This window comes from Onychostoma macrolepis, chromosome 09 (genome assembly GCF_012432095.1).
Source record: "Onychostoma macrolepis isolate SWU-2019 chromosome 09, ASM1243209v1, whole genome shotgun sequence".
Classification (NCBI taxonomy): Eukaryota; Metazoa; Chordata; class Actinopteri; order Cypriniformes; family Cyprinidae; genus Onychostoma; species Onychostoma macrolepis.
The window spans coordinates 4,407,922-4,552,100 of NC_081163.1; the positions used below are offsets into that span (position 1 = coordinate 4,407,922).

The following is a 144,179-nucleotide window of genomic DNA, read 5'->3' on the forward strand; positions in this document are numbered from 1 at the left end:
AACACTTGATACTGTGGATGCATAGATAGTACGCCAGTAGGAGAAACAACAGCAGAATTGCTATGTCCTTGATCCACAGCCAGGGTTTACCTAACAAGTCTCCGAACCATGAAGAATTATCTTCAGTCATCTGGTGTAATTTACTGAAAGATCAAGGATGTCTTGTTGGATATTGTTAATAGTACGACAATCTTGTTCATGTTGATGGATGACTGAAGTTCCCGTATGTGAGTCTCTGCGTTGTGTTTTTTTTTTCTTCTTTCTTTTCTCTTTCTTGTGTGATAGTTGGCTCGGCAGTAGGTCTAGTTGTTTTCTAGAGGTTGTGGCTTCATACACAGGTGAAGAGGTCAGTGCATATAGGTCTCAGGACAGCCATCCAGTGGTATCTGCACAGAGGAAGAAAGAAAACAAAAGACAGAGCAGTATTTGTTCTAAAGACTGCAAACATTAGGGTTGTATCCTCTGTTCAATCTGAGTCTGCTATTGTTGTTCCTTCTTTCCCTATTTCTTAATTCATGAGACACCTAAAGAACAGTGAGGAAAGGATGGACTATTGGATGGGGAAGGGCCTATGAGGGAGTCTTCGCCGCAGGGTTGGCCCCCGAAGCCTGTTGCATTCGGTTCTTCCCTGGGCTCCTCACTGGTCCATGTGTCCTATCCTATCGCTGTAGGTGGTGTGCAAACTTTAATGTGCGACATCTCCATCCTCTAATGGAACATCAGTTATAACAATAACAAACATCATAACCCAGAGAGGATAGGTGAGTGACTGGAGTGTGCTGTAGTATAGCTTTGAAGGCTGTGAGTGTACTTAACTAGCATTCTCTCAATGGAAGGAAGTGACAGTAACCTTCCTGTAGTTTTATTTACAAAGAATCGTTCAGCTTTGTTGTTAAGCACTCACAGCCCTAACAGTTAACACCTGAGCAAACTGCTCCAACAGTTCGGTGAAGCGGGGAGGGGCTGCTTCAGAGTACTAAGTAGACTGAGTAGGAGCTGAGTAAAGCTGTTCATTTCTCCTAATGTCTTTTTGCTTTTCCTACACTCTTTCATCCAGTGTCCAGGTTTACCACAGTAATGACAACTGCCCTCCTTCTTAGGACATTTACGTTTCTGTCGGTTCTCTGTGTTGACCTTAATCTTTACTCTGGCTTTAACATCAGAGTCTCTTTCCCAAGTAGCTAACCTGTCCAAGTTGTTTTGCAAGCTTCCAGTGGACCATGTTAGATCTAAGTACGGCAAAGCCGATCTGTACTCTGATAAAAGGCCATCAAACCATGTTCGAACTAGTGGTCCTTTGTCATCAAGCACACTTTCAGAATCATCCACTATTCCACTGTAAGTTACAGCTGACTGACAAAACCTTTCAGTGTATTCACTCACAGTTTCTTCTTTCCTTTGCACACAGTTAGTGATTCTGGACCAGTCTATTTTGGGTCCCATGATATTCTTTAGAATTTTCAAAACACCTTCTCTCAAATCGCCTTTATTGGCATGTTGTAGTTCAGAAGTAACAGCAGACTCAAAACTGTTGAATTCAGATTCAGTTAGAATTTGTGACATCAGCTGTGTGACTTCTGCTAACGACATGTCGTAGAGACGCATGTTGCGGATCAATGCTCTTCTAAATTCAGAAAAATCTGTGCGTGCTGAGGGTAAGCTCTGGGATAGCCTCTCTATATCTTTAGGTCCTAGCGCTTTGGCAACAGTTTGTACTTGGACAACAGAAGAGTTGGGAGGAACACTCTCAATTTCCTCAATTCCCTGAGATCTTCTCCTAGCGCCACATACCTTCACTGAATCTACAGGCACATCAGTAACTGATTGGATGGCTACATCTGTTTCAAAGAAAGCTTGTAAATCAGGATAATTGTTATCAGGCTGACTAACTTCTTCCACATCAGTTTTTGCTGAAGCTTTGTTGCGGTTCAATTTCTTAGTCAAAGAGGATACTCTAGCACTGAGCTCTTTGTTCTGTCCCTCTAGCTCTGAGTTACGCTGAGACTGTTGTGTAGCTAGTGCTAAACCAAATTCTCTGTGGCAGCAGATAATGCCTTTCACATTGCTCTTGCGAATACATGCTCCTAATACCTTTTTACACTCATCTACAGACCAAGTCTTGTCTGGATGGATCTCATATTTCTGAGTTCGTTCTTGTCTAACTTTCTCAGTGACTATTAGGTTCATTTGCACTCCTAACAGTGATTTGAATTCACTATCTGACCACAAAGGAGTCGCGAGACCACCCTTTTCTGTTGTTGGAATCAGCCTAGCATTCCTTCTAACCATTTTGTACGTTTCTTCTGTACCACACGAATAAACACTAAAACTTCTCTGATCAACAGAGGGTACACTTGTTAACACAGTTTAACTATTGTTAACTTTCCAAATTACCAACACTTCACACTTAACTTCCCTGCCTACAAGAACAGAGGATAAACCAAAATTATTAGCATGAAATGCTAACCTTCTATGTGAAAAGAGGATAAACCAAATTTTAGCATGTATGCTAACCTTCCCTGCCTAAAACAGAGGATAACCAATATTAGCATGTGATGCTAATCTTCCCTGCCTGAACAGAGGATAACAAATTCTTCCCTGCCGAAAACAGAAGGTAACACAATATTAGCACGTGATGCTAATCTTCCCTGCCTGAACAGAGGATAACCTTCATCTCTAAAAGGACATTTTTAGAGGATAACTTAGTTAACCAAACCCTACAGCTGTCTGTTAACTCTTCTCTGACGGCGCAGAGGATAACAAATTTGTACTGGTCTTAAAGGTTCTTTTGGATTAGAGACAGCACTCACCACAACCTTGGTTGAGAGAAAAATTCAGTCTGGAAATCTTTGTTCAGCTGGAAGTTTTCGCTGGATTCCAAAAGATGCAGTCTGGACGCAGATCTTTGTTTGAGCTTGAAGTTTTTCAATCTGGATTCTGGAGGAAGCTGGAACTCTATCCGGGTCACGGCACCATCTGTTGGAAACTTTTATTCCTCTTGTCGAAGCAGAGACCAGGAGACGCTGGGATATCTTTCATACAGAAGTTACTCTTTATTGAGAACTCACAAAGGCCGCTGTAGTCATCCAAGTCTAACTAAAGCAGTGATACATTGTAGTTTATATACATTTAGGGGGCAGTGCTTAGGAATGGAAACAAAGCACCTGGGTGACGACCTTAAACAAAGCATGCAAATGAGGTATTCAGGTATAGCAACCTGCCCCATTTAACCACTCCTAATCCAATCAGCATAACTGCCCAAAGATTGGGGCAGGGGCACCTAGAGCCATTACAAACAAAAGGTAAGAGTCTCCGTCGTCTGGCTCATTTCACTTACAATAAGAGAACAGGAACTGGCAGGGACCTCTTGCTACAAACTTTGTTTAACAGAATCGTTCATCTGATGTCATCATCTTCACCATAAATGCTAAATACAATGTATATAACTTCTTCAGTTTGTATACTATTACATTGGTTTACCTAGATTTAACATTTTATAAATTTGTAATCCAACAACTGCAGTCATGTCGAGACCCCGGAGAGGACAACGAGCATGCAGATGAGCTTCCCAGAGATGGTTTCTGACAGTTTGTGCAGAAATTCTTTGGTTATGCAAACCGATTGTTGCAGCAGCTGTCCGGGTGGCTGGTCACACATGGTCTGTGGTTGTGAGGCCGGTTGGATGTACTGCCAAATTCTCTGAAATGCCTTTGGAGACGGCTTATGGTACAGAAAGGAACATTCAATTCACGGGCAACAGCTCTGGTGGACATTCCTGCAGTCAGCATGCCAATTGCACGCTCCCTCAAAACTTGCGACATCTGTGGCATTGTGCTGTGTGATAAAACTGCACATTTAAGAGTGACCTTTTATTGTGGCCAACCTAAGGCACACCTGTGCAATAATCTTGCTGTCTAATCAGCATCTTGATATGCCACACCTGTGAGGTGGATGGATTATCTTGGCAAAGGAGAAGTGCTCACTAACACGGATTTAGACAGATTTGTGAACAAAATTTAAAAGAAATAGGCCTTTTGTGTACATAGAAAAAGTCTTTGATCTTTGAGTTCAGCTCATGAAAAATGGGGGCAAAAACAAAAGTGTTGCGTTTATAATTTTGTTCAGTGTACATTTAAAATATTGGTCACAGATTATTGGTCACTTTCTAAACAATAAAAGTGTAGCGCATCCACTAGTAATTATACATAAATAAATCGTTTTTTACCGATGGAAATATGTTAGAAACGATACATCGCGATACAAATGCCAACTTGTATCCGATGCACACTTTTTAAACCTAACGATGAACTTTTTTTGCTGATGCACCGAGCGAATCGGGGAAAATTCCCATCCTTAGTGGGGACATAAAAATAATTTTGAAAGAAAACTCTGCTGTTGCTGTAGTAACGGAACTTTCATACACATTTGATTGACACACCCAGAATTGCACTTAGGAGAAATTTGTCAATAGTTATTTATAGTTGGGGGGCTGAGGTGTTCATGGTTTCAGAGCGGGGACAGGGAGATTGGAGTTAAGAGCTCTCACAGCCTGGGGAAAGAAGCTGTTGAGCAATCTGACAGAACGAGCTTTGATACTCCGGTACCTTTTTCCTGATGGCAGGAGCTGGAAGAGGTTGTGGGAGGGGTGGGTGGGGTCCTTCACGATTCCAGATTGGGCCATCTGAGCTTTCATTTTCTCAAAGGCGAAGCAGGATACCCAGGGCTCGGTTTACACCTATCGCCATTTCTAGCCACTGGGGGACCATAGGCAGGCTAGGGGAACTCATATTAATGTTAAAAAACCTCATAAAGTGAAATTTTCATGCCATGGGACCTTTAACCTCTTAACTGTCACCGTCCCCTCTGTGGGACGCCTACGTTTACTTCACTATTTTACAATTAAATCCTAATCTAATCATGACAAACTATATATCGTTGGAAAGGTCTAAGACTCCTAAATAGGTATTTTACCACTTTTTCTGTTAAAAAATTATGTAGGAAAAGTAATAAATAAATTTATGACAAAAGTGCACCTGAAATAAATCTACATCATAACAGGAGTTCTGACCTTTGTCACAGAAATTCACGAATCGCGAATTAGAAATCAGAAGAAATTATTTATCAGTAGAAAACTTAAAATCTCAAAATTCATCCTTTGAAACCCATTTTAAAATCAGACATTGCATTACCATGGAAATGGTACATTAAAATCATGTTACAAAATATTTTCATTCATGAATTATAAAAATTTAAGTTTGGATAGTGCACTATAATGTCTCTGTTCAAAACTGTGAGTGACAGTTAAGGGGTTAACTTCTTAGGTATAATATCAATGGCATGACCTAAGAAAAACGCGTTGCGTTTGCACCCTGGACTCATCTGCTTGTCTGTACATAGGCTATTATAATTTATTAATAATGTGTTTACTGAGTTTGGTCTTTTAAAAACACTCTATTAATGCATTGAGCAACGTTAAGCGTTTTGGAATGCCCCCTTTGAGGCGCAAGTGATCGACAGATAACTGTGACCTCTTATACTGTATCTTGTGGATATAGAAATGACATCTACAATAAAATAAATAGGCTATTCAAACACTGCTTATTTTGTCCAGAGTTAGGCTACGCTAAACATTTTATTTGTGTAATTAACATGTTTAAATGGTCCAACAACAAAGCATTTAACGCCGCAAGCACAGGCGGAGCGCCTTAGAAGAATGCAGAATCACTTCATTTTCCTCGTTCGATTAAAATTACATATAATAAAATAAAATGATTAAATATATAATGAAATTATATATAATAATATATTGTAATAATTTGTTTTCTGATTTTTATTAGTCATGTAGGATAGGCTGTGTTATCATGTGCGTTACAAGCTTAATGCTACTGCCGTGTGTGTGTGGTTTACAAAGAAATGTAGAAAATACAAAAGATTAGGCTACAACCAGTGTTGGGCTAGTTACTCAAAGAATGTAATCTATTACTCATTACTAGTTACTCCTTTCAAAAGTAATATTGTTACTTTACTTATTACTTTCTGGCAACAGTAATTAGTTACACTACTAGTTACATTACTGTTTCTTCACGCCCCACAGAAGTTGTAACTGTGTATCTTCCAGATAAAATTCTTCTAGAATGTTACTAACAACATATTTCTGCCTCATCATTTGACCAAAATCCACATTGTATTGCAGTCAGAAGTTATTACAAACACTCAATAGTGATTGATAGTGACATTCAAATAGAAGTGTTGTATTCATCTCATTAATTGTCATGTGTAGCTTGAAGTAATTTTTCCGTTACCCATATGCGATTAAATTTCGTTATGTATTTTATCAAATCACGAGTTTGTAAGAAACTGTCTAATTTTCCAAAAATATTTTTAATTATATTAATATAATGTACCACATGCTTATCAGAGGGGTGTAATGCCAGAGTAAAGTAAAGCCACAACTTGCACAACAGATCTTTTTTTCCTGACAAAATCAATATTATGCAATATTTATATCTGCTGAATGTAAGGTTTTCCATATTCCAAGCTTGCCTGCTGCACTGGGGACATCACATGCATGTGCGAGTCATGACAATTATGAAAATAAATCTAGGAATTATTTGATTGTTAGATTTTAAATCAGCGGGTTGAGGCATCAAAAGTAACTAAGCTGTTTTATGGAAAGTAACTGTAATATTATTACTGAAATCTTATTAGTAATTAGTTACACTACTATTTACTGCAAAAAGTATTATTACAGTAACTAAATTACTAGTAACTAGTTACTGCCTAACACTGGCTACAACACTGCATAACATCACTGAACTAAATTATACACATATGTATATCTATCTTATTAATATGCATTTATTAACAATAAAGATTAAAAATAAGATGCACATTAGTAATGGGCTATGTCGTTGTAAATGAGAAACAGTGATGAGTCGTGCAGCAGTAATGTTTAATTTGAATGTAAATAGGTTCTGACTCATAATCAGTTCCTAAATTTTAATACATTTTATAAATGTAATAAACTGTGTGTTTGTAAATTATGTTTTGAATTAGTGAATTGTATTTGGTGAATAAGCATCAGTGAATGGTATTTTGAAATGTGCACTTGTGAATAGTAATATGTGAATGCGAGTTAGGTTATGCATTTGTGAATCATAATTTGTGAATATATTCAGAGTGATACTATTATCCCGCATGCATTAACTCCTTGGAAACGAGTGAGATGTTTTTAGCAGCTTGATCTGTTCATGTGGTGATTGTGTTTGTTGTAGATATCATGTGATGCATTAATTGGAATCTGGGCATATTAAAATAGCGTGTGATTTTGACAGCTCAATGTGTGTTTTTGGGAGAGAAGGTTGGGATTAATTGATGCTAGATTTTCAGGGCTGTTGGTTCTCTGCAGTTTTGATTAATGGATGGAAATTGCATGTATATTAATGGAATTCACTTGCGTCTCTGTTCATGCATTTTCACTGTAACTTTGCACTGTATTCACCTGAGAAGCCCTGGAGCCTTGAGCGCCACGGCCTGAGGCTCTGGAGCTCCATAGTGTCAGTTTCATATTTTGACTGGCGCATAACTTCGTAACATCAATAAAATAACCATATCATTATAGGCATGTCCAAATAAATATTGGATGTATAGCAATAACCATCGAGTCTTTGTGGAGCCAGCGAATGATTCACTTTCACTGTCAGCATCTTATGTTTGAATAGCAGTGATGGGCATGAAGCTTTAAGCGGTTCTTTGGCTGGAGAGAGTCATTAGGGTTTCCTGAATAGGATACAGAAACCTGAGAGCATGTGGAGACCTGGATTACATGCTCACATTACACTGGCTTTACTGAATAAATCATCAGCATTAGATAAAGCCAGCTTCTCTAGTGTACTTCAATCATCTCTGTTTGTGCAAACTGTCCATCAAACTCTTCATCAAACTGTCCATCAAACTCCTCGGGCTGAACAATTGACGGAGCTTCCGCGAAATGCCCGTTCTCTCTCTATGTTTATGTCTCTTGACATTCAGCTGGTGACCGGCGTTCTGTGAGAGAGCGATTTGGTTTCCTAACAATGGAAACTCAATCACAAAATGGAGGTGCATTAATTGCTTCCGAGCTCCAATCCCTCGGCCTGCTCTCTCTCTTGCTCTCTTTCTCACTTTCTTTTTTGTCTTTGTCTTTTTCTGACTGTGCTGTGGTAGAGGTGATGGGGGAGAGAGAGCGGGCCTGGAAGGCCAACAGAGAATACGGTATCTAACACTGAACAGAGAGCTGCTAACTACTGAAGACTGCACATCATCAACAGGTGTGTGAGTACTGCTCTATCTATCTATCTATCTATCTATCTATCTATCTATCTATCTATCTATCTATCTATCTATCTATCTATCTATCTATCTATCTATCTATCTATCTATCTATCTGTCTATCTATCTATCTATCTATCTATTGTTCTATTGTTCTATTTATCATTCTATCGTTTTGTTGTTCTATTTATCGTTCTGTCATTTATCATCCTATCGTTCTGTCGTTCTATCTATCTATCTATCTATCTATCTATCTATCTATCTATCTATCTATCTATCTATCTATCTATCTATCTATCTATCTATCTATCTATCTATCGTTCTATCTATCGTTCTATCTATCTATCGTTCTATCTATTGTTCTATCTATCGCTCTATCATTCGATCTATTGTTCTATTTATCATTCTATCGCTTTTGTTGTTCTATTTATCATTCTGTCATTTATCATCCTATCGTTCTGTCGTTCTATCTATCTATCTATCTATCTATCTATCTATCTATCTATCTATCTATCTATCTATCTATCTATCTATCTATCTATCGTTCTATCTATCGTTCTATCTATCGTTCTATCATTCGATCTATTGTTCTATTTATCATTCTATCGTTTTGTTGTTCTATTTATCGTTCTGTCTATCTATCTATCTATCTATCTATCTATCGTTCTATCTAATGTTCTATCTATCAGTCTGTTGTTCTATTTATCATTCTATCATTATGTTGTTCTATTTATCGTTCTGTCATTCTATCTATAGTTCTATCTATCTATCTGTCTGTCTGTCTATCATTTTATCTATCTTTCGTTCTATCGTTCTATCATTCTATCTATCGTTCTGTTCTATTTATCGTTCTGTCGCTCTATCGTTTTATCTATTGTTCTATCTATCGCTTTGTCTATCCATCCGTTATTCTATCTATCTACCATCCCATTTTTCTATTGTTCTGATTCTGATCAATACCGGCTTATTAAAATAAATGCCAATTTATCTTACTTTCCTTTCATTCACAAGGTTTCTTTTGTGTCTTTGTAGTTCTCATCAGTATTCTTGGACTGTTGTAATGTTTGACGGGATAATATTAAATCTGGCATTGCTGTAATGCCTCGGCCCATTTGCCAATTAAACGTGTCTCACATGGAGAGAGGGAAAGTGTGTTGATTAGACCTTTAGAACACGTCCAATTGCACAGAGACTATAAAACCACGCTGTAACTAAGGCGAGCCAGAGCACGGTTCACGTCTTCTCCCGAGGGATTTCATTGCAAAGTGTCGCCGAGTCTGAGGGAGATGTTGTTCTAATATCGGCGCATTGTAGCGTAACTCCATAAACGTTTATGGAAATGTAGAGTTTAAATGCAGCTCAGGTCCCTTGGCTGTCGAGAGAGAGAAAGAGAGTCGTCTTAGGCTTTCATCATTCCCTTCTTAATCTAAAGAGAAAAAAAATCCCCAAAACCTCTGCCCTCATTATTGCTCAGTGATGTGAATGTTGTGACAGAGGTAGAACGTGACCTTGCTCTCCTCAAAATGGAGTTGTCTGAACAAATAGAAGCTTAAATTAAAGCAACGTCGAACGTACATCAGTGTTACTTGATGACTGAACAGCAAAAAGAAGCTCAGGTCAAGACCTGCGTCCTTGATTTAGCATTCAGTGAGAGTTTGAAGTGAAACATTGCTTGATGTGAGACTCTTAAGTCAAGGCTGAGAGTGAAGTGAGGTGAGTTTATTCACTCAAGTTATGTACAGCTGCGACAGTCCTGAATGCCATATACTTAAAGGAATAGTTCACGCACACATTTTGTAATTGTTTGCTCACCCTCAATAACGTTTTGTTATTATTCATTTGAATATTCAGATTGGTGCATTGCATTTAATTGCAGTGCACACAAGTACAAATGGTTTTTTGGTCACATGTCTCTCATATGGCTTCAGAAGTCTCAAATGGACTACTTTTATGCTAACTATTTGGTACGTTTATTTGGTGCTTAATGCTTTTTTAATTTTTGTAGCTTGTCAGACGTGCTTATTGTGAACTGTCATTAAGTTCAAAATGTGCTCTACTGAAAAAAAAACAACAGCAATGCAAGTTTGAAACGTCAGAGTGAGTAATGTCTGAAAAATGTCTGGAAAAAAATGCTTATATGTGACCCTGGACCACAAAACCAGTCTTAAGTCACTGGGGTATATTTGTAGCAATAGCCAAAAATACATTGCATGGGTCAAAATTATCCATTTTTATTTTATGCCAAAAATCATTAAGATATTAAGTAAAGATCATGTTACATGACTATATTTTGTAAATTTCCTACCGTAAATATATTAAAACTTAATTTTTGATTAGTAATATGCATTGCTAAGAACTTCATTTGGACAACTTTAAAGGCGATTTTTCTCAATATTTAGATTTTTTTGCACCCTCAGATTCCAGATTTTCAAATAGTTGTCTCTCAGCCAAATATTGTCAGATCCTAACAAACATCAATGGAAAGCTTATTTATTCAGCTTTCATATGATGTATAAATCTCAATTTCGAAAAATTTACACGTATGACTGGTTTTGTGGTCCAGGGTCACATATTACAACTTACAAATAAAGTGACAGTTTTGAGTGAAGAAAAGACTGAAATTTAAGTTGTTAGTCACTGTAAAGCTCCCTCAGATAACAAATTTTGTAATTATTCATTTGAATATTCCCTGTAGGCACACAATGTGGTGGGGTGGATTTAGTAAATTGGGGGCCCCAGGCAAATATAGGAATGGGGCCTTATACATTTGCACACATTTACCTAGATCAACCTTGAGGTTCCTTTTTTGTCGTGATGCTTGCTGCTGCACAATAGTGCTTCATAGTTGTGTCCAATGTTTCTACATTTTTCATGTACATGTTATAATGGGATTCTTTCATTTACATTTACATTTATTCATTTAGCAGACACTTTTATTCTTTTATGTTGCAGACCATGAAATAGCTATTGATTTATCATTGAGATACAAGTTTTAACAAAAAACGAAATAAATCATAAAATGATAAACCTCACAATTGAACCTTTAAACCATTTTTTAAAGAAAAGGGATGAGTCAGAAGTATAAATTATTATATTATTTCAAATGGATTTATGTGGGTGAATTTTCGCATTGGTCTGCATCCCAATTCGCCTACTTATACTATGCCCTAAAAGTATGTACTCTTTTTGTGTATGTTTTTGTGTACATACTTTTGAGTATGTAGCAGAATAGTAGGCAAGCTTTGGGACATACTACTTCATCATAGCTGCTTCTTTAACGGACGCTTTGTTGCTTAGACGTGCATCCTGTAACTGTTTAAACTGCCCTGTCAATCATCTTGTCACAGTTAACATCATCCACATTTCGTTTAATTTGATTTCCTACCTTACTGGAGAGGAATACAGAAGCACATCGCGGGTCTTTCATGCTGATAACACTGCTCATGTGTTTGCATAATGATGCATTTCAAAATTAATGACCAAACGTATCATTATAAAAGTGTTGCTGCAGATGAAATTATAACGTGGATAACAGGTTAGACATTGATTATTTATCACTCAAATCCCTTTCTCTACCTGTCCGTTGGTCGCGCATATCCACCATGTTTGTAGTTTTTTAAACACTTTTTATGCGTGTTTGTAGTTGTAATCGAATCCTCGTCCACTGCGCAATGTGTTGTGGGCACTATTAGCCGTTAGAGTGTGTATCGATCTGCACTTCGAATTCTAGCCAGAAGTAGTAGACCATCCGGGAATCTTTGGCATACTTTTTTAAACATACTATGATTTGGGACATACTAATTCTATTTTCGAATACTATTTAGGACAGATAGTATGCGAATTGGGTCGCAGCATGGATTATTGAAAATGCACATTCAGAAACTGCAATGATCGTAATCATCAACTTTCCATCCAGTTTTTACGCTGTTTTGTTATCGATAAAGAGAATATGCGTAAAATGCGTAAAACTGTCTCCAGCCTGTTTCCAACCAACTGGCCTGCTTTTACCGATAAAATGGTGTGCGTGATGACGTTATCCTTAAAAAAAACGAATTGTCGCATAAGTTTTGGTGTATTGCAAAAGAATTGCCCTTCAGCTGTTTCCATAGGCCTACATAATTTCACCTATTGCGCAAATTATATAGGCTATAGTAGCCTGTTCTTCATCCATTAGAAACAAAAAAAGACTGGTTTCCATCCAAGGATTTTTTTGCGAAAAACTATTTAGCTCTTTAAAATATTTACGATATAGACGATGGAAATGCCAATTATCTATTAAATTTCTCATGTGTCGACACAATCTTTTCCGTTTAACTTTAGCGCATAAATTCCATATCGATACTTCAAATGTCGCAAAAATTTGTTTGGAAACACTTTTTGTCGAGAAAAGGGGGTGTCACATGACAGAATTGGCCTATAGGCAGCGTCCGTGTTCATCACGTTAAAGCACCGTTTCCCAGTTCAGAAGCGCATTAAATCATACACTGTAAAAAGTGATAAGTTGACTTAACTTAAAAAAATGGAGGAAACCTGTTGCCTTAAAATTTTTAAGTAAATGATAATTAAAAAAAATAAGTTAATTGAATTGTCAAGTTCACTTAACTTTTTTTTTTTATTATGTTTTTAATCATTTTAAGGCAACAGGTTTCCTCAATGTTTTTAAGTTAAGTCAACTTATCACTTTTTACAGTGTATTCATATTATTCAGTTGCATCTGAAATTATTTTATACATGGTAAGGAAAAGACGAGTTACCGCTCAAACATCTCAATCTTAATTTGATGTTCCTTTAGTAGGTTTACATTATTTTTTTTACAGTGCACTGTTCAGTTTAAATAGCCTGTAGTCCGTGCCTTTCAGCTTGACCACCATACATACCCCCGTGATATTATGCCAAGCTCATTTTGTTTTACATGGATATGGAGCATGAAGTACAAAAGTTTAAATTAATTCGTTTTGGCTTGTTAGCTTCTTATATTTTTATTCTTGTTTTGTTCTGAGTTCTTTTTATCATTAAATTTAAAGGATTTGTTGTGGAGTGAGGGGAAATAAAATAGCATGATTTTTCAATATGTTTGGCTGCCTGTATTTTATTATAACAATCAACAGGCTTGTTGTCGATTATAAAACGGTTAGTTCCATTCCTCGATTCTGATTGGTCGGCAGCTGTGTTTTATTCACGATACAGCACGGCTATCACCGCTTCACCAAACCGTTCTGTGTATCACTGAGCAACACCCTTAGCAACATAAACAATCAATAGCATCAAAACTGTTTAATGTATTATGCATTTCGGCAGAATTAACTGTCTGTTATTTATTTAATGAAGCATGACTGACCCCTGCTGGTGTTATGTTGCATCTTTCATCTTTAATTTTGAGAACCCGCCCTTCTAAATAAACGCTTCTCATGCAGAGATATGTTGATGTGTGTGCGGCGCGCGTCTGAGTGAAAGACTGCAGTTTCCGAAGTGAGGAGGGAATATTACTGAATTTATTAGTTTTCTGTTTCAGGTATGATTCTGTATGTCCATCAGTTTACACTGTAATGACGCTTGCAAACTCGTGCTGTGCCGCGAATCGGTCTGTTTTAAAATGAAAAGACAGAAAACAGAAGTTTTCTCAAGCTGAGAGATAAGCAGATGTATGTGTGTGAGAAAATGTCATATATGGTGTTTAAAAAATAAATGACAGCGGATGATAAGAGCTCTGTTTTTATTTAAGCTCCATTAGACGAGAGGCATGTTCGGAACATCTTGCTGTTTACTGTTGCTGTCAGGAACTATTTTTTAGCGGAAGGACAGCATTTAACGAACTTGCTTCAAAAAAGTAACATTTCAATACATACATTTTGGGTTTTAATATTTTTAATTGTGTGGTAACCGTTTTATAAAAGCAATAAGGTACTCGAGGCCTTGCTGTATCGTGAATAAATCACGCCTGAAGGGGTTGCAGGCACTCCGCTACGTGTCATGCCTAACAACGCCCTTCAGCCGTGATTTATTCACAATACAGCGCGGCCTCTAGTACCTTATTGCTTACGTATACTTAATTGTGCGCGTGATGCGCCGGCACAATCACTTGATTTTTTCATTTATTTTTTTCCTTATAAAAGTGGAAACAACTTACAGTAGCCTACTCTTTCATTTGTGGCCATATAAGAGTAAGACATTATTCAAAACTGTTCAGAATATTTCTTTTATTTGTGTACATTCACAATGAAAACAAAACATGTGCTTTTATGAAATAAAGGAAACAAACAGGATGCCACTTTCTCAAGAGCGCATCGCAAAATGAACCGAAATTCTGCATATAGGCTGCTAATTGTTGCACATTTTTTTTTCTTTCGTTTTGTTAATTCATTAATTATTTAGAAAAATATATTTTGCATATGGGCCTATTTCTTTTATATGAAATAGCTTATGTTTTTCTCTGTTCGCAGAAGCGCTGCAGGTGCGTGCATGTGAATCCTCACGTTCATGTTGTTTATGCTGCTTTTTGCGTGTATAAAATTAATCCCTGGAAAACAAATTTAGGTATTTTTAATGGGTCACAGTCACCAATCAATTTAAATTTAATTTAATATTAACATAATCCTGTCGGTTAACAGTATGGCGTAACGACCGTCGGTTAGGAGAAATAAAATAACCGAAATGAACATTCCTATTTCCTATAAATGGGGGGCACAAATTCTTTCTTGGGGGCAATGCCCCCCTTAACCCCCCCAAGGTAGAGCCGGGCCTGAACCATAGTCAACATAGAGCATGAAGAGTAGACATGTTTCATAGGTCATAGGTCAAAACTTGTTCATGTCTATTAGACACGAAAAAAACATAGATATACCAAGTTCCTATTACTTCTCTTTCTTTGCACTGAGCAATTTATGCACAAACCTGTTTACATTTTTGCAGGACAGGGTAGCTCTCTTCTGAACATGCAAAATGTACATTTATTATTACATTTGTTTGCCTCTCTGTGCCACATACTGTATTTTGATGCAGCTAAATTCTCAATAAAACTGTTTTCATTGATATATTTTACTGTTTCTGTTGTCAGACAACGGCATGAATATGAAATAGTGACTGCAGCGTGACCCATTAAGACTACATAACCAGCTCTCCTTTCCAAGATGTTAATCTGCACAAAAATCCTGATTTATAATCCTGCTGTCGTCTGATAAAATCAAATAGGCTACACATAAGATAAAGACAATACCAGCTTCAACAGATGCATAATATTTTAATTCGCTACAAGCAGGATACACAAGAAGCACGTTCAACTCGGACACACAGACGGTTGTTGTGGTAATAAACACCGTAAACAGCAACCTTTCGCGTGTCCGCGCTTAATGCGCATCATATGAAAAGCATTTTAGGGGGCCCTTGGCTTTTGGGGGCCCAAGGCAGTCGCCTACCTTTGCCTAATGGGTAAGTCCACCCCTGAACGTCATAAGACGTTGATATTTGGTTAAATTTCAGTTGCAACATCAGGTGACCAAAACTCAATGTCAATTCAACATCTAATGTCAGTGTTGATTTGATGTCTAATACCAACGTCAGCTGACGTTGATATTTGTTGTTTTTAGCTTGTGTAACCAAAGTCCAATGTTAAATCAATGTCTAATTGGCATCAAATACTGACGTCAACCCGATTTTCATTCTCAACCAAAATGCAACGTCTGTCTGACGTCATGTCCAACATCAGTATGACGTTATATAGATGTCCTGTGCCTGCTGGGTTCGGATGCATTGCAATTGATTTTGATGCACATAAAATTTGCTTAAATGGTGCTTTTTGATTTTTGTGGCTGATGTACTTGAGAACTGTCTTTGTATGGAAGTTTAAAAAATGTGCACTACTGAAAAAATTACCGCATTTTTAAATCGTATTTGATTGTGATACACTCAACCAATGCTGTTTTGGTTATATATGTTTTTCATGTGGCTTCAGAAGACTAATAATATAGAGCAAGTTGTATGGACTACTTTTATGCTACTTGTATGATAAATTGCTTAAATTGTGCTTTTTCCCCTTTTTGGAGCTTAGCAGATGTATAAAATGTTCAAAATGTGCTCCACAGTAAAAACAAAAAACAAAAAAACATAGCAAGCAAGTTTGAAACGACCTGAGAGTGAGTGGATAAAGTAAAGATTTTCATTCTTTGGATGCCTTAAAAGCTACGCTGGTATGAGCACCGTTTTTATTTTTGAGCAAATGTGAACTGCTTTAAGAGATGCTATTTTCTTCCAAATGGGAGCTATAACAGGATGAAATGCAGGAGTTTTGTTGAAGTATGACTGTGATATTCCTCTCCACTCGGTGGAGACTTGTTCAAACGCCAGAGTTCTGTTTTACTTTGTTTGACAGGGTATTTTTTGCAAGCCTATTGATCCTTTTCAGGAACGGAGCGCCTTCTCTTGCACTAAAGCCATTTTAGAGTTATTTGCAAGTCATTTCTCCCTGCTCTTGTTGGGGGCTTGTGTTTGTGAAGTGAAATCTTATTAGGGGAGGCATGAAACTAACCGTTTCGAATCATAATTCACGGTCACAGCAAGAGATTCATTCAGTGTAGAGCTTTACAGCTGCTTTATGTGTCTCTGGTGCCTGAATGGTGCAATTAAAGAGTCTACCTGATCAATAAGAGAGCATATCTCTACCCCTAAGTGACTTTAAAAACTCGAAAGTTGGCTATAACACAAATAAAAGTGTGCTCTAGAGGTTTTAAACAATTGCACTCAGTTTATGTTCAACCTCTTGTGGTACTACTAGTTTCTCTTACTAAACCAATAATGTATTCATCAGCTCGGTCACAAATCTAGTTAGCTGCCTACATAGGCAGCATTTTAAGGCAAAGGATTTTTAAGAAAAATTCATATTAAACATATCCAAAGTCCAAAACATATTAAAGAATATTTTTATGTTTTATATATAATATGAATTGGCCATACTTGAATTGAAGTAATATGTCGTTAATATGGTCATTAATATTATTTATTTGCATTTACATTTATTTATGATTATATTCTTTTATTCCTATTTATATATTTGTTTAAACAAACTCTTTTTGATATCCCCTACTGAATGTGTAGGGGCAGTGGGCACTTCATTGGGAGCATGTGAATTGGCACACATGCTGTGGTCAGTTTCGGACTTGCTGGTCTTAAATGATCAGTTTGCTGAGGTTGAGTTGCTATTGGAGGATTACGCTGTTGTTCTGCTGCTGAACCCTTGAATGAAGGAGGATTAGAGGAGGTCTTAACAGCAAACTTAATTATAAACAAACTGTTTTTCTGCACCACAAAGCTTTATCTATCACCTCTTAAGTCAGGATTTAGCAGGGCGGGAAAAATGTGTTTGTGGCTGTTCTCAGCAGGAATAGGAAAGTACTACACACACACACTACAGAGCTTTTAATGTGCACAGCGGCACCTTATGTAGTGGACAGCAATTATGTGAGTTATCTACAATTATGATGTTGTGCATCTGATATGAACACCTAAAAAAAGCATTAATTCATCCAAAAACATTTACTGACCCTGTTGTTCCAGACTTTTTTCCGAGAAATGTATAAGGAGAACTTTATATTGAGCTATTCAATAACAATCAAGTAGTTAAGATTTTATATGCAGTATATATCCTACTACTTTATATATTTGAGCAGAATATAGATTATAGATATAAAGTGGTTCATACGACTGTAGCTTTATGTTAGTAAGTGAAATATTTACCTCTTTTCCTCACATAAAGTTAACATATGACTTCTGAAGACTTGTAATAGGCCATAATTGTCACGATTCATTGGGAGGAACGAGAGAGAGACGTGGAGGAACATTGAACAGACTTTAATACTGGAATCACAGGGGAAAATCCATCACAGGAACACAGGAAACACACGACATCCAACAAGTAGACCCAACAAAGACAAACTGAATGGACTGGGGCTTTTAAGGACAAGGAAATCAGGGGAAAACAAAACAAACCTGGAGCAAATTAACTAATAACCTAAACGAGGACAGGAACAGGAACAAACCAAATATGGGCACGAAAGTAGGGGAAACACAAGACACAGGAAGACAGGACTGACAATAATACAGAAGTCACACAAACTACTTTTTTTTGGTTCTTTTATGGTGTACTTTCATCATTTTGGAGCTTGATCAGTCTTAAGCAAGATTTATGAAAATTCTGGTGAAATTACGGCGAGTAAATAATGAGAGGTTTAATTTTTGGGTCAACTACTCCTTTAATTTGCAATTTAATTTAAAATGTTTTTAAAAAGAGTCTTTATTGCGTGTCAGAGGAAGTCACTGGCTCTTTTATGAAGTGTACATCCATTTATTTCAATAAGAACATGAGTGTGGTCTTATTCGCTTCAATTATACAGCTCTGTGACCCAAAACCTGCTCATTTGGTTCATTCATAAATCTTAATGAGCAGCAATCTGTCTTGTCTTTTTGGCTCTTTTTGCCATGGGTCTGGCTTTAGCTTCCTCCATCCGATCCTGACGGTTGATTACCGTGACTTTTTCTGCATCAAGGTCATCGCAGGAGAATGAAGATCTAGACGCATGCTCCTGATGGTAATTGCACAGGACCGAATGCCATCGCAACAAGTAAGCATATGCCGTTACATTAGCCAGGAATTCTCCGTCGATCTGAAATGGAGCTTGATGATAACTGTAATTTCTCCCGCTGTGCATTGATTGCGTGTCAACATGACTTTTTGACTGTGGTAATTCCCGCACATTGTGTTGCAAAGAAAATGAATCCGTCTTTCTTATCCACATTCTCGTCTGGTCGGCGCATTATGTGGGATTAATTCTGATTTGTGAGACATGGCAGAGAGACTGAGCGTGACTCGGATTGATGGGTTCAGAGGGAAATAGATCTTTAAGCGTCTTCTAATGAAGACAAATTAGCAGTTGGGGTTGATGGGGGTCGGTGAAAGATCACGGCGCGTTTGGAAGTGAATGATGGCCCGACGGTCGCTAATACGACACAATTTTCATCAGAGGTTCACCTCGAGCGCAAGACCTTAACTCGTTTGTGATTAGGAAGTAATGCCACGGTCATGCGATGGTTAATCAGTCGTGGCAGAGACTGGATGAGCTGTTTTATAGTATGGATGTTCGTTTGATGCAAAGTCTGAAATGGATTGTATGCCTATTTGTGTGGTCTGAGAAAAGTGTGTCATTTCTATCACTAGTGTTGCCAATCGGATTTTGCAAAATAATAACCACCTTCAAACAGGTTTCCCGAACACCCTCTCCACTGCCTGGCTGCCATTGGTTACTCTAAGAGATAGTCCCTCCCCCAGACTCACATCATTGGTTGAGTCTGTGTTGGGCTGTTTGATCAAATAAGCATTGTTTTTCATAAGTAATAAAAGTTTACACTTGGGAAAATGAAACTGTGATTTAAGATCACAGCATCAGTGCAATATTATACTATATATGCTATTATATTATTTTGAATTGGCTTTTTTATATTTTCAGTTTTCATTTAAGTTTTTGTAATGTTGTTATGTTATGTGCTTTGATCATTTTTATTGCTATTATTATTATTTGTATGTATTTTTTATTTAGTTTTCAATTAATTTGTTTCAGTTTTAGTAATTTTAGTACTTCAACTTATTTTGTAACGTGCTTTGATAATTTTTTAATGTTTTTAAATATTTAAATTTCTTTTTTGTTTTATTATTATTATTTATTTTATTTCAGTTTTAGAGTCATTTTAGTACTTAAACTTCAACTTTTTATTTCAGTTTGTTGCTGAGGCAACGTTTCTAATTTTTGTTTAAATTTATAAGTTTTTCATTGTAAATTTATATTATATTTTATTTTATTTTAGCCTCATTTCAAGTTATGAAAATGATATTTTAATTGTTTTAGTTAACAACAATAGTGCACTATTTCAAACGTTGGTAAATCAGTGACATTGATCATGTGACTCTTTGGTCAGATGTTTTGCTTCCACTGAAACTCTAAATGCTCATTGAAACATCTCTAATCATGCTGGATTTGATCACATTCGTTAGTTCTTGTTCACATTATCTGCAGTGCTGCTGTCATTAAAGAAATTTATTCTAAAATATATAAAGTTTTCAGTTCAACATTTTAATCAAATAGTCTTTCAGATTCATTTAAATAAGAAAAATGCTAAATAAAGGCATTTTACTTGTGTTCTCAGACTTTTTGACCTTTGAGGATTTGAAAATTCAGAAATAAATGCATGTCTTTTGCATTTCCAGCTTCAACCACATGGAGTCAGTGTGATGTTTGTGAGAGTCGTTGCCTCAGTTCTTTTATTTTGACTCTTTTTTGGGGGGTTTTAATACCCTCCCCTGGTGGGAAACACGTCCTGTAGAGAGAAGCAAGCTTCAGGATCGTGAATGAGTGATTTTAAATGCGTGATATAGTTAAAGTTTATTTTTGCTGTGCCTTCAGGCTCTTCATACAGTCTCTTGAGATCTTCAAGTCAACATGAAATCGAAATAGATCCTGTTTACTTTGTAAATTCGTGCTGCTGGTCTTATTGTGCATGACTCATGTTATTCCAAACATTTATCTTATCCAAAGACTCCAAAGATTTATTTTTGGAATCTTTAATCAAAATGTAATAATGCTACATCTGAAACAACCAATAAATTCAACTCTTTCCTTTCAATCATCTGACTCTGCCACTATTCACAATCCAGTCAATCTCCAATGGATAAAATCATCTCCTTCCATACATTTCATTTGAAAAACTGTCAGATTATGGAAGTAAAATAGGTTGTGATTTTCATGTTGACTTCATGGATCATATCATAACAGATCTTAGTGTATTAGACGATCCTCACTGCATTCAACAGTGTTGCAAATTTTATGCAGATTTCTGTGAATGATCAAATCAGACTGATTGGCCTCTAAAACTGCCTTATTTTTGTCCATTAAGTGATTTGGTGTTGATTGCATGCATTAGCAAATGTCTTGAAAACAGGAGCGAATGAACAAGCGATGCAAACAAATGATTTTTTTGCATTCATTACGTTCAAGCCCACATTCCCTGATGTCAGAGAACGGTGTCGGATGACTTGTTTCTGGCCGCGTCTGTCATCTCGAAGCTTTGATAAAAACCGTCTCATGTTTTCTGTCAGAATATTTCTCAGCTCTGTGTCGTCACCTCCTTTCTGATGTAGGGCAAAATATTCTCTGTCATTTGTATGATCAGAAAAGTAAAGAAGGTGAGGAACTGTCCCACATTGTGGCAGTGGTGGCCTCGTGTGAAGAACGTATGTAGGTCATGTCTTGGTCCTTGTCGTGACTCTTTCATCACTTGACTGTTATATTTAGCTTCTCTTTTGGAGATTTTTAGGGCTGAGATTGGGTGTCAGGACTGACGGTCGGATACGACCTGCCGAGGCTAAATATACGTTCTGTTTCCATGAATGTTGGTTTATGTTCTTGCATCAGGCATTCTGGGATCTCTGAGTGGTAATCGACACTTGTGATATACAGAACCTCTTAAAGGAGGCGATATAAGCAAAAGTTCTTGACATATTCTTTAAAAAAATTGGTCAGTGTTGATGTAAAACTGTCAATTGAAAGTTTGGGGTCACTTATTTGTTTATGTATGTGTATTCATCAATGAATGCTGACAAAATTATATCACAGTTTCTACAACTGTTGTCAACATTGATAATAATCTGAAATGTTTCTTGAGCAGCAAATCAGCATATTAGATGATTTCTAAAGGATCGTGTGACACTGAAGACTGGATTAATGATGCTGAAAATTCAGCATTGCATCAAATTAATAAATTTCATTTTAAAATATATTAAAATAGAAAACAGCTATTTTAAATTGTAAATATTTGTACATTTCCCCACTGACAAAGAAATGATCAGTCTATAATTTTAATGGTAGATTTATTTGAACAGTGAGAGACAGAATAACAACAATAAAATCCAGAAAAACGCAGTTCAAAAAGTTATAAATTGATTTGCATTTTAATGAGTCAAATAAGTATTTGATCCCCTATAAATCAGCAAGATTTCTGGCTCCCAGGTGTCTTTTGTAGGCAAGGAGCTGAGATTAGGAGCACTCTCTTAAAGGGATTGCTCCAAATCTCAGTTTGTTACCTGTATAAAAGACACCTGTCCACAGAAGCAATCAATCTATCAGATTCCAAACTCTCCACCATGGCCGAGACCAAAGAGCTGTCCAAGGATGTCAGGGACAAGATTGTAGACCTACACAAGGCTGGAATGGGCTACAAGACCATCGCCAAGCAACTTGGTGAGAAGCTGACAACAGTTGGTGCGATTATTCGCAAATGGAAGAAACACAAAATAACTGTCAATCTCCCTCGGTCTGGGGCTCCATGCAAGATCTCACCTCGTGGAGTTTCAATGATCACGAGAACGCTGAGGAATCAGCCCAGAACTACACGGGAGGATCTTGTCAATGATCTCAAGGCAGCTGGGACCATAGTCACCAAGAAAACAATTGATAACACACACTATGCCGTGAAGGACACTACGCTGCTTTAGAGAAGAGGAAGAGAAAACTTGGGGTGCACGTAAAAATCTATTCATATATGAATTGCGATTCTGTCTTCTAACGATTCTAATGGACACACAACTTTCAAGATGAATGTTCTAAAGCAGCAGTTCTCAATCCTGTTCCTAGCGTCCTCCTGCTCTGCATCTCTCTCTCATTCAGATCATCAGCTCAATGAATACACTTATTTTCACATAGTTATGAGAAGCGTTATACATGGACACACATGCGGTTGCCATACTGTATTAAAGCTTTAATCATGATAAAATCATTTATTAAAAGCTAACAGAAGCAGTAGCACTTACAAATAACAGTGTATCTAAAAGTATGAGACGACAACAACAAACAAACATACCATTAAGAGCCATACTTGCACAAGTTCTGCACAATCCTCTTCACTAATATCCTCTGCGTCTCAATCGGGCTTAGATTGATAAGAAATATAGGCGACACCATTTACAATACAACCAGAGCACATGCCGCTGAGCTGAGGGGCAGGACGTTTAGACACACACTAGAGGTGGTTTAGCCAATCACAACACACTGGGGCACCTAACCAATCGCGTATTTTTGAGGGAGGAGCTTCATAAAAGCAGAAAATGATCAGCGCGTTTATCAGAGAAGGGACAGAGGTGTGGAATAAAGGTAAATTATTTGAAAAATAATGTGTTTTTTTTTTTAAACGAAGCATTAACACATGTTAGACTGCACCCCATAAACACAATCAAGCCTAGAAAAAAAACAGTCAACCACCCCTTTAAGGTCCTGGAGTGGCCTAGCCAGTATCCATACCGTAATCCCATAGAAAATCTGTGGAGGGAGCTGAAGGTTCGAGTTGCCAAACATCAGCCTCGAAACCTTAATGACTTGGAGAGGATCTGTAAAGAGGAGTGGGACAAAATCTCTCCTGAAATGTGTGCAAACCTGGTGGCCAACTACAAGAAACGTCTGACCTCTGTGATTGCCAACAAGGGTTTTGCCACCAAGTACTAAGTCATGTTTTGCGAAGGGGTCAAATACTTATTTGACTCATTAAAATGCAAATCAATTTAAAACTTTTTTGAAATGCGTTTTTCTGACTCATTAAAATTCAAATCAATTTATAACTTTTTTGAAATGCGTTTTTCTGGATTGTTTTGCTGTTATTTTGTCCCTCACTGTTAAAATAAACCTACCATTAAAATTATAGACTGTTCATTTCTTTGTCAGTGGGCAAACGTATAAAATCAGCAGAGGATCAGATAATTTTATATATATATTCTGTATACATATATAGGGGTGGGCGATATGACAAAAATCTTATATCACGATATGACTAATTTTATATCACGATAACGGTATATATCACGATATAGTAATTTTTTTCTATTAAAAAGGTTTTTATGATATTAAAATCTTTGATACCATAGAATTTTCATAATCCTTGTCACCAATGTCAATATCAACCTAATACAAGCCTAAAAATAGACAACAAAAAAAAAAACTCAAACTCACTGAAAATAAATAAACAGTCAGTGATTAAATAAGTATAAGAAACTAATTGCAAGCAATAGGACAAAAAACTACAATAAATAAGAAACGCTACATACATTGTGTAAATTAATTAGTCTTCACTGTGTTAATTATCTATCTATCTATGATAGATATAATTAACGTGTATTATGTATAGATTCTATACACGCATATATATATATATATCATTATTATGTTTTTATTATTATTTCATCTTATTAAAGTTACAAAAGTGATTTAGTCAAGAGCAGTGACAGATTTTCTATGATTAATATGAATGGCAGACAGAACGAATATTAGACAGCTTCCCCTTTAAGACCGAAGTCCGGATCCAATATACTATTAAATATGCGTTTTCTCTGTTAGCTGTTTCCTCTCGCTTAAGACCAAAATCGCTGTCTTTATGAGGATACTTGCCAAGACGGGGATTCTGACACATATAAGTGTGTTTATTTAATAGTTCAAAGTATGATGATTAAAAATGATTAAAATGATTAAAAAGTATTACCGTAAACAATGTATTTTGCAACACCACGAAATAAATGATAGAACATAATATGAAACGATATACTTTTTATTTCATCCATCCGATATATATCGTCATATCGCACAGCCCTATACATATATATATATATATATATATATATATATATATATATATATATATATATATATATATATATATACAGACATATTTTGGCATATTTATGAAGAAATTTTGGACACCTCTTTATTATGAGTATTTTCCTCATTGCTTTTTTTCATGACTGTACTATATTTTTTATTCTATGAAATATGGGAATTATTACAGTGACAAAATTAAATCATCTTCGATGTATCAATGTTGTAATTTGTCAGATGTCTTCTTGAGAGATTTAAGCTTTGCACTCTGGTACATATTTGACATACATACTTTGCATGCATACTTGTATAAATGTGTAGCTAATGTGTACCTTGAAGCTTGTACGATTAGTATGGCTTAAATATATTGAATATGTTTAAACAAATGAAACCGGTTTAATGTTTTAGCACAAGTATTGCTCACTACAGACTGATCTGTTTAAAGCTGCTATTTTCCATTTGTTCCTTCCTTAGTTTTGTGACACACAGATCTTGTTTTCTCATAATTCACGGGTTTACAAATCGATGCCTCTTGCCATTATGTGTGACGGCACCCAAAACAGCAGGATTTTCCACAGAATGTTCCTGAAGATGGCAGATTGTTATCTTGTTTGAGCTGTGAGTGCAGGAGACACCAGTGTGTGGGCAGCCAGCACTCATGACATCCGGCCGTCATGTGGGTTAATCTCAGGAGAGGAGTGTGTGCGACAGCCAGCTGTAATGAAGCACCTGACATGAGTCCTCCAAACGTGAAGGTGTTTTTCGCAGTAATTTGTCCTGCGCTCCATCGGCTCCTCCTGTCCTGTGAAATTAGTGTATTTCAAGTCAGCGTCATCCATATTTACAGCACAGAGCGCAGTCAAGTCTGTTATGTTATACAGTCTGTGTCTCTTTTGCACCGTGAACGTAAGTGTGGCATAACTGCGACAGCATGTGTGCATTGACAACGCTTCTGCTGTAGAACACAACTGCGTCTGTATGTGGAAAATAAAGTGATTTCCTTTAATCTGACTGACTTTTGGATCTAAACTGCAGTATGTTTGTGTCAGAAATGTGAGTACCACCAAGAGTACTAGCAATGGCTGGTTACTACTAACACACCATCTGTATTACGTAATCAGATTTGAAAAATTGAGTACCTAGATTATATTACATTTTAAAATGCTCATAATCAAAATTACAGTTACTTTTTATGGATTACATTATTACATTATTCATAAAATTACATTCTATTACATTACATTCTATATTAATACAGCACAGTGTTATATGGGAAACACAAAAATTGTCACTTGGTAGAAGAATAAAGAAATTGTATGAATTTTTTATTGCTTAATATAATAAAAAATATAAAAATATGTATTATTTTATTCATTTATATTAATGTATCTTTCTACCAAGTAAAAAAAATATATATTTTTTTCTTGTTGTATGCATACATCTCAGATTTCTGCTTTTTTAAATGTAATAATAAGCAAACCAACTTGCCCATTGGGTAAAGGAAAATACACCTAATTCCAGCTATTTTACCACTGTTGATTTTATTTAATTATTTATTTGTTTTATTTATTTTTTGGTTGTTGTATGCAAAAATTTGAGGTTTGTGTATTTTTTTTTAAAGAAAAAGCATAACAATTTGCCCTTTGGGGAAAGAAGAAGAAATCGAATTTAAGATATTTTCTCTGAATGGTCTTTGTATAACAGTTTTTTTTTTTTTTTTCTCAAAAAGTTCTTGTTTCAAGGAATTCAAGACAAAAAAAAAAGAAAACTTAAGAAACGATTGTTTTGCAGTGTAAGCAACTAAAAGCCGTCTGTTACAGTGATTTTTACCATGTTTAACGAGGATTATACACTCATGTTGTACCTGCTGTTTGAACACCTTACAAATGGTAAAATCATGCAAAGTTTTTGCATCATCGATAACAGCCCATTTCCACAAATTGGATTTCTTTCATATCAATTGCAAACCGTATCAAAGTTTGCATGAACCCCATGAACTTGACTTTTTCAAGAAGAACCGAGTTTGGAAAACCACTTTCACACCAATCAAACTCAGATGTCAAACAGACTCGGGTCCTCACCAGAAAGGCCTTACAGACTACAGATGGTCCCCCCTGAGTCCTATTGAATGTGTCATTTTAATCGCTCTGAGTGGGTGTGGCGAACAACTTCCCCCTCATTTTAAATTTTAATGTTGTAAAATCCATTTCTGAATTGGAAGATGACGTAATTAAGGAGCGTTTGTGCAATGGGATCCTCTCTCAGAAAGCTTAGAAATGAGGGGTACAAGAGAGAAAGATGCATGGCCTGTCACCTTCAGCATGGTCTGTCCTCTTCTGCCTTCATCTCAAAATCTCTGTGTGTATTAGACAGAGAAAGAGAGAGAGAGAGAGAGAGAGAGAGCGAGCTTATGTACTATTCCCACTTCTACCAATCAGAGTGTCTCTCGCAGTCATCACTGGTCATTCGTCAACCTGACATGACCTCATCTGCTTCTCTCCAGCATGAGACAAATGTTCACCACCGACACAAAGCCTTCTGCAAATTAAAATTTCTAATCTGACTCTTCAGTGGCAAGCCAAGTGTGTGTGTGTGTGTGTGTGTTTTGAAACTGCAGCCAAGCTGCAAGATGCTCTTCATTTTAAGTAGTAAAGCTACAATCGAGCTACAAAAAAAAAGTGTTTTACTCCATAACAAAAGTAGCATACTACATTGAAGCTGCATTGAAGGGGACAGTTTCTTTCTATATGAAATATTATTGATAATATTATCAATATTTAATTATTAATATTTAACTAATTATTTTTTATAGAAAATATTAATATTTAAAGAAAATTAAATAGTATTATTATAGAATAGAATAGAAATGTCATGCAAGAGAATTGTTTGCTATGTATTTTATTGGTTGTGTATTTTAGTAACTTGATTGTGGTTGGTCAGAGTGAGTTTGTGAAGATTCTGATCTCTGGCCTACTAATTTAAGTTTTTAGTGAAAATTCTTTTAATTTTTGTGAAATTCACTGTAAATTCACTGTTGATTTTTGCACCAATTTTCATTCATTAAAATAATGTAAAAATAGATTGTGCAGTTTAATAATTAGCTAAATAATTGCATATTTTTTTCCATTTATTTTATTTTATTTCATGCATTTTATTTTTTATCTTATGTTATTTATTTTTTTCCTAGTACTGAAGTACTGTAGCCCATAACTGGTTGGTCTATTGCCAATGAACATTTGCTACAATGTACGATGTGACATGCAATTTTGTAGACATTGTGTACGTTAGCTCAAAAACATATGAAACACAAACTCCGTATGAGTATGTGAGTACATTCAATTCTAGCTATGCAAACTTTTTATGCATTGTTGCAATCTAAAAGGCAGTTCGTAATGTATGCATAAATTGTCTTCTGCAGCCAGTTTTGCCTTTCAGATCTTCTTTTGTCTTGGCAGAGCAATGTTGTAAAATGGAATGAAATCTACATATTTATAGCTAGTTGCCTGAACAATGGCACTAGGGTTTTGGGGTGTCTCTATCGCCCACTTTAGGTTTGAGCAATGCAAAATGCATGTTAGTGTGTTGGCCATACGTTTACAACATGTTTGTTTACAGCCACTATCCTGTGGCACAATCCATCACAGTATTTCTAAATACTCATTCTTCATCCTTGCATCTAATTAGAGCTTCAACCAGAGCAGCAGAGCACATCGTTCAAGGTTTTGGCCGCAGAATGAACTCGAATCAATCGAAAAGCACGGCACAAGGTGAATTATAACTTCATAGGAGTTATTAAGAGGCAAGGACGTTCAGTCAAACTCCTCAAAGATTCAGCCTAAACACGGTTCAGCCTTGTTTACGGGTTTTAAGTCGGATCAATCTTTATCATCATATGAAGCTTCTGTTTTGAATCCTTGTGTAAAGGTGTGAAAAGCAGCCATACTGAACAAAGCAGGGTGAAAGCAAGGACTTTTCATAAATTGAGCCCGGTTGCCATGGCAAACTGGATTTAGAGGCAAACGTGAAAAAGCCGAGAAGGAGAGATGGAGACAAGCGGTGAGAAAGCAAGCATAAATGCTTGTAAAATGAATTGCGAAGGTCATATCATCTGTGTGCTTCGGTAAAATATTAACAGTGGAACAAGAGAGCAGCATAATTAGTCTTCAAGTCTTCCTCGCTCGCTCGCTCGCTCTGAATACCTGCACGGGAAACAGCGTTGCCCCTGTGAACCCAGTTTGCCACTTAGCACCTCTTCACCGGTGGAAGAACTGAGTCATCTTTGACCCTTGTACTGAACTGGTGGGTGTTTGAAATAATGCTTCTGTCCTCACTGGAGTAAAGCACACACACTCAGAGCCTCTCGTTCACAGCCTAGTGAGCTGCCTACGTAGGCTGCATTTTAAGACGTCATGGCTGCGCAGTATTATCATGCTCTCTTCTAAGACAGCGGTTTTCTACTTGTTTTGCTTCAGGATGCAGGTTTTGAATTAGAAATCAAACAGAAACCCAACAAAACATGCAAGTCAACTATTGTAGAAAAGTAAATAAAAATAACATTTATTACCATGAATCAGAAAAAATTAAGAAGCCTCTTTTGCTCACTAAGGCTGCATTTATTTGATCAAAAATACAGTAAAAACGGTAAAATTGTGAAATATTATTACAATTTAAAGTAACAATTTTCTATTTGAATTTATTTAAAAACATAATTTATTCCTGTGATGCAAAGCTGAATTTTCAGCATCATTACTCCAGTCTTCAGTGTCACATGATCTTTCAGAAATCATTCTAATATGCTGATATAAACATTTCTTATTATGAAAACAGTTGCTGCTTCATAATTTCCAAAAGTTTAAAACATATACTCAAAAATGTAAATTAATGTAAATGTAAAATTCCACAAGGATGCATTTAATTGATTAAAAGTGACAGTAAAGGCATTTATAACGTTGCAAAAGATTTCTATTTAAATGCTGTTCATTGCTGTTTCTGTTCATTGATTAATTCCTGAAAAAATATTTTGCATGCTTTTCACAAAAATATTAAGCAGCGAAAACCGTTTTCAACATTGATAATAAGAACCATTATTAATAATTAAGCACCAATAGTAATTGATAATTGAGCATCAAATCAGTATATTAGAATAATTTCTGAAGGATCATGTGACACTGAAGACTGGAGTAATGACGCAGAAAATTCAGCTTTGATCACAGGAATAAATTACATTTTAAAATATGTTCAAATAGAAAACATGTATTTTAAATTACAATCAAGTTGCTATTGCATTTATTTTCACATTTTCTTAAAAAAATTAAGCATTTATTTAGTTTTTCTGACTATGCATAATTATATAGATAGTTGGATTTTATTTATTTAGCAATATTTATTTCACCAGGGTTGCCTATGTAGAGCGTTCCAAACGCTCGTGAGTAACGAGGTTTCATGTCCGTTAGGATGCTGCTCCGGAAGGCAGCTGACTGTATGTAGGCAGCATACACCGAGGCAGCGCACTAGGGTTTGGAACGGAGCCATACTCTGCGTACGGGGAGGGAGGAGGGGAAAAGTGTTTGGCTTTTTCAGAAGGTATAAGCTGCATCTGGCATCTGATGAAGGTAGTGGAGGGAAGATTTGCATTCATTAAGCTTGAGCCAATATGAAGGTGAGAGAAGATATGAGGGCTGGATTTAGAGTCTTCTATTGTGGATTTTGGCCTTGATGAATCTTCAACAGTGGCTAAACTAATGTGTGTGTGTGTGTGTGAGAGAGAGAAAGAAAGAGCATTGACATCACTGTGCACATGTTGGATGTGATTCTTAAATGGTATCGTTGGTGAAGGATGAACTGGGCATGAAAAAATCTAACAAAACAACAACAAAAAATGTTATATTGAGCATAGAATCTAGGCTGTATTATAGTTGAGAATCGAAAATGCTGTTTACATTTTTATATTTATATAGTTATTTCAATATGTGTAATAGCCGTTTTTATATGACAATAGCAGCACTATTGAACAATACTCTCAATCTTTATTCAGTATTAATTATAATTACCTATGTAATAATATACAATATAATGATAATCTAAGTAATTATTTTTAAATAATTATATTTAAATAAGTATATTGCACCCTTAATTCTACTATGTACAGGTGCTGGTCATATAATTAGAATATCATCAAAAAGTTGATTTATTTCACTAATTCCATTCAAAAAGTGAAACTTGTATATTATATTCATTCATTACACACAGACTGATATATTTCAAATGTTTATTTCTTTTAATTTTGATGATTAGAGCTTACAGCTCATGAAAGTCAAAAAACAGTATCTCAAAATATTAGGATATTTACATTTGAGTTTGAATAAATGACCATCCCTACAGTATAAATTCTGGCTATCTCTTGTTCTTTGAAACCACAATAATGGGGAAGACTGCTGACTTGGCAATGATCCAGAAGACGAACATTGACGCCCTCCACAAAGAGGGTAAGTCACAGAAGGTCATTACTGAAAGGTGTGGCTGTTTACAGAGTGCTGTATCAAAGCATATTAAATGCAAAGTTGACTAGAAGGAAGAATTTGGGTAGGAAAAGGTGCACAAGCAACAGGGATGACCGCAAGCTTGAGAATACAGTCAAGCAAAGCCGATTCAAACACTTGGGAGAGCTTCACAAGGAGAGAACTGAAGCTGGAGTCAGTGCATCAAGAGTCACCACGCTCAGACGTCTTCAGGAAAAGGGCTACCAAGCCACTTCTGAACCAGAGACAACATCAGAAGCATCTTAACTGGGCTGTGGAGAAAAAGAACTGGACTGTTGCTCAGTGGTCCAAAGTCCTCTTTTCAGATGAAAGTAAATTTCACATTTCATTTGGAAATCAAGGTCCCAGAGTCTGGAGGAAGAGTGGAGAGGCACAGAATCCATGTTGCTTGAAGTCCAGTGTGAAGTTTCCACAGTCAGTGATGATTTGGCTGCCATGTCATCTGCTGGTGTTGGTCCACTGTGTTTTCTGATGTCCACAGTCAACGCAGCCATCTACCAGGAAATTTTAGAGCACTTCATGCTTCCTTCTGTTGACAAGCTTTATGGAGATGCTGATTTCATTTTCCAGCAGGACTTGGCACCTGCCCACACTGCCAAAGGTACCAAAAGCTGGTTCAATGACCATAGTGTTACTGTGCTTGATTGGCCAGCAAACTCGCCTGACCTGAGCCCCATAGAGAATCTGTGGGTATTGTCAAGAGGAAGATGAGAGACACCAGACCCAACAATGCAGATGAGCTGAAGGCCACTATCAGAGCAACCTGGGCTCTCATAACACCTGAGCAGTGCCACAGACTGATCGACTCCATGCCACGCCGCATTGCTGCAGTAATTCAGGCAAAAGGAGCCCCAACTAAGTATTGAGTGCTGTACATGCTCATACTTTTCATTTTCATACTTTTCAGTTGGCCAAGCTTTCTAAAAATCCTTTCTTTGTATTGGTCTTAAGTAATATTCTAATATTTTGAGATACTGATTTTTGACTTTCATGAGCTGTAAGCTCTAATCATCAAAATTAAAAGAAATAAACATTTGAAATATATCAGTCTGTGTGTAATGAATTAATATAATATATAAGTTTCACTTTTTGAATGGAATTAGTGAAATAAATCAACTTTTTGATGATATTCTAATTATATGACCAGCACCTGTATATAATTATAATATTGTAAATAATAATAATAATAATAATAATTTTGTGGTATTTCAATGTGTAAAATTGCCAAAGGTATGTTAAAGGCAGCACAATTGAATGAATATACTGAATATTTATTCATTATTAATTATAATTAGTTAAATACTTAAATAATTTTAAATATTTGCATCCCAATTTGCATTTGCAGTATATTGCACCCATAATTATAATATTGCAAAAAATTATTATTATTAATATTTCCATGGTATTTTAATGACAATTTTTGCATTGCAATGGCAGCAATTGCAATTGATTTAAACAATATATTGTGAATCTTTATTTATTCATTGTATTTAAATGCTTGCATTAAAACTTTTTTAGTACATTTTGCATTTTAGAATTATTTTTTTATATTTTATTTTTTTTACATTAAAATTATTTTAAATACTTATGCCCCTTAATTGTTATATATTATTGAAAAAAAATAAAATAATAATAATAATTATTATTATTAATTAATTAATTAATGCTTAAGAATAATTAGTATGCACTCAAAAAAAAAAAAGGTAAATTTTTTTAGAGAATTAATTGTTCTTCTTCATTTCTGTGATTCGTAAGTCCTTCGTTTGTAAAGAATGTGGCTGTTTTGCTGAGTTCTTCCTACCATAACCAACCGTTGTACTGTCAAATAGCATTTTAGCGCAGGCTTTGAAGCAACATTTTGTTGACAGGCTTACTGATCAGCAAATCTAAACAAATATTTAGATTCAATTCACCAGAAAGATTCAAGTCCCTGGGATGAATCAAAACACAGAACACATTTAATGTGTCAGACAGCATTTTAGTGCGGGCTTTGAGGGAGTGTTTCCTTCATGAATATCAGCGAATCTAAATAAACCTTTAGATTCCATTCACAAGTTCTCGGGATGAATCAAAACTTGGACCACATTTAATCACACATCAAGCGACACTTTGAGCCGGACCTGTGCATCCGGCTAATTACCATACCAAAAGTGGCCTCGGGCAGAGAAAGAAAAAGGAGAAAGTGTCAGGAACTCTCGCCTGTGGGCCCACCGCCTCTTCTCCTGCAGATCAGAGTCTGCACCGTTGCAGAGATCATTGAGCTGCGCACAACCTGTGTTCAGTGGAGCGCTAACAGAAACGCAGCATCCGCGTGGGCCGCGCTCGATGTGCTCCGGAGAGCTCTGACCTGTGTGCATCAAAGCTTCTGGAGAGTTCCTGGGGAAGGTTGTCTGTGTGGGCCTGACACACATTATAGCTTCTTGTAATGAAGAAAGATTGTGTCAGACGAACACTCTACTCTCATCTCATGACAGATAGAGAGCCACGGGATAGAGACTGTGTGAGAGAGAATGTAGACAGCACTGATAACATTGCAGCGGTGTGAGGTGAAATCGATGGGCTGGTTGGAGGAAAATATAGATTTTGTGAAGATTTCAGAGATTCGCTGATTTTTGGGAAACTTTTTAGAGAGTCTGGCAAACAAGTCACATTTTTTTTTTTTTCTTTCATGTTAAGGAAGCCCAAATATACCATCTTAAAACCTCTTTCTAAAAATATAAAAGCTGCCGTTTATTGTTATTGTTTACAGTTTAAACTGGGTGAACAAGTGCTCAATTTTAAAGACATGTTGTTCCCAGAAGTAAATAATTGGCTTTTATATGGCATAAAGCTACAACAGATTGTTAAAGTATTATCAAGAAAATATTTACTTTTTATTAAGTTAACTGTATATGTATAATATAAAATAAAATTTGGGATTGGTAAAATTGTTAATGTTTTTCAAAGAAGTGTCTTCTGCTCACCAAGTCTGCATTTATTTGATTAAAAATACTGTATAAGCAGTAATGTTGTGAAATATTATTACATGTTAAAATAAGTGTGTGCTACTTCATTATATTTTAAAATGTAATTCATTCCTGTGATACAATGCTGAATTTTTAGCAGCCATTACTCCAGTATTCAGTGTCACTTGATCCTTCAGAACAAAACTTTTTTTGAAGAAAAATTTCATTTATTTGAAATAGAAATATTGTGTAACATTCTAAATGTCTTTACTGTCACTTTTGATCAATTTAACACATCCTTGCTGAATAAAACTATTAATTTCTTCAAAAAAACCCCAACTTTTGTTGTGTATGTATATAGAAAATTATCTATTTATTTTTTTTTTTTATACTTTTAATAGTTTTTTTCAGTTTAATATTAAATTAGATGATGAATATGAATCTCTTGTCTATCCATTTATTTGTCCATCTGCCCATCTGTCTCTCTGTCCATCCAGCCCATAAAATATGAATGATGTCTCCTGAGTGTCCGTCCAGAAGCTCTGGGCAGTTCATTGAAAGCCAGTCTTACTTTTTCTGTAAGTAAGAGTGACAAGACTAAAGCCGAGTCCCACCGTCCATCCCTGTGGGACGGTGATATGTTAAATGATGAGCCTCGGGACAAAAACGCCTGCCTTTTTAATCCAACACTCCCTCCAAATGAAGATTTACACACAGACGACTTCTCCCCTGTCTCGGCGTCTCTGTCTCTCTCTCTCTCTCTCTCTCTCTTCTCCACCCACAAGCCACCCTGGAAAAGCTGTGAGCGAGAGATAGAGCTTCTTGCCTAAATCCCCTTGATTTTTCACCCCTCCCTCAGTGCGCTCACCTGTCGCCTCCATCTCCATCTCACATCTGCTTTATCTGAGCCATCAAATCTGTGGCTACAACATAATCACCAGCACACAGCGGTTTGACTGCTGCCCTCGGCCAAATCAGCCACCCGCCTGTCACTCTTAAGTAAATAGCATCATGCGGCTGTTCTTCACACTGACCTTTGTGTAAGAGGATGTTTTGTACCATTGCACTTGTATTTCGGAGCTCTCCACACACATACATGTGTGTTTTTGGATTGTGAATGTGTGCATATGGCGCTGCTTCAACTACAGGCACTTTTGGCCCTTTGGGTTTTTAGAGAGAAAGAGAGAGAGAAAAACTCTTTTCATGCTATTACTAGTTTAATTTTGCCTACCAACAATGATTAACAGTGTACATGCATCCCAGAAGAATTGTAATTTTTTGAACTGCCAACACAACACTGAAAAAAATTCTATAGAAACAATTTTCATTAAGAAACTGCTAGTAAACAACTATACATTTATTTACAGCATTAAATGAAAAATTGAAAAATGTACACCAATAATCTTTATTTACAACTTTTTAAAAGATTTTTTAATTAATTAAAAATATTTATTTATTTATTTATAGTGAATTGTCATTCACATCACATCTCAATTATGTATTGTCTGTTTTAAGTTGCGGTGGAAAATAACTACTATTTGTCTTGCTAAGGCTAATTTCCATAACATTGCATTTTTTAAAATGCAGCTTATTTAATAATAACAACAACAAAAATAAAATTAATGTGTAATTTCTTTCCATTTCATTTCCATTTCAAGCTGTAATTAAGCAAAAAGTGTGAAAATATTATTTTATACATAATACTATTACTTTAATAATTATTATTAGTAGTAGTATTGTGATTAATGTTATTATTATTATTAATGTTTTTATGTATTATGTCGTCTTATGTTTTATGTATATTATTAACTGTTAATGTTATTATTAATAGTATTGATTGTAATATTAATTATTTTTACTACAAATTATTATTACAATTTAGTGGGCAGTTGTAATTTTTTTTGTACAATTTGTTATGGATAATTTGTCATTTTAAGATTGAAAGTCTGGATTTGGGGTAGGGGTAAAACAGTAAAATCTTTACATAAACAAAGGAATTAAAAACAAAATGGCATGGTAAAAAGTTTGTTTTGACCTTCATAAAATTTGTAGATATAATAAATCCTTGGAACAAAAACCCAATACGGATTGTGAGCTTGAATGATGGATATATATGGGATCTGTAGTGTGTTTGGATGGGTTCACGCTGATGTAGGTGTGTGGAGTGTGTTGAGAGAAAGAGGTCTGTGGGTTTGGTGGAGGTTTATGTTGCTTAACGGCAGCCTGATCCCTTTTACAGCTCTCTGATGGAAAGCCCCTTTCTGTAGGAGCCAGTGACCAACCACTAAATTTATCCTGCTCACATACAGAGATTGAATCCCAAACCCAGCCGGATAACCCGGCGGATCAGCCCACGCCTGAAATACGGTACACAAACTCAGTGTGAAAAAGAGTGAGACAATTTATAGTGTGTCTCGTAATAGCATCATGCTCTCTGCAGCTGTAAGTCCAGCATTTCAGATGATTGCAGGACAGAACGAGAAGAGCCTGACAAAGTCCTGTCTGAATTCTGAAGGCTGTTTAGGGCTTATGTAGTTTGGCCAGTTTGAGGAGCGGTTGTTAGAGTGTTCTGAGTGGTTGATAAGATATTGCTCAATTGTTGCTGAGCTGTTCTCAGTGGTTTCTAGGATTGGATGATAGGGTACTATGGGATGCTGTTCGAGTGGATCCTAGAGGATTTTCAGCAGTTGCAACGGTGTTCTGAGTGGTTGTTAGGATGTTGATAAATAGGGCTGACATTATCGACAACATCGAAAGTAAAAATTTGTCAACAAATATTTTTATTGTTGAATAATCAGACCTAATGTAAGGGCCTGTAATAATGCAGTTTGACCAGAGTGGCGCAAGACTGTAATTCAACCCTCCCGTATGTAATCCAATAGAAAAAGACACACCAGTAGAGTGTGGGAACGTTTTATAAAACTACAATCAAAAAATGCTGTCATGTATAGTGATGGGAGAAACAAAGCTTTTCAAAGCTTTGAATCAACTGAACCAAATGCTTCGCAAAATGATTCACTGTTTCGAAAAACACACACTGGTGACACCTGCAGGAAAAAAATAGTATAAATGTAACAAAACCTCAGGCTAAATATGCATAAAAACGGCTTTTACAAACCCATTGCTAATATTAGTATAGTCTATAAATTGCAATTAATTGATCAAATAACATCATTAAATAATAAGTGTCTGTATAATGTGTTCTTTTATCAATTTTAAGGGCTTTTTTTATTTGTTAAATGCATGGCTTAGCCAAACCAATAAGAGACTATTAACTACTATTATTCCTTTTAAGTAGACAAATGTCTCATTAAAATGTCTATAGACACTTGTTTAGTGGTTTGCTACTGGGAATCTGAATCTGCACGATTTGGGTTCACAGAGATCATCGCCCCCTAGCGGTGAACCATTGAAATTTCGAAACATTTTGAAATGTAACGAAGCCTCATTTACTAAAATCACGTGACTTTGGCAGTTTGAGACACGCTTCAAACCACTCAATTTAAACAAAACAATCGTAAAGGTTTTGAAGCTTCATGAAGCGGTTTTTCGAAAGTGGCCACACTAGTCACATGTACAGGCCAAAGTTATTTTTTGTTCTTTGTCAAGGGGAAAAGGAGGTTGGTATAAGCAAGCAACGCTTTACTGTTAGCAAACATTTCGATGCTGCTGAGTGTGGTGTTTAGATGTATGTGTAACATGTTGCACACTTTGTTTTCAATAATGAAATAAACACATAACAGCAATGAGAAAACAGCAGTTAAGGAAGCATCTGATCATAAAGATGTGAATGTGTGCACCAGCTAGTGTTAATTTCGTTAACAAACTGTTCGCTGACGAGCTTTTTTCCCATGACTAAAGGTGCGTTCACGGCATATCGGAATTCCTGTAATTACGAGATTCTTGTAAAAAGCGTTCACATCCTCGTAGAACTCGTAATTACAACCAGTATAAGGACGTGAACAGCACCGAGTTGAACGTCATGTGTTGTCATCTCGGAATTACGGTAATTACGACATAGTGTGAAGGCAGCATTAGACTAGACGACAATAAGGTCTATAAACGATAACTATGACTATATCAACATGCAATTTCGTTGGCGAAAAAAGATGAGAATAAAATGTATTCAAAAAATAAAAACTTTACCAAAAACCTTTTTATTTTCGTCAAAAAAGGAGACTAAATATTATCGCGGACTGCTCTACGTGTCTCTACTATACAAGCTTTCATGAGTAAAATAAACCATGTATGAGTCCACATTCTATTGATTTGTGCTTACTGGTGAAAGTGCAATACCTGAAATGCAAAAGTAAATGTCTCAAATGACAACAATCATTACGATTATAATTTTGAGCAAAAGTCATTTTTATCAGTTTAACCATTATACAGCATGAAGATTTAATTGACTGTAATGCTAATGCATTTCATTGACTTAAACTTGACTAAACAAAAACAGGACAAAGTTGACTAAATATGATAACTAAAATGTACATTTGAGTAAGACTAAGACTAAATTAAAAATGGCTGCCAAAATGAATACTGCCGACAGTTAATTAATAATAATCTTATTGCTAAAATGTCATTGACTAAAACTAGACTAAAATAATTTAGATTTTCCTTGACTAAAACTAGACTAAAATGTTGAGACTTTTAGTCGACTAAAACTAAATAGGATAAGGTTGACTAAATATGATAAAAACATGTAACACGGGACTAAGACTAAAACTGAAAATAGGACTAGCTGACAAAATTAACACTAACACCAGCTCTGCAATCGGCACTCCAGTCATGTCATGTTTATTTAGGCTATATAGCACTTTATATAGTAAGCAGCTTTATAGTATTAAACATGAAAAAATAGCTTTCAGTTAGAATTATCTTGATTTCTGCTATAAAGCAGCTCTATACGTATAACTCAATATTTTAATGAATTGCAAAACAGAATAATCGACCATAGCTTACTGATTAATCGATTATCGATTAATCGTTTGTTGCAGCCCTATTAAAAAATCCATAGGATCTTACCTTCGTGCTGTGGAAATACAAGACGGAAGAACACAGTGCTCAAAAGGGGCGGAGCTACATAAGGTCTGTCCACCTTATTTAACTGGAACGTGCAAGGTTTCCAGTGTCATTTGCTTCCAGTTATTTTACCTGTACAAAAACAGGCTGTTATGCTGCTTGATATTGCAAAGTTGTATTTGTTCTCTTATTATTTCAATTCATTATCATAATCATAAACATACAAGTTTGTGGCGCAAATAGTTTTACGGTTTACTGCACCTTGTCATTCTTTTAGTTGTTGAATACTGAAGCGGAAGTCTCGCACATTCACAGAAAATAGCGAACTTTCGTGTTATGAAATAAGGTGGATACACACACAGGAATAGAGACATACAAAGTCAGGAGAATGATAATTTGATCCGGGGGGAGATTATTCCTGAAAAGAGCTGATTTGAATTTTGCTGTGTTTTTCGTTTACGTTGAAGCGGCGCTTCTTATGCACGGTAATTCAGCAAACAAAGCTCAGCAGAGTGTGCGTGTTAGTGTGAGTTTACTGCGCAGGTGATTAGAGGCGCTTCAGTCCCTCAGAGGATCTTGTGGAGAGGCGTCAACAGGATCACATTTGATTTGCAAATAGTTTTGATAAGACAACAGTGTGATGTTTTGTCTTTTTTTTTTTTTTAGAAGGCCCTCAAAAGCTGCAGCGGCTTGGTGAAATGGCTCCTCAGCTTTTTAGCTTTTCCCAAAGATGAAAGGCAAAGGCAGACAATTTCCATTAGCGATGTGGCTTCCTCTGGTTGCCACAGCAACATTGCTGCATCCGTTGTGATGTTTCCAGATAAAACTCAAAATTTAGTGCTATTATTGTGCATTAAAGCTGGTGCCATTACGGTGATTCACACAGGCACATTTTGTCCTGATAACCTCTCATTGCCGTCTTATATATGGTATTTTCCATCACAGAATCCCTGTATGAAGCGTCAGAGAAGACGGACAGAGAAAGAAAAGAGAAGCCGTGGTTTATTCTTTTGTGGAATAGAAGGTGAGAGGAGGTGATGATTGATCTATTGTGCCTCAAAATGAAGTTCTGAAGTGCTTTAACTGATTGCTGAACATGAGAATCAGGCCTCTCTTACACATGCTGGCTTTTTTCTCCTGACTCACAGGAAGTGGGACGTTCCTCTGTGGATCTGCTGTCGTACACACTCTCCCCTGATCAGACAACAAAACCAGCACCTGTGAGAAGAGAAAACTTAGTATATATGGAGGGTGAGAAATATTCAGCTGCAACATCAACTGCCTTATATTACACTATGTGACATCTCTGCATATTTTGATTGCGTCATCGGTTCAGTGTTATTATTTTTGGGGTATTAATGTTTCCACAAATTCACAAGCGCAATTTGATTTGAAAAAACTAACCTTTACTTAAATCTTTACTGTCACTTTTGATCGATTTAATGTGTCTTTGCTGAACAAAAATAATTACAAAATTACTTTTTTATTATAAAACAAAACAAAGCAATCTTAGCATGTAATTGCTGTGCTCGTATCGGTTCTTCATTAGTTGGCTTTCATTAGTGGCAGTCACATTTAAGGCTGCCAAAATTCTGTTGCTCAGTATGATTGTAAAGGCAATTAATCTGCAGCTTCTCAAACCACAGCAAATTATAGCAAAAATCATACAGTTTGCACTCAGGATTAATTTGCAGAGAAATGAAAACTGTCATATTTCAATCACCTTAATGTCGTTCTTCCCTTTGTTATTCACTGATTATCTTTTCCTCAGTAATTTATATCATTTTTTTTTATTATTTAACTATCAGTGAAAACACAAATCTATCATAAGACGACTCAGAATTAGTTATATGCATTGCATTTAAGGTACCTTTATGGTGCTTTTGTGTCTTTTTTCAGCTTGGCAAGATAGATCACCATCAACTTTCATTGTGTGAACAAAAAAAGCTAGGACTTTTATGCCATTATGTGTTTTATGGATGAAAGAAAATTATACAGATTTCTGAGTGAAACATGAATGATTAAATGATTGCACTATTTCTTAAAGGTAAAATTAGAGGACAAAACTTCTGCAGTGCGTTACTACATTATTAAAAACAGCATTTGCCTTCATTCAACCCTTTCTTATTAGATGCATATTTAATATTGCAGTCTATAAGGAAATGTGTTGCAATATAAAACGCAATGAAAGACCAGCAAATATCTTTTGCTTTTCTGATTGTGACATTGGATGTGTGTTTTTGTTTGTTCTTTTGTTGTGCTTGTTTACACTCGTTTTATGGCTAATCAGGGGAAATCAGCATCTGCCGCTCAGACCGAGACTTCCACAGAAATGTGTCAGGAAAGCTCAAAGTAGTTCCTGCCACAGAAGTCTTTGATGAAATATGAATGGCAACAGATTCTTGTATTGATGTTTCCTAATGAATATGCATGAGCGCTTACTCCCATTGTACAGATGTATGTATAAGCTTTTTATTTTTCTCGGATACAGGACTAAATATTTCATTCAGTAGAGGTTTATAATTCATTAGATTTTTTCCTTTCGGCTGTTTTAAATTGTTTTGTTGGAATAGCATGTCAATGTGTGCATTGACATAAATGTTTAAATACGCCACACTGTACCCTTAAATCACTCAAACACACACACGCACACACACAAACTAACATGTGTATCTACACTCCAATGCTGACAGTGATGCAACACCCTCATGGGCTCAGATGAACTAAAAACAAACACAGACTCGTTCTCGCTCTGTTATGTGGTCCCTCTGTATGTTTGCTTTGTTTCATATTGGCTTTGTCCCTTGATGATGCTGTGACACAAACACTGATATTTATGTACAACAGCCTATTTATAGCAGGTATATGTAGAATGCATTTCTCTAAATTCAAGAGTCAAGATATTTAACAGCCACTAAAATAGGATTTAATTTTACTGTACAGCACCACAAAATGTTTACCACACTGGTTTTTGATAACTTCATAAAATTAAATATCGAGATTAGAACTTAAATCTATATAATCTAAAATATAATTGATTAACATATTTTAAAAAATGCATAATTTTACAAGAACATGAAGTGTTTCATCATGCTTCCTAGAACAGAAGTTACATTAAGTACAATTTAAATTGGAATATTTAGATATTTTATTTATTTAATATTTATTTGTATTGTGATATGTAACTATTTGACTGTTTCTGGAAGTTCTTCATATATTGCATGCATATTTTAAACTGATAAATGTTTTAGAAAAAAGTTGGTTAAACACTGAGATACATGTTTAATTTTAAAGAGCTGATTAGTTGCTAAAATCTGGCTCAGTCACAGATCATTTCAAGTTTGTAGGAATCTCAGGTTCATTTCCATCCTGATGTTACAGAAAGTGAAGATATTTGAGTGGGTGAGTTGTTTAACTTGTAATTAGCCCGTTTTCAACAGTTTTGCTCTTTGAGGCTGATTTACAGACTGGTTGTGAACATGTTTACATGCATTTTTTTGTGATATTCATTTTGCTTTATTTTTACACTGCTTCCTCTGAAACAAACAAACAACAACAACAACAAAAAAAAACACATCTTGAAAGGCTCTGAGCCTTTTACATAACAAAAGTGCAAATGCTGAGCTTAGATGCCACCCATATGCAAGTAAGTAAGGTTTGGTTTTAGTTATAGCACACAGGTTACATAGTGCTTTAAAGGAAACATAAATTACACAGAATAATATAAAAGGTAAAAATAAAGTAGGAAATTATTTGCATCCTCATAAATTAACTTGCATTTTTTCAGCGATGCATCATCATGTATTGTTAGTTTGTCGTAGGACTGACAGAAGAAGGAGTATTACTCTGCGTCTCAGACAGAAACAGCATTGTGATGGAGATTTTATGAGGAACAAGATGGAGGGCTTTGGCTCAGTGCCTAGATGGAGAGCACAGGATGGCCTGACTGAGATTTCTTTTAGAAAGCCTGCACTGTCATCCAACCGAATGTGGGTTAGTCATCAAGGGTTTCCCTGCAACTCATCTGCTGTTTAGCATACAAGTGCTTTTTAATTTAGTAAATACAGTGGCAGCCATGTTCATTCCCGCTGAAGCATTTTTTTCACTCAGTCACAGATTTTGTGTTCATTTCGACTTGTGTTTAGTCACTCAAAAACCACTCTGACCAGTTTGAAGCGGTGGACTAAGCCATTAGACCAGTAACTTTTGAGTTCAGGAATCATTAATTGAAGAATTAGTACACCCCAAAATGAAAATTTGCTAAAAAAATATATATATATACTCACCCTTAGACCATCCAAGATGTAGATGAGTTAGTGTCTTCATCAGATCAGATTTGGAGAAATGTAGCATTACATCACTCGCTCACCAATGGATGCTCTGCAGTGAATGGGTGCCGTCAGAATAAGAGTCCAAACAGCTGATAAAACCATCACAATAATCCACACGTAATCCACACCACTCCAATCCATCAGTTAACATCTTGTGAAGAGAAAAGCTGTATGTTTGTAAGACACAAATTCATAATTAAGACGTTTTTAACTTCAGACCATTGCTTCTAGCTAAAATACCTAGAGATTTGTATCCATAATATTGCTTTCTCTTGTGAAAAAGCCATTTAGTCTGAATCAGAAGAGAAATTAGCACAGATTAATTTACAAGCCAAAACAGTTCTAAGCAAATATATTGGTGGATTTTGATGTGAGAGGATGACAGGGGATGGACTTTTCACTGGAGGAAGCATTTTAATGGATTATGGACTGGTATTTTAGCCAGAAGCAACGGTTTGAAGCTAAAATATCTTAATAATGGATTTGTTTATTACAAACATTCAACTTTTCGCTTCTCAAGATGTTAACTGATGGACTGAAGTGGTGTGGATTATTGTGCTGTTGTATGGTGTGGATTATTGTACTCATTCATTGGTGAGCGAGTGATGGTTGGATGGTTGGATGGCCTGAGGGAGAGTAGATTTTCAGCCAGTTTTTCATTTCTGGGTGAACTATTCCTTAAACAGCCAGCTCATTTGTCATTTGTTGTGAATCAGAGCTGTATGCAACCAGACAGTACAGGAAAGTAGAAAAATGCCTTTGTTTTTTTTTGTCTTTTGTATCATTTTTAAGCGGCTAATAGTGCTCTCTCATCACATTCAATTCACACTGCAAACTCAACACTCAGCTAAAACATTACTTTTTTCCGCAGTGGTGTAGATTTAGAGGCTGTACAACTCTTCCGCTGGATAGCAGTGCAGAAAACAAAAGCATTTTAGGGAAAATCTAAAATGTTTAATGTGATAAACGCTTCAAGGAAACCAGATTTCTTGCTTGTAATACACAATATCTTCTACCAAACAAGCTGTAATCCTAGGACAAAGACAAAAGTTTTCTATCCTTCAGAAAATCCCATTATATGGAGACCCAACATTGCTTAATGTACCAAATCAGCAACCCAGGAACACATAATCTTTTAAACTCGCTGGTCGTAAACACTGTCTACAGGCGATAGGATCACGCCATAATCAAAACACAAAGCCAAAAAGGCTTTTCTTTATAGCCAATTGGGTTTCTGTAGGAAGCAAGTTTAATGTTAAACTTTTAGATTAGGTTGGTGAGCTCGACCATTTGTCTTCAGACAATGTTTATGATCAATAAGATGCTAAATAAAGTTGGTCTTGCGAGGCCAAAGTATTAGTACATGTTAAGCTGTGTCTATATAATGGATCTGGATGGGTAAGAGGCATTAAGGTAAATCTTTGTGCTTTGTGTTTTGATTTTGGCATCGTTCTCGCATGCAGATGGTGTTTATGTTCATTATGCTTTGAGAGGAATTTTGCGGTCATCGCTTTGGTACATTAATCAACATTTGTTCGTTTTATAATGAGCTACACAGAGGAAGAAAATGTTGTCTTATTTTTTGGACTGGTTGTTTTGGCTGTAGATGGTGTTTATGATGAGAAGTGTGAAATTTGGCTGTTTTCATAGTATATTAAGCCACATACTGTAAGTTATTTCAGTGCAGTGTTTATCGGTGGAAAAGTGTGGCCGTTTAAGAACCCGTTAATCAACAAAATATTATGAAAATGATTCGGTTCCAGTGTTTCTTATGAAATGGAAACCGGTTCTGAATAGGAATTAGTTCTCAATTCCTATAGTCCCTGTGGTGATAAAGTATGATCTCTTAATAGCCAATTGCATCTGGGAAAATGGCCAAGTCTGGACACTGAAGTGCTGTAAAGAGTGATGTGAAAGGTCCAGCCGGAGGCATCCGAGCAATTAAAGCATATGCTCAAAGCACCTCATTTGTTAAGTGTCACGTATTAGCAATCTTTAGGCTTGTGGAAAGGTTGACAGATTTCGAAATCAGATTTAGACCTGAGCTTGACCTGAAACTCTCATCTCATTCCTGACCTTCGCCCTCCGAAATCGCAGAAGACTGTTTAACGCTCTCAAAATTGTATTGTGATCTCATCTTCCTGAAGGTAGCAGTTCAAATGTTCTTTTATTCTTTTAGCCACAAGGGTTCAGCCATTGCTTTTCCTTTTAGAGGCCTTTGTTTAATGATGAAAAAGAGTCAGGAAAATGTTATAGCTTATGTGTTTTATCTCAGATATTGCTCTTATTGTCGTACTGTGATTTGATGAGAAATACATGAATTCATATTGAAATCGCCAACATTTGATTGCAGACTTAAGTATCTCGGGGAATTTGAGCAGATATTGAGATGATGATCAGATTTGTTTTGAAACACTGAAAAGAAGAATACTTTTCCTTTTTTGAGGCCTTTGTTTAATGATGAAAAAAAAAAAGATTCAAAGGTGAGGAAAACTGTATTGCTCAAGAGACCTTTCCGACATCCGAATCCAGAATTTCTGTGTTTTTCTCTCACTACCTGCATAAAAATCCCTTTTTTTTTTTTTTTTTTTACAAACTCCAAGGTCGTCTGGTAATTTTAATTGCTGTCCGAATCAACATCTCTAAGTTTACAGGAAGAAATGAGTTCAGAATTCACTGTTTAAATCCTTTTTGACCACTGTCGAACACCGTACGGTAACTGGTGCACTTTGCTGTAATTTGCATGCATATTTATTACTGAAATGCTGGAAACTACAAAAGAACAGTATCTCATAACTGCTCCACAACAGTAAGTGGGAGCTGTTAAAAACAAAAACAAGAAAGAGAAGAAAAACACATAAACATTTGAAATTATTATAGCAGTGACAGGTATGCAATATAATTTGAAAATATGTATTATACACAATTATATACATAAAAATATAAACCAAGCAACTTTATGTTTACCTTATGTAAAGAAGAGGTTGCATTAAGTTATTTCTTCACATTTTTAATGATATCCATAATTTTAACCATTTCAACTATAGTGCATCTGTTTTCCAACTTTTATAAACAGGTTTTATTATCAAATAATGAATAGGATATTATTAAATATTTAGTTATTCTCATTATACTGTGAATAAATCCCCATCCGAATTCAGAGTTTTATCACTGAAGTGCCATATAAATGTATTTTTACGGGTCCGAATAGGGCTTTAGTTGTGTTTTTATCCCAGATATTGCTCCTAGTATAAATAAAAATAGACACAAGTGAGAAGAATTTTAATTGTTGACTTTTTTTTTTTAATCTTGACTCATCTGAGCACAATTTTCGACATTATAGAGATATTTTCTGAAACTCTAGAGGAGACACGTGAGATTTTGTTTTTTTGCTTAAACTTTTGATTTCACTGCTGTTTAGGAGAAAAAAAAAAAAGATTAAAGATCTCATTTGTGATTGTTATTTCCTACAAGTGAAACTGAGGTGTTTTGTATGATGGCAGACCGCTAAGATGTTGGCTTAGGATTGGGTACATAAATGATAAAATTTCCATTTCACTCAAAATTATTTTGCTGCAGATCAATTGAAAAAGGCCTTGGGTTGTTATCTAACTGCTATTAGCAGAGGAACCATGACACAAAGTCATTAGAGGTGAAATATGTGAGTGCAGTGTCTCCCTGTTTCAAGTTATGAATTAACAATAGATGCAACCTGTTTGATTGTACAATGATAAACAACAGTGCAATCATTACCATAATATTGAGGAAAAAACATTTCGGGTAATTTGGATTGCAGGAGAACATTAACTTTGAATACAAAGCAGCAAACATTTATTCATGTATATTAAACAGACAAATGCGATTTTATTAGCACAGATCCAATTATGGGGCGAGGAATCATTAGAGCCATTACAAACACGGGGAAATGCTGCCACATGCACTTTCCCTGGGAAAAAAGGCTTCTTGTTTTCTATTTGTTCTCCTAACGCACGTTTTGAAATGTTGCTGTGGATTTTAAATGACTTTTGTGGCATGGGTTATAGACACATTCAGAAAAAGACATGGGTTTTATGACACGCCATTCAGAGTGGGCGCCTGCTGTGAATTTGACACCCGTTGTGAATTGTGTTTGATATTGCTGAGACATTTTGTTGGTACGAACACCTGGTAATGATGTTTCGCCATGTGTGTCTCGGATAATGCAAATGGCTGTATATCTCTTTTTCGACACGACACCTCATTACAGGTGTTATATCGTGACAGTGGTCCAATGCCTAGAACCGAAATAGTATGGGCTGTTTTGAAAATGTTTTTGATTCATATATGCAAAAGCACCCTGCCCGTTTATATAGATTTTTCTGCCAAGTGGATTTCCAATGCAACTTCCAGGGGGAAAAAAGTTTTAATAAATGAATTTTAATAATAAAATAATACAAATGTTAATACATTATTAATAAATAAACTAGGGCTATCAAATCAATTTATCACGATTAACATAATATATGTGTGTGTACTGTGTATATTATATATAAATATAAACACATACATGTATGTATGTATGTATGTATGTATATATTTAAGAAATTTTATTTTGGATGCGATCAATCACGATTAATCGATTTGACAGTAAGTAAATACATAAATTCCAAATGGTTTATACAATACGTAATCCAAATGGCATAACTAAAAAGAAATAACATTATATTTATTATAGTTTCATCTAAAAATATAATATACATACTTGCATAAACTTGGCAATAATTTGACAATAATTCAGCATATAATATTTAATATTAAATATTGTTCATTTGTTTGTTCATTCATTTATTATTATATTTTATAAATTTATATTTATGTTTTTTTCTGTATAAAATGTATATTAGATTTATTAGTTATCTATATATTAGAGTTTTTATTTGTATTATATGCTGAATTATTGCCCTGCCAAATTTATGTATGTATATATTAATATTATTTTAGTTCTTATTTACTTATGCATGGCTACCTTTTGGAAGGTGACTTCAAAATACATGAACCTCACACATTAGGTTTCTGTTTCTGCTTAGAATCAGCCAAAAGGAAATACATGTTGTTTCTAATCCTTGAATGTAGCCTAATATAGCCATTTCATGTAATATTTAAAGCACGAGAAGCTGTGTATTTCATAAACGGATTTAACTAGCGGCGGTTCATAAAAATAAATTGATAAAAAATATGCTATTTATAAGATGCAGTTCATTGAAATCTTCTGCAGTCCTAATATTTGGAAACTCTGTGCTAGACTGTCCTACACATTTGATTTGCAGTGAACTAGTAAGTCATGCTTTTGTTGTCTTTGTTTATGTCTAATCTCACCCAGGGCACAAAGCTGGCCAGGACTGCGACTAGTGTCTTCTCAAAAATAGATGCACGACGCCCTTGCAAACCGTGTTAGTCACGTCCACCGTCCTTCTTCTTAGTCCGAGGTGCCACTTTATTCTTTCAGCAAGTATTTAGAATGACAGTTACAGATCACACAGCGCTGAAAATAAGACGAGAGATTATGTTGGTGACACCTTGCTGAGTCCGTCAATCACTCTGCCTCGGACCCGGTGAGAAATATTAAACCCAGCACGTTAGCGTGTCTGTATCAAAACACTGTGAGGGTGAATTATATGCTAGACACAACAGAAGTGATAGCAAAGGTTTAGCCCTCACTGCCCTGCATTCATTCACTCACTCTGATGGGTTCAACTACCTTGACTCTTTGCAGAGGACAGACTCCGAATGAAGTGCATGTGTGTAAATCGTTGTCCTGTGGACTACCTGCGAGGTTTTAAAGAACAGTAAGAGTATTATTTAATAGCTGTGTGATAGCTCTGTCAATTTCTTAAGTTTAGTGATTGAAAAATGAGCTAGAGATTTCTGTGAACGGCGTGAATTACGGTAAAATGTGTTTATAAAGTGGTCAAATCGATCGCATGCTATTTTAACGTGAGCTAGAATGAACTGGGCCATTGCAAAGCATCTCTATCAGTCGTTTTTCTTCCCTTTTCCAGTAACGTGATTAAAACCTGCAGAGACTGTGAATCAGAGTCGAATCGAGCGCTTCTCGCAGTCACTGAAGAGAGGGAAGCCTCATTTGAAAGTGATTACAGCGAATCACGTTAGTGTAAGTGAATAGAACTGTTCTTAACCTTTGCACGTACAACACATTCACTATGAGCTGAAACAATATGTGATTTAAAGGAATAGCTCACCAAAAAAATTAAAATAAGCTGAAAATAGCTCACTCTCAGGCTATAGAAGATGTAGATGTGTTTGTTTCTTCATCAGAACAGATTGGAAAAATTACAGCATTACATCACTTGCTCACCAGTGGATCCTCTGCAGTGAATGGGTGCCGTCAGAATGAGAGTCCAAACAGCTGATAAAAAGCATCACAATAATCCACAAGTAATCCACACCACTCCAGTCCATCAGTTAACATCTTGTGAAGCCAGAAGCTTTGTATTTGTAAGAAGCATTATTAAGGTGTTTTAATTTGAAACCATCGCTTTTGTCAAATAGAGTCCATAATCCATAAAAATGTCCATAATCCTTAAAAATCCATACCGTGATTTTAACGGTAAAAAACTGTGAGAAAGCTACGGTAAAAACCTGTTAAATGGTTAACGGTAAGTTCCCCTAATATATATATGGTAAAAAACTGTAATAGACATTTCAGACAATTTTACGGTGAAAAACCACTTTTGGAGGATCCATTGCAAATTTACAGGGAAAAACCGTAAATTGATGTTCCCAGAATTCCCTGCGTTGCATTTCAAATTTTGTTTGAATTTGATGTTTTTTTTTCTTTGAAATAACTAGGTTTCTTAGTTTTTTCTTAGCAGTTATGTTTATTAGGGTTGTATGTTACATCTAATGTTGTTAAATTAATGTTTATTGCATATTTCAGTTTAATGAGTCTCACCATGATGGTGTTTAGTGCTTGTGTGAATGACACTGTGCACCTTCTATATATGTTATTATTTAAAAGCTGCTTGTGATGGGCTTTGGTTCATCATGTGACTTTCTCATCACCTGCATTTGGTGGTTATCAGTGTATTTCAAAGGTACAAAACAGATTTCAATACTTCAGTAGGTTGGTATATTAACATTACATCAGTTGATTACACTGTAAATTTAAGTTAAAACCGTAAAACCTAAAATGTTGCTACCGTATATTTTACGGTAGAATTCACCACAGCTGCCGTTTTTGTACCATAAATTTTCCGGAATTTTTTTTACAGTGTATATATTCATCTTTAAGAAAGTACACTGGCTAGGTTCTTAATTACATCTACAACATGTTTGAAACTTGTTAAATGTGATTTTCACACATACATACCAATATAAACTAACTGGACGGAACCTTTGAAAGAGCATGCCACTTCATAACCCTAATGACATGTGCATGCTCACTCAGCCCAACAGCTAGTCTTGGTGAGGGATGAATGAAGCAACTCATCTTATGATCCTGTAGCTGTATGAAGGTCATATAATGTATGTCCGTGGGGATTGTTTGTATTGTATGTTATCATATAATTTAAGTAAACAAGGCCACTGTATGAGTTCTTATCTAAGACTATGGCACAAGAGACAACATCACATTCTATGTATTGATATTTGTTTGTTCCTTCACCCTTTAAAAGTGTCTTAAGTACAAACCCGCATTATAATTGCATTCCTTTTTTATTCACAATTTGTACAGTGTCCCAACTTTTTTGGAATCGGGTTTGTATTTTAATAATGTGATTTTAACATCGGCCTAAACACAGGCTATGTTCAGTGAAGGGTGCTTGATAAGTCAGTCTCTCCTCACCTTATACTTTCATGAGCTCTGAAATTCACCAACAATCGGTTTTGCTGTACTTTTGCTAAACATGTGAACTCGGTAGAGTGCACTCTATTGGGAATCTGTGTTGCAGATTTGGCACATTTTTCAGAAGAAACCTTTAGAGTCTAGAAACTCATTACAGCTAAAGACACAAGGCTCACCATGTATTTCAAATCTGAGAAAGATGATACTGTGTAATTTTTATTTTATTTTTTTAAGATGAGACTTTCTTTTTGGGCAAACAAAGAAAATGTTAGGTATGAATTGAAATCCAGTATGTTTCTGCTAACAGGTGCTGTAAGGGCAGGGTTTCCAAACACAGCTTTTGCCTACGGCGCAAATGTAACAATGGTGTATTTGCAAATAAAACTATTTAATTTGTTAAATATTGAAGTAATACTTCAGTAATTTATTTTAGTTGAATCCTCTGTTGACCTGTTATGATTAAATGTACAATACAACACACTGTATTTGAGTTCTACTTGAGTATAAAAATAATTTAGATAAAAATAAATGTTTTGAGTTGCAAATAATTATAATAATAATTCATAATGATGCAGTACTTTGTATAGTTATGAACTTTACCTTTTTAATTATTTAACCACACTTTAAATAGTGCTTTTCACAATTTTGAATGGTTGCAAAGCAGCTTTACATACATATGTGACCCTGGACCAAAAAAACAGTCATAAGTAGCACGGGTATATTTGTAGAAAAAGCCAAAAATACATTGTATGGGTCAAAATGATCGATTTTTCTTTTATGTCAAAAGTCATTAGGATATTAAGTAAAGATCATGTTCCATGAAGATATTTTGTAAATTTCCTATCGTGAATATATATAAACTTAATTTTGATTAGTAATATGCATTGCTAAGGACTTCATCTGGGCAACTTTAAAGGTGATTTTCTCAATTCAGGAAACAGAAGCAGAGAGTGCTACACGGGTGTCTTTATAAAACCCCTGGTGCTCATTGGATATAATGGAGGTAGAAATCAAATTGTATAGACAAAATACTTCCAAGGCACTCACAGGGTGAAATAAAAAGCCTTTAATATATTGGGCTTAAAGCATTACAAATAATTAAAAGTAGATCTACGCGTTTCGGCACAAAGCCTTCTTCAGGACACACATCAATTGCTTACACAGGTGCTCTTAAACTAGTGTTAATTGCTGAATCATCCAAAACAGCTGGTTAATATGTAGGAGTGGCTAATACTGATATCTCAATCCAAAAAAGGCACAACCTTCATAACTACAACAATACAAAGATCAAGTCACACATCATCAACAATACAAATTACAAAAATGGTAGAAAATCTATTTCTTCATTGACTCCTGGGGACTTAGTTGCCTGGAGCATGTGGATCCAAAAAGTCTCTCTTTGTAAAAGCTGTTTCTGTCTATTCCCACCTCTTATTGAACCTGGGATAGATTCAATTCCAATAACTTTAAGAGAACTCTCAGTAACATGGCCCACCTCATTATAATGCCTTGCCATAGGATATGCCATATTTTTCACACGAATAGCATATTTGTGTTCAGCCACTCTTAAGCGCAATTTTCTCAATATTTGGATTTTTTTGCACCCTCAGATTCCAGATTTTCAAATACTTGTATCTCGGCCAAATATTGTCCGATACTAACAAACCACACATCAATGGAAAACTTGTTTAAAACAATTTACCCTTATGACTGGTTTTGTGGTTCATGGTCACATATAGAAAGTAACAAAAGTAAAGATATGTAAACAACATATAGTCATGGATTTGAAATGGTGAAAGAAATTCACAAACTTGATCAGAAGGTTTATTACTGTAGTATATTCACAATACACTCCAATGCAACTTTACCAACACACTTTTTTCCATTAATGTCCCGTATACGGACAACGTTGCACTGGGAAATGTGGACTGCAGTTCTTTGGGCTGTCAAAATATTATGAATTATTAAACGAATTATTAAAATGATCCTGACCAGCCCTTAAAACTACACAAAAAGTTAAAATGTCAAATAAATTCAGAGATGTTAACTACATGAAAAGTAACAAAATGTATTAAAATAATTTCAATTCATACTCTCATACAAATCCTGAGCGTACTGCGAGGCCGTCAAACCACCAAAACATTTCATTGCATTTTACATTAACATTTGTGCAGTGCATTGAGAGTTGAAGCGTGCAGAGATGTTACGGATGGGTTTATTCCATCTGCATGCACTGAAACATAAGCGGAACTGTCTGTGTTTTAGTGCATGTACAAGAATAAATCTAATGTTATGTGGGTTTATCCAATTGTTTCCTGCAGCGTCAATGACAGATCATGTCAGGTAAAAGGGAAGCAAAACATTGTGCAGATGATATTTCATGTTGTGTCCGCTGACTTCAACAGCTTCAAGTTTAACGCACTTTCATGTTCTATACAGGCACGTTTATTTCCACGCACCGCTGGTTTTCATATAATTTGAGCTGTCAATGATGAAAAAAACAAAAAACAGCTTACTTGTAGTAGTATTTCTAACAGTATAGAAAGACTACAAAGTAACCGCAGTTTTTCACAGCGCATGTCTGCTTTGGTGGCGCACCTGGTAAAGCGAGTGCACGTTTGTGTGGCAGTGACCCGGGTTCGAATCCAGTCCGCGGTGTTTCCTCCAGCCAATGTTCAGATGTCTGAGTCCAATGTTCCACTGATGTTCTCGCGGTAATTGAGTTGACTGGTATGTTGGGGTGTTAGTAAAAGGCAATTACTTAAGCTGTGCCATTTATTTATGAAGGTCAATTTATTGCATTAAAAGTACACAATAATTGTGTCATTAGCACACTTCAAGTTTAATTGGAATGCCATTGCAATGCATTTTAAAGTCTCTAAAAGTAAGGGATAGTATGACCTCAGTTTGTTATTAGTATAATATTAATGCATGTTCAACACTCTTACAGTGTAATTGAATTGCTATTGTAATGTCACCAATATACATTTGAAGTTTATGCTGAATGAATTCTGCATTTCAAAAATTAAATAAAAGAGTGGATATTTAAAGTGTACTTAAGTATACTTGGAATAGTTCCACTTTAGCACAAACAAGTATATTTATTACAACTTCAGCACTGCCTTTGCACAACTAAAATGCATTTAGTACAAAATTAGTTGTTCCAATTTATCAGACTTTAAGTATACCAATTTATAGTGTGCCACAAATATATTTAGTTATACTAAAGTACATACAAATAAATTGTACTTAAGTATACCCTTTTTTTCACTAGGGGTATTATGGATAGAAGACTCGCTTAAGCCTGAAAGCAACAGGACCCAAAAAAAGACTTTTATTTTTATTTATTTTTACAAAAATGCAGCTTTTCACTTCACTTTGATGGATAAGACTTTGATGGACTGGAGTCTTGTGGATTATTGTTTTTATCAGCTGTTTGGACTCTGATTCTGACGGCACCCATTCACTGCAGAGGATCCATTGCTAAGCAAGTGATGTAATGCTACATTTCTCCAAATCTGTTCCCATGAAGAAACAAACTCATTCACATCTTGGATGGCCTGAGCGTAAGTACATTTTCAGCAAATTTCCATTTTGGGTGAACTATTAATTAAGTTAGTAACATATATTTATAGTGAAACAAATTTAGCTGTATTTAAAGTTTCTGTCAATTCCAGTTTCACTGTCAGGGGATTAGTAAATATTTGTATGTCTCTAAAATGATTATACCTCACCAGTCCTACACTGAGCACAGAGTCTTTTTTTCCGTAGCTAGACTGTAAGCACTGAGCCTCTTTCTCACCATTTCAACTTTCCGTTTCTCTTCTGTTTTGTCATGCGTGCAGTGAGATGTATCAGATTGGAAAGATTGTTTCGAAACTCGCTGCTTATCAGCTGTCAGTGCAGAGGGAAAGTGAGAAGGAAAGAGTGAGAGAGAGTGAGGTGTTGCAGAGGAAGGGAGTGTGGGAGAGGAAATGTTAAACCGATTAAAATAATTGAAAGCCAGTAAAACATTCCCCAGAGGGGTAGATATGATTACTGATCAGTCTGCCATGACCACTGCAGATTTTAAAAGACTTACACATCGTGTTACAACAATTTTGTCACTTTAAAAGAGTCAATGGTGCTTGACCAATCACATTCACAGATGGATTATTAGATGGATATATGGACAGATGGCGCGATAGACATACTACTGTTCAAAAATTTGGGGTCAGTATGATTTTTTTGAGAAGGAATTAATATTTTTTATTCTGCAATGATGGATTAAATTGAGTGTCAGTAAAGACATTTATAACTTTACTAAATATTTCAATTTCAAATAAATGCTGTTCTTTTGAACTTTGTATTTATCCAAAAAAATATGAAGCAGCAACATTTTTCAACATTGATAATAATAAGAAATGCATCTTGAGCAGCAAATCAGTATATTAGAATGATTTCTGAAGGATCATGTGACACCGAAGACTGGAGTAATGATGCTGAAAATTCAGCTTTGCATCGCAGGAATAAATGACAATTTAATATATATTTTAATAAAAAACAGTTATTTGAGATTGTAATAATATTTCACAATATTACAGTGTTTACTGTATTTTTGATCAAATAAATGCAGCCTTTGTGAGCAGAAGAGACTTCTTTCAAAAAATCTTACTTCTATAGATATTAGATAGATACATAGTCAGAATTTTAGCACTATAACTGAACTTGTTTACATGAATCAGTTTAGTGTTGACAACTAGTTCATCGTGACAAGTTGGCAATTCATTATCATCCAAAAATAGCATTTGTTTCCATATGGTCAGGCCTATATATACCCACCATGTTTGGAATGGTTGAATCTCGACAATCTCCCTGAATGACGTTATTGTTGTTGTGACACTTGATCGTTGTCGTTCTGCGGGGACTTTATTTTAAGCTATTGAATTCTGCAGTGCTGTGTTGTGGTTTTATACCGTCTCTGGTGGTCTGTCTGCTGTCCTCCTCCTGTCAGCCTTCATGTCTCTCCATCCTGCTGTGACTGTGCAGGGCATGACGGAGCGGCGAATGCCGGTATTCTGAGAGTCTGAGATCGTCTTTCTCTGTGGAGCTCCTGGTATGGATGTAGATGTGGAGAGGGGATATGGCGACACATTTCTGCAGACAGGTGACAGGACGCTGAGGTGTCATTTCCCCTGATGGTGAACTGGACAACCCAGTCACACTGCTGTCAGATTTGTGTTGGTTTATGATGGCTTTCCAAACTACAAGCTATTTAAATTTAGTCAAGCAATCATTTAAAAAAAAAAAAAAGAGGAAATAGCAAAAATGCAGTACAAGTTTGTTCTAAAAATAGCTCATTATAAAAAAAAACTCCCACCTTTGTTTAGGGGGAAATATGTATTTAAATCTGTTAATCACATTTTATTACAATGTTCTCCGGAATACTTCATTGTGGCATATTTTTGTATAATTTGCATATTTCACTGTAGTCCATAGGAATTTGACAGTTCTACTTTCATTTGTCTCATATTAATCCGCATTCAGAAAATCAAAAATCAGTTTTTGTGTATTCATTAAAAAATGTAAATAAAAAAACAATACAATTTAAAATAAAATTGAATAAATGATAATTGACAAAAACAGGCATATTAATCGTTTTTATTATTTTGTTAAATCTAACAATAAATAATAAATTCATACATTTATTAAAGAAAATGAAAACAATATTTTATAGAGGACTTGGACTGCAATTATGAATGAACTTGAACTCAGGTTCAATTGTATTCGAACTTGCCACAGACTCGAGTACAGTCGAGATAAAAAAAGACTCTCTGGGATTAAAAATCACTTTCACAGGAGTGTCCTGGCCACAATGGGCAGCGAGGGGAAAAAAAATTAACAAATAAAATAAAATTAAGATAACACAATATAAATAAACTGTCTTTCACCCCAAATCAATAACAACGCTTTTTTTAATTATCTGTTGGTTTTGTTTCAAAACCATTAGTGACAATTGCTATTTGACCCCCCACCCCTCTACACAATTTGTGGATTACGCAGTAAATATTCATCCATGGCATTTGATATTTTGACTTTCATCTTTTTTTATATATTTCTTTCACCAGAAAAGGTCGAAATCAAAATTTGAGTTGAATTGACCCATAAGTTGACTCTGGTTCAAAATGACCCATTTGCTTTTCTTTATCCTTTTGCCAAAAGCTTTTCTTTTTGTGTTTGCCAGATGAGGTGAAAAACATGACATTGGACAGTGTATTATTTTATCGTCCAATTCAGTGAACCTTTTAAATATGCCTGTTTATTTGTCAGTGTGAAAAGTAACTTATTAATTTACATTATTTACATTTACTACATTTTAAACATGAATTAAAAGTTTTTAGATATGTCTTTTAATTTTGAGAAGTGCCATTTTACACTTTTATTCTTCAATTTGAAAATTGACAATGGAATTCATTTTAAGTCACATACCTAGTCCTCCATACAGGAGTCACCAACGAACAAGAAACCATTAGAGTTTCGGGGTTTTTTTATGCTGTAAAGGACCATTTTTCTTAGAGAAAGCTTTACGCTGATTTACAAGCCAGAAAATTATTTTTCTATAACTTGTGGGGGAAAAAGTAGCTTGTTACTGGAAAAGCTGCACTATTTTAGTTGTACTACTGTCACGCTTCTAAAAATTGCATTGAAGTTAGCAGCATCGCTACTTTTAGTTAGTTGCTCCCCAACGCTGATCGCTCTAGAGAGGACGGTTCAGGCGGGCTGGCGCCCTGCTGGGAGCGGAGAGACAGGGTCTCTCATATATCTGTCCCTCCGCGTCTCTGTGGGTCTCAGGTGTCTGCTGTGCTGTTTGTGTCTCTGGAGCCTCTCTATTACATCACTGACCTGGTTTGCAGAACTTTCAACCTCTTCAGAACTCTGACCCGCAGAACCTGGTTTAATGCTGGACACTTAGTATGTGCACACTGTTTTAGGCTTGTAAGAGAGCATCTCAGTTTTTAGCTGGTTTTTAGTACATCTGAGCTCAGTCTATATAGAGCATCAGACTTTTAGGAATAGTTCACCCAAAAATGAAAATTTGCTGAAAATGTAATCACCCTCAGGCCATTTAAGATGTGGATGATTTTGTTTCTTTATCTGAACAGATTTGGAGAAATTTAGCATGACATTACCCGCTCACCAATGGATCCTCTGCAGTGAATGGGTGCCGTCAGAATGAGAGTCTAAACAGCTGATTAAAAAAAAAGTTATGTAGCTATATTTCTCCAAACCTGTTGAAGAAACAAACATCTCTACATTTTAGATGGCCTGAGGGTGAGTACATTTTCATCAGCTTCATTTTTGGGTGAACTATTCCTTTAATCTTAAGGTTCAGATGAAAGCCTCACAGTTCATTGAGTTCCTGTAGCTCAGCTTTTAGTGCATGGCGTTAGCAGTGCCAAGGTCATGGGTTTGATTTTCAGTCGCTTAGGATAGAATGGCTGCCAAATGCAAAAATATTGGCTCTACCAAATTTCAGCAACATCAAGCATATTTGATATTATCCTTCAGTCGTGTGATGGGCTCTCCTTGCTTTGGCAGTGACCAATGAGCTTTTTCTCTAAAGAACTGGCAAGCTGCTGTCCTCTTCGAATCTGATCCAAACTAATTTTTCCTCAGCAAACACAAAGCCACGTATCTCAAATGCTGATTGTTATGTATGAGCATTTGTTCCTCCTGTACTTAAATGACTAATGAAACTAGAAAGTGGAGGCAGCACTGTTTGTAATTATTCAATGTATTATTGAAGTGAATTCATTATATTACAATTGTTTTCGTTTATGCAGCACTCCAGAGATTTCGATAAGCTTTCTATTGATTTCCTGCCCAAATAGAGTCCCATGATCCAGAAAAAAACACTGTAAATAGCAGGGATTTCAAAACTGTTATTTAAAGGCCTGGAAAAGTCATGGAAATTATTAAAAATGTCATGAAAAAAAATCTTGGGAATTTATTCTTGACTATTTATTCTTCTTTGTCAATGCATTCTTTATAAAATCATTTTCGTTTTCCAGTCAGTCATTGCAAACTGCTGAAAATATCATAAAAAAATCATGCAAATTGGTCAGAAAATGTGCAAACACTGCATGAATTCAGAGAGAAATGTCAGCGGCAATCATTTAGTCTGTCACCTCTGTTTCTTATTTAATCGGTGAGTGTGACAGATGCAAAAGTGTCAGAATTCACCCAAAAAAGGTCGATAGGTGAGACAACCCTGAACAAAATCGGTTCATCGGAGTCAGTGGATGCCAGAGCCAATGGACCCAGTGGAGAATGCATAAAATTAACCTTGCAAAACACATAAAATAAATGTCAGAAAAATCTAATTTTTTGAAATGGAACATTTTATTGAGCCTTGAGGGGAAAAAAATCCCAAATGTCTCAAAACAAATGTTTGCATGCATGTTTTTGTTGAGTATCATTTGATGCTTGAGGTTTTTATGGCTCATATGATATAGGAGAATATGGAGTTCATACTCAAGGAGAAAAAGGCATCACATTTTTATTCAGAGGCTCAAACTGAGCAAAATATGTAATTTGGTGCAAGTCTAATAGCTTGGAATGCAAATTAATGCGACTTTTGTAACAGTATAGCAGACTACTTACATAAAATACATATAACTCTATATCTCCCAATAATATGTCGTAAGATGACATTTAAATGCTTAGTTTGATGATCCAAACTCTCAAAACATATAATGCAGTGCAATACAATGATGATTGAGAGATGAACAGAGAAACGTTCCTCAAAAGCCTGACGACAATCACATTTTAACATGATTTTGCTAAAAAAAAATGTGTATAATCAAGGAAACCGTCCAGTAAGTGTTCATTTTTAAATATTACTAGCAATTCAAAATTTATTCTGTCATTTACTTCATAAAAATCAGTAAAGATTTCACAGTGAAAAAAAGACACGTGAAGCACAAGCTGAAGGTGGACGTTTGAATAATTAAACTAAAAGGCCTTTTACTTGCTAAAAAAGTCTAAACTATCAGATGACAGGAGGCATGTAGTAGATTGTGTGCAACAGGTTTTTCAGCAAAGTTTTGATCAGTTTAGAGGCAGTAGAAGTTTGTGTATGAAATATGATACAGTGTGCGTTTCAGATTAGATGCAGTTGTAATAATCTCATAGTGCAGCATTAGCATGTAATTGTAATGACTGAGCATAATATTGATTTGAGAAAGAACCACTGACTGTTGCTTCCCCAGCATGACACCAAAGGCATGAAGACCTCCAAAAAAAGCCCAGCTGGCAGTGCGCAGGCCTGAACGAGGGGAGGGGAAAGAAGAAGACGGTCTGAAATAAAAGCAGCTGTTCCCCAAGGCTTGCTGAATACGCGTTACGTTTATGGGTGCCGCTGGAGCTGGTCTCCACTAGCCTCTGGAGCTCTAAACAAACCAGACTGCTGGCGAGTCTGACCACCTGCAGGACAGGCAGGAAACTACAGGCCCAATCTGTGGATCTCTAACCCTCCTCTTCCTCAGGACTGACACACAGCCGGTGAGTGAGACGGCTGGGTTTATCTGCTTGTTGTGTTTTAAAGGAAATGTGCAGTTTTGTAGTCATTGTTAGTGACTGTGGCGATTGACACATTACTCTGATAATGAGTGCTTGCTGAGATTTGGGGATGAGAGTAGAGTGATTCTGTTAATGATTATTTTACAGCTTGAAGAACAGCATAATGATTTATAATAACCGGTCCTAACTAGATGCCTTTTGGTAGTGTTTTTTTTTTTTTTTGCTTCTATATTTTTTTAGTATTTTCTATGTAATTTATTATTATTATTAATATTATTATTATATGTCATTTTAAGTAATATTGCATACAAATGTATATATCAATATGTATTATTATTAATGCATCAAGCTTATATATTTTTATATAATTATTAATACTATTATCATTATTATTATAATTATTATTATTATTATTAGTAGTAGTATGTACTTTTATATATTATATAACATGTATGTGTTTATTTATTGTGTTTAATAAGTTAATGTTATACATTATAATAAACATTAATTATTATGGTAACACTTTACAATAAGGTGTCATTTGTTAACATTAGTTAATGTATTAACTAACATGAACAAACAATGAACAATGCATGTATTACACTATTTATTAATCTTTGTTAATGTTAGTTAATGAAAATACAGTTGTTCATTGTTTATTCATGTTAGTTCACAGTGCATTAACTAATGTTAACAAACACAACTTATGATTTTAATAATGCATTAGTAAATGCTGAAATTAACTTTAACTAAGATTAATAAATGCTGTAGAAGTATTGTTCATTCTTAGTTCATGTTTACTAATGTTGTTAACTAATGTTAACTAATGAACCTTATTGTAAAGTGTTACCATTATTATTAATATCATCATCATTATTACTATTATTAATATTAAGTTAATTATAGTATGTTTATTATTATTATTATTATTATACCAGTCATCAGACTTTTTTTTTTTTTTTTTTGTAAAACTTCTTGGTTCCCAACACTTGTGTTCTTGATAATTAAAATAAATAAATAAATAAATATTGCACATCTTCAAATAAGTTTGTTTGGAAATAACAAACCACTATACATTACACTTGTTTCAACTAATCTCAACTAGCTTGTTTGTGCTGTGAACTCTGAAATTCTGCGGCTGGTTGAGGAGAGCTGTGGTGTTTCTTTCACAATAATCTGATTGATTTTTACCCGGTGGATGATAAAATAGATTAACAAAGTCCCACAGACTGCATTGAAGGAGGGCCTCAAGTAGGAAGTAAACCGCCTTAGCAACCACTTGGCAACACCCTTGTAACCCCTCAGTAAACTCTAGAATTGTTTCAGTGAGTTTTGGTAGGGCAGATCTAGTTTTAAACTGTTTCTGCAGGGTTTGGTAATAAAAGCTTTTTCATTTTGCTGTGAAATCCCATATTGAGCTGTTTATTGAATCGGTCATAAACCTGCTTTGCTTGAACCGCCAGCAATCTTCCTCCAGACTGATGTCAGACTCTGGGCTCCATCTTAATGACTGAGAACACAAGCTTCTCATTAAGAAGTTGTTTGTTTCTTTTTCACCTGATCAATTCTGTCACTGTCCTGAAATTGCCTGTAAATTAGGTTCCCCCCCCCCCTCTCATTTACCTTCACTCCTTCTGCAACAAATAACAAAATTGACTTTGAACAAATGTAATTTCACTCATTCTCAGAAAGTTTTTCTACGTGACAAACATTGTAATACGGATTGTTTTGTTTTATGAGAAGGCATTTCAGGTGATCCCTTACTTTATTTTTAGAGGCATTAAAATATCATGTTTGCACTGTTAACGTACACATTGCATGCTAATTTAATTAATTGCTAAAGCAAAACAATGACAGTATAATAGTTACAAACTTCAACAGAATTTTACGTAAGTATCCATGTTGGAGACAAGCTAATTAATATAGAAGACGAATGTTATTCATAATCTAGTTTACTTCCATAATGTGACATATGGATACTCAACAACAATCGAGACAAATGTAGTGTGGGACTTGGTTTTATGTGTCAGGAATTGAATGAATGATGTTTGGAGGTTTTGTGACATCAACCTTAAAGGAAAGTAGTTTTAGAAACGGAGCGAGATTGCACAGACATTTTTTTAAAATTGAAAAAATAAAAATGCGCACTAATGAATCAGTAAAACCACTAATCTTAAAAAGTCTTACTTTGCCCTTCCACAAATTAAGGCCTTAAAGTCTTAAATCAAAGCAGAAAGTCTTGAAATCATAAATTCATTGCATGAAATGTTGCATGCTTTGCAAAACAACAACAACAAAAAATCCTCCTCAGTATTTTTGTTTTCCAATGCAAATATATTTTGAACATCCTTAAATCAAGATACTTGAGATGCAAATCTAAAATGAAGTCTTTAAAAGTTGAACAAAATTGAGTGAGTTCATGCTTAAAACAAGAACAAATATCAGTGAATGGGGAATGAAAACTTGTTTTCCCTTTAAATTAAGCCCATTGAAAGATATTTGTTCTGGTTTCAATAATAACCTGCAGAAAACCTTAAGTAAATTTGTTTACCATTTAATGTTGACTTTTTAGGAAAAGTAGCTTTAGTAGTAATTACACTGAAAAAAAAAAGGCATAGGAAGCAATTTTCACTTAGAAATTGCTTGTAAATTTCACAATAATTATAAAAAACACTTTGAATTAACCCTGAACTTTTGAAGTAGAAGGACTAAAATAGTATTTTCTGGTAAAACATGTTTAAATAATCCAACAATGTGTCTATTTCAGTGTGTTGCTTGCTGTTTCTTCATAACTATTTGTGAAATTTACAAGCAATTTATGAGTGAAAATTGATTTGTAGGTTTATTTTTCACCTAAATCCTACAACTGCAAAAAAAAAAAAAATTGGTGTGGTAACAGTTTTTACTCAGAAATTGCTAGTAAATTTCAAATTACAAAGAAATAGCAGTTAAATAAAATGTGAAATTTTGGCGTAGAAAATTTTGAATAGTGTTTTCTTGCAGCTTGTACTCCACCAATCCAATATTGTTTTATTTAAGAACTTTTGACAAATCATCAACACTTTCTACTTCAAAATTTCACTTTTAGTTTTACGATACTTTATATTTATGAAAATGCTTTCTTAGCTTATTCATGTAAATCCTGCACAAATCTTTTGCATTGTAGCATAAAATGTACTACTGTAAATGAAGTTTAAAAGATTCCCTAATTTATGTTAAAACATGGAATTTATCATCTTTTACGTAGCAAAACATTTACAGTAGTTTAATGCTACTTCATACTTGGTTACATTTTTAGTTGTTTTTTATTTTTATTTTGTGTAAGTATATTTGTTCAAATGCTGTTTAATGTAAAAATACTTTTCTCTGAAATCTCTAGTAAATTTCACTAACATTTACAAAGAATTGAATTAACATTGAATTAAATGTGAAATTTTGACTTTTGAATTTTGAAATTTTGAATTTCTCCATCTTTCATGAGTTTAATCAGAAGTTCAGTTGAGCAGGTTGTGGGTCTTCGGCTCTCTCAGAAACCTGACTCCACCAGCCAGCCCGGTTTAAAATAAGTTAGATTTATTTTTGCGGCTACTTGGCGCCTAGATTACTTCACTTTCCTGTCATGTGAGCTCGGGTCTGTACATAACTCATTACAAGATAGCCTCGGATTGTTGACATGCTTTAGACGCGAGGATTTGTATGATCTCAAGGTGAAAGCTTTCAACCAGCACCAGCTCAATAGTAAACTAAAGCTGCCATATAGAGCGCTGTGTTAAATATGAGGAGCAAGGATGTTCCATCATCTTCTCTAACACAGAGCTGCATTTAAATGCATCTGAAGCGCAAGAGTGGCTGTTACCAGGCTTATTTTGGGTGGTGGATGTCTGTGGTTGCTCATCCTTCTTGACAGGTTGATGGGTTTACAGCAATGCCCCCCCACACCAGCACGGTTAAAATAGAGTACTCTTTACCCGCTGATGTTATGTACCACCACACATGATCGTGCATCATATGACTGCTGTGCATTTTAGAAATGTGTTCCGGCTTCAGGGCTGGGCGATTACAGCTATTTTGATACTTTTTTTTCCTCATTTGGGGATATTGTATATATATAGGACTGGGTGATATAGCTCTAAATTTTAATTTTATTTATTCATATTTTCAGTACTTGCTTCAGTATATCAGTATTTATGCATTTCCTTTGAAATGGAACAACATTTTTTTAAACATGGGTATATTTTATAGCATAGCTCTAAAAATGTATTTTATTTATTCATATTTTCAATACTTGAATCAGTATCTTGGTATTTATGCATTTCTTTTGAAATGGGAAAAAAAAAGATGTAACCAACAGTCATTGTTTCAAGCACATTCAAAATGAAGAAGAAAATTTGAAAGCATAAATCTACTTAAAATAATCTAGCCATTTTTTCCTTAGAACTATATTTGTCACGTGTTTGAGTTCCTGTTTGCCCATATTTGGTTTAGTTCCTGTTTATATTATTAGTTAATCCCCTTCAGTCTGTTCACCTGTGTTAATTAATCATCTCGTTTGCTCCTTTGGTTTGCCTGTCTTTATAAGCCTTCAGTTTCTAGAGTTTCTTTGTACTGTCTAATGTCGTTTTAAGTGGTTGTATGTTCCTTTATGGATTTATTAAAGACTGTTTATTTTGAATTATCTGCCTCCTTTGTTCTCCTTAGAACGCCTCGCCTCGGCAACCCGTGACAATATTCAACAACTATATTCATATCATTTTCATTTAAATGTCCCAATTTAATAATACATTTGAATAAGTGGCCTATGTATTAACAATAAGAATTATTAATAATAATAAAAACATTTGAATAAGTGGCCTATGTATTAACAATAAGAATTATTGTTATTACTATTATTTCATTTACATGCAATTTACTATATAATACAGAGCTGCTAAAATATAAAAATAATAATTTATTATTAATAATAATAATAATAATAATATCTGTACTTAAAAAAAAAAAAATTTTTTTAGGTGAACATATAATTATATGATCTCTGTGGTTCCAAAAAAAAAAAAAAAAAAAACATGTTTGTCCTTGTGATAATCAAATGAACAGCAAAGTGATTTTGTGAACCGCCACCTGATAAAGTAGGAAGTCCTATTAGAAACCAACAGCTCAGAGATTTGATTTGATCAGGCTTTACTTCAGCACTTCTCCTGCAACCACGTGACTCTATTCTGGTATGTAATGCTCACTTTTCATGATCCCATAAATTCCCGATCGATAAAATCAAGCACTACCTTCCATTTTGAAATGCTGAAAACCCCGCTTCACAGAAATATGCCGCATTACTGAAGTAAAGCGCATGATTCAGAGGAGGTGTAGCGTAATGCTAAAGCATCTGGCTGGAAGCTTCTAGGTTGTAGACTTAAAAACCCACAGGAGATGATGCATGAAACTCCACAGTGCCCTTGAGCAAAGCACTTAACCCCAGGTTGCTCGCGGGAGATAATAAGTGTGCTTTAAGCTTTAGATAAAAGCTTCTGCCGCATGACAAATAATTAAGTAAGTAAATGAAATTGCCAGATGTGACACTGGAATAACTTATAGGAGTACATAGTAATGCCTGACCAAACATTGCAGCATTCGGAGCCATTAAAGCGTATATTTCATTTACAGATGATTTAAAACACTGAGCTTCCAGCACTTTTCTATACAACTGCAGAAGTGAACCCAAAACACGAGACTTGATTCATCTTTATGTGCCTATTTAATAAATGCTTCAGTTCCATAAATAAGTTTTTAAATGGAAGGAAATCATTAAAAGTTAATGAAGAGTCCGTTTTGCTGATTGTGCTGCAATACAGTATTTTATATCATGATAAGCCTCGCTGCTTTTACTGCAACTGCAGACAGTCGCCAACCATTAGTGCGCTCTATAATGGATGTTATACGATTATAACTGGGTGAATCTTACAAAACCTGACAAGAAAATGTTTTGGTGATTTTTCAGTCCAAAAGCAAAAGAAAAAAGTTTGAAATTATATTTTGCATAAAGAGATGTTACTGATATATTTGGCATACTGAAATAGATTTTTTGACAATTAAGCAGATTGTCATAACTGTCTTTAGAATATATATATATATATATATATATATATATATATATATATATTCTAGTATTTTCTATACATACATACATACACACACACACACACGCACACACACACACACAGTATATTCTAGTATTTTCTATTTACTTTATGCTGGTCTCTATCTTTATGTTTTCATATTTTTCCGTTTTATTTTGATTTATTTTAGTTATAAATTAAAATTTTCTTTATATATTAATATATGTATAAAAATAATATATATTAAAAATAGAATTTATATATGTATATATATATATATATATATATATATATATATATATATATATATATATATATATATATAGCTTCATGTCAATTTATTTTAGTTCTTTTATTTTAGTTTTTATATTAATGTGTATTGGGGAATAAAATGTGTAAAATTATATATTTTTGAAAATTAAGCAATTAAAAAAATCTAAATCGTTCTAATAAATATATTTTTTCCCTTTTGGTTGTGGGTTGAAAAATTACTAGGAGACCAGTTGCTGTTTATTATAGTATTACAAGCGAACTTTTCAAATAGTTCAGTATTGCTTGTTGTTTCTGGAAATGTATTTAAACAACTGTTTTGTAGATGCTTTTTAGTTTAAAAGCATTGGTTTGAACAAATTTTGTGTGTGTGTGTGTTTGATATGAGTACAGGTGTATCTAAATTAATTAGAATGTCATGGAAAAGTTCATTTATTTCAGTAATTCAACTCAAATTGTGAAACTTGTGTATTAAATAAATTCAATGCACACAGACTGAAGTAGTTTAAGTCTTTGGTTCTTTTAATTGTGATGATTTTGGCTCACATTTAACAAAAACCCACCAATTTCAACAAATTAGAATACTTAGAATACTTCATAAGACCAATTTAAAAAAAAAAAAAACATTTTTAGTGAATTGTTGGCCTTCTGGAAAGTATGTTCATTTACTGTATATGTACTCAATACTTGGTAGGGGCTCCTTTTGCTTTAATTACTGCCTCAATTCGGCGTGGCATGGAGGTGATCAGTTTGTGGCACTGCTGAGGTGGTATGGAAGCCCAGGTTTCTTTTGACAGTGGCCTTCAGCTCATCTGCATTTTTTGGTCTCTTGTTTCTCATTTTCCTCTTGACAATACCTCATAGATTCTCTCTGGGGTTCAGGTCTGGTGAGTTTGCTGGCCAGTCAAGCACACCAACACCATACTCATTTAACCAACTTTTGGTGCTTTTGGCAGTGTGGGCAGGTGCCAAATCCTGCTGGAAAATGAAATCAGCATCTTTAAAAAGCTGGTCAGCAGAAGGAAGCATGAAGTGCTCCAAAATTTCTTGGTAAACGGGTGCAGTGACTTTGGTTTTCAAAAAACACAATGGACCAACACCAGCAGATGACATTGCACCCCAAATCATCACAGACTGTGGAAACTTAACACTGGACTTCAAGCAACTTGGGCTATGAGCTTCTCCACCCTTCCTCCAGACTCTAGGACCTTGGTTTCCAAATGAAATACAAAACTTGCTCTCATCTGAAAAGAGGACTTTGGACCACTGGGCAACAGTCCAGTTCTTCTTCTCCTTAGCCCAGGTAAGATGCCTCTGACGTTGTCTGTGTTTCAGGAGTGACTTAACAAGAGGAATACGACAACTGTAGCCAAATTCCTCGACACGTCTGTGTGTGGTGGCTCTTGATGCCTTGACCCCAGCCTCAGTCCATTCCTTGTGAAGTTCACTCAAATTCTTGAATCGATTTTGCTTGACAATCCTCATAAGGCTGCGGTTCTCTCGGTTGGTTGTGCATCTTTTTCTTCCACACTTTTTCCTTCCACTCAACTTTCTGTTAACATGCTTGGATACAGCACTCTGTGAACAGCCAGCTTCTTTGGCAATGAATGTTTGTGGCTTACCCTCCTTGTGAAGGGTGTCAATGATTGTCTTCTGGACAACTGTCAGATCAGCAGTCTTCCCCATGATTGTGTAGCCTAGTGAACCAAACTGAGAGACCATTTTGAAGGCTCAGGAAACCTTTGCAGGTGTTTTGAGTTGATTAGCTGATTGGCATGTCACCATATTCTAATTTGTTGAGATAGTGAATTGGTGGGTTTTTGTTAAATGTGAGCCAAAATCATCACAATTAAAAGAACCAAAGACTTAAACTACTTCAGTCTGTGTGCACTGAATTTATTTAATACACGAGTTTCACACTTTGAGTTGAATTACTGAAATAAATGAACTTTTCCACAACATTCTAATTTATTGAGATACACCTGTAGAATAGTTCACCAGCATAAGCCAGCAGCAGATTCTTGCACTTATCCTGAATGTGTTTCGTTTACTGGCATGTGATCAGATCCCAGCTTAGACTGTCACTCTAATGAAGACACCAAAGCATTTCCCACAATGCTGCTGTCAGTGCTGTGAATGGTTTTCTTAATAACGAAACACAAATAAACCCCATACCACATTTCATATTCATGCATTTGCTAACACATCCAGAGCACAATCATTTATTTTAATTGCTTTCTTCAGAAAAAGATCTTTCTTCTTTTTTGTTGAAAGTGCTTGTTAGAGCAACTGATTCTTCTATTTCAAAGCATGTATGATCTATTTTAAAAGTCAATGCTGAAAAAAAAAAAGTAAAAAAAAAAAAAAAGCTCTGATGAAGTGCAACACAAAAGTACACACACTGGTAGGCTATATTAGGTATTTTAATGTAACAAATATATGCTAATAATATTGTGTACAATTATTTGGTAATACTTATCTGAAAGGCTTTATATATAGTGCATTATAAAAATAGTTTTAAGGCATTAATTATACCTTGTAATGCACCTTATAATGTATTTGTATTATCTCATGAATAATTGTAACCACAGTTATACTACATTATAATACTTAACTATTCATTGTTGCACATTTAATAATGCATTAAAACACATGACAAACAAACCTTCAAATATTATAATGCGTTTTAAATTTGGTTACAATTATTTATGAAAAGATATAATGCATTACAACATATAATATGGATACCTTTATAATGCATCATACATAAGGCTTTTGAATTAATTTGAACTATACACTGTGAAAAATAATTTTTCGAAGTTGTAAATAAAGATTATTGTAGAACATTTTACAAAAATGCTATTTCAGTCTTTCTACTTAAACATTTTGTGTTTAATTAAATGTTACTTGCTGTTCCTTTGTCATAAAGTGTGAAATTTACTAGCAGTTTCTGAATGAAAATTGTTTCTTAGTGGACACTGAAATAAAGTGTTCACTCAGAAATCACTCACAAATAATTACAAAGCTGACAAGAAAATCATTTCAGTCTTTCAAAATGTCATGTTTAATTTGTGTTATTTGTCATTGCACTCCAATAATTGTCGTTTTAGTTGCAACTTGTAAAATATTATTTATAGATGGTGTACATGTGTCAGTTAATATTGATTTATTTTGTATTAAATTAATAATTGACAGTTCTTTTGCAATTTTTGGTGGATTTTTTTTTTCTTAATGCTCATTGCGGTGCATAATGAGATTGCATTCTGTATGAATACAGGAGCGCCCTTAAATGCTGTCTAGATAGGCAGCTTGCTAGATTTTGGCACAGACTTCATAGAGGAGAGAAAATAATGTTTTGACAAGCACTACAAAATTGTATTAGCTGTGCTATATGTCAGAAACATGTTCAATCACATGTGACAGGCTATTATACACATCAAATTTGAGTCCTTTAGAGAAATTGGGTAGTTGCACACCCACATTAGTGTATTTTTCTTCGACCATACGTCAATATAAACATGCGCGAACACCGAGGGTGGGATTAGATGCTCGGTTCGAGCTGCCAACAGCTCATTACCTTAATGAGGTTTTACAGCAGCCAGAGAGACGCGTCTTCATATTCGACAATGTCTAATTGGGTTAGTGATGGGCTGACAGTGCAATTGATCTCACTGACGCTCCTGGATGAAGCAAGAAAGCCTTCGGTCATCAAAGTTCCTCCACCACCTCGCAGCGTTTTCCCATTAAGGTCTCACCTCCGGCTATGTTTAGGCTTGTTAGAAATACAGTGTGACTTCACCCTAGAACGACTCTGAGGTGTCTGGCCTTTGAGACGGCGTTGACGGATAGCCTGTTGTCTTAGCTGAATTGCAACCTGGGTAGCTATGCAAACTCTCGCAGTTAAATGTAGGACCAGCCATTTGACCTTTGCAAACATGACCTGTGGTCGCATGCGATATTAAACCCGTATCTGCTCTGCATCCAAGAATATGAACTCCTTGTAAGGTGCTCGGCTGAATACTGAGCAGGATTCCTGATTATTCAATTTAGCTCGAGCTGTCGAGTGCAGAATGTTATGTCATTTTATTGTCGAGTCATTAGTGAACTGTCATTTGTTGTGGATAAAGTAATTCATCTCCTTTTTTTAATGAGCAACACAATTAAAGTCTTAATGAAGCCGCTGTATGACTCCCAGATTGCTGTAATCAGTCTTTATTGAAGTTTTTAGAGTCACGTTCCACCTAAAAAACCTGGTGCATTAATCTAAGGGTTGTTTTTACAAAGCGAGGACCTATAAATCTGTGGGTAAAACATTCAAATAGTAATGCAGATTTATATGTTCATCAAGGGGTAAATTATAGAACACTCTTTTGACTCTTTTTCCATATGCCCTGCAGTTAATCTTGCTTGTATGCACTAATGACCTGGTTTAATTTGGTAGTGTTTGCCAAGTCAAGCATCGCTATTATTGTTCATGTTTACGCTTGGTGGTTTGCACAAACCCCTAACGTTAAGTTTTAAATCTTTCACCGTTTGTACTACAGACGCAGAGAGGTTTGCTGTTACTTTTCTGTGGCAGGTTTTGACCTGGGCCTGTACGTAAAAACCCAGAACACCTTAGGAACCACCTAGAAGAACTTAGAAACCCCCCAAAACACTCTAGCAACCAGTTAACAACCACGCAGAAGACCCTAGCAATTCCTTAGCAAGCACTCAGAAGACTCTAGCAAACAGTAAAGGTCTGTTCACACCAAGGACGATAACTATAATATAACAAAAAAAGATACATTTCTAAAAATTGTTCTCAATACTGGTGTGGACGATAATATAACTATCTTTTATAGCTATTGTTCTTGGTGTGAACGGCCTTAACTCTAGCAAACAAATACTCACCCTAGCAACCCCATAGCAACCATCCAGGACATTGTGGAGGAGTTTTTTTTTAATTGCATGGGCAAGCAAATTTTTTTCTTCTAAAAATATTCAAATCTAATTGGATTGTTTTGTCTGTTGATTTCTTTCCACCTGCAGGTAGCGTTGCAGCATCCAGAACAGGCACACTGGAGGAGAGCACTCACTCCGAACCTGTCCCGCTGAAAAACCGCATGGCTGTGTACCAGGCAGCGGTTTCCAATCAGGACAGAACAGGCTTCTCCAGTTCGGTACGCTTTACACACACACGGGTGAAAACTGATCCGATCATAGGAGACTCATTTGGGATGGAAATACCAGTTGTAAACAGCAATCACCACTCGTGACTGAATTGCACGAGGGATTTCAAAAATGAAAATTTGCTGTTGATTTACTCACCCTCAGGCCATCCAAGATGTAGATGACTTTTTTTCTTGAGTACAACAAGAAGATTTTTAGCTGAAACTGTGGTCCTTGGTGATTCTCAAAATGCAAGTAAATGACTACCAGTTTTTGAGAAAAAAAAAAGCATATCAAAGAAACACAAAAATGCATACCCATAGCTCCTGCTGATATACTGAGTAGAGCCCTGCACGGGCCTAAAATTTAGTCCCTAGCCCGGCCCTGGCCCGAGACGCTCAGGCCCTAGCCCGGCCCGTGTCCGACAGCTCATCAGAATTCTCGGCCCGAGTCTGACCCGAGCCCATCTTTTTTCCCCCTTCTCCCAAAACAGCTTATCTACTACTGTTTCAGCTATTAAAATAGTTCAGTTTTGTGTGAAATGGCAAAGTGATTGTATTTAGTTTCGTTATTTTATTAAGTTAATTTAGAAAAACGTTTGGAGCATTTTTTTTTATTCGTTAAATGAAAGTTTTTCCAAGCGGCCAGCGGCAGACAGCGAGTTGATCATAGCCTATGTTTGATCAATTTAGCTTTCTCAATTCATCACGACTTCTCTAAAATTAAATCTATAATTATAAAACAGCTCCACAATGTTAGTTTAAACGCTTGAGCTAGATAAATAGTTTGATAGTTAGATCCAGTAGTTTGTGCAGCGAGTGGAAGCTGAAGCGTGCTTTACAGGACGCGCAAGAATGATCACTTGCATTGGAAACATTTCAAAACACGCTGTCACTTTTGCTCATAAAGGTAAGAGTAAAAGGCTACGTTCGGAACTGTAAAGGGTCTACTTTTATTTGTGTGCACTCACAATATCAACAAAACGTGCTTTTATAAAAAAAAAAGGGGGGGGAAAAAGCGGAGCGCTTCTGAAAAACCGAAACACAGCATATAGCCTACATGCCTCACTGACTTGATAAATATAGTATCTATAGAAAGCTTTGAATTACTACTTTAAAACGAAATAATTCGAATCGAAAACAAAAACTCTTTCATTATAAAATCCCTAAAGATGCATTTCTCTCTAAAGGCACATCCAGTGAGGAGATGGCGAGTCAGGATCATCATCAAATGCATGGCTGATTAAAAATGCAGCTTTTCCCGAAGCATTGGGAACTTTTTGTAACTCCACACTCCAACTTCTCCCTGATGCTGTGCTGGTCAACTGTCACCTGTATGCTAATGTGTGTGTATGCGTTGCGTATTGCTTAGGCGATGTATAATATTTATAATATAATCAGTATTTAATACAGTAGCCATGTGTGCTCTGAGCGTATATGGGCACAATAAAAGGAGAGAAGCTAAATGAGCCCGAGCCTGACCCGAGCCCGATCTGTAAAAAAAAAAAAAATGGCCCGAGCCCGGCCCGAATGGACTCGGCGTGTCGGGCTCCGTCGGGACCCGACGGGCTTGCAGACCTCTAATACTGAGGTCTTCTAAAGCAAAACGATCGGTCTGTGCAAGAAGAAGAACATCATTACCTGTAATCCAGAGCCTCAGGTAAACGGTCCGGAGTGACGAACCATTCTTTTGAACCAGTTCTTTTTAATTAACCAAATGAATCAGTTCACAAAATCAGACTGAACCGTCTGAAACAGTTTGTGGCTTGAGCAGTGCAGATCTACAAGTCACTCAATCGAAACCCTTTCAGACGCCTGACAGTCACTCTGACTCAAAATAAGGCAAAATACTGGCCTATATGATCATATGAGCGCTCCAGTTCCTCCAACAGTCACTAAACTTGAAGCCGGTGACATGCACATGCGTCAACCAAGCACTTGAACGAAGGGATGAAAGGCTAGTTGTTCACTTTATATGCTTTAGACATGTAAAACATCCACATTTCACATCATTCTTGGGTTCTTTAATAATTGCGTATTCGTTACGACACTGCGCGATTACCTAAACTTGTGAATCAGTTATTTGAATCAGAAACAAACTGTTCAAAAGAACCAGTTAGAGGAAAAGAATCAGATTTCCCCGTTGCCTGAGGCTATGAATTAAAGGTAATAATGTTGTATATAATGTTCAGTTTCTTGCACAGACTGATTGTTTCGTTTCATAAGACCTCAATATATCAAGAGGCACATGTATTTTATTAATTTTTTTCTCAAAAACTGGCAGCTGCTGGCTTGCATTTTATGAATCACCAAGGACCACGGTTTTAGCTTGAAATCTTCTTTACTGTTCTATTCAGGAAAAAAAGTCATCTACATCTTGGATGGCGTGAGGGAGAGTAAATTAACAGCAAATTTTCATTTTTGGGTGAACTATCCCTTTAAAGGTGTAAACAGGGATTACGTGATTCTGCTTCATCACTGTCAGTCATCAGTCATATTTACACAAGCCTTAAGTTCATCTGTTGAGTAGACTAACACTTTTTACTCAGCAGCTCTCATCCGGCTGTCTGAGTGCCATCAAATTGATCAGCCAATATCATTTCAATGAGGCAAATGAGGCACTCGTGTGGCACGCAAACTTGTTATGTCAACGTCTCATTAGAGCAAACGATCAAGGCTGATAAATTCTGACTGTTCTGCGTTTAAACACTGCGTGAGGACTGAGCACTCGTGTCAAATTCATGTATAATTCCGAACTCATTGATTTATACAGTAATTGCTGCCTTGATACATCAAATCACAAAAGAAACCAGTGTGCGTTTGATTTGCGCCCCTCGTCGCGGTAATGGAGACAGAATGTTTGACAGACAAACGCAGTGATGAGGACAAAGAGAGAGACCAAATGAATTAGACAAGCAGTGGACTTCAGCAGGCAGCACATTATGCAGAAACTCCAGGTCTCCAAGGATTTGGCAGTTCTGGAGAAAACTCCTAAAAAAGGTTTCCTAAAAACAGAATTTAGTGACATCAGTAGTGGCTTTGATTCAGGTGCATTAGCTGAGACATGAGAAGAACACAATCACCCGTATTACACAGGAATAAAATCATTTTCTTCAACAGTATTTGTTTTTGATTTCCAGTAAAACACTTAAACATTGTTAAAACAAGAAACATTTAATTAAGAAGCCAAATGAAGTAGCATAAGACTTGTTAAGAATAAGAATATATATATTACCGTTCAATAGTTTTTGTTTGAGAGAAAGAAATTAATACTTTTATTCAGCAAGCGTGCATTAAATTGATCAAATATGACACATTTATTATGTTACAAAAGATTTTTATTTGAAATAAATGCTGTTCCTTTCTATTCATTAAAGAATCCTGAAAAAAATGTATCACAGTTTCACTAAACTATTTAGAAATGCTTCTTGAGCATCAAATCAGCATATAAGAATGATTTCTGAAGGATCGTTAGACAGTGAAGACTGATGCTGAAAATTCAACTTTGTATCACACAAATAAATTAAATTTTACAATGTATTAAAATAGAAAACAGTTATTTGAAATCATAATAATATTTCACAAATGTTCTGTGAAAATAAATGCATCCTTGGTGAGCATAAGAGACTTCTTTTAAAAACATTAAAAAACCTAACCATCCCAAACTTTTTAACAGTATGTTTTTATTAGGGGTGTCAACGTTAACGCGTTAACGCATGCGATTAATCAAAATAATTTAAAGCGTTAATATCTTTTTAACGCAGATTAATAGTTTGATAAGACAATAAACACACGATTATGATAGATATGGTCTGTATGTGAATTTCTTGAGTTGAATGTGTACATCTGAAATGCTAATTTGTGCAGCGATATATAAGGTTATAAATAGCATATTTTAACAACAGTAAACGACCAAATTCCACACGTGATCGGCACTCGATGGTTTGAAGTGAGTTCTGAGTAAAAGTGTATTATTAATCTCATAAATTGTCTTATGAAGCATGATGCTAATATTAGCTCTAATGCAGCTGCAGAACAGGTCCAATTCTTCTTCATAATGCATTTTGTCATAATACTTCACGTAAGGTCGCAAGAAATGTTTTGTTGTATTTATTTAGAAATACTTTTGATAATAGTTGGGTAAATGTATACTGGGATTGAAGCGATGTGGCATGGTAAACGTTTTATTGCCAGTATAAAGGCTGATAATGGCTGAATAAAAACAAAGGAATAATGATAAAATAATAATAAGGATTATGTCTCATACCTGGCGGAAGTGTGAAAGGTTCTGTTTCCTTAAACTAGTTTGTCATGCATTTATTTTTCAACACATTTACAGGTAAATCCTAGTATTTTAAATTTGCGATTAATCGTGATTAATCACAGTCCATGACTGTGATTAACGCGATTAATTTTTTTAATCGATTTACAGCACTAGTTTTTATATTCTCTGAATTAGGTTTCTTAACATGTGTTAACTGTTTTTTAGTTATAGTTTTTTATCTTTTGACAAAAATGTCCTTTTAATTTAGTCACTAATATTTCTCTTGTCATATTCTTTGGTTTTTAGTCAAATTTAAACATTTTTGTCAGAAATAACATTTTAGTTCATTTTTACTAAAATTAACATTAAACTGTCTTTGTAAAAACTCAGAGCTCCTAAAATAATAACATATAATGAGTGTAGTATAGTATTAGGTAATATTTAGACGTTATTTTGATGGGAATTCTACATTTAGAAGGAATCATTTCCATATTTTACACTGTAAAGCAAACTCAAAAATCTGCTGAAGCTGGTTGCCTTAAAAATTTTAAGTTGGCTCAACTTTTTTTCTTTTTTTTTCTTTTCTTTTTTTTTTTACAGTGCAGAGACTGTTTAGGACATATTTCAGCATGTTATGTTTAGTGTGTTTTCAAGGCAACATTGCATTTGCAATGCATCTTCATCTCATCTTATTCATTTACAAAATAAAAAGATTAACACTGAATGAGGTAAAATCTTGCATTTTTATCCAGTTTTTCTTCTCTTGGTGACACTAACCAACTTCCATGTCCTTGACACTCCAAAGTCAGAGTGAGGTGAAGGGCCGAATGCCTCTTTGGACCCCACAGTAGAGAGGTCATGTGCGTGTGCAGTGACATCATTGTTTTCTGTGGCTTTGTCACAGTGTGAAATTGAAATGTGATGATGGCTGACCAGTGGGAGTTCAGAACCTCTCCAGAAACCCAATTCCTTCTGTCTCACTCTCTTTCTCTTTTTTTGGCCAGCTGCTAAAAACAGCATTGCACGTCCGCTCTGCGCCAGTGGAGGTCAGATCCCTACAGGAGGGTAAAAAGTACAGAGAAGTTACTGTTTCTGCTTCAGTACAAGTTAAAATCTACCGGTAGTATTAGTGGCATAATGTCGGCTCATCCCTCGGTGTTTTAAGTTTTAATTTTGCCGATAGAGTAAGGCACTTACAAGTCGAATTTGAAAATTAAAATACAAAGTACATGTGTTCAAGCTACATGTTATGTTGTTGAACATTCCTTTAAGTTAGAGTAATGGTTTAAATACACCAGCGTATTATTTAAAGCAATAGTTGTGGTGACTGCTATAATATAAGAGCATTTTATAAGACAGATAATATAAGCCACGATGACCTATGAAACATGTTTCTGAGGGTATAAGTAAAAATAGCATTTTGCTTTGAAAATACAGTAAGTACAAACAACCCTATTTTCTATGCAAATTAGGCTTATTATAGATGATGCATATATTCACAGAACTCGTTTGTTCACAAAAAGCATTATTTATCAATAGCAATTAATTTTATTAAAGGAATCGTTCACACAAATATGAAGATTTGCTGAAAATGTCTTCACCCTCTGGCCATTCAATACGTAGATGAGTTTGTTTCTGCATTGGAATTAGATTTGGAGAAATGTAGCATTACATCACTCGCTTACCAATGGGTGCTCTACAGTGAATGGGTGCCGTCAGAATGAGAGTCCAAACAGCTGATAAAAACATCACAATAATCCACACCACTCCAGTCCATCAATTAATGTCTTCTGAAGTAAATTGCTGTGCATTTGTGAGAAACAAATTCATCATTAAGGCATTTTTAACTTCAAACTATTGGTTCTGGCTAAAATATGAGTCCTTTATCCATAATATTGTTTTCTGTAGTGAAAAAAGTTTTCTAAAAACTGTTCTAAACAAATATGTGGGTGGATTTTGATTTGAGAGGACTTCTCAAGACATTAATTGAAGGACCAGTGTGGTGTGGATTATTGTGATGTTTTAATCAGCTGTTTGGACTCTCATTCTGACGGCACCCATTCACTGCAGAGGACCCATTGGTGAGTGAGTGATATAATGCTACATTTCCAAATCTCTTCCCATGAAGAAACAAACACATCTTGGAGGGTATGTTTTCATTTTTGGGTGGACTATTCCTTTAACTATTGCTGTCAGACAGTCTATTTATATTTATGAATGTTTGTTTTCATATTTCTATTGGTCATGGCAGCAGTTATACATCAAATGATGGAGAAGAGCGTTATAACTGGGCATATATCCAGATGCAGTGTAGTCAAGCACACTTTCATCAATTTAAAGAGCTGATTCAGGTATCTGGGTCGCAGTGCTGGAGTGACACTGTACAGTATGTCAAATCTTGTAAGTCTGCTCTATCCTGCATCTGATATTTAGAACTTGTTTGCAATATAGAATTGCACCGTGCAAACTGCATTCATTAATTTTGTAGATGGAATTAAATTGCTAAATTAATAAATGAAACAAAGCGGACAGCATGTGCAAATAAACAACACTTCCAGAAGACGACAGCATGGAAGGGTTAACAGGATTGCTGAGTAAATGAAACCTCACAGTATCAGGGCCTCACAATATCATGCCATGCAAATAAGACTGTCATGCAAAATCTTAAAATGTGATTTTGTAAAGCCACAGAGATAATGAGATGAGGGCTGGAATCTGTGCTTGTGTGTGTGTGTGTGTAAGCCACATTGTCTCATGAATATATGAATATTTTTGTTTCATGGTGGATGAAGACGAGAGACAAGTGATCACACTTTCACTCCCATAATCTTGCAGCTCTTGTAAAAGCATAAATCTGCTTAGCATGATTTTCAACGCGGGCGGTCTCTCTGTCTTTGTCTCTTTCTTCATCAGGTCATGGAGGAAGCCGAGGTTTGTTCCCTGCCTGGGGGTCTGGCCAGTGTCCGCAGACAGTTTGAGAATGAGGGCATGTCATCATCTCACACGGTCACCCAGATTCACCACACACACAGATCTGTGCAGGTCAGTGTTGGTAGATACTTGGAAACTGCTTCTCAAACTGGTAACTCGTAATACACACTACTGTTCAGAAGCTTGGGGTCAGTATGTTTTTTTTTTTTAACTTTCTTTCAAAAATATTAAGCAGCACAACTGTTAACATTTATAATAAGAAATATTTATTGAGCAGCAAATCAGCATATTAGAATGATTTCTGAAGGATCATGTGACACTGAAGACCATTAATAGAGTAATGATGCTCAAAATTCAGCTTTTTCATCACAGGAATAAATTACATTTTTAAATGTATTCAAATTGAAAACAGTTATTTTAAATCTTAATAATATTTCACAATATATTCTTGTTTTTAAAATACTTCTTTTTTTTTATTATTAAATAAATGCAGCCATGCTGAGCATAAGAGACTTTTTTCATAAACATTAAAAGAATATCAGAGATCCCAAAATTTTGACAACGGTAGTGTATTGGTTCTGTCATGGCCAAAAATATTGGCACCCTTGGTAAATATGATCAAAGAAGGAAGAAATCCAACCTTTCATTGGACAATAAGAATTTAAAATGGGGGGAAATATCATTATGAAATAAATGTTTTTCTCTAATACACGTTGGCCACAATTAACGGCACCCTTTTATTCAATACTTTTTGAAACCTCCATTTGCCAGTTTAACAGCTCTAAATGTTCTCCTATAATGCCTGATGAGGTTAGAGACACCTGACAAGAGATCAGAGACCATTCCTTCATCCAGAATCACTCCAGACCCTTTAAATTCCCAGCTCCATGACGGTGCTTCTTCTCTTCAGTTCACTCATTTTCTACAGGGTTCAGGTCAGAGGACTGGAATGACCAGCAGAAGCTTGGTTTTGTGCTCAGTGACCCATTTTTGTGTTGTTTTTGAGGTTTGTGTTTGGATTATTGTACGGTTGGAAGATCCAAACATGGCCGGTCTCATTTGTTGGTCTCATTTTTAAAAAGGTTTCTATTTTATTAAAAATTAGCCTTATTAAATGAACGATTATTTATACGTTTTTCTTCCTTCTGGGCCCTGAAATAGAGGAATTTTGGTCAATATTGATAATTAAACAATATTTTGCTGAATGTTTTTTTGTGCTGGCACCTGGGCTGGTTTAGGTCTGTCATGGATAAATAAATATGACAATAAAACTGCCAGTAGGTGGCAGCAAGTCCCTGTTTTAATAAATGACTTACTGAATCATTCATATCAAACAATTCCTTCAAAACGGCTGATTCAATAGAAACGAAACAAGTGAGACCATCTGAATGGACCGCTGAATCCCTGGCTCACTCGATTCGTTTAAAAACTGATTCATTCACGGAATGAAACACCATGTTGCAATGCACTGTTGAATAAAACTAATAGCACATGTCGGTGCCGATAGATAGCCTAGTGGTTAGTGCGCCAACATATAGCACAACTGTGCTCACGGCTTTGATTCCCATCTCTAGGTCCTTTGCCGATCCCACCCCCTCTCTCCACCCAATACTTTCCTGTCTGCACTCCACTGTCCTAAAAGGTATAAAAGCCCCCCCCCCCCAAAAAAAAAAAATAGCACATTTGTGCTTGCGGCCTCGCACACATGTGCTGATATACAGAAAAGTATTGCTTGTTCAATTAATATAAAGACGTAAAAACTCATACATGGGTATTTTTTTGTTTCATTGCTTGAATTATAAGGGCATTCTAACTATATTCTAATGGGCTTCATCGCGCAGTGAATGCTTTTGGTTCTTTTTTTTTTTTCTTCTCAAAGTTGGATGTCAGCTCTCCTATCGTCTCTCAGTCCCTCACAGTCCCACATACATTATGTCAGGAGAATGTATTTAAATTCTAATCAAGGACAAATCATACCTTCTGTTGTCTTCTTTTTAAAGAACTTCAAAGTTGCGTTTGAACCATTTTGTGCGAAAAATGACGAAAACTTGCTTCAGCTCGTTACAGTAGCAAGTTCTGATTGGCCAATCGCCATTATTTAGTTCGTAAATAATCATAAGCAGAGAATTTTAACATTTCATGTGCATGATAAGTTTTACATAATACACAAAATTAATAACCCAAAGGGGATGGTAAGGGGGGATGGTGGTTTTACAGAGGGGATGCTTTTTGTCATTTTCTTCGACCAGGGGGTTCGAGTCCTTGCCGATAACTGAATATGCTGGAGTTTTGTTTCTGGATGAGCGAGGAGAATTTTTTTTTACACCCTCCCAAACAACATGTGGTGATGTAGTTGCTGTTTGACAATTTTTTTTAAGGTTTTCTGACCCCGAGACTCAACTATTTTCGGCAATTCTCCAGCTGTGGTCCTTGGAGAGTCTTTAGCCACTCAAACTCTCCTTCTCACCGTGCATTAGGACGATATAGACACTCGTCCTCTTCCAGGCAGTTTCGTAACATTTTATGTTGATTGGAAATTCTTAATTATTGCCCTGATGGTGGAAATGGGAATTTTCACTGCTCTAGCTCTTTTCTTAAAGCCACTTCACTAATTTGTTAAGCTCAATTATCTTTTGCTGCACATCAGAAATATAGTCTTTGGTTTTTCTCATTGTGATGGATGATTAAGGGAATCTGGGCTTTGTTTTCCCTCCTATTTATATTTCTGTGAAACAGGAAGCCACGGCTGGATAATTTCATGTTCATAATCACCCTGGAGTGCTCAAAATTGTGAATATGAATGGAAATATGCTTCAGAGATATTTTTCTAGGGGTGCCAATAATTGTGTCCAGCGTGTATTTGAGAAAAACATTTATTTCATAATGATATTCTCCCCCCATTTTAAATTCTTATTATCCAATGAAAGGTTAGATTTTTGTGATATTTTATTTATTTTTTTAAAATAAAAGATCAAAAGGATTAACAATGCAGACAAATTTTCACAGCCTTCTTTGATCATATTTACCAAGGGTGCCGATATTTTTGGCCATGACTATGTTAATATACAGTACATATTTTCAAAAAATTAAAAAAATGATCTAAAAAATTTTTATAATAAATGAGCCTTTTGGATTTGTAATGGTTAACATATCAGATATATGTTGCCATATTTATACAGTTAAAAGTTTGGACACGCTTCCTCAATTTTATTATGAGTATTTCTTATTTTTTATTTGACTTTACATTTGTTTTTCTATAAACAATTATTGTAGTCAATTTTCCTACTTATGGTTATTTTAAGTAATATTTCACAATATATTTTATTTACAATATATATTTCACAATATATTCAAATAGAAAACAGTTATTAAAAAAAAAATAAATAAATAAATAAATATATATATATATATATATATATATATATATTACTGCAGAAACATAAAAAAAAAATATTGATTCAAAACTTTTGAACAGTAGTATAAAATCAAATTGGCAACCTAGTTATATTGCGTTGCTGTCACATACATCTGCAACAAAATGTTTTTGATGAATAAGAACATGCAGGCTTTTTTATATATTTAAACATTACAGGCCAAAACAAACTACAAAAAAATGAAAAATGTTTATTTATTTTTTTATCTTTGATAAATATATTATTAAATATATTTTTAAATGTTTAATTATATTTGAGCAAATCATCGGAATGGTATACAGTATATGCATACTGCTATGTATGTGTATTGAAAAGAATTAAGTGCTAAAATGCATTTGAGATGCAGTGACTTTGATTTTGACTCACTGACATACAGAATCTGTTAAAAAAATAAATGAATTTTAATGTCGTACTAAAGTGTCACACATCATTACACACGTATCAGTTTAGCTTCTTCCCAGGCGATTTATGGCACAAGAGAATCGTGACTGAACATAAAGAAGAACACATTCTTATTTTGTTCATCTTTTTAATGCTTTTGTACATTTTAAAGTCCCAAAACTAATCCTAAAGGTGTTTCACATCTAGCTTTTGTTTTCCATTCTAATCTTCAATTGTAAAATTAAGACTAGTTCAAAACTAGTTGCAAAACTAGTTCAAATGCAATGAAGCGTATAGGTGTGAATGTGAGATGCTAAAAAAAACAACAAATGTGTCCCACATCGTTTCAATCAAATGCATTTCTGTTCATTTAGATACAGAGCACTTGTGTTTCTTATAGCATGCTTGGCAACTCTAATCGCCACTAGTTTTAGTTCTGGTACAGGTATTAGACGCTATAAGCATGCATGCAACTTCCACATGAGCAAAACATCTTCTGGTGTAGAAAGTGAAGTGTGTGCATGGACTTTCAAAATAAGATTAATCCTCTTACAGCTGACCTTACACCAAAACCCGAAATCTGACACAATAACAAGTCAAATCTCTAACCATCTGTACACTCTCAGATCTGCATAGATTCTCTCAAGCTTCTGAAGCCCATTAGCATTGGCACACGCTAATATTATGCATGCAGTGCCTGCCTCTGAAAAAAATCAGATACTGCTCGCAGTGAGAGAAGCAGAATGGAGATAAATTTTGGTCACAGTCTGTGTAATCCAGCTCTGCCGATCCAAATTGAATCCAGTCCACCCATCCATACCAGTGGGTCTGAGCGCACTCTGTTCACCCTGCAGGGACGAGGTGGCTTCGGCTCACTGATAGAGGAAAAAAAAAAACAGACAGAATGAATACAGAATGACAGGAGAAAGTGGGAGATGTGCTCTCAACTTGTCTGCCAGAACATCAGCGCTCAAGTGCTGTAAAGCCACGCCTCTCAAACTGTGCTAGCTGACGTGAATCATCAAATATAAAATATTATGAAGCATATATTTAAATTCATATTTTTTTTATTATGCCTTATTTCTAATTTCTGGTTGATGTGCAATTTAAAGTGTGCTTCATCCAGTTTTAAATGTGAAATGCATGTAGGATGCTAATCAGGACACTTCAAAATGTAGTAATTGGCTTTCTTTCGATTTGAGTTCAGTTGGCAACAAACCACAGAATATTGATTTGTAACTCGAATTGGCATGAAAAGCAGAGGAATTCAACAAAAACACTGAGGTGAGAATGTTAATTACTTAAAAAAATGACTTTTTAAATAGTTTTTCTTTCTTTATGTCTTTCTTTCTCTTTGGCTTGAAAATACAAGAGTACAAACGCCTCCTTTCTATGCAGATTTGGATCATTATAAAATTGTGCTTTCATTCTCAAAATGTATTTATTTACAAAAAGCATTATCTACCTGCAGCAATTAATTAGTTAACTACTGTACATTGTAAAAAATGATTTTTCTAAGTTTTCGAAGATTGTTGGAGTGCATTTTACAAGAAAATACAATTTCAGGTTTTCTACTTTTAAATTTCATGTTTAATGCAATGTTCAATGTTACTTGCTGTTTCTTTGTAAATGTACTTGCATTGTACAATTTCTGTATGAAAATTGTTTCGACACCAATTTTAATTTAGTGAATTTAATTTAGTGAGTGGCAGCAATTTTGTAACTGGCTTCAGCTCAGCTAACGGTGAATGTTCTCATAATTTTGGGGTAACGCTCACTTTAAGGTTATCTCAAAAGTTATGAACAAACCAGTGCTCAAACTAAATCAATAGCAGCCTCAGTTAAAGCTGTAATAATGGCATTTCATTGCAGATTTGGCAAACTATCCAGTGCATTATGGTTTGCACTCTGGAGATTGGTTTCTATTTCAACATGTTTGTGCAGCGTTGAGCAATGTAGCCAATCACAGACATATCTGTTGATTTCTTGAATGCAACAGCCAATCAGAGGCGTTTAAGTTAGAATCCACTCACCGCTCAAATCACCACAGTTTTTATTCAGGTGTTGCGTTCAGCACAAATCATCTTATTATTACAAAGTTTAGATGTGATGTAAATAAGAGATTCGTTGTGCAGTGTGAACTTTATCGGTTATTGCGATGAACTAAGATGAGTGACAGCTTTTTAGTGATTATTAAGAGAGCGCTCTTTTCACCATAGCGATAGATGACATATATAAATAATAAATTATATTAGCACCCTCACTAATTTAAGAAGCACCCTCAGTGTTTGATTTTGCATGGAGCCTGACCTGGAATAAACATTATTCCACTAGAATGTTAGTTCAAAGTAATGTGGTCTTTAATAATGTTCTCAAAACATTAGCTCAAAAACATTATTTATGCATCATTCATGGAATGTTTCCCCCCCACCCTGAAACATTTTGAAAAACTAGATGCTTTGAATGTTCAGCGAATGGTGTGAAAAACAGTGTTTTTATAACTTATTAGGAGCATTAGCAAGGCATTTTTAGAACAAATTTCTGTTAGCTGAGAATTGGCTACAAACCACAGGATGTTGATATATAATTTGAAGTGGAATGACAGGAAGAGGAATTCAACAAAGTAAACATCTGCTAGATTTCATGAAGGTAATATGAGTGGTATGTTTTTGACTCTAAAATGCTGGATTCAGGTCTCAGTTTTGAGAATTGATAAAGAAATGAAGTCTTACAGCAGGTTTAAGCACTTCTAAACAGACAGGAGAAGTTGTAAAAATCTTTATGAGCGGTTATTAACCATTTAGGTTACACTGCAGTCATGAAACCATGATTTGCTACCTGCTAGTCAAAGGCAGGTGATATTGGGAGGAAATAATGATGTAATATTGATATTACATTCCTGAGCAGCAGATAATCTCACCAGTATTTTTGGTTTTCCTAGAAGAGAGAGATTGTAAATTGCTTATAAAAGTTTCCTTGGTATACTGTAAATTTAGGAATACACTTTAGTTTAGGGTCCAGTTCTCACTGTTAACAATAGTTGCTTATTCACATGCATATTACTAGCATATTTGCTATTCATGCATTTTTATGAAGCACATATTAATGCCTTAAGGTCATTGCACACTGAGTCCGAAATTCTCGTCCGATATTTTCGCACGTTAAAAAATAAATATGACCTCGCATTGTGTCAATCATTTTCTGCGTTTTTGCATTTCTCAAAGATTTTCTGCGTTTTAACATCCGTAGGAAGCACTTTGATAGGAAAGGATGATGAATACAGAAAATAAAAAAAATTAAAAACGCATACGAAAATTTCAGAGTCAGTGTGCAAGGACCTTTATTCTGCGTGAACATATTTTAGATTGCTTAATTCTACCCCATACTTAAACTTAACAACTACCTTAATAACTGTTAATCAGTAGTAATCAGGAGTTTATTGAGTTAATAGTTCGTTAATAGTGAGAATCGGTCCCCAAACTAAAGTGTGACCAAATTAGGTACATTTACAACAAACATGTTATAAATATAACATTTTGAGAACCACTACTTTAGATGTTTAGATCTGAAAATATGTTCCTCTATTTTTGTAGCTTTATGAAATCAAGATGCAAATGTATACAGACAAAGTGTAGTTTAGTGTAGTGTAGTGTAGTTTACTGAAAATTAGATGGAATTACCACAGTTTGGCAGTAATCCACAGCTCACAAAGAGAAGCATGTTGTAAATGATAAGCACTGAGTAGACAAATGAGAGCATAAGCTGACATTATGTATCATGCAGCAGTTATTTGAGAGAAGGATCAAAGGATTCTGCTGCAGCAGGTCATCTCATTATCTGTGCGTTCTGTTGCTCGTGGTGACACTAATTTATTAAACTTGTTTGTGTGTGCATGTTGGGAAGGAGGTGTGTGTATATTTAAACTATAACTTGTGTCACATTCTGTGTGTGTTTGGTATGTAGGATGTATTTTTGAGCTTGTTTTTATCCTTTTTCTGGATAATGAGGCCTGTGTTTATCTTTTGTATTTTAGACAAGTGTGATTTTTTTTTTTCTTTCTTTCTTTTCTATAGGTTATTTTCTGTTCGGATTATCTAATACAACCTGAAATATCTTCAGCTTTCTTTAAAGGAACACTCCACTTTTTTTGGAAATAGGCTCATTCTCCAACTCCCCCAGAGTTAATAAGTTGAGTTTTACCGTGTTGGAATCCATTCAGCCGATCTCTGGATCTGGCGATAGCACTTTTAGCATAGCTTAGCATAGATCATTGAATCCTATTAGACCAGTAGCATCGCGTTCAAAAATGACCAAAGAGTTTCGATAGTTTTCCTAATTAAAACTTGACTCTTCTGTAGTTATATTGTGTACTAAGACCGGCGGAAAATGAAAAGTTGCGATTTTCTAGGCCGATATGATTAGGAACTATACTCCCAGTCCGGCGTAATAATCAAGGAACTTTGCCGCGGCAGCAGGCGCAGTGATATTACGCAGCGCCTGAAAGTAGTCTCCAGCTATGTTATAACTAGGTACCTGGCTGGGGACTACTTTCAGGCCCTGCGTAATATCACTGCGCCTGCTGCGGCCATGTTACGGCAGCAAAGTTCCTTCATTATTACGCCGGAATGAGAGTATAGTTCCTAGCAAAATCGGACTAGAAAATCGCAACTTTTCATTTTCCGCCGGTCTTAGTACACAATATAAGACTTTTTAAACAAAACATGTTTAAAACAAGTGTCTTTTCAACCACAGAACCTATTCATGGTCTGTCAGTTTATCATCCAAAACTGATTTGCTTAATTTAAGCAGGAATAAATGGAGAACTAGAAGTTCCTCCTAAAATTAAATGAACAAAGAGTCAATAATCAGTATATTAACGATTATATTAACAAAGGTAATTGCCACAAAAGTTCTTGTGATGTCAAAATCACATTGAAAATGCCAAATCATTTATATCATATACTGTATGATATAAAATATATTTAAAAATAAACATAATAAAAGAGGATTGTTAAAAATTTTCTATTATAAAATCATAAAAATATTATATTAAAAATATTTTACCTTTTTAGGAGTTTATTTACTTAATTATGCTCTATTTTTATCCATCAGTAAAAGATTACATTTTTAAGTGACATAGATATCATTAGATTTTTTTTAAATCAATTTTGTCTCATTCAGTAAATGCCAATTTTTACATTTAATCTATAAAAGAGCCTTTTTAATACAGTAATATATCAATGAGAATGTATATCAGTGCATTAATACAAAAAAAAAAAAAAGAATCAAAAATAAACTTTTGAAACTGACATTGTAAATTCATATTTACAATGTAGTTAAATATAACAACACATTTAAATGCAACATTAAAATTGCTTTTTTTATTGAGCATTGACAAATTCCTAAAACTGCTATTTAGATTTGTAGGACTGCAAATTTAAATTTTACATGCAATTTAAATCACTTTAATACAGTAATATACCACTTGACGGGGTTGATTAATTACTATAAAATATATATTTTTTCCTTGGGAAAAAAGACATGTACTGTAGCCTACTGTACCTGATTGCCTATATATCCAATATTGAATTAAATCAAGATTGAAAGTGAATTGAAATAGCTTGTGAATCAAAATCGAATAAATCAAATAAAAAAATCTCAATACACAGCCCTACAAATGGCTTTTTTTTATCCTTTTGTCAATCAAGTTAAAAGATATCATTGAACAGTTCACATCTGAGCGTAGCCAATGAACTTTGTCCCTTTTTTTCCCATTTTCAAATGCTTTTTCGCTTTGAATCAAAGTTTGTAGTGTTGCGATTCATCTCAGAGCCGGTTGGTTTGGTTAATGACTTGGAACTCTTTATTAAAGTGTTTTTTGAAGTCTCTCTGGAGAAAATGAAAAATACTTCACCAGAAGCTAAGCAGCTGAAGCGGTGGGCGGTCACTGTTGCGCTGTTGCTTTGATGAGTGTTTTTAGGTCTGATTCTCAGTCACCTTTGGTTTTAATGATGCAATCTACATCAGTGTATGTCAGTCGTATCTCTTTTAACGATGAGCATGTGTTTTCTGCTGTTTTTATGGATTGGTATTGATTTCGTCCCTGTTGATGATATCACACTTGTTTATGCGCAGCTGCATGTGTTTGTGTGTGGGCGTGTGAGTTGGAACATATTATAGCATTACAAAATCTGCTCATCCAAGGGCTGAAACCATTAAACCTGCCGTTTAACAGAAATTGACCCTGACTAATCATAATCCTGATATGGAAAATGAAAATGTACAGATTAATTCCAAGCTTTAATTTGTGCTTGGGTAATACAGATTTCATGCAAATATGCATAAATTAATTTTAGATTTTATTATAATGGTGTTTCCTTGAAATTATGTAGACAAAGCATGTGTGTATTACAGAATGTGTAAATGATTGAGATATGCTAGCAGTCAGGTTAAGTATGTGGCTTTTATTAAAAAGAAAAAAAATTAATTAAACATTTGTCACCATGATTTTGGCAAGTCATATTGTTTTGAGAATAGAACCTTCAGCATTTGATGTCTGTTGGTTTGATATCTAGCTTTCTAATTCAATCCATAAAGATCAAAAGTTTGAAATCATTAAGATTGTTTTTATGTTTTTATCCATTTTAGTCTCTTCTGCTCAAAATACAGTAAAAACAGTGATATTGTGATTTTCTATTTGAATATATTTTAAAATGAAATTTATTCCTGTGGCGCAAAGCTGTATTTTCAGCATCATTACTCCAGTCTTCAGTGTCACATGATCCTTCAGAAATCATTCTAATATGCTGATTTGATTCTTAATTGTTATCAATTGTTATTAGTGTCTTTGATTGACTTTATTATTATTATTTTCTACTTATCTGTCTTTGATGAATAGAAAGTTCAAAAGAACAGCGTTTGTTTGAAAAATAATTATTTTGTAATATCATAAATGTCTTTACTGTCACTTTTGATCAATTTAATGTATACTTTGCTGAATAAAAGTTTAAATTTCTTAAAGAAAAGATAAAATTCCTAAAAACTATTATGTAGCAAAATGGTTTTTAACATGAATTATAATAAGAAATGTTTCTTGAGCAGCAAATCAGCATATTAACATGATTTCTGAAGAATCATGTGACACTGAAGACTGGAGTAATGATGCTGAAAATTCAAAAAGAAAAAGTTATTTGAAATTGTAATAATATTTCACAACATTACTGTTTTTACTGAATTTTTAATTAAATAAATGCAGCCTTGGTGAGCAGAAGAGTGTTCTTTCTAAACATTTAAAAATCTTAATTATTCTAAAGTTTGACCAGTAGTATATACAGTGCCCTCCACTAATATTGGCACCCTTGGTAAATATGAGCAAAGGTGGCTGTGAAAATAAATCTGCATTGTTTATCCTTTGATCTTTCATTAAAAAAATTCACAAAATTATAACCTTTCATTGAAGTAAATCTCATTGTGAAATAAATGCTTTCTCTAGTTCATATTGGCCACAGTTATTGCAACGTCCTTTTCCCAGGGTAACAGCTCTGAGTTTTCTCCTGTAATGCCTGATGAGGTTAGAGACACCTGACAAGAGATCAGAGACCATTCCTTCATCCAGAATCACTCCAGACCCTTTAGATTCACAGCTCCATGTTGCTGCTTCTTCTCTTCAGTTCACTCATTTTCTACAGGGTTCAGGTCAGAGGACTGGAATGACCAGCAGAAGCTTGGTTTTGTGCTCAGTGACCCATTTTTGTGTTGTTTTTGAGGTTTGTTTTGGATTACTATCCTGATGGAAGATCCAACCACAGCCCATTATAAGATTTCTAACAGAGTCAGTCAGCTTTAGATTTTTTATCTGTTGATATTTGAGAGAATCCATGATGCCATGTGTCTAAACAAGATGTCCGGGACCTCTGGCAGAAAAACAGGCCAACGACATTAAAAATCCAGCAGTATATTTAACCGTGGACATGGGGGTACTTTTTATCCCTGTTTGTACTAAACCCATCTAGTGGGTTTGCTGCCAAAAAGCTATTTTTTTAGTTTCATCTGACCATAGAAGCCAGTGCCATTTGAAGTTCCAGTCGTGTCTGATAACTGAATATGCTGGAGTTTGTTTTTGGATGAGCGAGGAGCCTTTTACTTGAAACCCTCCTGAACAATATGTGGTGATGTAGGGGCTGTTTAATATATATATTTTTCAGGTTTTCTGACTCCAAGACTCAACTAATCTCTACAATTCTCCAGCTGTGGTCCTTGGAGAGTCTTTAGCCACTCAAACTCTCCTTCTCACCGTGCATTAAGACGATATAGACACACGTCCTCTTCCAGGCAGATTTGTAACATCTTTAGTTGATTGGAACCTCTTAATTTTCAATGCTTTAGCTTTTGTCTTACAACAACTTTCTATTTTGTGAAGCTCAACAATCTTGTTCTGCACATCAGAACTATATTGTTTGGTTTTACTCCTTGTGATGGATGATTAAGGGAATTTGGCCTTTGTTTTCTTTATATTTATAATCCTTTGGAACAGGAAGTCATAGCTGGACAATTTCATGCTCCTGGTCTCCCTGGTATGCTAAAAAAAAAAAGTAAATATGAATGGGAATATACTTCAGAGATATTTTACTCACAAGAATTTCCAGGGGTGCCAATAATTGTGGCCAACATGCATTGGAGAAAAACATTTATTTTATCATGAGATTTTTTTTAACTTCAGTGATATAGGTTAGAATTTGAATGAAAGAAGGATAAACAATGCAGATTTATTTTCACTGCTACCTTTGCTCAGATTTACCAAGGATGCCAATATTAGTGGAGGGCACTGTATTTCGTAGTATATATTTCAAGTGTTAAGTAATTTTCTAAATACTTTTTACTTTGATACTAGATATGATTTCATCTTTGAGTTACAGTGAGCTGCAGTTTCATTCTTCTGTCAGAAACTGAACTGACTCTGTGCTAGGAAATTCATAACTCTGTATTTTTTGCCTGACTTGCTGTATACGGTATATATCTCGGTGTTTTCTACGCTTTTGGAACCATGTAACGTAATGTAAACATAGGCATATATTATGTTAAAAAAGGGTTAAAATCACATTACATTCTAACATTGTAACATTGCAATCTAAAAACAAAAATAATGCTTTTAAAGCAGAAGTTAAATTTACTAAACTAAAAATGAAAATAATAAAAAAGCACAGACTAGGTGGACACAAAAAGGCTGTTTTGATAACCGCATTACAGTCACTTTACAGTTAGTGCTATCATACAAATACACTTACTTGTAGGTTTAAAATTCTACATATGTCACATTTATTGTTTATTAACTACAAATATTTCAGCAAAATGTATATTTTAGTGAGAATTATTGCGCTCCTATTACATTGCGCGTGGCGGCGCTCGTTCAATGAAGTCTGTGAAGTTTAGCGGAGAATCTCAAAGCAGAAGGCTCATGCACTAATGGAAATATTTCCATGGCTTTTACAGATGGAGAATATACCTGTGAAATGTAAGTTGTGCATTTACGCCTGTGTCCTCCGCTATATTTTTCAGATGCCCTCGTTTCAAACTGTAATGTTATATCGATATAAACGGTATTGCCTTGTATCATATCACTTATAAAGAATATATCGATATATCGTACAAACTCGATATACCACCCAGCCCTACTCTGTGCACGTCACATCTGCCTACTTACCTCCCTGTACGGCTGGTGCAATCAGGTGATGGGTGTCAGAATAACCAGAGAAAGACAGAAATGAGGGAGAAAAATTGCACCTATAAAGAAAAAAAAAGAAAAAATCCATCTATAATAATGGCTTAAACTTCATTCACAGTTGAGTGTTTGAGTCTTTTTGTGTATATTTTGTTCACAATAGAGAGATACAGAGACACGTGGCATCACAAATATATTTGCTTGTGACTAAGAAAAGGCTGTACAGATAGGATATTTTGTGTGAGCGCTTTCTTTCAGTGTGTTTTTCTATGTCTCATCCTCTAACAACCCTTGTCTCCTGTCACGCAGGAGGTGTCAAATTCATCAGCGATGAGTGTGGCGAGCAGCAGCGGGGGTCGACACGTCTCGCAGCAGGTCTTCCTCCAGGATGAAAGGGTATGGACATTTCCGACAGCCCTGCTACTAATAACTCTCCATTTCACAAAAACGTCAGACACTAACAGTAGTGGATCTCGCCAACAGGAGCTACGCTGACAATCACACCGCTCTTAATTTACAGTCTAGTGCCTCATCTCTGTTTATTGTCTGCAGTGAAATGTCACTGCAACTGATCAATTTTCAATGATGTGAAAATGTCATTTAGAAGCTGGAGGTTTTAGCGTCATCACCTCCACATAAACACTTCCATTTACATTCATTCATTTGGGCGGGTGCTTTTATCCTAAGTGACTTGCATTGCATTTAACTCGTATATTTTATCAGTTCATGCACTGCCTGAGAATCAAACCCATAACGTGCCTTCCTTATAATAATCTCATGGTAAAGGATGCTAAAAGTGATTAGAAATTAGGAAAAGGGGAATAAATAAAGGTTTGAACTAACCCTGCGAAAATAGATGTGAGAGTATAGTCCAGTAGAATAATTCATGGAATATTGATTGTTAAATCGAGTGAGCAGATCAGTGTCTTTTGAGTAGAATAAAAATAAAACACTAAAACCCTGAAACATTGCATTTGATCAGATTAAAAGTGCTTGTTGAAGTCACATTAAATTAAAAATAAAAATAAATCATAATAATTTACTGTATTTAAAATATAAAATAAATATATTGTTAAAATATTTATATTATAAAATATCTAAAAAGATTATATTAAAAATATTTTACCTCTTTATATGTGGCTCATCTGATTAGAATTTAGAGTTTGAAATATATATATATATATATATATATATATATATATATATATATATATATATTTATTTATTTATTTTTTACTTTATTGTTAACTCAATTGTAGCATAATGTAGTTGTTTTTGCACTGATGCCACTTTTATTATTAATTTATCTTTTGGTTTGCATCCTTGAACTTTTAAATAAAATGTTTCGTTTCTAAAATTTAAGTCAATATATTATCCAAAAATATTCATTACCATATGGCTATTTAATATATAATCAATTGTGTTTATTTACTGAGCTGTAAATTGTCATACGCTACGTTTATCCATTAGTAAAATGCATTTTTTTTTTTTATTGATCTTAACATTACAAGATTAATTACATTTTTATTTTTTTATTTTCTAGTTTATTTTAAAATTTCCATAAAAAATAATAATAAAAAACCCCAGAATTTTTGCATTTAATCTGATAATGCTAGTCATTTGAAAAGACCTTGATTGTGTATGTGAGAGATACTGTTATATCAGGGATACCTTATTGCCCACATTTCCATGTTGAGAGTTTTGAAAATGGGTTTACTTTGTATAGTATCATAAACTCAACTGCTAAAGCATGGTACTAACAACACCACGTTCAGTGGTTTGACTCCCTAGAAATGAATGCACATACTTATAAAACACAATGCTTATGAAAACATCTGCCTAATGCATAAATGTAAATTCATGCCAGAACTGTTCATTTAGATCCTGTGGGTTGCACTCTATTTCATTATTGCATATGCCATTAAATTGAAGTTGTTGTATTTGTTTGTCATATTACAGGCTGCACAGGATCAAATCGCTCATAACCGGGAGGTTATTTCCAGTTATGAGAATAATCACAATGAAACGGGTAAGTTTACAAGCAGTAATTTATAGATAATAAGTTCTATATCACACAGTGACTCATTCTTTGGTTTACAGTGCATTTTACAGAGGCTCACAAGATGTATGTAATTTTAACTTTTGCTTCCAGAGGAGGAAGAGTACTATCCGAGGCTCTCGACTAAAGAACTGGCACAGCATTTTGAAAAGACTATTGAGGAGGCAGCTCTCAGCAAGAAAATTAAGGTAAGTCTTTTTTTTGCCTACATCTCTACTCTGACACATGAATGTATTATACTTTAATAGGATTCAGTGCATAAAAAGACTCTACTTAACATCTTTTTTTACATTTCCATGGGTCCCTCCACTTTCAACAGCATAGTTGTATTGAGCTTCATGTGACTTGAGAGCATGTGTTCATCTCTCAGTGTTCTGACGCTGTTATTGTAAATTCACTTTACATCTGATATGAGTTATTTTTGTGTCTTTACTGTTCATCTAAAACATAGCAGACTACTAAGTCTTTCCCTCAACACTTTTTTTGCTTGAGAAATCGGTTTATTTGAATATCAACACTGCATAAGATATTCGGGCTTGTTTTTATAGATTGCGTCTTTAATACGAGTGTATTTTGTTTTTGTTTTTAACATGTATGAACACATTAAAACAGAAAAAATGCAATAACAATACACTGTATTAAAGAAACAGTCTATAAAAACATGTCTTAATGTCTAATGCAGTCTTGCTTCTCAAGTAAGTTTTCTTGTTTTAGAGATTTTTACATATTTTACTTGGCAAATGTCAAAAAGACTAATTAAAACTCATTGAAAAGACATTTTTGCAGTGTGCAGTAATTTTCAAGTGTAGTACATGATATTGATGGTTTTAGGGAAGTGTGTCTAATATATTCATGAAGCTGTTTTTTAAATGTAACAATGCATTGGGTTAGAAAAACCATTCGTTTAGTTAATGGATAACTCTTTCAGATGAAGAGGGCACACATATAGTGCTGCGGCTGAGCAGTTACAAAAATCAAATAACTTTTTCTTGTAATTGTGTAAGGTGGTGCTCTTTATTTATTTTTATGACACTCAAGCAGAACCTTTTCAAATGCTTTTTTGCTGGTCTTTTTTGAATGCACAATAAGAACACAAAAATACTGGAAAGGCCTTTAAAATAGATTTTAGGTTTGCCCAGATTTGGACATTCAGTTTTAAAAAATGAAAGTACTTTTCTGATCCAGCTGATGTATAAGCCATTTCAGAGCTCCACTGAATTATGTTCATTATTCTCTCTCTGAAAAAGATTGAACGTGACAAAAGCCGTTCACAGCTGCCATCAGATGTGAGCACGTCCCATCAAACTGTGAAGAGTGAAATATCAAGTACTCTGAACAGTGTTGCCTCAGACAAAGTGGAAGAAGGTGAACCGAGTTATGAGTTTACTTTTGATGATGATGATGATGATGATGATGATGATTTGGATTATCTGCCACCGCCCCCACCGGACTTACTGGAGGAACCTTCGGACTTTGCGGAAAACTTTCCTGAACCTCCAGTGAAACACACAGTGAACAGACAGCAATACTACAGACAGAGGGAGCTATTAGAGCTGAAACGTCTCTGCAAACATATTCACCCTGATGTCAGGAAAGATCTGGAAAGAGATTTTTATGATGACGAGGACATTGAAGCGGTAGAAGATGTTCAAGAGGCAGCATACCAGTTTGAACACACCGGCAGCAATTCAGACGGAAGCCCGGATCGCGAATATTTGGAGTGGGATGAGATTCTGAGTGGCGAAGTGCAGTCCATGCGCTGGATGTTTGAGAATAAACCCTTGGACTGCATTAAGGATGATTTGGATAACGAAGAGGATGGCAAAAAGATCATTCAGCAGGAAATCATTCCTGGAGGTGACGTTAAGAACAGGGCTTTGATGTTTGAGATGCAGCCCATGGATACACTAGGATTGCAACGTGATTCAGCTAAACGGAACTGTCTAGTGAATGAAGTGGGTAAGAGAGATGTGCGTGCGGCCGCCTGGTTGTTTGAGACAAAGCCGATGGATACGCTAAATAAAATTCACACTGATGATGAGCAAACCAAAGAAGTCATCTTTACACAAGAAGCCACTGAAGGGGATGTGAGGTACATGTTTGAAAACCAAGAAATGGATTCTCTGGGCGACACTGAAACCATGGATGAGAAGCAGCTGCTGAGCCTGAAGTCTGTCCTGGAGGAGATCAAGTCAGAAGTGAAGAAAGTCATATGGATGTTTGAGACGCAGTGCATGTGTGTAATGAGGGAACACTCCGGTGAGATGGTGTTGATTACTTCTGTCCGCCGAGAGGAGACGGCGAAAGGTGATGTCAAAACATCAAGATGGCTCTTTGAAACACAGCCATTGAATGACATTGACATGGACCTTTCTCAAATCAGGCTAATCTCCAGTATATCCATGGAAGACAACCAGCTAGGTGACGCAAAAAGGGGAAGGTGGCTGTTTGAGACAAAGAGGCTTGACTCCATAAATGCCCAATGGGAGAGAATGCAAAAGCAGCAGAAAGAAGAGATTCTTGGGGCGGATGTACGCAAACACTGCATGGTCTTTGAGACGCAGCCTATGGACACGCTTAAAGATGATGCCAACTCCAGACCTGTTGCCTCAGAACAGATTATTGGAGGTAACGTTCGCTCTGTGAGACACTTGTTTGAAAACGCTCCACCGGATGAACTCAAAGAGCTTCCAGAAGTGGGAAAACTCAATAAAAAAGCAGTCTTTGAAGAAGGAAGAGGAGATGTGAGACACCAAAAATGGATGTTTGAGAATAAACCTCTGGAGAACATTAAAGATGAGGATGATGAGGTAAACCGACTTAAGAAAACCATAGCATCTGATGAAGAAAGAGGCGATGTGAGACATCAAAAATGGTTGTTTGAGAACCAACGTTTGGAAGACATTCAAGAGGAAAAGAGAGAGTTTGTGAAGACAGTTGATTCAGAACAAATAGATAGAAGTTACAAGGGTGATGTCCGCAGAAATTGTTGGGTGTTTGAGACGCAACCGATGGATATGTTAAAGGATGATTCCAATGCCAGGCCAGCAAGTGCAGAAGAAATTATAGGAGGTGACGTTCAGTCTGCCAGACACTTTTTTGAGACTGCTCCAAAAGATGAGATGAAAGAGCTGGCAGAGGTGGGGAAGCTCAAAAGAATGATGACATCTGAGGAGAAAGGAGACGTTCGACACCAGAAGTGGCTGTTTGAAAGCAAGCCGCTGGAGCAGATCAGAGAGGAGAGAAAGGAAATAACAAGAACGGTGAATCTGGAGGATATAGAAAATGTGGATGTGACCAACTACAAGCAAATTTTTGAAACATATGATTTAAGCCAATATGACGAAAGTCAGAAGATTCAAGTTGAGGGTGTCACCACTGGCTCTGTTAGATCAAATAAAAATCTATTCGAGTCCATGCCATTATACGCACTGCAAGACAGCTCTGGGCATTATCACGAGGTCAGAACCGTACGGCGGGAGGAAATCGTCAAAGGAGACGTCAGAAGCTGCCAGTGGATGTTTGAAACTCGCCCTATTGACCAATTCGACGAGAGCATCACTAAATTCCAAATCATAAAGGGCATAACACAACAAGAGATCGAATCTGGAGATGTCAAGACAGCCAAATGGCTCTTTGAAACCCAGCCTCTCGATGCCATTAAGTATTTTAGCAATATTGAAGATGAGGAGTGTGTTACAAGGGAGACAGCAGAAATAGTCAAAGGTGATGTTAAAACCTGTAAGTGGCTTTTTGAGACCAAACCTATAGACATGCTTTATGAAAGGGAAGAGCTTAAGAGTACAAAAGATTCTGATGAAGTTCAAAAAGGCGATGTGAAAACATGCACTTGGCTGTTTGAAAGTCAAACCCTTGATGCCATACAGGATAACTCAGAGACAGTGTTGCAAACTCGCACTGTGAAACAAGAGGACATTCATGGAAAAGATGTACGCATGGCACGTTTCCTGTTTGAGACAGAGAACCTGGAGAACATAAGTGGAGGACAGGGAGAAGATTTTAAGAGTGTTACTGAGATAGACATACAATCAGGGGACGTGTCTCGGATGAAATACATATTCGAGACCCAATCTACCGACGTTATGAGCTCAACCTCTGAGGATTTCATGAGACAGCTGAGGAGTGCTCAAGCTGAGGATATTCAGAGAGGAAATGTTGGAAACTGCAAATGGTTATTTGAAAACCAACCCATAGATAAAATCGCAGAGACCCCCGGTGAGCTAAAAGGAGCTCGTACGGTACAAGATGTTCAGGGAGGCAATGTTGATAAAGGCAGATTCATTTTTGAGACCTATACGCTAGATAAGATTCAAGATGTGTCCTCTGAGGCCGAAATGAGAAAGCTACAGAAAGTCATCAGAGAGGATGAGGAGAAAGGAGATGTCAAAACGTACGCCATGATGTTTGAGACTCAGCCTCTCTATGCCATCCAAGACAAAGAAGGCCATTATCATGAAGTGACCACACTTACAAAGGAAGAAATACATAGAGGCGATGTAGTAGGAGCCCGTTGGCTGTTTGAAACAAAGCCTCTGGACTCAATTAGAGAGACGGATGAGGTCTATCTTTTAAAAGCCGTTACAGAGGAAGATATCCAAAAAGGTGATGTCAGCTCAGCAAGATGGAGGTTCGAAACCCAGCCCCTTGATAAGATTGCAGAAGATGCCAAAATGTCAATCAAAACTGTCGAGGACATTCAGGGAGGGGATGTAAAGACAAACAAGCAGCATTTTGAATCCGATGCATTGTCTCAAAAGTTGGTGCGTACTGTCAGCATGAGTGAGATTCATAAAGGGGATGTTAGGACAGCAAAATGGATGTTTGAAACTCACACAATTGATCAGATACATGCTGAAAAGTCAGAAGATGAGATGAAAACTGTTGTTATGGAGGAACAGCTGAAGGGGGATGTCAAACAGTCTGTGTGGCTATTTGAGAAGAATCCTCTTGATCATATTAACGAAAGTGACGAAAGTACAAAGCTCAGTTGTGAAGAAATCCCCAAAGCAGATGTCAAAACCACAACGTGGCTTTTTGAAACTACCCCGTTCACTGAATTTAATGAGAGCAGCTTGGAGAAGACAGAAATCGTTGGTAAAAGTGTTAAAGCCACCCTCGACGAACTGTTCACCCAAAGAATGGTAGACAACAAAGGTATCATCTTAGAGGCAGATGAAATTGGAGATGTTCGCATGGCTAAGTACAACCTCATGAATAAAGAAGCTCCCCAGATCCAAAGAGAAGAAATCATTAAAGGAGATCTGGAAAACATCATGATGAACCTCCTCAACAGACAGGAGAAAACCGAGAGGGGCATCGTTATAAATGCAGAGGAGAGGGGAGACATCGGCAGCGCCGTACAACAACTGCTCCAAGAGCACAGCAGCACCTCTGTGGAGAAAGAGGAGATAATAAGAGGTGACATTCAGGAAGCCATAAACAACCTGCTGAAAGAGGAGAGCACTGGCAAACGGGGCATTCTCATTCAAGAAGACGAAAAGGGAGATGTTCGTATGACGATCTACTCTTTATTCAATTCTCCTGAGGAATCAAGCACTCAGAAAGAAAATATAGTCAGAGGTAATGTGAAAGGGTGCCTTGAGAGACTTTGCAATCCAGACACAGAGGAGATTGTGAGAATTAAAGTGGATGAAGCAGAGAGGGGAAAGGTGAGCTTTTATTCTACATGTATTGAGTCGGGTGCACTGGATTATCTCAAAAAGCTGCAGGTAGAGCCAGATGAGGCTGACCCGGGTAAAATTGAAAAAGAGGAAATCATCGGTGGTAATATTAAGGGAACAAAACTCAGCCTGACACGTAATCAAGCTCAAATCGGTCGTCTGGTGGACAGGGAAGATATAGTCCCAGGCGATGTTCATAACACAGTTAAGGTTTTCACGACCGAGCCTCCAGTCTCATTTGAGCATTTACAGAGAGAAGAGATTGTAAGAGGAGACCTGCAAGCGGTGATGAATTCTCTGACGCAGTCTGTAAACCAGACGGTTGTTTTGGAGAAAGAAGAAGTCATTCGAGCTGATTTACCTACAACCCTGAGGTCTCTAGAGGAGGCCCAAAATCAGCCCAGAGAGGTTGAAAAGCCCGAAATCATTCCTGGTAACATCAAAGGAGTGCTGAAATCGCTAAAAGACTCGGCTTCCACCAAGGTGGAAATTGTCCTAGAAGATTTAGTGCCAGGTGACATCAAAGGTACGTTGAAATCGCTGGAGGAGGCCAAACATGCAGTGAGAGAGGTGGAGAAAGAGGTGATTGTAAAGGGTGACATTCACACGGCGATACAGAGTCTACAAGAAGCGTCAAATGAGAGAAAGGTTTGTCAGCAGGAGATTGGTGTCCAGGGAGATGTGAAAGGCAAGATTCAGCTCTTACTTGAGCCTCCTCCATCTCCCAGAATGCAGCGAAGAGGGAGTACAGAGGGTGACGTGAAGCTTTCCATAAAATCACTCTATGACACACAAGAGCAAGTGCTATCAGACAAAGAAGAAGTGATAAAAGGAGATGTTAAGGGCACAATAAAATCCTTAATGGAAACAGCACAGAGAGCTAGCCCGACGATTCCCCGAAGGCAGCCGAAAAGAAAGGTCAAAGTTCCTGTCAAGACCCCGTCTCCATCAGTGAAAGACATCCCGGCACAGAAGCCCACCCCTGCAGTTAAAAACCTTGATATGAGCAGTGAATCAAAGAGAAGCGCTCACAAGCAATCAATGCAAAACAGATACGCATCTCAAGAGAGCACTGCAATCACCGCTCACACCACAGCATGCAGCCAGGAGATAAAGACCACAGTGCTAGAGCACAAAACAATTGTTCAAACACACGGTGTCAAAACATTGAAAACCGACTTCCGTAACCTGAAAAAAAGTGGCTGTAAGGGGATGATCAGACTGGATAAAAGAAAACAGCAGGAAATCCATATGCCACCTCCTCCGTCTGACCCCGAGCCCCTCTGCCTCCCCCTCCAACGCCCCCTCCGGATTATGATAGCATCTCCTTCCCCACTCCTCCTCCGAGCATTAGGGGTGATCACGATCTTCCCCCTCCCCCTACTCCTCCTCCTCCATGTGATCCAGCCAAGACAGAACTTGACCATTTACCTCCTCCACCAACCCCACCACCTCCTCCTCTTGCCATGGCTGAGCTAGACCTCCTCCCGCCACCTCCCACAGAAGAGGAGCTAGACCTCCTTCCGCTGCCCAACATAACACCATCCAAGCCCACTAAAATGACTGTCAAACCTGTCAAAGCACCAACACTGTGCAGAGTACCCAAGCTTGAGCCAGTGATTTCATTTGAGCAAATGGACGTGCAGGCTACACGAGAGACCAAGAGTAGAAAAAATGTCACCACATCATCAGTTAAGTCCACCGCGATATCCTCTGAAATTCAGTCTGTGTTCACAAAACAGCCACCGGAGTCTCCACGGCCTCCCAAGAAAGTTTTCGCCCCCTTGACGCTCACCCCACCCGCCTCTCCTCCTCCGCCGCCCAAATCCCCGGTAAGCAAATTCAAAACCCCATTAATACAAGCCGAACAGAAGTACAGACAGCAGAGGGAGGAAAGCTGCACGCCGCCACCGCCGCTCTCCCCGGCCTTTGAAATCCACATGCACGAGTCAGTCAGTGCAGCCCTTGAAATGCTTTCTTCAGAGAGCACAGGCACGGTGCAATCAGAGGCAAGCATATCATTTGATTTCACTCAAGAGAGAGCTCAAAAGAGTGTGACCAAATCCGAATCAGCTACAGACTCATATGATTCATCCAAGCACACAGCTCTCTCAAACGCTCCCCCAAGCAAGGCTTTGATCGCTGCCACAAATGAGAAATCTCCTCCAGAATCTCCTGTTATTTCCTTAGTTAAACAGAACATTATCTCTAATCAGTCATCGCAGGGCTCTTCGGGTCAGCAGCAGACCACCTCCACTTCAGCTAAAAAGAAAAAGAAGAGATCCGTGACAACCAATATACAGCAGGTGACGAAGACGGTTATTAAAAACACAACCAAAGAAGAAATAAAGGCCTCTGTCAAAACAGACGAACCTCAAAGTGTCTCTAAAAATGAATCTGAGAGTGTGAGCAGCATATCTGAGGACAAAACAAAAGAGGAAAGCTCTCCAAAGAAAAATCATGAAAAAAACTCCCCTGATCGATCCCAACCAAACAAAGAGAGTCAAATTAAGGATGCTGAGCAGAAGCCCCAAAAGGTTGACAGTCAAAAGGCTAAGAAAGTTAGTAAGAGCGCTAAACTGGAAAGCAAGGAGAAAGCCACAGCGGAGCAGGAGAATGTTCGGGTGAAAGAAAGCAGAGAAAAAAGCCCCACGGAAACAGAGAATAAAGTGGAGAAAGAGGCCAAAGAGAAACCTGTAGAGGGGCCCCCTGCCACTCCGAAAAAGAAAAGGAGGAGCAAGAGTAAGAAAGACAGAGAAGCAGCTCAATGCAACAACGTTGCATCCATCTCGCCCACAGAGGCCAAGCCTGCTGAGCCTAAGTGGCCAGTCCTGACATCTGATGAAAAACGTGACGAAATCACCGTTGTGCAAACACAGCACACAATTCAAATGGGACATACTGAGGTTTACAAGGAGGTCATCAAATCTGAAAGTGCAGTCCAACAGCAGAGTTTCCAGGAGGAGGGCATGACTGTAAAACTTCAAAAGCAGGCCAGTGGAAGCCAGCAGATTCCTGAGGAATCAAAAGATGAAAGCAGAAATGTTCCTATAAAAATGACAGGCAAATCTGCACAAAAGGAGCCTGCTGAGTCTTCGGCAGAGAGCGCCAGCACATCTCTAAGACAAGCCGAAGCGCAGAAGATGTTGTCTCGTATCTCAGAGTTACAGGGGGTTGCGGGAAAAATGGACTCTAAGTCTCTGAAGACGCTGCTCAATGAAATGCCCGCCTGGCTTCTGGGGCCAGAGGAGAAGAGTGATTTGGAAGGGGCCGCTGCTGAACACAACGAACAGAAGCTTAAAGAAATTCTTGCTCATGTTAAAAACCTTGTTCAAGCTAAGCTAATGCACTTTGACGGCGCTATTGAAAAGCATGAATGTGAGGCCACCTCTGAAAAATTTGTCTCTAGTGGAGCCATACAAAGAATTTCGAAGATTTCCATTGGTTCTACAAAGTGTGAAACACAGAAGGTGGTCAAAGAGCAGTCGAAGACGACGCGCAAGAGTCGAAAGCAACAGATGAGCAGCGTTACAACTCTTGACCCCAGAGCGCCGTCCCCATTGTTACGGATGCGCTCTCCCTCACCTACGTTCATCACCATCGAGTCCACTAGGAGAACCGACTCGCCACAGAGGGCAGCACCTTCGCCTTCCCCAACGCCACCGACGCCTCCTCCGCGCAAGTCTGAGACGCCAAGCTCTCGCTTAAGCAGGGCCTCCCCTTCACCCTCCTCGAGCCGGGCAGATAGTCTGACGCGGCTCAGAAATGCCACAGCTACGCTCTCCCGCGGTGCCTCGCCGGATCCGGTGCCTCATCTGGTGGCGGCCCCTGGAAAGAAGTCTGAAATTGTGGAATCTCCCACTACGTTCCAACGGCAGATCAAAATTGACTCTAAACCAGCTGAAGAGAAGACTCTTGGGTCTTCTGAAACACAAGTGGTGACTGTTGAAGTGAATAACGCTAATGTAAGTGGAAATGCCATTATTATTCCAGAGCGTTTAGACCCCAACACCGAGACTGATAGTGCAGTGAAAGAGAAGGTAAATCTCTCTAAGGTTGACCTGTCTGTACAAACCAAAACAATTGCGACGTTAGAGGGCAAAGTTGGTATTAGAAAAGACCCAATTGACAATACAGAGAAGCCTGGCAGGGGAACTGACGACCTGGAGCTTGATATGGAGAAGAAAGCAAGACAACAAGAGGATATGACTGCTTTCAACATCAAGGATATTAAAAATGTTTTTGAAATGAGTGAGCAAAGTTCCCCCATCAAAGAGCTACAAAACAAACAGGAGGAACAGGAGTCAAGAGTGAGTGAAATTGCATCTGAAGGTTCAAAGCCTGAGCTTCCTCCAGAGAGGGAACAATGCTCCCAGCTGAGCTCTCCTCCACTCGTGAGCAGAGATGTGAAAGTAGACAAGTCTGTCGATCCAACAGGCTTTTCAGAGACAAAAACAGTCACTGAACATTATTCTTCTGTTGACGAGTACAGCACTAAAATTATCGGATCAAGAAGCACCGCGACGGTTTCCATGCATTCTCAAAGCGTTACGACGCAACGGGTGCCTTTTTCCTATGCTGATGCTGTGAAGAAAAAGACGTCAGAGGTGACGGTGTCACCTGAGGCCTCTGCAGAGGAACTGATGAAGAACTTCCATAAAACGTGGACAGAAAGTGAGAGTGTGTTCAAAAGCTTAGGTGTCACAGGTGAGAGAGCCAAGCCACCAACTAGTGCATCAAACCGAGACTGCTGTGCCGGGTAAATATGCCTGCAGTGCATGATGGGAATGAAATTTAACAGCAAGCTACTACAAAACTTCTGAGGTACATTACCAGGTCAAACTGTGTGTGTTTCTAACTTTTGTCTTTTAGATGAGTAAACGTGTATGTGAATGTGACAGTCATAAAACAAATGTGACTCATTACAGTTACATGCATGTTAATAGCTGAACATTTAGCACGAGTTTAAAAGAGTTTGAAGTTTAAGTTTTAAATTAAGTTTGAGTTTAAAGTTTAAAAAAAATACTTTTATTTATTTATTTATTTTTCCAATTTACATAGATTTTTTTTAAAAACAAATTTGTTTGGACAGTGTGACAAACAGATTTCCTTTTTTAACTTTTAAAATTTTTATTTAAATATTGTTTTGGCATGTCATTTCGTTCGTTCGTTCGTTCATTCATTTATTTTATTTCATTTAATTTTTAATTTTTATTTTATTTTATTTAATTTTTTATATTTTTATTAAATGTTTTTTTTAAGAATACCACACATTTGTTCATACTATCTGACACACATGACTGAACTAAGTGTCCTGGGAAATCACAGAGTCTGGGGAGCAGCCTACACTCTTTTTAGCCACTTAGAAATGCTCTCTGCCTACTCTCGCTTGCAGCACCATCAAAGAATCAAAAAAGTGTTTATCAGCTTAGAATTTTAAATATCTCAATAGCACTGAGTGCTTTCTCCATAATTGCCATTCATCTCTGTCTCATTTGCATTTGAGAGAGCTGCAAGAATCAAATGTACTTTAAAAGCAAAATGTTTTAGGGATTGATACAGAACACAGACTGAAGGAAAACAAAGCTTGAGTTTAATATTTTGTCTCTGTGTGGCCTGAGAAACAGCAACTTGGCTTTGTGTGTGTGTGTGTCTGTGTTTGGTTTGTTTGCTTCTTTTTAGAGACTGCAAGTTTGCAGGATCATTACATTTCCCAAAATAACTCCACAAATTATAACCCAATTGTTATTCAGACTTCTATACACTCAGCTGGGGAAAATAAATAAAAGGCTAGATTAAAAACAAATGGTAACCCAGCATTGGGTGCATATTGAACAGTGCACGTGTTTGGCTAGAGTGAAAGAATATTTTTTAATGTAAACTACTAATTTTGATATGTCTGTGTAATTTTCATCTCCAGGTTTGAGAAGTATTAATGCTTTAATGTATTATCGTGTGTCTGAACATGTCTTTCACTAATGCTGTTGTTAACAAACTTTCCAATAACCTTACATTGCAGTAGTGGATGTTGGATGTGATTTGCCTGCGTTGCTCAGATGGAGAACTGAGTGTTTGGCAAAGTGTGCGTGGGAATATTGATTGTGCACAAAACTGAATTGACTAAAACGTGAATATCTTTACCATCTTGCCAGATTCGAGTACCAAAGTCGGAGATGTGTGCAGTGTGCAAGAAGAGGGTTTACCCCATGGAAGGCCTGATAGCCGACAAAAAGAAGTTCCATAAATCCTGTTTTTTATGTGAGCACTGCAAAAACAAATTGAGGTATGCTCAAATATTGTAATATGATATTTTATAAGGAGTTTCACTCAAAAATTAAACATTTGCTGAAAATGTACTCATCCTCAGGCCATCCAAGATGTAGATGAGTTTGTCTCTTCATCAGAACAGATTTGTTGAAATGTAGCATTACATGATTTGCTCAGCAATGGGTGCTCTGCAGTGAATGGGTGCCGTCAGAATGAGAGTCCAAACAGCTGATAAAAACATCACAGTAATACACACCACTCCAGTCCATCAATTAGTGTCTTGTGAAGTGAAAAGCTGCATGTTTGTATAAAACAAACCCATTATTAAGATGTTTTTATGTCTTGACGTTAACTTCAGACCATTACTTCTGGCTAAAATATGAGTTCATAATCAATAATAACGCTTCCTCCAGTGGAAAAAGTCTATCCCCTGTTGTCCTCTCACATCAAATACTGACATATTTGTTTAGAACAGTTTTCACTTGTAAGCTGTGCTTGATCTGTGTATATTTGTCTTATGATTCAGACGGGACAACTGGAGAAAACAATATTATGAATAGACGACTCGTATTTTAGTTTGAGGTTAAACGGGTCTTAATGATTAATTTGTTTCTTACAAACATGCAGCTTTTCACTTCATAAGACGTTAATTGCTGGACTGGAGTGGTGTGGATTACTTGGATTATTGTGATGTTTTTATCAGCTGTTTGGACTCTCATTCTGACGGCACCCATTCACTGCAGAGGATCCATTGGTGAGCAAGTGAAGAAGCCAGGAACCACATAGCAACACCCTAGCATCATTGTAAAGAGTTTATAGTGTGTATGGTTGAGTTTAAAAAAGAGCATAAACAGACAATTTATCATATTTAACATTAACATAAATATTCTAGTAGGTCTAACAATGCAAGTATTCCAACATAATCAATTCTAAAATGATTTTATGCATAAAGTACCATTATTTGTAACTATAAGATAAAGTATACTGCATAAATCTATTCAAATGGAAAGCTTGCAGTGCAGTTCTCATTTACAAACTGTGCGAATGCAGACAGCTCTATATGTTTTCTGTGACTTATGAATTATGAAACTCTGTTGTCTGACAGCCTTGGAAACTTTGTCTCTCTCCATGGACATTTATACTGCCAGCCACATTATAAACAACTCTTCAAGTCTAAAGGGAATTTGGAGGATGGATTTGGACAAGGATCGCAAAGGGAATTACTGGACGTCCGGGATACAGGGAATACAGACCATGATGGATCGGATTGGAGATATTCACTTTCGCAAAGTAGCATGTGCTCGCTCTCAGACGTGTTTGAAAAAGAAGCAAATAAACCTGATCAAAGCCCTAACAAAATTTCTGTAGTGTGGCCTCCGCAAACAGCCTCCCCGAAAAAGACGTTCTCTCTGGATCAGGATGTGAAATTAGTCAAACCCGTTTGGCCCCCGAAGAGCGAAACTTCAAAGTCTCCTAAGTACCAGCGTCGGAAAGCAACTCAGAGGACCACACTTTAGGAGGAGTGCAACAACGCCTCGGGCTGGCGGTGAAAGAGGAACGAGGAGAGCGAGGGAGACATCTCATCGATCAGCGACACACAGAGCATGTCACAACAGCATGAAGTATTGTGGGAACTTTAGAAACACAAGGACACATCACGATGATGAAGAGCTTCGAATGCAGGGTGAAAATCTCACCGTTGGACGGGTGAGGAAAGGTGGAGAGAGATGGTGGAGGTGAAAAGGTAACAGGAAGTTGATAAGGATTTCGAGAAATGATAAATATGTTGTGTATATATAAAGTAGGCGCAGGTTCAGATGGTTTGTGTGTTATGTTGAAAGAAAGACTGAAAGAAAGTGAAATTACGAAGAGACATAGAAATCATTTAAGGTCATATTTTACTCCATAAGCAAAAGATAGAAATATAAACTTAATTTTTTTTTGTATCAAGAAAATAAAGCCTATTTTTTATGCCTCCCAATTCTCATTACAGTAATAATAAAAAATAAAAATAAAAATAAAAATAAATATATATATATATATATATATATATATATATATAATTCCAATGTAATTGCTGTAATGTGAAAAAGTAATATTAAAATTTAGAAAAATATTTGAAAAAATGAAAACAAATATTTTGCTGAGCACCAATAATAATTTAGCAGTAAACCAGTACATTAGAATTTTATAGTATATATGTTTTATATATAGTAACATATATTTTTATTTCCTTAATTATTAGTGCTTAATTATTCAAATCACAGTGCAAATAAACTTATTGGTTCTAAAAACAGGCTTTATTTTCTTTAGCTGTGCAGGATAAAATGTATTTGTTATTTTTGTTTTTTTTATATATTTTTATTTTGGTCACGATTTCATAATTAACACTCATGCAGTTGCAAGGGAATTTTTGGGAAGTCTATTAAAATGTTGTATTTTGCAATGCAGCACTCAGTTATTTCAATGTTCAAGATCAAAATTGTAATATAAAAATGACTGATATTCAATTATTGGGTGCCAAATATAGGGGTCTATTTTTACATACTTTCTGTACGCTTCAACAATTCGAAAGTGGTGCAAAACATTTCAGTTCTGTTTTAAACTCTTTTTAAAATTAGTCACAGCATATATTTTCTGCAATGCTTTTTCTGTGTCCATGGAGAGAAGACAATTTATCACTAAATTGAACTCTTTAGATTTGCATCCCTATATTTTTGTATTCTTTATAAGGTTATACTGTATCCTGGGGATTCTTTTCACATTTCAACCAATTGTTTTTTTTTTTTTTTTTTTTTACTTCTTCCTGTGCAGCACCTGGAGTGTTGTGTGGGAGGAAGATGAAGAAAACACATATTTGTAAATCTCTTGTCTTGTTTATAATAGAAGTGTATGTCCTTCTCTCTCTAAACAGAAAATATTTTGTGAGGAAAATGATCTTTTTAGAGTTGTCTTCTATGATTTGTACTGGACAATCCCTGATGGTTAAATTAAGTCGGGCTGGTTCACGAAGAGGTCTTGCTAATTTATTGATGCAATTACAATAAAGACGTCTTGATATCACCGTTTATGCTTTCAGGTTAACTTCTTCATTTTAAATTAATGACTAAATTAAAATTCTTTACTCGTGTGATTTAAAACCCGCATGCTGTTTGTATTTCTTAAAAATTGCTTGTCTGGTTGTGTTGAGAGTTTGCACTTTAGTGCATTGAGGCTATTTTTATTTTTTAGCACAGCAGTACAGTGTAGTGTTTTACTCGAAAACACTTTTCATCAAGCATAACCTTACTCTTCTGAGCATCAACGAGAGACTTTTGAAGTAAACGGTGCTGACACGTGATCACATGAACTGCTGGTCAACTGCACTTTGCTGTTATTGTGATCTAACTGGAATCCCTTAGCTTCACTCACAGTGAGAATTTCAAGGTGTAGTGTTTAAGCAAACCCATAAGACTGTTGTAAATCAATAGCTCTAGCTGTACAGTCGCCTTAGGGAGAAGTGTTAGATTGATGGAAGCTGGAACACTCAGCTCTCTTTTACAGCAGCAGCAGCAGCAGCTTCAAGACCTCAAAATACACTCATCAGCACCAGCAGGACGTTAAAGGGAGAGGGGTCATAATCAAAAGGTATGTGAACTCTCTTGATACATCTGGCATGTATTTTATCTGATTTGTATTATGGATAAATGAGTAAATAAGAACATACACTAGCATTCAGTCATTTCTTTAAAGAAATTAATATGTATAGTCAGCAAGGATGCATTGAGTTAATCAGAAGTGACTGTAAAGCATCATAATATTGCAAAAGATTACTGATTCCTGAAATATATATTGAACCTTTTGTATATATGTGTATATATATGTGACCCTGGACCACAAAACCAGTCTTAAGTCGCTGGGGTATATTTGTAGCAATGGCCAAAAATACATTGTATGTGTCAAAATTATGCATTTTTCTTTTATGCCAAAAATCTTTAGGATATTAAGTAAAGATCATGTTCTATGAAGATATTTTGTAAATTTCTTACCATAAATATATCAAAACTTAATTTTTGATTAGTAATATGCATTGCTAAGGACTTCATTTGGACAACTTTAAAGGTGATTTTCTCAATATTTAGATTTTTTTGCACCCTCAGATTACAGATTTTCAAATAGTTGTACCTCGGCCAAATATTGTTCGATCCTAACAAACCACACATCAATGGAAAGCTTATTTATTCAGCTTTCAGATGATGTATACATCTAAATTTCGAAAATTGACACTTAAGACTGATTTTGTGGTCCAGGGTCACAGATAATATGAAGGAGCACAACTGTTTTCAACATTGCTAATAAGAAATATTTCTTGAGCAGCAAATTAGCTTATTAGAATGATTTCTGAAGGATCATGTGACACTGAAGACTGGTGTAATCATCAATGAAATAAATTACATTTTAAAATATAGCACACTTGAAACTAGTTCTCTTAAATTGTAATTATATTTCACAATTTTTGTGTTTTTTTCCTGTATTTTTGATCAAATAAATGCAGCCCTTGGTTAGCAATAGGACACTTCTTTCAAAAACATAAAATTCCAAAGCTTTTCAGTTTTTCGTGTAGGAAATTGCCTAGGAGAAATGACGCTGGACTTTTGAAAAAGTACCAACTTTTATTACACCATTTTGTACATTCCGACACTATTATTCTCCCCCTCAGACCATTTTAATACAGTCATTATACCAAAATATTTAAATACATACTGTAATGATGTATTTCAGAGATCCATTCAATAAAGTTTAAAATGGTGTTTTGTAACAAAACCAAGATTCCTGAATGAAAATAAATGGTTTTAGTGGAAAGAGTGTGGAGTTTATTTTATTTAATAAGAAAAAAAAATTAATGATATTATGCATTTAATCATTTTCTGATTGGAATTTTAAAACATAATAGTTTTATTTAGCATATTTTCAGCATTGTTTATGGCATCTGTTTTGTATTGCATGCTCCATTAGCACATACTGTAAATTACCTAAAGATCCAAAGAAACCTATACAGTACATTTAGATATAAAACTGTCATGTCAGAGTGAAATACCTTCCCTTTAAAAATGAATGAATTCCGGAAGAGCTGAACTTGTCTCACAAGCTCTCGGCCTGAAGTATCTATGGTTTCTCACTGATGTGGATGTATCACGTTTTCACCTTGAATATGATGCTTGTATTATTTCTCCATATACTTCTCGGGGCTCGCTCACGAACATCTGAAATAAGTGTGTTCATACAGCCAGCAGTCCATCTGCTGTAGATGTCTGAAACTGTCACTAGATCGTTTATCTCAATTATTAAGCTCTCTGGTATGTAGGCTATACTGTAGCAAGTGGTTTAATGCTGTGAGATCCTTTGGCCTCTCGTCTCTGCAGGGTGTGAGCTAATCTGCCGACACGAGTGGAAAAAGCCAACGAGAAGAGAAAGAAAGATGGAAAGCTTCACTCTTCAACTTCCATTTGTGTTTAAAGTTAGTTACTCTCATCTCGCACACACTTGTCTTGCCGGATAAATATGATGCGTGGCTCTGTCTTTGTGCTTTCATAAAACCTCCAAGAGCACATGAATCATTGAGCAAAGCCCATCTTCCACAGAGATGCTGTCAGACGATACAGAGAGAAGGATGGAGCTCACCTTTCCTACCCAGGCATCTCAGACTAAGTTTTATTTTAATAACTTTAAAGAAATAGTTCAGGCACAAGATGAAACTATAACAATTTTCATGTCAATTTTATGTAAATGTTCTGTTCATTTCTCACATGCACTGCAGGAGTTTCAGGCTTCAAAAAGGAAAGTTGTCCATACTCAAAACCTTGCACCAATATAGTCTTCTGCAAGGTTATTAATAAAAAATAAAAAAATAAATAAAAAACATGAAATGTTAACTGAAATAACATAAACTTATTTTATTTAATCTAATTGCCAAGGCAACTTTTTTATTTAGTTTAACTTGGTGTACTAAAGTAAAAGTAAAACTAAAACTAATAATAATAATAATAATAATAATAAGACTTAACCAAAATTAAAATTAAAACATAATATAAAAATGAAAAATAAATAAAATTAAAATATAAACTATTAACTATTATTTCAAATTTAACAAGACTATATAGACATTAAAAACATAAATAGAAATAATTCAAAAATTGTAACTAAAATTAAAACGAAAAAAAAAATTAAAATAAAAAAAATCGAAATATTATAATCTATTAACTTATATTAAAAACTATAATAGTATCTTAGTGGTACTAAAATAACACTCATCTGAAGTCATAGATTTGTGTCAGAAGCTGAAATTTTAGTCTGTGTTTATTATTAATATGCCTGTCCAATGAACAGTGACTTAAACGGATCAGTTTAATTCATGAACAAATCATTCAGATCAACAGATTTTTTGATAAGATTGGACTCAAACGGATAATTTGTTCACAGATCAGACATTGCTGCTTTTATGAATGTTGAATGGAAAAACTAGAGCAGATTTCACCTTTTCTAAGAATGACATTTTTTATTTCTGTCTTGTCTTCCTCAAAGCCATCGTGCAATATTTATTATAACCCATTTGGAATATAGTCCATGAGTCATATGGATTATTTTTTACTTTATTTGAAGCTTCAAAGCTCCAGTCCAAAATTGATTGTAATTGCATGGGAAAGAGTGACCAGTACATTATTAAAATTTCAACCATATAAAAAGTCATGACAGATTTAGACTTTTTTTGGTGAACTTTTCCTTTAAAAGAAGAAGAAAACAGAACTAAGCATGGCAGTGTGTGGCTGCTTTGTTACCATGGAGATTATGAACAATGACTTTAATTCAAACATCATTTATTATCCTTTGACCTAGTTAAAATTGTTTAACACAAAAATAGAATCTTTTGTGCCATCAGTTGTTAAAAAGGGCAACTCAATTACACTGGCAGTCGGAGTTTGACACCTACTCATGCAATTAATTCAAACTCTGAAATTACATGAATGGAAGTACAGTATGTGTGAATGATGCAATGATCAAAACTATGTTTCACATATATCAACTCTTATATTAGAGCTTTTTCCTTGTCTAGATTCCAGCCCTGCTCACTCTGACATTCTTCAGCCAGCATCCTGAGGTGCATGCTGGGATGCTTTCAGACAGGTTTGAAGGAGTTCACATGAACGCCGGACACCTGATGCTTTTCCTTCACTGTCTGCTCAAAGTCATGCAAGGTATAGTTCACCCAAAAATGAAAATTTACCATCAGACCATCTGAGATATAGATGAGTTTGTTTCATATTTGGAGAAATTTAGCTTTGCATGAATTGCTCAGCAATGGATCCTCTGCAATGAATGGGTGCCGTCAGAATGAGAGTCCAAACAGCTGATAAAAAACATCACAATAATCCACAAGTAATCTACATGACTTCAGTGAAAAAGTCCATCCTCTGTTGTCATCTCACATCTAAATCCACCCACATATATTGTTTTTTGAAGTCTGAAGTTACAAAATATCTTAATGATGGATTTGTTTATTACAAACACACAGCCTTTTACTTCATAAAATGAACTGGTGTGGATTATTGTGATGTTTTTATCAGCTGTTTGGACTCTCATTCTGACGGCACCCATTCACTGCAGAGGATCCATTGCTGAGCAAGATATTAAGCCAAATCTCCAAATCTGTTCTGACAAACTGGGTGAGTAACATTTCAGCAAATGTTTGTTTTTGGGTGAACTATTCTTTTTTTTTTTTAAGTTTAAAACTTAAAATACTGCAAATGACCTCCTTCCAAATAGGCTTTGTGCATTAGCGTCATCTCAAAACTTTTCTAAAGCATTAAACAGAAAATTTGAATAATACTCTTGTAATAATGACATCCTCAGAGGCAATAAACTCAGGAGAAGGCCTAATCCACTTGTCCTTCCTACCCCAGATGAATAAAGCGCTGACTAATACCGCTCTTAGATGGATGAGCTGGAAGTACTAAGCATTATCAGGAGGGTGGATAATACCCACACATGTACTACTTCTTTCTTATGTCTTAATGTATTGTGTAGTGTAGCTTATATATTTAACAGTATTGTTTGTGGAGTTGTATATGCAGTGTTGTTGGGTCTGAGCGTGTGCAGCAGATAGTCAGTCTCTCTAAGGCCGTTAACTCTATTAGATTAGTGGTGTTAATGCAGCCACACCTGACAGACCTCTGCTGCACCTGACTGGACACATCCATCTGCTCAGAGATAGGGAAATTATTTTGAATAAATGCATATGATAAGGGCCAGAACGGCTCGAAATAACTCAATAGAGTAATTCAAGCCAATTTATTTTGTATAATACTCACTTATACATATTGTTTCAGAGCAGATTTACAGAAATCACCCATTTAGTGTCTGCAGCAAATAAGAAATCTCCAGCAGATGTCTAGGTAAGGTAACAACTGCAATTTTTTTTTTTTTTTTAAACCGAGTTGGTATTGCCGTTCTTGTTTTTACAGCCGACCCCAGAGAGTTAATGGAAGTCACAGATTGGTGAAATAATCTATATCATTAAAAATTATTTCATTAAAACAATGAATAAAGAGCAAGCAACAGCACGCACATCGATCTCAAATGGGTGCTCGACTAAAATACAAGTAGAAGCATATTAGAAATGCAAAGTCGACAACACCAAAGCTCCAAAAGTGTCAAAAAAAATGTTTTTTTAAACTTTCGCATAGTGTGTTACGTTTCGAGCATGCAGGCTCTTCATCATCAAATGAACAACATTGATATGCCACTCTTTATACCTTCAGGTTACATTTAAACAATGAATTAAATAATTAAAATAATAAAGGCTGGCTTTGATTTGACATGATTCTATGAATTCTTTTTTCAAAAAGCAGGGCCACAAAGGAAGGATATTATATTATATACAGTTTATTAAATTAAAATATAAGTATATTTATTATTATATTATATTGTTATATACACTGAAAAATTATTAGTTGAATTTACTAAATGTTTTTAAGGTAAGTGGTTGCAATCAATTTATTTTAGCTACATTTAAATAAACATATTTTTTTTTTTTTTTTTTTTTTAAATGTAGCTAAAATAAATTGATTGCAACCACTTACCTTACATTTTTTTTGTAAATTCCTTTTCAGTTTACAGTATATATATATATATATATATATACATACATTACATTTATATTATAATATTATATTATTCGTATAATATTAATTTTATTTTTTATTTGTATAAATGTAATTTAAGTTGTTAATTTAAAATTAAAATGTAAAATTACACACACACACACACACACACACACACACACACACACACACACACACACACACACACACACACATATTTATATATACAGTATTTATTTTTAGTATGTAAAAGTATGTATTATATTTAGTATGTATTTATTTTGCCCAGTGCTGTATACTTTAATTGTTACTAAAGTAATATGACAACTGTTACTAAATATGAAAGCGAATTCCTCCCTTTGAATTTTTTCACAACGTCAATCAACCTTGCTTTGCAAACCAGAGCGACTTGTCTTACTGCTGATTGGCTGTGTGTCTCCCAGAGCGCGATGTGATTGGACGGCGCGCCTGTCGCGTAACAGCTCCCACCATCAGGTTTCGTGGCGCAGAGGATTGAGGCTCATTCTCTCACACTCACTCACAGCAGCGCGAGCTCGGAGGATGGAGGCGACTGAAGCGGTAGGTGAAACGCGTCTCTCTTACTTCTCGCTGAAGAGCGGTTAGCTGCTCAGACCTGCCTGTTGGAGGAACCGTGAGCTGTGACTGGTTCTGTGGTTTAGTCGTGAATCCTGGAGTTTGTCCAGTGCGGTTTAGTGCGCTGAAGTGTTTGCCGGGTCAAAGCCGCGAGTATTAGTGATGGAGCGACTGTCGCTGTCCGAGGTGCTGAAAGTGAGTAAAGCTTCCTCTGTAAAACATAGTGCGACTTTTAACAGGAGAACAATGTTTTTCATGTCTATTTTTAATTAGTATGAAGATAGGCTGTTGAATAGGCTATTCGGCATTTTAAAAATCGTATTATATATAGATTTTTAAATTGCCTTGCAATTTACGGAGGCAATTTATATTATACTTAATAAGGCATTGAGTATACTTTTGTTGTAAAATATTATTTTGTGGTGTTTTTTATGAACAAAAAGTAAGAATGACCTTATACTTTGGGGAAAGAAGCATTCCTTGAAATGTCCGTACGAACTAGCACGTTTGTTTAGATTGTTTATGATTATTGGGTTGTTTATTTGCTGTTTGCAGGGTTATTATCCTGTGTTACCCTGATTGTGTTTTGTGGTTGAACTTTAAGTAATTAATGTGGACTTTTATCATGCAACTTGTATCGATGGCAGTAGATTTTACAGTAACAGCTAGGTTGGTATATAAGCATTTTTATGGATCAGATCAAGTACAAACACATCATTATGATAAAAATGGCATGCTACCATTTTTGAAAGTTTGCTAGAAGGATTTTTTTTTTTTTCCCGAAAATGCTGATTGCATCTAATTGCTCTTCTAATTACTCATAAGTATTTTGCATTGTATTTTCACACTGGCTGGAAATAAATCATCATTCGCTTGTGAAAACATTGTTGATTACTGCTATGTTAACTTTGAAATATAAATACAGAGTTTCTGAAAAAATCTTACTGACTTTTGAGAGAAATTTTTAGTCTTATTTTTTGTTGATGTGTTTTCTTTCTCAATTACTTCCCTTGTTCTCAAAGTTCATTGATATTCGAGTCGTCTGGCTGTGTTTTGTTTGCTGTTGAAGTCATAAAAAGACCATTTTCTTTGTGCATGTATCATTTTTACATGTCTTTTGAACAATTGCGTTGCATCTGTGCATGCAAAATTGACCAGATCTTTCATTTTCAACAGTGTTTTGACTGATGCGAGTCATTTGAGACTCGGATCATTTGAACTTAGAAAACCTGCATCTTTCTTTAAAGGAAATACTCCTCGATAGCGAAATTGTAATATAAATAAGCAGTTTAAGGTGAAATAAGCTCTCTGTGTCTAAACATCTGGCAGAACATAAAATGGGTCATTAGTACGAAATGGGTGCCTTTCCAACTAGATTAGAAGTCAGCATGAAATGGAAATTGCAGTCGCTTTTTCTTCTCTATTGTGATATATCTGAGCGAAACGGCTTCTTGAACAAGAAGTAATGTAGGCCGGGACTTGATTTTGTCCATTGGGATTCTATTGGATTGATGTTGTTTTCTAATTGCTGTGATCTCATGTGAGTGACAGGTTGCACACGTCATCAGAGAAGAGATGTTGTTGTGAAGGAGAGAGAAAGTTCATGTTTTTGATTAAAGATTAAGAGTTGATTAATAAAAAAAGTTCTAATGATTTATGATAAACACCGCAATATTCAATTGAAAAGAATATGAGAGTATAATCTAATAGATTATAAGATTTTAAACCTTTTATCAGGTATGTAATGTGTTAATATACTGCACTGTGCCATCTCTAGCTAAATACATTTTTAATATGTGTTGGGACATAATTTTGCCTTTTTGAATAGTTCATTTATTAATTTATTTATTACATTTCAAGAGTTTTTTTTTTTTTTTTTACATTACTTTACAGTTTAGTTCAACATAAAAATCCTTTTGTTCAAGGTCATGAAACCGGGTCTTCTTCAGAAGAGAATTTAATGCTGAAATTTGTATAATTTGTTCAAATATCAGTTGTTTACAATAAATAACCATAGTAACAGGGCCGATGATGTAAGATTGTCCTTTACTGACAAAATTGAAGCATAAAATGACATGAAAGACTTAACTTGTTCTTGAAGAGTTCATTTATTGAAAGGATGATAATGTCATTATGGCAAAGTTTTTAGGATTAATGGAGAAGGTCATTGGTCTACAAATGGAAGAATATAATAGTAACATGGCTGATGCATAACATGTGGAAACAAATTGAATGTAATAAGAGCACATAATTCAAAAAATTAGAATAATGATGTCTTCAAAAAAATGATTTATAATACACACTGCAGTATTCAGTATAAAATAAGATTTTTTTCTTTTCTTTAAAGTATCTAAGAATTGTCAATTTTGACTTTAAAGTATTTTTTTATGATTATAAACATTTTAGCAGGTATATAATGTGTTTCAGAATTGCATTGCACGATCTCCAGCTAATTTAATGTATTTTAATATATGTTGGGACATAATTTTGCCTTCAGAATAGTTAATTGATTAAATTTTACAGTTTAGTTTGACATTGCAAACCTCAAAGTCATAAAACTGGTGCTTCTTCAGAAGATAATTCTTTGTGTCTATAAATGAACTGGTAACACTTTACAATAAGGTTTCATTTGTTAGCATTAGTTAACTACATTAATTAACATGAACAATGAAAAATACTTCTACAGCATTTAGTAAACTTCATGTTAAATTCTATGTTTGATAATACATTTTTAAAGTCAAAAATTGTATTTGTTAATGCACTGTGAGCTCAGCTTACATGAAATACTATGGAATTAATTTTTTTATTAGCTAACATTAACAAAAGTTAATTAACACTGTAAAAATATATGTTACCAATAATCTTTTCAAACATCAGTGGTTTACTATAAATAACCCTTTCAACAGGGTTGATGTCAAATCAACCATTTAAAAAAAATAATCTTGAAAGGATGATCAAGTCATGGCATTTATGGAAAGGTCTACAAATGGAAAAATGTAACACAAACACAGACGATGCATGGGGAAATAAATGAAAAAATGTTGACTAAAATCTAAAAATATATAAAGAGGCAAAATGCTAACTTTAATGCAAATATTTGCTGCAAGGAGTTTGAAGTTGGCAGGATGCAAAACATGCAATGTCACGAATAAAGAAAAAATGTCTGTATTAGCACATTGTTCATGGTTCAAGTATTTTTGTACGCACTTGTGTGTGAGGGGCTCATGGCACCTATTTGAAGAACGGCCCATATGCCACTGTGCATTATTGGTTTCAGTAGCATCACCTGTTTTGGCTGGCGTTTGGCGTGCCGCTCCGCTCACATACGGACTGATAGTAATGGCTGTACCGTCTCCTTCATTTGCTTTTGTTCTCTTTACTGTAGTTCTCAAGCCACAGTTGCGAAAGCAAAATAGGTGTTTGATGAGGATCATTCCTCCCTGGCGTTTTTCTTCCGGGCAAATCAAAGGCAGTAAGTCACTTGTCTTGTTGTGAGGAATGGGCGCCAGCTCGCGCTTTCTCTCGGGTTTATTTGAAATCCAATATGAATTGTGCTGACGCTTTGAATTTGCTTTTGTGACCTTGGCAGCGTTTTCTTGGCAAAGACAGTGTCGTATTGTTTAAAATGTGTTCTGTAAGTCGACTCCCGGAGGCGAAGTCTGCATATCAGAGGTTTGTCTTTATGTCCCAGGTGTCTTTTAGTACTTTATGCTTCTGTCGCGGATGTTGAAATAGTCTCTGTGGTCTCCTGTATTCCCTACAGGGCTGGTTTTTCTTTGAAGGAAATAAATGCAGTTTTATGCTTGACTTGTGGCCTCGATGCACTCGTTTCTGTCATTGCTAAGTGAATTCTGTTGGAAAATGTAATCTCTTTATGATTAGACGAGCTCTGGTTCCCGTATGGAAGCCTGACACGCACCTAAACGTGAGCGTACAGTCACTCGAAGCATATTTATATCTGCTTTGCTCATGTTTTAATTGCTGTTTGGAGTCTGGTGGCTTGACATTGACGTATTGATCAGGTCTTAGAAAAGCCTCAATAACAGGCAGATCTAATTGATTACTCCGCATTGACATGCAAGGGCATTATGCCTCACCACGAGCGCAGACTGGGAATATTGATGTGTGAAATTAATTCCAAGCATGAGCAAGGAATGACTTTCACTTATTTGAGCTTGTTGTGTTACTGTTCTAATGAAATAGCTTGAGCAATTTTCCATTGTTTTTTTTGTTTTTTTTGCACATTCCAGCACAAATGTGTTTGGGAATATCGCATTTGAGGAGATTAGACTCCCCAGCCAAAACACATTGGCAGCTTTTGCACTTGTTATCAGGCTTTTGGTTTTGAACCGTCTCCTGTGTGTTAAATCAGCTCATTATGCCGCTGTATTTCCAGTCTTCTTTAATTTGTTCTGTTAGACAGGCCGTCTCCGTTTAAAGGTGTTCTCCGGGGAAAACTTCAGCAGCAGACAGAGAGGGTGTTAAGCGGAGGGCAGCCGATAATGATCATCTCTCCGACTACTGAAAGTTGCTTCTAATGATCTGCAAATAAAACACAGGTCGCCGCTATTGTATTTGCTCATCTGAGGGATTCTCCTGACAGCACTTCTGGGATAGGAAACATGAAGCACTCTCATAATCGCTTAATTATCAATTAGCAATCTCATAATAGTCTTACCGATGTCATATGTTTACAACCAAGAGCCTATTGTTGATATGGCTTATTTCAAGCTTTGCTCTAGTCAAGAGAGAGTATATTAAAAATCTGACATTTCAAACCATGTCATGTGAAAAATCACTCTGGAAACAGGGAAGTTTCATGAGATTCTGCCAGAAACAGGCTCTGGTGAAACATCTGTTAATTACAATTTTTATATCACTGTTCAAAACTTATTTTGCTCACCAAGGCTGCATTTATTTGATCAAAAAATACAGTAAAAACAGTAAAATTATGAAATATTATTGCAACTTAAAATAGCAATTTTGTTTTTGAATATATTGTAAAATGTAATTTATTTCTGTGATGAAACGCTGAATTTTCAGCAGACATTACTCCGGTCTTCAGTGTCATGTGATCCTTCAGAAATCATTCTGATATGCTGATTTGATGCGCAAGAAGTGTTTTTATTATTATCAATGTCAGATATGCTGCGTAATGTTTTTGTGGAAACATTGTGTGCTACATTTTATTCAGGACTGATGAATAGAAAGTTCAAAAGAACAGCATTTATTTGAAATAGAAATCTTTTAGGACATTTAAAATGTTTCTAATGTCACTTTTGATCAATTTCATGCATCTTTGCTGAATAAAAGTATACATTTCTTTTAAAACTTCTTTAAAAAAATAAAATAAAATCTTACTGACCCCAAACTTTTGAACAGTATATCACTTACAAATGTTGCCAATGTTATGTCAAGTCTGCTCCAAATAATAGATTGTAATACCATTTTGTGCCACTAGTAGCATAGAAATGATTGCATGAAAAGTCTTCTCTGAGCCAAATGAGATTCATCTATTCAGATGTGTCTGCTGTAAATGCATCCAAGTGATTGGACCCATCTGAACTGAGTAACACCGGCCCACCATCAGCAAGCAAAACTATACCTGAATGCATGAGAGGCTTTTTACAATGCCAGGATCACACACTCGGAGCATAATGCAGTTTTTACTTTCACGTCCCCACACACACACACACACACGCACACGCTCTCAGTCAGTGAAGCTCTTATCCAAGGCAAAGGATTACATTTTTGCCCATTTATGTAAATGGATATCTACTGAAGCAGTTCAGATTAAATGCCTTGTTTGCTGCGGGCTACGTCAATAATATTTCACAGCCGGGATTTGAACCACTAACCCCTCTATGCTCTTTTTCCCGCAGAGCATCACCTAACAAAAATATCGGATAGGCCTGTATCACACACTGCGGTTCTGGGAAAATGTTCTGGGGATTTGAAAAGACTTTGATGCTTTTAATTCTACCCGAACAAGAAACAGTTCTGTTTTACTACATTTAGTTAAAGCTGAAGTGTGTCATTTTTTTTGTCCAGCTAGCATCACTAAATTGCAGAAGAAATGACTGTTTTTGGAACAGGTTTCATGGACCCTCACCTTGTCTGCTATTAGTTGGGTGTACAGATAGTCCCACCCCCCAAAAAACACTATTAATTGAGTGATTGGTTGTTTCGGGCTGGTTAGGATGCTCAAACAAACAGTAATTTGAGACAAACAGGGAATTTCTAGGAAATTAACACACTATTTGCTTATTTGTATTTGCAAAGCACATTGTCATATGAGAAAGTATTATAATGTATTATAAGGGAAACTTGTCTAGAGCATGTCCAGATATCTTTCTTTCTTTCTTTCTTTCTTTCGATTTACATGATGTTAAGGAAAACAACTACCAAAATTATAGAAATTATTTAATTAAATAATTCATTTATTATAAAATATGTTATTTATTTATTTAGATTTTCATGATGTTAGGGAAAAAAACTAAGAAAATTATTTAAAAAAAATGAAAAATAAAAATATTTATTTATTTATTTGTTATTTATTTACACTGTCAAGGAAAAAAACTAACCTACATTAAATTGGGTCATATTACGACCCAAAATATATTGTATATTGGATAGAATATGTGGATTTTTTTATTGCATTGGGCCATTATTTTCTTAATAGTTTAGCAAGTTTTCTCAAATTGCGCTAATTTTGGTTAAAAAAACAATTGTATTACAGTATTTTTAATTATAAGTAATTGTAATCTTTAAAAAAAAAAGTTTAATATATTAGGTAGAGATAAAAGACTAACTTATCACACCATATTTTGCCTGAATTACTGAATATATTACAGTAGTGAAGAAAATGTGTTATTTGTCATGTAAATAATGTCACAAAACCAGCAAATAAAATATTCATGGTCTTGAAAACTTTTTTCTTTATTTTCAGATTTTTCTGCATGCACAATATCATTTCTTCTTTCTATTTCTTCTTTCTTTGATTTTGAGGTGAGATATAATCCAGACATGTTCCTGACAGGTTTTGTGTGATTCACCTTGAAAAGAAGGTGATTCGCTGTGACAGATATCATAGAAGAAGAAAAAACATCCTCTCACGGTTAAGTTATCTAACACATCGCAACATCTCAAATCGTCCTGCAAACGATGCAAGACAAGAAGGTTTAATCCCACAATTTCTTTTTTTCACTTTTCAGCTTCACGACGGCTCAAATCTGAGCGCATTTCAGGAGAAAAAACCCCCCAGTTTTGTTGCCGTCTGTCTGAGTATTCCCTGACTAATGTAGCTTACAGTCCCTCAGAGATGTTGCTTATATTCTGTACAGATTTGTTCCATTAGGTTGCCTCCATCTAGTTGTTTTTCCTCCTGCTGCTAACAGTTCAGTCTGAGTGCGGTCGCTATCCACCGCTTTATTTCCTGCTGCTACAGGAACTGACAGCATCTGGCCACATCAGTCAGAAGAAACATCCCACGTGGAGAATATCGCCGTATTCTTCTCCGCGGAGAAAATCCCCAGAACGCTGACCTTTTAAACGGAGGCTCTTTGAGGGCTCGTTGATGTGGGTGTGTTGTTAAATGTGCGGAGTGTGCGCCGGAGGAGAGGAGGCAGATTATTTATCCAGAGAGCTGGAACACGAAGCAGGTCAGCGAGCCGTTATCGTGTCACTAGACGGTGCAAAGGTAGGAGAGCAATTCTGCTTCTGATCAAACGCATGTTCCGCCTGGATGATCTTGCAGGTGGGTGCAGCGAAAAGCTTTCTGCTTCCGTCCCGGATTCCTGACGGAGGAACGGTGTCACTTTGTTACCCTCTAACAGATGTGAGTGATGACAGATGTGTCAGCGTGCTGCCTTTGAAATATCACCGCTAAAAAGACATTGAAATAAAATAATGACAAGAGGCAGGCGGAGATGAGAGATAAAGGACAAAGAGACACGGCTGTCCTAATCCAGTTACGATTTGTATAAAGGAAAAATAAAAACCGACTTATCGCACCGTATTTTTGCCTGCTGGTGTAGTGGTGATAATCTCCAGGTTGCAATTCTGATTTGATGTTATCGGATAAAACCGGCTGTGATATCTCTAATCTCATGTTCCCCGGTGGGGCGCTTTTCTAAGTCTGAGCAACGAAGACGGGATTTTCGAAGTATGAAGGAGGCCAAAAGTCTGAGACCACTAGTGAAAATGCTTGGAATAACAATGCGAGTGAAGTTTAATAGAAACACTGACTCTTAGAATTAGTTTAGTCTCTCTTTTGCTGTACACTCTTAAAAATGAAGACATTTTTTTTAATGAAAAATGGCGATTCCATGAAGAAGCTTTAAGCTAATAGTTTACCCAAAAGTTTAAATTTGCAGAAAATTTGCCATATTTAAGATGTAGATGAGTTTGCTTGGGAACAGATTTGGAGAAATTTAGCACTACATCACCAATGAATGGATCCTCTGTAGTGAATGGGTGCCGTCAGAATGAGAGTTCAAACAGCTGATAAAAACATCACAATAATCCTCCAGTCGATCATTTAATGTCTTGTGAAAAGCTGTGTGTTATTAAGAAACAAATTCATCATTAAGGCATTTTTACTTTTAAACCATCACTTCTGGCCAAAATGTGAGTCGATAATCCATAATAACGCATCCTCCCAGTGAAAAAGCCCATTTGTCCACTCACATTGAAATCCACTAACATACAATATTTGTTTAGAACTGTTTTGGACAGTTTTCACTTGTAAACTGAGCTTGATCTGTGCATATTTCTCTCCTCATTCAGATGAGATGCCTCTTTTTACTGGAGAAAGCAACATTATGCATAGAGGACTCCAATTTTAACTGGAAGCAATGATTTCTCAATGATGGATTTATTTCTTAAAAGCACGCAGCTTTTCACTTCACAATATGTTAACTGATGGACTTGAGATGTGTGGATACTTGTGGATTATTGTGATGTTTTTATCAGCTGTTTAGACTCTCATTCTGACGGCACCCATTCACTGCAGAGGATTCAGTGGTGAGCAAGTGATGCAATGATTCTTTTGGGAACCAAAAATGGTACTTCTATGGCATCACCATCTTTTTCAGCCTTTATTTTGAGGAGGGTTATGACAGCAACACTGGAGCAAAATCTGATGATCATATTCTCCACAACAAGAAAATCTAAGTCATATAATCAATTTCACTTTTTTTGTATATTTGATGAATTTCTTTTCAAATTCTGTGTGATGTCAGATATTTGTACTCCACACGTCTTTTGTTGTCTGTACCGCGTAAATGCTAGATGAGCAGCTTTAGCTGTGAAGTTTTTCAGGAGTCATTATTAGTGGCAATTTCATGGCTCTGTAACTGAAAACTAATGTTGGTAAACATTTGGATTCTTGGTGCAGTTTAGTGGCATTTCCAGAGTGCAAAAATAATGTTTTGATTTAATTTATACAAACCAACAGCCCAAATAATTGATTACCCACATTAACAAAAGCTGCTGATTGGAGTTTGTTACCAGAGATTAAATGGAGACTTTTCTTCTTTTCAGAAAAAGACACAAGTCTCCTCTAGAGTTTCACATGATTTGCTCATCAGATTCTCCTTAAACCGAAGATGATCTGCTATGCACATTCTTTTTTTTTTTTTTTTAGCTCTATACTCTTATTGCATTACAATTATTGACTTGTGTTTATTTTGTATTTTTCCCAATTCATTTTATGAGAAACATCTGAAACAAAGGGGAAAAAGTCATTCTTTTGTTTGTCATTCTGCATTATAGATGCGCAAGCAAATAGAAAATAGTGCTGAATAGAGCACCTTATGGGCTCTGGTCTCTTTGTGAAGTGTGCAGCTTCTGGTGTGTTTAACGTTTCTGTAATGCAGTGTAGATTGAGCTTAGATATTTGAAATAGAGTCTGACATTCGGTCAGCATGAGTGCAGTGGGGAATGGGTTTCTGTAGAGCATTATGGGAAGGCTGTCAGATGAGATTGCTGGGCGGCATCCGGGTAAAAATGCTGCCAGTTGCAACATATGACCCGATATGTTAAGAAAACCCTTAGAAATACTGCATTTGCAATGATCACTATATAGATTTTCTCACTGCTCTAGTTAAAATTCTGTCGTCATTTACTGTTGTTACAAACCTGTATGACTTCTTTTGTTCTGTGGAACACAAAAGATGTTGTTTACAGCGGAAAATCTCAGCTGCTTCTTTCCATACAATGAAAGTCATGCAGGTTTGGGTGAGTAAATAATGACAGTTTTCATTTTTGAGTGAACTATCTGTGATTAAATGAAATGGCATGTGAATGACAAGCAGATCATTTCTGTTTAGTAACAACAAAAGAGTGTGTTGTACACAAATTCTAGCTCCATCAATCACTGTTGTGGTACATCTTAACCTTTTAAAGCAGCGTTTTATTTGCCTTTACTTGATGAGCTCGTAGTCTTGTTTTAAAATCAGCCAGGAGATCAATGAGAGCCGCTCGATTTTACTGTCCCTCCTCTTCAGTCACTTTTAATAAACAGATGATCTATCTTTACAATCCAATGCTGCCATTAAATTATCATTGACTAATGGCTATGATAGGCACAGGGTCGTTTAAGCCTCGAGATGGTCAGCGAACAGACGGTGGGCGGTTCGTGGACGTGCTGTCTAACTTAGATGTGTTGGTGACGCATTATAAAGCTTATTAGAGCAGTTCAGAACAGTGTTGTTTTTGTATTAATGCTAAATTCGCTTTTATGTTGTCATTTTCTTTTGAAATTTAGTTAAGGATTTTAGTTCTTTTTTTTATCATTTTGTTATGCGCTTTTGTCATTTTTATTTCTATTTTATTTTTATTTAGCCTTTTTAAATTATATTTTAGTTTTAGTTTTTTTAACTAATATTTATATTCCGTTCCAGTTTTTTCCATTTAATGAAAATGCTTTTAAAAGGTCTACCAAACATTTACCAAAAATCCATACAGTTTGAAATTAGAAAACAATAGAAATACTGTAATTCAGAAAGAAGTCAAAAAGTGGAACATGTTCATAGTTAATAGGAAGTCCACCTTTGTGTGATTTAGTTAAATTTTTACTCATTTTGTTATGTGCTTTTGTAAGTTTTATGACTTTTTATATATGTTTCTATTTAGCTTTTATGTATTTTTGTTTTAGTTTTTAATTTAAGGGTTTTTTTTCTTTTTCTTCCATCTAATACTTACGTTATATTTTATTTCAGCTTTATTTCAAGTAATGAAAAAGATTTTCAATAGTCAGTTACAACGATTAGCGGAAGCTACTTCACCTAATCAATATTAATGAACTGACATCATGAATATTGATTAAGCCAAGTAGCTAATAAATATTCATGAGCCAATGTGGTAAAGTATCAACAACATGTGAACATTTGTTTGTGTTACACATCTTTTTCTGTCCAAACGGGCCGTTCTTGGCCAGAATGAGCTGCCAAACAGAGCAGTCTTTTCGCTGATAGTCGTGAGTCTGACTCTGCAAGGCTAGGTTCACAGATGCATCCTTGTACACTGCTCCACACACCGGCAGGTTTCAGACGGACTGACCTCAAAGTTATTAACAGACATTTTCAAGGCTGAAGTGCCCTGTTTTTTCCCGTTATTACCAGTTGCTGCCACGCTACTGTATCTGTTCACGATGAGGGGAAGGAAAAGGCCAATCAATGTTCTTGGAGAGGCTGCAGCCTGGCCGCTTAAGCGATGGAAAACAAATTCTGTGCCAAGTTCAGTCTTCATAACTGACACCTCACGGATCGGATATTGAGCACCACGATTTATTACCAATGAGAGCCTGACTGCTCCTAGAATAAAAGCAATAACTCACTGAGTTCCAGAATCAGCCACGAAATCTTTCCCAGCTTTTGAGATTTACTTTAACCCTTTAGCATCCGACTCAAATGCTGCAGAACATCTACCTGAGTGCTTAACCGAATGAAGATCTGCTGCTCCCAGCTGTGTTTATTTGATGCAGAAGAGTTTAGAAGTGACTGTTCATTTATATCGAATAGAATTCGATTTACAGTGAGTCAAAACAGTATTTGCATACTTAAGCCACACTAAAACATGTCTGAATGTCAATGCATTAAATAAGAAAATAACAAACAAAAGTGGCATTGACTAAATATTAAGAAAAACGGAAGTAATTGTAATTCTGATAAAAGATTCTGCAGAATTTGACTGCAGTTTCTACTTGTGTTTAATGAAATAGCTAACATTCATACATTTCAAAGAAATAATCGATGTAGATGAGTTTGTTACTTCATCGGAACGGATTTGGAGAAACTGCATTACAACAGCTGATAAAAACATCACAATAATCCACATATATTCCTCCAGTCCTTTGATTAACATCTTGTGAAGTGAAAAACTGAGTGTTTGTAAGAAACAAATCCATAAATAAGATGATTTTACTGCTTCTGGGCCAATTATGAGTCCATAATAACACCCAAAAAAATGATGTTGCATAACAGGACAAGAGAAATTTGTGATATTTGCCATAAACGAAAGTCATTTTCGAGGTGGAGTAAGCAGTTGTGTTTTAATAAAAGATTACAAAGATTTTTTGCACCAATGAATCATGCGCGATATGACTATAAACATGTATTAAGCAAGGAAATAGACTGTTTTGATGTCATGTAGACTTTAGGCTGAAATTACAGTGGTTTGAACCGTACTGGATCGTCTCCGCGCTGATCATTATATGCTAACTAGCTCTTTGATTAGCTTGTAATACTACAGCAGTATTCAGATCACAAGCATGTCAAACAACACAACCCGTCTTATCAATTCACGCCTTCCCTTTTCATCTCTCCTCCTCTTCTTTACCAATCCTTCTCTTCTTTGTTCTTTAACACGCCATCTGAAAAGACATTTGTAATCAAACGAACCTCTGGAGTGTAAACCTCAACAGCAGGTGGTCCGTCCTTGGCATACTAATGAGCAGGGAGTGACACATCAACACAGACCCAGACTTCATGCAATATGGTCTTTCTCAAGCAGGCTGTAAGTTGAAACTGCTTGATTTGAGTCTGAGATGTCACATCTACAGACAGTTTTCGCGGAAATCTCACCCTCTTCAGTTGCAAGCCTGACCGATTAAAAACAGATCGTGGTGACAGACTAAACGACTGCCGATGACATTTCCTGTCACGTATTGCGACAGTGCAATTTGGCAGCAAATCAGTGAGAAACTCACTAAAATAAGAACGGGAGTCAAGAATGGACGTAAACAATGGAAGTTGAGTGACTCTGTCTCCGTGTGTGATGTATATTTACTGTGGACAGTTTGTATATTTACATTTTTTCATTTAGCAGACGCTTTTATCCAGAGTGACAAATGTGCAAATGTGACCCAAAATCAGTCATAAGGAACAATACATTGTATGGGTCAAAATGATAGATTTTTCTTTTATGCCAAAAATCATTAGGATATTAAGTAAAGATCATGTTCCATGAAAATATGTTGTAAATTGCCTACTGCAAATATATCAAAACTTCATTTTTGATTAGTAGTATCCATTGCGAAGAACTTCATTTGGACAACTTTAAAGGCGATTTTCTCAATATTTTGATTTTTTTGCACCCTCAGATTCCAGATTTCCAAATAGTTGTATTGTAATGTAATATTGTCCGATCCTAACAAACCATACATCAGTGGAAAGCTTATTTATTCAGCTTGCTTTCAGATGATGTGTAAATCTCAGTTTCAAAAAATGTACCCTTATGACTGGTTTTGTGGTCCAGGGTCACAAATGAGGAACATCAGCAATTTGTCACAGAGCCGACGATATTCATAGTATACAATGTCAGGTTTATTAGAAAGATATATTAAAAAGCAAGAGCAATCATTTTTCTTTTTTTTTAATGGATTGGATGTTTGTATTTGTTCCAATGTTATTTTTGTATTATTTTAGATTTGTTTATATTGTATTTTTTATGGTTTTTTAACGATTTTTCATTTATTATTTTATTTTATTATTTAGTAATTTTGTAATGTGCTTTTGTTACTTTTTAATTTTTTATATTAATTCTATTTAGCTTTAATTTATTTTGAATTCAGTTTATTTATTCAGTTATATTATTCAGTGGATTACAGTTAGATACAATATTCCAAGTTTTCTAATTGTAAGTATTTAACATTTTTCATAAATCTTTCATATTGTGTTTATATTTTGTTCTATTTCAGGTGAAAATGTGAAATTTGGAAAATTTGAAATAGTAGCTTTTGCACCATTCAGAATTAAATGGAAAATGTGTTCTAAATTCCAATTTTTATATATGATTTAAATTTGAATTGCAGTAACAAACAGGATGCAAAGTTTGTATTTTAAATTTAAAGTAAACGTAAGTAGAATTAAAAAATAATCAAAATGTGCACAAATGTTATTTTTTATATAAATAACTTTTGCTGTGTTGAATTTCTTCCTGTACATTTCTCTTCCTGTCTTTCCAATTTTAATCGTCGGTTCTTTAATTTTGCACAATCCTGGTTTATAGCTTCAGGGAAATTTTTTTTCTTAACTGTTTTTATTTTTTTGTAAACCTTTTTGTATAGCTTTTCACAGTCAAATTATTTTCAAACTTTCTGAAATTAATCACATTACAGAGGTAAAATACACTAGGTTGCAAACAATATCTGAAATGCCTCCTGTATCCTTTGCTAATGGAAGCTCATTGTTATCAGTCGGCAAGTGTTTGTGCTGAATCTAAGTGGCTGTTGTATAAAACTCATTAACGCTCTTTGCATTTTGTTTCAGTGGCAGGGATCTGGCATCAGAGTGATCGATGCATCGCTACCTCAGATATATCACAAAGTCCATGCGTAAATGCATTGCACTTGTCTCATTTAGCAGTCGTGCAATTTGTCGCTGCGAGCAGTTAAACACCAGAGCCAGTCGGCTATCACTCCTCACATCAGGTGAGCGCTCTCTCACAGACGCCATTGCTCCTCTCTATTCAATAATACAGAAGCCACTTCGGCTACGGTCCCAAAATTGAGGTTGCCTATTTCCCAAGGCAGAGGCGAGTATTAGCAGCTTGTCGGAGGCTTTTTTTTTTTGCTCGTGTCCTTCTTAACTACATTATGTGCACGAGGTGCTTCTGCTCGTAAAACAGGCAATGAATACAGAAAGGGTCAACTACTGGTTTCTGGATGTAAGGGTACGGCTCTTCCTTTACTGTTCCCCTGTCTGCCATAACCGAGTTTAAAAACCATCCTCAGCATCAGCTGATTTCCTGTGGGAGAAACTAAAATGAGACAGTGGCGATCCTTAGTTCCTCATTCGTACTGCGGCCCGACATGTACCTTCAGGGGGTCCGTCTTCCATCAGGAACGGGTCTCAGAACGGCTCTGCTGTAGTTTGGGGCAAAATTGATTTGGTCTGGCAAATTGAGCAGAAAAAATGATTACTGTTACTGAAAAGGTTCAAATATGAAGTAAAAGGGACTAAGTAGATAAGCTCTATCTTAAACAGTAACCCTCTAAAAGCCTGACATTTTTTTAAAGAAAAAAAAATGGAGCATTTTATTGAAACTTAAGCCAAAATATATGTTTACAAATCATTTTGATGCATCATATTTGATACATCAGGCTTTTATGGCTCATTTTTTTTTTTTTGCAGATGCTGACATTTAAATGGCCAAAAAGTGAAATAAAATTTTGATGCTTGTAATGTAAATCAATGAGATCTTAATAACAGACTAGTGTAACAGACTACTTACATAACATTTTTTCACTCTATATCTCCCAATAATATGTCCTATAAGATTATATTTAAATGCTTAGTTTTATGACCAAGACATATAATGCAATGCAATACAATGATCCTATTTGATAATCACATTTGAACATGATTTTTCAAAAAAATTATATACAGATAATCCTAAATTGCTTCAGTCCAGTAAATGTTCATCTTAAAATATTACTAACAATATAAACGCTATTCTTATGTTTAAGACACATGAACCACAAGCTGAAGATTTGTACAATTATACTAAAAGGCCTTTTACTCACTTAAAATGTATAAACTCAGTCAGATGAGGATAAGGATAAAGGATAAGGGGTAGTCGTGGCCTAATGGTTAGGGAGTCGGGCTTGTAACAATTCTCGGTTCGATTCTCGCGCTGGCAGGAATTGAAGGTGGGGATTGTGAATGAACAGCCCTCTCTCCACCTTCAATACCATGACTAAGGTGCCCTTGAGCAAGGCACCGAACCCCGGGCCCACTGCTCCGGGTGTGTGTTCACTGTGTGTGTGCATTTGTTCACTACTCACTGCTGTGTGTTTGCACTTGGATGGGTTAAATGCAGAGCAATAATTTCGAGTATACTTGACAATATGTCACTAACTTAACTTAACTTCGATAACAGAAGGCATGTAGTAGGTTGTGTGTTACAGCAAATTTTTGTTCATACACAAATTTCTGAGTCCTCTAAATGTACATCAAGTATGATTCAGCAGGCTTTATATGGGTTAATATTACTTTATTTGTTCCCGTAGAGAACAGGACTAGCAATGCAAAGGTCATGGGTTCAATTCAGGAAATGCATGAACTGATTAAATGTATGCAAAATAAGTCACTTTGGATAAAAGCATCTACTAAATGCATAATTGTAAATTATTTTTGATCCAATAGACATTTAGGTTGCCTTGGTTACCTTTTATCACTATATAAGTTAAAGGCACAATATGTACGTTTTCGCCGCTAGAGGTTGCAAATATTTTATGATGAAAATCTTACATATTGTGCCTTTAAAGTATATCTCTTATGTCCACCGTTTCTTTTCATAATTATAATCACTAGTTCATTATAAATGCTTCTCTGGCATGAGAAATGAATTTTTTAAAAGAACAAATATTCCATGTAGTCTTTTAATTAATGTGGTCATAAAGCTACAATAAAAGCAGCAATTATAAAATAATTTTAAAGGAAATATAAAATGTCACACCACATGACGTGTCAACTACTCATTTACATTGAGCCCTAATGAGAAAACTAACTCGTTTTAATAGGTGTGTTTGTTTTGATATTAATTTTCAGGCCTTTTTGCCAACATTGTGGCTGAAATAACAGCTCGTGGTTTAAATTCTGCTCACATCTGATTTTTTAAGAAGAGAATCACACCAGCCTCATCTTAATCAGTTATGTATGCATAACATTATGAATTCATCACAGACATGTCTTGATTATTTTAGTGTTTATTCACACACACATTCAAAGCACATGATTTTTCATAAAGCCCATATCCAGACAACAGATTTCCCATAAACTCCCATCTGTATCATTGCATGACATGGTAGATGTCCTGTTAATAAAAGTAATTCAGGAAACTAAAGCTGCACAAATAGTGTTTTTGTTGTTGTTGTTAAATTCAGCTGATTTTGCTGTGCTGGCTTTCCCAGCATGCACTGGGCATGGATAATTATTGTGGATGTATTTGACTGACTGTTTATTGTTTTTATTTACTCTGTTGTTGCAAATATTGTCACATTTAATAGCTTGTTTTGTGATTCATGTGATTCATTTGTCTGAGTTAAATCAAAATGATCCGTTTTGTTGATTGTCAGCATTGTAGCCTCTCACTTTGATAACTTAATTTGATTTATTAATAATTTAATTGTATTTATTTGTATGTTATTCCTTATTTGTTAGAGTAGAGACCATGGCTAATTTAATTTATATATATATATATATATATATATATATATATTAGAGATGCACAGATACTGAATTTCTCTGCCGATACTGATAGCCGATTATTCAGAATGATATCGGCCGATACCGATACCGATAGTTATGTGCGAGTTCAAATTTGACGTTGTCGCGTTTGTGCCAGTGCATGGTCTGCGCTGCTCCAAAACGTCTGCTTTGCTGATTAGTCACCCTAACCAGGCATTTATGAAAAGAAAACGCTTTTCCTGCAAACACATTTCAGTGTTTTAGTCTTTTAGTTAAAATGACAAAATACAATCTTATGTAAAGTAGGAAGGTGTTTGAAGGCAACATACAGAAGCACTGCTAGAAGGCAATCATTTATGGATTTCTTAATGAGATACAGCCCTTCCCCATGTGACAACTAGCCCCGGTGTGGCCCATATTGGAAAGTTATTTAGGACACAATGGTATACAGTGGTGTGTAATGCATGATAATTGCAAAAATCATACTTATGATTATTTAATCGATATTGAGAGAACTGACTTTAGAATAATAAGGGTTTTTTAGTGTCATTGAGATACTATTAGAGTTTTATTATAGACCTTTTTCCTGAGTAAACGATGAGCGCTGCATTACGAATTCTAACTTCCGATTGGATGCTCTTCTGTTCCAGTCTCCATAGGAACCCATTCAAATAGTGCCCATCTGTTCAACTTCGAGTCATCTACACACTTATTAAACTTTGAGGAGTGAGGCACTGATAAATGACGGTCATTGCAACACTGTAAAGTGATGGCGCTATGGAGCCATGCGCTTTTTTAAAACATTTGAATAGGTTTAACATTAGATTATTAGTTCGGAACGTACCCTAACTTGAATAGAAACACTGGGGACCGGAAATGCAAAGCATCCTTCTGGTTAAGAGTCAGGCATGACTTTTGCCGTGAACTGTGATGACAGTCATGTGAATGTGGGTCCGCTCTGCTCCACGTGTCTGTCAGGGATTAATCCGACTCTGAGCTGCTTGAAGATGACAATACGTTTACAATATTAAACCATATGGCAGTGTAAGTCTTTGGACAGAGTCCGTTGTGTGTTTTTTGTTGGTTTTGCACCAGTGCGAGAGTCTGACAGTATGCCACATGTTTACAAGTCAACCGCTGCTACACTGGAGACTCTGTCCTCACAGCTGCTCCCTTCTCTCTGTTTTTCTCACATTTCGCCTTCCCAGCGTCCCCTCGCAGCTTCTGCTTTTGACAGAGCCTCTGTAACCTGCACACAATGAAAGGCCCTTTCACTCGCTACAGACTATTTGCTGCTTGTTCAGGTATTTGATAGTGTCTGTTTCTGACTCCTGCCTTTGTCTGCACCTGTGGCCTACAGGCATTCAGCAGATATAATTTGATTTGACAGGATGGGTTCCTGATGCACAGCTCTGCGTCTTTGGTTTTTATGTTGCCATATTACCTCTGTCAGGATCCCTGTGGAGGAAAGGCGTTGGGTTTTATCATCCAACAGATGGGAATCTTATTCCCATATTCCATAATCGAGTAAGACTGTGGTGATTTGAAGACAGTTGTTGATTAAGGTTATAGATTAGAGCAATAAAACACAAGAGATTATTCCTTATTTCTTTAATTGCTTTAGAAGTTGTGTTTTTTTGTAACACCTCTTCACCATGGTAAAATCACTGTAATATATTGCATTTGAATGGATTATAGCTGTTATAAAACTGCTATATGATAAAAGATACCAATGTTTAATTAATAATTACATTATTATTATTATTATTAACATCAACAGCAATATGATGATAATAACAATAATAATAATTAGTAGTAGTAGTAGTAGTACATGTGTAATGTGAATATAATAATGTAATCAAAAATATCAATGTTCAGTACGTACATACATTTATTAATATAATTATTGTTAATATTATTGTTTTATTCTTATTGGTATTCACAACAACAACAACAATGACAACAAGGATGACAACAGCAATAATAATATATCAATATATAAACATATAAATATAATCAAAGATACCAATGTTCAATAAATTGTTACATTTATTATTATATATTTATTATTATTATTATTATTAGTAGTAGTAGTAGTAACAATAATAACATGATCATAATGGTTGTTTTTCATTTTGTCATGAACAATTAGTCAATAATAATAATAACTGTAATCGGGATGATTTATCTTTCACTAACCTTACAAATGAGCATTTTTGACATTCTGACATTGATTTTTAAAAATACACGATACAATTAATTCAAGTAGGACATGATAACCTGCGGTTCAATGAGAGTGAGTCATCTGAGCTGATTCAGTGAGAAAGTGATTCAGGGCATGATTCAAATCAATTTGAGATACATTCATTCAATTTGTTTGCGAATAGGACAGTGGTAATTGTGGCGCCCTTTCTTTATTTTTCTTTATTTGACCTCTGTAACAGTTATCAGTGGCGATTCAGATTATATTATACATGAGTTAATATCATGTTGAGGTCAGTTAGTTATCCAGGTGTGAGTGCACACATTGCCTGTACTGTTTTAGCATCACAGCACGTCTTGTTATTCATTCACAGAGCAGTTTAATAACCGATAACACGCTGCCTCTGTAATTGTCCACATTTTATGAAGGTCTTGGCCTATTGTTCTTGTTTTGACGTTTTCTGTATCTTGGCAACATCAGCAAAGTCCTATTCTCACAGAAGTAGATTTAATTTATCAACGGCTGTTCAAATCCATCTTTTATGCTTTAACTCAGGCAAGTCCAAATCTGATTAGCTATACTCGTTTGCTTGAATCCAGCTTATTTTAAAGAATCTTTAGAAACTTTTTGTGCATTTATATATTTATTTATAAATACGTCCTACTTCCTCTTTGTCACCTCGCCATGTCTGAACTGGCCAAGTTTCTGAACACCAAGTAGGCGTTGTTGCCGACTGTCGTGTTATAATATATTCATTTGTCTGAAAGAACTTGGTTTTTGAATCTTAGTTTCAATAAACACACTTGGAATAAAGTTAAGTTCTGAAAGTTGCAGTACGTTTCCATAATTCAATGAACTTTTACCTCAAAAGATGAAAGAACATTTGATTCCATGAAATGAGCCCTTTAAGTCCTGTGCTCTGTCGGATTGCATAAATACGCCACTGTACTTCTGTCTCGAGGAGGTTCTGTGGCGTTTTAAGCGAGTACAGAGGGTTTGAGCACCTGTGAAGAGGCAGAGCTCAGTCCCAGAGGGCTGATGGGAAATCAGAGCCTCCAACAGAGAGAAAATGACGTCATGTTTGAACAGTGTCAGAAGTAATCTACTCTAATGATTCATCTTATGAAGATAAATGGGCAGAACGCATCTGAACACGTACTGTATTGTCATCACCAGAGCAGAATAAGGATGATAAGAGGCTTTGAGGAGTCTGTAGGGATTTGTTTTAGTAACGATGCCCTATAAAATGAGAATAATGTACTTAACACTTAATGAAATCAAAATGGACCCTATTTGTGTTCTTAAAGATCCCATGACATGCTGCTTTTTGGATGCTTTTATATTGGCCTAAGTGGTCCCTAGTACTGTATCTGAAGTCTGTTTCCCGAAATTCTGCCTTGGTGCAGTATTTCAGCCACTATGAGGCAGTCCCACAATGAGCTTTCCTTAGGACGTGCCATTCTGTGTCTGTGGCTTTAAATGCTAATGAGGAGGAGAGAGGCAGGGCGAGGTGGAGGGTGGGTGTGTGGCCTTAACCAGCTCGCGCTATCGTGCGCTAATGTTGACAGTGGATGTATCGCAATGGCTCATAGACACGCAGTCCTTCAAGCTTTTCAGTTTGACCCAGAATCTGATCTGGATGAAGAAGTTGCAACTCAGCGGCTACAGCAGGACGTCTCCGAATGGTTAGTTTAAAATATTGTGTCTGGATACGGTACTTTAGTTGGTTTGTTTATGTATGCTGTTACAGTTATTATCATGTAGCTAATGCTAGCCATAGGCTCGGATGAACTAAAAAAATACGTTGGTGTTCATTTGTACATCCAAACACTGAGCAACTGCCATGCTTCGCTCGTTTGCAAGCCATGATGTCTCTTGAGGAAAAAAAAAATATTGCGCTCGCCTCGCACGGTAGTAGCTCATTTTGTCATGGGCGGGCAAAGCAGAGAAAGGGGAGGTAACCTTTCCCCGTATGACGACATAAAGGGAAGATTCCAGATTGGGCCATCTGAGCTTTCATTTTCTCAAAGGCGAAGCAGGATACCCAGGGCTCGGTTTACACCGATCGCCATTTCTAGCCACTGGGGGAACATAGGCAGGCTAGGGGAACTCATATTAATGTTAAAAAACCTCATAAAGTGAAATTTTCATGCCATGGGACCTTTAATGTCTCTTGTCGCCTTGTGTACATTCATTGGTGCATGTTTTTCCAAATGCATTCCAAGTCAAATTAGTCGTTCTGATTTTTTTCCCTTCATTTTATATCCTGTCCAGGTCAGAAATGCATCTATTATGGAAATAAAATGGATTTAAACAGCATTTTGTAGTGTTTTTAAGCTCTATAACACTTGTACAACAATAATGTTGTTTTTAAATAGAACACAAAATAATTATATTTCAAATAATGTTTATATATATTCTGTTCATAAGACAATCCTGGAAAAAAAACATGAAGCAGAGCATGTGGTTTCAGCATTGATAATAAAAAAAAAAAAATGTTTTTTGAGCAGCAAATCTTTGCATCACAGGAACAAATTACATTTTAAAATATATTCAAATAGAAAACAGTTATTTTAAATTGTAAAAATATTTCATGATATTAATGTTTTTACTGTATTTTAAACAAATAAATGCAGCTTTGGTGTGCATAAGAGACTTCTGAATGGTAGTGTACAGTAGGTCTGCTGCTGTATATCTTTTTGTTGACTGATTGGGTGGTAAAATTGTACAACTAATATTTAAGAGAATTACAGTGTTGCTGGAGCAGCTGTACATGTTTCCTCAGGTCCTTGTTTGTGTTTTGGGGCTTTGTGTGCTTATTTTGAAAAATCTCCAAAGATTGCATGCTGTTGCAACTCAATAAGTGTCTGGGTGTTCCTTGAGTTTAATTATATACTGTGAAAGGGCCCTTCAGCTCATTTCTTTCAAACACACAATGGCCCGCTGCTCTTGGATGTAGTAATTTTAATCAGACCCGCATTTGGAAGAACATACACATTAACATGTTATTCTGTCAGTGTCAAGAGCCATTGATTAAAACTGTGATTAACATATAGTTGCACTGATTGGTTTGTCATCAGTGTACACCATCTGTAATGCTAATAAAACAGTACGCAACCAGTGTCAATGTTCACTAAACCTGTGCAACATGGCAAGAAATGTGCAATATATTTCAGCCTTTGGAGTTTTTTATCAGTATTTTGATATGGATTTCCCTTGTGCTGTGCTGAAAATCTTAATTTGGTGTTCCCACTAAAAAATGACTGGCCTTTTAAATATTGCTTGTAAATCTATCATTATGCTGATATTATCACCAAATCTTGTTTTCTTTAAATTAGGACAAGTTTTGTATTTCGTTTTGGAACCGACTGATCATAGGCCTCATTGATCTGAGCTTATGCACCTCAATTATCTGTAAATAATGTTTTTTTTTTCTTCTTAAAAACTGAGGTGCATAAGCTCAGATCAATGAGGACTACAATCAATCAGTTCCAAAAAGAAACACAAAACTTGTCCTAATTTAAAGAAAACAAGTTGACAAAAAGATTGAATCCGAGATTTGGTAATAACATAGCATAATGAAAGATTTACAAGGTTATTTTTGAACATGAACAATACAAGTGTAACAAGGTGGTGGATTTTTGGGATGAAGTTTGTTATTCCCTGTGTGAGCAAAAAAAGTCAGTAAGTTTTTGTCAAATGCTATAACATTCGCTAGCATTTTCAAGAAAAAGAAAATGATCAAATATTATAAACATTGAAATATTCAGCATCTTTTAAGGGCTGAAACATATTGCACACCTTTGATTGACAATGCACATGATTGAAATGTGCATTGAAATTGTTGCAATATAAACAATGTTTTTTAGTATATTGTAACTATTCTGTATATATATCGCCCAGCCAAGGTTTTGACTGCTTTAGGATCCCGATGTAATGTGTATTTTAATCCTTGAGTAAAACGCTCACAACCTGTTATAGTCAGACAGCAATCTATTTGCAGTCAGTTAGTGAGCCAGAGGAATAAAGAATAAAATCAAATTCATTTTTTCTCCTGCTGCATCCTTTCCCAGCAATTCAATTTTAAACATCTGAGGAGTTCATCCGTCAAACCCACCCATTTCCGACCTTCTGTAGGAGATTTTATGAACGCTCTGGCTGCACTACTTGAATATTCTGTTTGAAATTTTAGCGTGTGGAATTAGCATATGGTTGAGTGATAATGTCGGTGTTATGAATGGTTTTCAATAAAACCGCTAAAGTAATGATACTGAACCTTTAACAGACAGCACTGCTGGTGAACTCCTTATTTTTCATCGTTTTATGACAGCTCATTCGGTTAAATTTATCAGTTCAGGCCTTCTCCGCTGAGGGAAATCATATTTACTCATGTCCCATAGGCCTGTCTTTAAAGTATGAGGGAAAACATATTTTCTTATTCTCCTCATTTATGCTTTAAAGCCGCACTGAACAGCATCTAAAGACATCAGTTGAGTTCGTTTAGACTGACCGTATAAGCAGGACTGCAGATAATATGAAGTATAAAGCCAGTAGGAGCCACTAAGCATAAGTTTGAGCTTGGTCCAATTTTTAAATGTTAAATAATAATAAATGAATTAACCAAGCTCACCAACCATACTCAAGAAATCGTATTATTATGCTCACCAAAGGTGGAATTTATTTGCTCAAAAATACAGTAAATACAGTAGTATTGTGAAATATTTTTACAGTTTAAAATAACTGTTATTTATTTGAATATATTTTAAAATGTAATATTTATTCCTGTGATCAAAGCTGAATTTTCAGCATCATTACTCCAGTCTTCAGTGTCACATGATCCTTCAGAAATCATTCTAAGTTGCTGCTCAAGAAACATATCTGATTATTATCAATGTTGAAAACAGTTATTCTGCATAATATTATTGTGGAAACCATGATATATTTTTGTCAGGATTTTTTGATTAATAGAATATTCAAAAGAACAGCATTTATTTGAAATTTAATAATATTGTTTAATATAATAAATGAATTTACTGTCACTTTTGATCAGTTTAATCCTTGCTGATTTTTTTCTTTAAAAAAAAAAAAGTGTATTTATATATGCCATTCAGAATTGACCTGTGAATGCTTTTTAAATAATTATGAAGTAGGGTTGCAAATATGATGCAGAATTGCTATCTGACTTTAAGTAAATAAGAATTTAAAGAAGAATTCAAATGAACAGACATTCAAATAAATAAACAAAAAAACTGCAATAGCTAATTTTTGACTAGAAAATGTCAAACTTTAAATAATGGCTTGACAAAACTGTGTCTGAAAGGTTGATGATTTTAGGCCTTGCACAGTGGCGGTTCTACATTGAATTACTCTCCGGCGAGACCCCCTCTGAGTGCCCCCCCTCCCCATACGAGAAATTTTTTTTTTGCACAAACAGCCATGTTTTACTATAACAATATAAGTGTAAGACAAGCTTATATTTCTCAATTGCACAAATCCTTCAACAGAACATTTGAAAAACACAAAGTTATCAGAACTTAAATAAATATGCTCTATATACATAATAAACACTCTGTGTTTATTTGGCACTCGACAATCAACAGATTTCCCATCCCCCAACACTGTCACTCACGACCAGAAGTCAAGACTAAACCAATTCACCTCCACATAATCGTTTTGTATTACCTATTTTTATTAGCCATTTCACACAATTCAGAAAAAACAAAAACGTGCAAATTATAGGCCTGTGTTTTAATATTATGAATGAAATGTGCGTTATTTGGAAGAAAGTCAAGGTGTGACTGACTTTAGCCCACTTGTCCCACTAATGGAGTGAACAAGCCCTCCTTGTCCGCTCCATTTGGGAGAGGTGAACTGTCCCCCGCGGCCGCGCCCGTGCTCCCCTCCTCTTTCCACTTCTCACACAGCTTCTGTGCACGGTACCTTCTCAGCTAGCAGGGGCACCAATTTACCAATTCCCCACACAGTTATATGATAGATAATAGAAAACCGCTTAGCGGCGCAGATGATTTTATTTTATTTTTTCAAGTGCTTGTGCCGCCCCCCACGTGTCATGAAAAAATGCCGCCCCGGGCGGCTGCCCGGTTCACCCATGCCTAAAACCGCCACTGGCCTTGCAGACCAACCAAACAATTTGTTTCCCAGACTGCCATTGCAAGTTGAATTTTTCTGAATTGTAATTCCATAAATTCCACTTCCTTTCAGCTTCCAATTTAGCTTAAATTCCTAAACTCAAAATTTTCCAACCATTTTCCAACCCTGTTTTAAATGTATAAAGATATCATTTTTATAGTAATTCACAAATATGATGTTTCTGTAAGTATTTAGCGGTTAAATTATAAACGTGTACTGTTCTCTCTAATGGGCTGAAAGGGAAAGCCGGAGCTCTCATCTGCATTCACAGCCCAGCATGTCCTCTGCTGTAGTCTGGGACAGGAGGGCGACATCACTTCCTGTCCCTCCGTTCCCTCTCTTTCTCTCTTTCACAGAGAGTGACAGCCGTGTCTCTATGTGTCTTAGCAGCTTCGCTGATAATCCTCACAGCTTTAGCAGCCTCAGTCCGTCTCTCAATGCACTAACACAGACAATTCAACACCTCCAGACTCCAGCAGAAACACGGCTTCGTTCAGGATTAGACGGCCACGTTTGTGGACTCAAATAGCACAAAGATTAAGCCTAGTGCTGGATTAGATTACATTGTTAATGGAGAATGCTTTTTAGTTTAATCTGTCACAGAAACATGTATCAGATGTCGTCGAATAAACAGAGGGCTTAATGGACATCCATTGGAAAACCTTTAATCCAACAGGAGGCTTAATGTAGCTCTTAAAACAGACTACTGATTGTTCAAACTATTCCATAACAGCCACAGAGATTAAGATCCAATCAATAGTCATTACAGAGAAAACAATCACAACACAACTATCATATATTTCATTCTTTGTGTGTTTTTAAGAGTTCAGCGTGAGCGTGCGTCTCTGGTCCATTATTATCAGGTGATCAGGCCTGTGTCTATTAGAAAATG

General features: G+C 35.8%; 1 protein-coding gene across 1 annotated transcript; it reads left to right on the top strand.

Moving 5' to 3' along the window:
* Nucleotides 1–18,484: 18,484 nt before the first annotated feature.
* Nucleotides 18,485–108,753, top strand: xirp2b (xin actin binding repeat containing 2b). Its single transcript, XM_058788003.1, is given in 12 exon segments — nt 18,485–18,920; nt 40,435–40,513; nt 40,638–40,740; nt 72,636–72,766; nt 79,932–80,060; nt 93,792–93,878; nt 95,442–95,511; nt 95,635–95,729; nt 96,789–102,519; nt 102,522–105,950; nt 107,396–107,526; nt 108,616–108,753. Coding segments are annotated over 9 exon segments (9,771 nt in total). The 5' UTR covers nt 18,485–18,920; nt 40,435–40,513; nt 40,638–40,733; the 3' UTR covers nt 107,488–107,526; nt 108,616–108,753.
* The last annotated feature ends 35,426 nt before the right edge of the window (nt 108,754–144,179 follow it).